At 43.2% G+C, this 141,579-nt stretch overlaps 10 protein-coding genes across 12 annotated transcripts in view; 4 read left to right on the top strand and 6 right to left on the bottom strand.

The window, feature by feature from the left end:
- The window catches only part of pax1b (paired box 1b), a 6,347-nt gene extending 5,348 nt beyond the window's left edge, over window positions 1-999 (bottom strand). For 2 of the 3 annotated variants that reach the window (XM_041064928.1, XM_041064927.1), the window contains exon 1: window positions 877-999. In XM_041064928.1, the coding sequence (XP_040920862.1) occupies window positions 877-880 (4 nt within the window). In that variant the 5' untranslated portion in view covers window positions 881-999. The remainder of the gene's footprint in view (window positions 1-876) is intronic. The other variant, XM_041064929.1, reaches the window with a different exon arrangement.
- A 5,516-nt stretch (window positions 1,000-6,515) lies between these two features.
- On the top strand, window positions 6,516-8,015 carry nkx2.2b (NK2 homeobox 2b). The gene is made up of 2 exons (XM_041064760.1): window positions 6,516-6,765; window positions 7,468-8,015. The coding sequence occupies exons 1-2, from the start codon at window positions 6,516-6,518 to the stop codon at window positions 8,013-8,015; spliced, it is 798 nt and encodes a 265-aa protein (XP_040920694.1).
- Window positions 8,016-17,300: 9,285 nt separating this feature from the next.
- On the top strand, window positions 17,301-19,089 carry nkx2.4b (NK2 homeobox 4b). The gene is made up of 2 exons (XM_041064592.1): window positions 17,301-17,796; window positions 18,386-19,089. The coding sequence occupies exons 1-2, from the start codon at window positions 17,301-17,303 to the stop codon at window positions 19,087-19,089; spliced, it is 1,200 nt and encodes a 399-aa protein (XP_040920526.1).
- A 921-nt stretch (window positions 19,090-20,010) lies between these two features.
- On the bottom strand, window positions 20,011-46,849 carry xrn2 (5'-3' exoribonuclease 2). Its single transcript, XM_041064854.1, has 31 exons — window positions 46,639-46,849; window positions 45,696-45,823; window positions 45,387-45,498; window positions 45,043-45,154; window positions 44,418-44,476; window positions 44,225-44,314; window positions 43,943-44,015; window positions 43,573-43,623; window positions 43,287-43,444; window positions 42,790-42,864; window positions 42,345-42,478; window positions 41,626-41,683; window positions 41,343-41,450; window positions 41,103-41,147; window positions 40,690-40,833; window positions 40,496-40,540; window positions 38,344-38,438; window positions 36,830-36,965; window positions 34,412-34,519; window positions 33,956-34,045; window positions 33,606-33,678; window positions 33,331-33,414; window positions 33,006-33,103; window positions 32,815-32,894; window positions 32,619-32,675; window positions 31,864-31,932; window positions 31,282-31,410; window positions 29,831-29,949; window positions 24,578-24,638; window positions 21,902-22,100; window positions 20,011-20,466 (listed from the first exon to the last, which is right to left on the bottom strand). Exons 1-31 carry the CDS (start codon window positions 46,711-46,713, stop codon window positions 20,404-20,406), a joined length of 2,928 nt encoding a protein of 975 aa, XP_040920788.1. The 5' UTR covers window positions 46,714-46,849; the 3' UTR covers window positions 20,011-20,403.
- Window positions 46,850-55,268: 8,419 nt separating this feature from the next.
- LOC121199706 (bifunctional protein GlmU-like) lies at window positions 55,269-58,053 on the bottom strand. Its single transcript, XM_041064603.1, has 3 exons — window positions 57,934-58,053; window positions 56,274-56,465; window positions 55,269-55,843 (listed from the first exon to the last, which is right to left on the bottom strand). Exons 1-3 carry the CDS (start codon window positions 57,979-57,981, stop codon window positions 55,583-55,585), a joined length of 501 nt encoding a protein of 166 aa, XP_040920537.1. The 5' UTR covers window positions 57,982-58,053; the 3' UTR covers window positions 55,269-55,582.
- A 25,789-nt stretch (window positions 58,054-83,842) lies between these two features.
- Window positions 83,843-85,313, bottom strand: insm1a (insulinoma-associated 1a). Its single transcript, XM_041064674.1, has one exon. It carries the CDS (start codon window positions 85,296-85,298, stop codon window positions 83,946-83,948), a length of 1,353 nt encoding a protein of 450 aa, XP_040920608.1. The 5' UTR covers window positions 85,299-85,313; the 3' UTR covers window positions 83,843-83,945.
- A 2,990-nt stretch (window positions 85,314-88,303) lies between these two features.
- On the bottom strand, window positions 88,304-113,129 carry cfap61 (cilia and flagella associated protein 61). Its single transcript, XM_041064654.1, has 24 exons — window positions 112,987-113,129; window positions 112,377-112,527; window positions 112,014-112,090; window positions 111,555-111,622; window positions 111,338-111,458; window positions 110,788-110,920; window positions 109,704-109,895; window positions 109,347-109,444; window positions 108,053-108,092; window positions 107,557-107,693; window positions 106,995-107,121; window positions 105,979-106,056; window positions 104,945-105,151; window positions 103,838-103,966; window positions 102,009-102,136; window positions 98,509-98,601; window positions 97,822-97,990; window positions 96,879-97,056; window positions 94,107-94,399; window positions 93,030-93,357; window positions 91,804-91,886; window positions 90,899-91,110; window positions 88,989-89,079; window positions 88,304-88,547 (listed from the first exon to the last, which is right to left on the bottom strand). The coding sequence occupies exons 1-24, from the start codon at window positions 113,127-113,129 to the stop codon at window positions 88,377-88,379; spliced, it is 3,447 nt and encodes a 1,148-aa protein (XP_040920588.1). The 3' UTR covers window positions 88,304-88,376.
- Window positions 113,130-113,488: 359 nt separating this feature from the next.
- On the top strand, window positions 113,489-118,834 carry crnkl1 (crooked neck pre-mRNA splicing factor 1). The gene is made up of 14 exons (XM_041064804.1): window positions 113,489-113,657; window positions 114,067-114,219; window positions 114,394-114,485; window positions 114,658-114,816; window positions 114,922-115,088; window positions 115,395-115,573; window positions 115,763-115,933; window positions 116,118-116,309; window positions 116,456-116,515; window positions 116,633-116,713; window positions 116,888-117,127; window positions 117,503-117,604; window positions 117,850-118,098; window positions 118,293-118,834. The coding sequence occupies exons 1-14, from the start codon at window positions 113,610-113,612 to the stop codon at window positions 118,704-118,706; spliced, it is 2,307 nt and encodes a 768-aa protein (XP_040920738.1). The 5' UTR covers window positions 113,489-113,609; the 3' UTR covers window positions 118,707-118,834.
- Window positions 118,766-121,486, bottom strand: naa20 (N-alpha-acetyltransferase 20, NatB catalytic subunit). Its single transcript, XM_041064805.1, has 6 exons — window positions 121,389-121,486; window positions 120,724-120,748; window positions 120,408-120,498; window positions 119,869-120,004; window positions 119,560-119,705; window positions 118,766-119,150 (listed from the first exon to the last, which is right to left on the bottom strand). Exons 1-6 carry the CDS (start codon window positions 121,439-121,441, stop codon window positions 119,065-119,067), a joined length of 537 nt encoding a protein of 178 aa, XP_040920739.1. The 5' UTR covers window positions 121,442-121,486; the 3' UTR covers window positions 118,766-119,064.
- Window positions 121,487-122,316: 830 nt separating this feature from the next.
- cd109 (CD109 molecule) lies at window positions 122,317-138,193 on the top strand. Its single transcript, XM_041064945.1, has 33 exons — window positions 122,317-122,387; window positions 122,848-123,014; window positions 123,112-123,140; window positions 123,599-123,835; window positions 123,980-124,105; window positions 124,767-124,806; window positions 124,952-125,033; window positions 125,140-125,233; window positions 125,606-125,744; window positions 126,108-126,217; window positions 126,370-126,648; window positions 127,195-127,296; window positions 127,487-127,549; window positions 127,895-128,068; window positions 128,327-128,479; window positions 128,927-129,016; window positions 129,141-129,210; window positions 129,303-129,420; window positions 129,570-129,687; window positions 129,956-130,069; window positions 131,389-131,607; window positions 132,060-132,201; window positions 133,575-133,751; window positions 134,012-134,093; window positions 134,186-134,414; window positions 134,484-134,655; window positions 134,780-134,970; window positions 135,860-136,015; window positions 136,316-136,381; window positions 136,974-137,110; window positions 137,296-137,452; window positions 137,538-137,640; window positions 137,994-138,193. The coding sequence occupies exons 1-33, from the start codon at window positions 122,317-122,319 to the stop codon at window positions 138,191-138,193; spliced, it is 4,407 nt and encodes a 1,468-aa protein (XP_040920879.1).
- Window positions 138,194-141,579: the final 3,386 nt, after the last annotated feature.

Raw genomic sequence — 141,579 nt, 5'->3', positions numbered from 1 at the left:
CCGTCTGGTGAATGAAATGAATTCAGTTTCTGCTGAGTGGGAGGTTTAAAAAAACTAGAATCAAAGCTCAGAAGTGAACGTGATGCAGGTTTTTGTCAGATTATATTTTTTGTTACAGTCGTTTTTTGTCCTTCACCTTTTTGTTGTGTTGAGTTAAACAGTAAAAAACATTTCAGCGGTTTGTTTAAACTTTTCAATCACTAGAGTCAGACTGTTTATTATAAGTGAAAACACTGAGCTACAAACATCAATCTGACAAACATCAAACAAAAGCTGAAAACAGATGGATCTAATAATAATAATAATAATAATAATAATAATAATAATAATAATAATAATAATAATAATAATAATAACGTTTATGATATATATTTTTAAAGTTTTCACTCTGCAGCGTGTTTTCAGTTTCTTCTCATTAGAGTCAAAGATGAAGAAACAGAGTCCGAAAGTTTTTCTGTGATGAAATGATGAAGCAGCTGATCAGGAGCAGCTGATGTGTTTGTTTGTTCTCTTTTTGGATGAAAATCAGCCGCGAACATGATCAAGTTTCTCCAGATGCACCGAACATGAAAATGATCACCCTGCTCCTCAGATTTTTGCTGACATGTCCAGTTTAACAGGACCTGTTTAATCTGACTCTGTAACAGCAGAAGAAACTTTTCTCCATCAAGCTGACATTTCTCATTTCTCACATTAAGAGATTAATTAATCTGAAGAAACATTTAAAGATGCTGAATCTTCTTTTCCAAACCAGGAAGCAAAAACAAAACGGTTCCAAAATAAATAAATCTAACTCTGACATGAAGTCTCTCTCTCTTTCTCTCTCTCTGGCTCCTTCAGCTGTTTTATACAAAAGTTCAGTTTTTGTGTTCTCACCCATCAGCTGCCATCCACTGCGTCTCACCGATCCACCATCCAACGCTATGTCTGCAGCCTGAAACTCTGAGCCATCTCCTCCTCCATCATCTCCTCGTCCTCCATCACCTCCTCCTCCTCCTCCCCCTCCTCCTCCATCCCTGCTGGGTGGAAATCATGTCATCATTTCCTGTTTGCGGAGCAGGGGGATGATTTTTGGCACCCAGAAGAACGAGGGTTCCTGAAGGGCCCTTTGGTGCGTTTAAAGCTGCGTTTTCATTCCTCTGAGATCCACATGTTTACACTGAACACATCATAACAGTCTGACTAATCCCTGCCCCTCATGATTCACTGACGCTGCCTGTTTCCACACAGCCGGACCAGTCAACTGTTACTGCTGCTGCAGCTGCCGCGGGGGTTCGTGGAAAGATTCTGGAGCAGCTTCAACTCATCTGAAAAAAAAAAAAAGAACAAAAGAACAAGTTAAATAAAAATCCTCGGTGTGTCACAGCTGTAACACCTGAACACCACCTGCATGAAAACAGCTTAGGACAGATGGACGGTTAGAAGACTGAAAGAGACACAAAACATCTTGTGTTGTTGTTTTGTGTCTCTTCAAATTCATTTTCCGTTTCTTTTAACGTGTTATCATGTTAGCGGTCACTTCATGCAGAGTCACAGGCCCCTGAGCCTGCGCTGGTGCATGGACGATACCCAGGGCAAGAAACACAGGTAGTCAAAGGTCAGACAGCTCAGAAACAAACCAGCCGTTGATCCAGATTATTTAAACCTCTCAGAGATCATCTGTGAACAGAGACAGGTCAGCATCTGGAATGATATTCATACATGATGGCTGCTGAAGCCTGGACGTGTTGTTTATCACAGAGTGAACAGAAAACAGGAGAAACATCACAGCTCAGAAACTCTCGTCTCATTAAACAGGAATCAATTTCCAGATCTGCAGTTTTCATTTGGATCAAAGAACAGATGAGATGATGTGAGGGGGTTTTTTTTCTCAGTCTCCTGCTGAGACATTCGTCTCCTGCTGAAGGAAAATGTCCTGAGGACAAAGCTGGACATTTCTGACATCAGTAGTTTTGGTGTCTGAGGGTCACACAGTCAGATTTATCAGAACAGGTTTCTTTAAAACAAACACCTTAAATACTCACTGACTTCTGATTTAAAGACTCATTTTTAATGCAATGGCGCCTCCTTTTGGACAATTCTCTGCATTACACTGGAAACCGTTTCATGTGAGGAGACTTTAATTTACAGGCCTGTAGTTTCTCTCTGACTTACTCAGACGTTTCCTGTAATTTGGCTCTAACTTGGTCATTGTAGGTTCAGCTGACGCACTTCCTGTCAGCTGAGTCCAGCTCACCTGTGAGGTGAGTGTCCTTTCAGGTCGTCTGATCGTGGAAAAATGGAAAGTTTGTCCTGTAAAACAAGTGATTATAGGTTTTATTAGGAGAAACTACAAAGTGAATGTGAAAGAGTCATTTTCAGGCAACTGCACACACAACTTCCTGCAAACCTTTTCAAAATAAATGAAGAATCAAAGCATCATAACTTCTCTGACTATGATCAATAATCAAAACTGATGAAGCTCAGGATTTTTTCAGTCAGGTTTGTAGAAAATACAAACCAATGAAACACGTCTGGCTTCTGGATGTTTCGTCCTGATATTTTCTTTAATTTTTTTTTCAAAATGTCTTCATACCTTTTTCCCCTCACAGGTTTCCAGATTTAGAAAGAAACTATAAAAATCTAAATCTCCTGACTCTCTACATGCTGCTCCTCTGAGCTCCGTTTGCTCCACTTTAACTGGACTCATAGCGTCAACGCTGAGCCGCAGTTCCTCAGTCAGACAGCAGGGGGCAGTCTGAGCTCACGGTTGAACAGAGGGTCAGGTGGGTCGACAGGTGGACAAATGAAAGTCTTTTTAATCAGGAGTCAGAATAAAGTTTTATGGTCTGAGGTGAAGAAATAAAGAACATCTGACTTTATTTTACTGAGCAGCCTCGCTCGCTCTCTTTCTCTCTCTCTCTCTCTCTCTCTCTCTCTCTCCCTCTCCCTCTCTCTCTCTCTCTCTCCTTCCTGTAATTATGAATTTCTTCCAGTGTTTATTTACATCTATAAAGAGAAAAACACAAATTGAAACAAAAACAAAAAAACCTACTGTCACATGTTTCTGATGACAAAATAAAAGTCATTGTGAATGAACGTGGGTCCCATCAACAACACCTTTGTTTTATTTTCCTTATTTATTTGATTCTACTCTCAATTACATTTAATTTATTTTCCTTTTTACATTTTTAATTTAAACAATAGTTTCATGTTATTTCCCTTTTATTTATTTTGTTAACTTACTCTCAATATAAATTTTGTTTCCATTTTAAACTAATTTTATTTTATTTTATTGTTTTTTTAATTTAGTTTTTGGTATTTTCATTTTTATGTTTTATTTTCTTTCTGTTTATTTTTATTTTATCTGATTTTATTGAATTAAAATCTTTGTTTTAATTTTATATTTAAATTTTGTTGTTTATCTTTAATCCAATTTATTACATTTTGTTTTTATCTTTAATTGATTTAGTTATGAAGTTAATTAAGTTACATTTTAGTTTTTAATGTTATTGAGTTTAAATTGAGTCAGAATGGTTTGTACATGTCGACCAGTGGATATGGGTTAAACTGCTGTCTGTGTGTGTGTGTGTGTGTGTGTGTGTGTGTGTGTGTGTGTGGCCATGAATATAGAACACAGTCTATTGAAGGCTGCAGTCTGAATACCATGACAACTCCCAGCAGCCTCACATGCATGTATTCCCAGTAGTTTGTGTGTGTGTGTGTGTGTGTGTCAGTCTGGCCATTATAAAGTGTTCAGGGGGAATAAATGGGATAAATGTGGAGGCTGCTCCTTCTTTATGGGTGTCGGCAAGTCGTGTGTTTGTTTGCAGAGTCTGACCACCCAGTATGATCCAACACACACACACACACACACACACACACACACACACACACACACACACACACACACACACACACACACACACACACACACACACACACACACACACACACACACACACAGAAAGCTCAACTCATTGTAACACACATCACACAGACAAACAGCAAACTGGAAACCAAAACTCAACCAACCATTCAAACCCTGCCGAACCAAAAACAAGAAAAAATCTAAAGGAGTCTGGTTGGAAAGAGCTGTTTTCAAGTTTTTAAACTGACAAGTTTAAAACGTTCTGATGAGTGTTTCCTGAGCATTTTTATAAATGAGTGTCGGACCTCAAAACAAGACACTTGAAAGTTTCTCATTATGATTTCAGCTGAAAACTGTAGATTGTTTTTGGTTTGAATTAGATTTTAAAACCATTGGACAAACACACAAATCACTGGTAAAACGTGCACAAATAATGTGCCTGTTTGTTTTAGGGCTGCAACTAACAAATGTGTTACTGATTAATATGCTGCTTACGAAGTTGATTAATCAATTTATCTTTTAGCATAAGAAACATCAGAAACACCCATCACACTTTCCTAAAGCACTAAAATATGAATGTTCCATTCACTGAACTGTAAAAGCAAGAAAAGCACCAAATTCCCACATTTGAGAATGTGGAACATTTATGCTGACTTTGTTTGAAAAAGTGATTAAATGAAAAATCAATTATAAAATGAGTTGCTGATGAATTTTCTTTCAACTGATTAATTGACTAATTTTTGCAGCTGTAACTTATTTCATCAATAAAAAGTTTGATCAGCTGAACAGAAACTTCAGAGAAATTCAGTTTAAAATCCAAAACAGAGAAAACTGGAAAAACAACAGCGAAACATCTAAACCGTTTTCTCATCTGCCTCCTCTGGTCTCAGTTTGGTTTCATTACATTTTGAACAACACTAATTCTCTTCTATGGACTCGTCACATCAGGGTCTGAGAGCAGTTTTTACATTTCTGCTCGTTCACTGATTAAACACAAAAAATAATAGTAGTGTATATTATTGTGAGTGTGTATTTTAAACCGTTTCAGTCTTCTACTACACTTACTGTATCTCTGTGCTATTTATATATTTATATTTGGGCTTATTAAAATTATCACTGTACCGCGCAGACAAACATTGCACATAGAACAAATGTAATGTATGCAGGGCACATATGCACATATACAGGCTCCCATCCTTGGTTGGGCAGCCAGTGATACACGACCACCTAAAGAATTACAGGGTTACACAGATCACTTGGATAAAACAAATAAAGAATTTAAATAACAAGTAAATAACTGCTACAACTAAATAATGAGAGATGCGTAGAGTCAGTCCATCAGCTGGTGTGTAAACACTGTGACTCTTCATCTGCTGCTTCAGTTAATCCTCACTACAAACACTGAAACACACCCACACCTCCTCCGTCTCACTGGAGTTTGATCTCTGTTGATCATCTTAAATGCAGTGATTTCTAAAGGTAGTTTGGTACTGCTGAACTGTCCCACAGTGACTGGATGTGTGACTGCAGATAAATCTGCTGACAAACATTCAGTGTTTTACTGCAGTAAGTTTTATGTTAATGCTTTTTAAAGTTTCTCTTTTTAGATTTTTTCGTTTTAGTTTAAGCTTTTTAGTTTTTTTTTTTTTTTTTTAGTTAATTATATAAACTTTATTCTTCTGTATTTGTTAGTGCATACACAGGGCTGTGGACGCAGAGGTCATGTCTTTTGTTTTATTTCTGTTTATTTCATCCATTTAAAGGGGAACTTTCTTTTTCTAAGCTGATTCCAGCTCCATCCCAACCTCTGAACAAGGCCATTTAAATTCATACAAACTTTACTAAATTAGAGAAAATGTTATTTTTTCATTTATTCTTTTTACTTATGAATTTGTATTTATTTTATTACAAATTGTATAAATGAATATGACTATTTTTTCCGTTGTGTTAACTAATGTTATGGAGATTTTAACGTATTTTTCTTATCGGGCCTGTGTCCGGTACAATGCTGCTCTTTTAAATGCTAATGCTGAACAAACAGGCCTCATCTCACACAGTAACAAAACAATAATCATATAAATTCGAATGTGTTTGTTTAGTCGTGATAAATAAACGTATTTCTGAGACGTTTTTAGAAACACTGGAGGCTCCGGTTCTGGTTCCTTGGAGACACGTGGACAGGAAGCGGATCAGTGGCTGATAAATGTAAATGAGCCGTTTCTTTCCTTCTAATCCTCCATCATTAAACATTCATCTCCTCCCTGAACATCGCTCTTAAAGCGCTGCTCCCGTTTTTTTCTTCACATCTTCATCCACTTGATTCCCGGGACCCGCCTCCGTCCTTTTTAACACACACACACACACACACACACACACACACACACACACACACACACACACACACACACACACACACACACACACACACAGGTCGTTAAAAAGACGGGGGACACACTCTTAATGTCTTCCCCTCATGTATTTTTCATGCCGTTAAGTCCTCTCCGGTCGGCCCGTGCAGCTCCGGGCGCCCGCTCCATTTAACGGCATTCATGGACGCAAACCCTGCACTGTCCGCTCCTCTCTAACGGGCTGCAGCCGGTGAATCGCCGCGGACACAATCCTGGAACGTTTTCCCCGTTTCCCGTCTCTTTGCTTTCCACGCGTCATGTCTTTTGGCACCAACACAAAAACCGGATTCTCCGTGCGGGACATCTTGGATCTCCCCGATCCGACTGGCAGGTGCGGCGGCTCCGGGACCGAGGAGACGGAGGAGGACGACACCGAGGAGGCCTCCCCGGAGGTTTCAGGCTCGGAAAACCCGCAGGAACTGGGATTTAGCGGCAGGAGTTTGTGTGAGCGCGGCGGTGGGAGTCTCGGCAGGTTCAGCCGCGGATCCGGTAACCGGCACTTCTCATGTGAGGAGATTTGTTTAATAAAATCATAAAATCATGAACGTCAGTGAATTTAACTTCATGACTCACTTCATTTTTCTCCCATTTCTGACTCTATAATCTTGAATCTGACGCTCTGCTGCCCGTGCGTAATTTCCCGATCACCACAATTTTGTTTATTATTATTGTTTATCTGCTAAACTATCCACGTGTATTTGGTAAATCCCTCTTCAGTTTTATCAGTAAGGTTTTAAAACTGACCTCCGATCGTCAGTTAATCCTCACTGCTGCCCCACACACCCGCGCGTAACTGGATACCATCTCTTTGTCTCCTACTGATCGCAACAATTTACATGATATTCTTATTTCTTAATAATTAAACAATCGCCTAATTGTTAATGCTGACTGCTAAACTCATTCAAACATTTGCTGCTGATGTTTAGTTTTTGTCCTGTACACTGAGGAGAGCAGGTGGAGAGCTGTCCACCCGTCCAGGCGCACGTTTATCTTAAAAACAGCATTTTTGTGAAGGGAGTTCTGCATGGCGTGGAGCCTGTTTTCCAGTGAGAGGGAATTTGTATTATTATTTGTCCAAGATTAAAAATGTAAACGTTAATTGAAGTTTGTGGAGAAGAAAAATGATATTTTGTCTTTTTAAGTTTCTTTGAGCTTCACAGTAATCAGAGTCCAGAGAGTAATCAGATTACTTGTCATCTCACCCTGCAGTACACGGACTCTCCTTAAAGTCCCGTACCATGCCCAAATCCCCCGAACTCTCTACGGACGAGTCCCCGGATGCAGAGCGGGACTCAGCGGGCGGAGAGGCACAGGAGACCCGCGGCAGGAAGCGGCGGGTGCTCTTCTCTAAGGCGCAGACCTTCGAGCTGGAGCGCCGCTTCCGGCAGCAGCGCTACCTGTCCGCCCCGGAGAGGGAACACCTGGCCGGCCTGATCCGCCTCACCCCGAACCAAGTAAAGATCTGGTTCCAGAACCACCGCTACAAGATGAAGCGAGCCCGGGCCGAGCGCAGCCTGGAGGCGCTGCATGTGCTGCCGGCGCGCCGGGTCGCCATCCCGATCCTGGTGCGGGACGGGAAGCCCTGCGACCGGATCACAGCGCAGGACCTGGAGTTGCCCCTCAGGTCCGGCTTGAGCCTGCCTCTGTGTGCCTACTCCCCTCTGCTGCACCCCGCCTACGGCCCGGAGCACACCGGCCTGCCACAGCAGCACCCAGGGGTGCAGCAGCTGGCGCACATGTACCACTGGAGCTGGTGAAGCCGGAACAGGACTTTACTGAGACTTTAACAAATGTACCGACAAGTCCACGTTCTAAGTTCGTGTTCGGCCTTAAAATGTTTTTTTTTTTAAAATCAGAATCCGCCCTTAAAACAACAGTGGCACTATTCAGAAATTACAGCTTCTTTAAATGGAGTTTGGTGCATTTTAGGATTTGTTTTCATCAGAAAAATAGTGTAGTGAGGGTGGGAGTGTTGAGACAACCATGAACAAAACGTGGTCACGAGAGAAAAAAAGAAAATCGTGCAGGTAAAGCACTTTTTTTTTTCAGTTTTCAGCCTCTGATCTGTTTCAAATGACCCGTTTTAGGACATTGACTTATGTAGAAGCGAGAACTTTGTGAGTTTTATTTGTTGTTGTTTTCATGGTGCTTGCTGCAGAAGTGTCACTTTTTAATCGCGAGAAAATGTTTCTCTGTGTTTTATAAATCTATTTATAATGTTGCCGTGAGTTGTTTTGTAATAAACTGGATATTTATGACGGTGAATAAAAGTCGTTTCATTTCAGCCGCTGCTGAAGGTTTTTTTTTCCGTGGCTCTTTACACCTGATGGATCAGATGCAGGATGAATAAAATGCGTCGCTTTTCTTTCTGTCATGATCAAATTCAACCTGCTGCAGAATTTCTGAAACAGCAGAGGAATCCTGTGTCCGAGGTATAAACCAAACTGATGCACTGGTTTTAAAGTTAAAATCCGTAATAATCTGACTGAAGTTTGGCTCTTTAACTCAGATTAAAAATCCTGTTGTGTTCCTGTATCTGTTTCCTGTGGAAGCATCGTGTCTTTGGTTTGTTAAGGAGCAAACAGTTACTTCATTCAGGAGGATTAACTGTTAGAAGACAGGACTGATACCACTGTCATATCTAACAGACTGAACATGGTTCAGAAGCAGATTTCCTAAGATGTCGAACTCTTCCTTTAAACTTGCTTACTTGAAGAACATTTCATCTGATGACATGTTTACACATGTCGAGGTTTTGTTGCCTGGTGTGTGAGTGACAGCGACCGTTTGTGTGTGTGTATGTGTGTGTGTAATGGGCTCATCCTGACTTTCTGACCGTTCATGCTGCAGCTGAGTCTGAGTTTTAATGGATTCAGTTCACATGTAACATCCTTTCAGACAGAGCTGGACAGGATTTTTAGCAAACAACAACAACAACAACAACAACAACAACAATCAAAAATATTAAAACAATCAAATGTCACCTCTTAAAAGTGGAAACTGTTCTTTATAAAATGATGAAGGTTTAGAGCAAATTTAACATTTAAGGTTTAGTCTCAGTTTAATTGTGAGGCTGAATGTTTTGTTTTTCATCGTCTGACAGGATTAAAGCATCTTTACTGCAGCAGACGACTTCATTCACTGAAAGGAAAGCAGCTATTTACTGTGTTGTGACAAAGGAAAGAAAGACCCCCCCTCCGTGTGTGCGTGTGTATTCGTGTTTGGGGAGCTGGGGCCGGGGGGGGGGGGGGGGGGCGGGGGTCTGTGTCAGTGTCAGAGGTCAGCTCATCTTAGAGGGATGATGTCGGAGGAGGGGGGGGGGGGGGGCGGGGGGTCAGAGCATTGAGACAGTTATAATGTGTCACCTGCTGCTACAAAAGAAGAGAAGAAGAAGAAGAAAAAAGAGGAAGGGGGAGGAGGAGGAGGAGGAGGAGGAGGAGGAGGACACAGGGATGAAGAGAAGAAGAAAAACACAACCAAGCTGCAGAGTTTAAAGGACCAGTCTGAGAAATTTCACGAGAAACAAATTTCACAAAAAGACCAAAAACAAACAATGAAAACATCAGTCAGACGTCTTCGTGCTTCAGTGTGTTAAAGTATTTTTTAGGATTTAATCAGCGGTGGTTCTTCCTTATATGGGATTTGCAGTAAATTGGCTAAAACCTGTAAAACCTCAGGTTTAAAGAGCTTCTTCATCCAGCAAAGCTTTTCTGAGTTTCCCTCTCTCTCGATTTATTTTAGATTATTTTACTGTGGAATGATTCATCAGTAAAATCTGACTGCACGTCTGACTTCCTGCAGCCAGCAGGTGGCAGCAAAACCTAAATCAACACATGGTCTTACCACTAAAAACAGTGTGGCAGCAGGAGTGTGTGTGTGTGTGTGTTCATGATGATGAAGGGACCTGATAACGTGTTAGAAGAAAACAGCTGGTTTTGGTCTTTTCATGAGATTTGTTGACAATGGAGTCTCACTGACCTGCGGTTGACTGAAGCACACACTGACCTGAGGCAGGTGGTTGTCTTCGTGTGGGCTGCAGAGGACTGGGGATCCTGGAGACGTCTTCCAAAAACACAGCAGCTCAGTGCACAGGTGCAGGTGTTAATGCGCCCAAAGTGCAAACGCACAGATCCACAGTGGGAGAGGCATCGGTGTCAAACCACAACGGTTAACGGCTGAATTCAGTTCCAGCGTCCTGCTGCTGTGCTCGCTGGCTCAGGGTCACGGCTGAACACGGCCGTCGTGATCACGGACACCTGTGCGTTTCCTGCCGGGACGAGTCGAAATGTCACAGAGAGAAATGATGAAACTGATGATACTGTTTAGTGACTGAGTCTGTGGTAGATACAGAAGAGAACCGGTGAACTGAACCGGTGAACTGTTACTCAAATGTCAAAAATCATATTCAGTAAATTCAAGAAATTATTTTAAAATATTTATATTTAAAAAACTATCTGTTCAGGAGAAGTTGAGGATTAGTAACACAAAGACCAACCTCATGATGGCGCTCTGGAGCTCCAGTGTGTCTGAGCATCACACTCTGCGCACGCACGCACACACGCGCGCGCGCGCACGCACGCACGCACACAGAGCTGAAGCCGTGAGTGTTTTCCATGTTTCTTAATGCGTCTTTAACTGCCAAGTGGTGCAGAGACGGCGCCTTGACCTCCGTCGACCTGCACACAAACGCACTGAATGATTTCTGAAGACCACTTCTGGACGCGTGACCTCTGACCTTTCCCTGCGCACAGTAACCATAACGGAGGCTTTCTTCCCTCCAGGTTCAGGCTGAGACACGATGTAAATAAAAACCCTCTGAGAGTGATCTGCACTGTTACAGAAAAAAAATCAGTAGAGAAAATATCACAGGAAGCAACATAAAAATAAAATCTAATATTTACACCCACAGATCAGTGACTTTAAGGCAACCAGCTGAACCTTTTGCATCTGGAAATTTCTTCATCTTGAGGGGTTAAGTTTAAAGATAAGACTTTATTGATCCCAAGTGAGCATGCAAGTACAAAATGTGCAAAAATAGAGAATTTACAATCTAAAAGGTTAAGTTGAAAATACAAAAACAGTAAAAACTGGCTATACACAAATAAACACAATGATGGAGGTGTGATGAGTAAGAAACTAAAATGTCTCGGTTCTGATGAGAAAACCAACAACAAGCAGCTCAGGACTTAAGAACTCGTTGCTCTGACAACAGCTTGAATTTTAAATCCGCTCTGAAGATGTGAAAAATCAAGACTCATCAAATCATCAACATCATGACCCTGATAGCTTGGTTAAGAAAGAAAGACAGAAAAAGAAAAAGAATACAACTTGTTTTAGTTCCTGTGAGTCGTAGCAACCGGAGGGTGCGTCACATCACTCCCCCACCCCCCCTCCCTCCTCCCTCCTCCTCTCAGGTTGGTGGATTGTTGTACGTTTCAGGGGCCAGGTGGTCTGGACGTCCCCTCCTCCCTCACCCCCGTTCCCCCTGGTTGGAGTGGGCTGCCTTTTTCAAGAGGCGTTCAGGGGCCCCAGCTGCTTGGCCTAATGCTCCTCCAGAGAGCCAAGGATTAAACTGAGGGGAGACGGGCAGAGAGGCAGGCAGAGTGGCCGAGTCTGCAGAGGGGAAATGAAAGGAAACGATGAAGCAGGAGATGTAAAAGGGAGGGGAGAGAAAAAAAGATGCATTCAAATAGAGGTTGTGGTAAGTGTCTCCCCCACCTCCTTCACCCACCTCCAACCTCGGTCAGAGACATGAGTCGACGCCACAGGTGGTTTGGTTCAGTCATTTTGGTTTGGTTCAGACTGTCATCATGTGAGGACCCAGTTTCAAGAAAAAGAGAGAAACTGAAAAAAAGATGTTTTGCAGGTTGAAAATAAAGTGCTGCAGTGAAAATGAATTTTCTCTGTTTCCTCGTGAAATTTTCCTGTTCAGTAAAAGGGAAACTGAAGAAAGAACTTCAGGCCAGACTTCATGCAAAAATGCTCTGAAACAAGGGGACGGTGCATCAGTGACTGCAGGAACATCATCTTCCTACAGAGTTAGCTACCTCGCTACACCCATCCATGAAAAACAGTGAGAGAAGAAGCATGAAGCAGATGGACTCAGCCGTTCAGGTCGCTGTGAGCTGACGCTTACATTTACACATTTCTTCAATGTTAAATTAACTGCCAATAGCAAATGCTATGGACTGAAAACGACGCCTGTGGAGACGAACGTGTCACTGAGGCGAAAGGGACGGATCCTTGTGCTGTGCCAACAGCTCATGTGAAGCGTAGAGGCAGAGCTATCACCACTATCACCATTATCAACCAGAGGACTTTTACCTGCTCAGACTCACCTGAACGGAACCTACCACCTGCTCCAGGAGGTGCAGGGTGACATACACAGGTATGCTGACATCAGAATGTACCTGCTGCACCTTGATTCAGAACCTTTTTGACTGGTGACCCCACGTCTCCTCGCAGCCTCTCATCACAGGTTTCAGGAGGAAACCAGTTTCAGCCACAGAGCTCCGCCGCTTCTAAAGACTATTAAAACACATCAGTGGGTCACATGTTCCTTCATCAGCATGAACACACACTGTATTTTATTCTGACTCCTACACACACCATCCTGCTGCCACAAATACTCCGTACAGCTCTAAATGTGGATTAATCCTCCACTGAAAATAGTCCCCATCACATGTTTGTTAAAAACCACAGTGAGCAGCTGTTTCAGGAACTCACTGAACCTTTTTATTTAAAAAATGAAACTACATATCTGTGAGGAGTTTTTCTGTCTTCAGTGGAACCCAAAGGACGAACACTGCTGGTTTTCGTGTTTTTATTTGTCGACATTTGGAAAATATTGAAAATGCTTTGTCACAAATGATGACAACAAACTCACAACTTGGGAATCATCGCCACCATCTTTACTCTTCACACCTCACCAAGCTAATGCTCATGGACACGTTTGCTAAATAAGTGTAACCTGAATATTTTTGAAGCTCCTGCAGTGGAGTCTGTTTCCCTTCGTCACTGTCTGAGCGAGGACAGTTTCAGGCTGCTCAGAAATGTTTGTCTCTGTATGTCAGCGCTGTGAACAGCACAGGTCAGTGAGGAGCAGCTAATAAACTGCGGAGTGTATGTGCAGGATTGTTTTTATGCGAAAGGCATTTCATTTGTGTTGGAACTGGCTCAGGGAAAAAAAGAGTTTCAAGCTTTAAACCTAATCTAGCTGTGTTTTTTTTTTGTTTGTTTTTTTGACCTGATGCTTAAACTGCTTCCAAAAGTGAATCTGTGAGACCTGAGCTGAGATGATACAGAAAAGGCTTCATGTTCAGCAGGTTTGGGAACGTCGTGAACAATAGGAGCCGGTCAGACGGGGCCTCTGCAAACACCAAAATCACTCCTGGAAATCTCTTTGTGGTCGTTTCAGCTGGTTAAGGCTCAAGGCTTCAGCTGATGCTTGATGCAAATACAGAATTAGAAGAAAACCCCACTCTGAGCACAACACACGGAGAAAAGACAGAAGGTTTTCAGTACAGTGAAACAATTGTCAGAGCTTGATTAAGGAAGTTTCTTTGTGTGATGTTGATTTTGGAAAAAGACATTTTGCATTCTGGGGCACAGTAGTAAAATCATAAAAATGTCAGATTTTTAACTAAAAATCTGAAAAATGTAACAAGTAAAAATAAAAGCTTACATCTGCCTCATGGCTGTTTTTTTTTCTTTCTGATTTATCTGCAAATTAACTCACTTCAACACTTGGAAAGGTTCGATGAAGTCTCTCTTTTTAAAAGACTCTTATTCAGAAAACGGCCTGAGGTCACGGACGCTGCTGCTGCTTCCTCAACAAGACATGAAAAAACGATTTTCTTCCCTGATTTGAGGGATTTTTCTTTATTGATTAAAAACCTGCAAGAAGGGAGTTCACTCACCTTCACAGGCGGACGACATTCATCTTTGCAGAGTCGAGTTTCGCAGCTTCAGGCTGATGTAAATCAGGAGATGGAGCCTTTGAAAGGGAAGAAAGACGTGAACGTTTCCCTGCAAACAGAAGAAAGATTTCTCCTCTTTGTTCGTATTCTGCTTCAGATTTACAGATGTTTTCTCTCATATTTCATAGTATTTTATATTTTTTCAATTTGACCAGATTGCAGGAGAGAAGTCCTGGTCCATGGTGCTTTGGTCCACGTGGATCTGTGGCTTTGAGGGAAAAGAAAAAGAAACATTAGTGTAATCAGGCTCAGTGAGGAGTTCAGATGCAAAAAGGATAAACCACATCTGAGTAACCGACAAGTCTGTCTGAGGAAAACATGAACACATCTACAGGTTTCTGAAAACAAACAGGGCCAAAGCCTGGATTTTAGAAATACTGAAAAAAATGCCCTCAGAAAAAATTTCCCCACAAAACGTCCGCAAATTTTTGTCAGTTTCTTCAGTTGTGTTTCCTGTAAATTGTATTTTCAACCATAAAAGCCTGAAACGGTGTTTAAAAGGAATTAAACTCTGGGGAAGAATCTACTGGAATCAGCTTATTCATAAAACAGCAAGAGTAAGATTTACAACTGTAGAAATAAACTGATTATTAAAACCCCCACGTTCACAATGAATAAATGAGTAAAAACAATGAAAAGGACATAAGGAGCAGGTCGTACAGGATGCTACAATAAATAGACTCCACTGATAAAAACAGATGATATCAGCCTAAAAAAAAGTTTGTTTACTGTACTGATAACACTGCATGAGTGACTTTACAGTCCTTAGTGCTTTATAGAGATAACACAGAGTTTGAATACCTTCCAGCTATAAAATCATTTACCTCACACTTGTTTAAAATAAAGTTAATTGTTACTGACACAGTGATTACAGCTGAAACTTCAGGGGTAACATGAACTTACAGAGTTTTCATGAAATATAAAAACAAAATGTCTTTCAGATGGAATTAATTCACCTTGAACTCTTCAGACAGGATGAAAGAGACATTTTAGGATTATAACATTTTAGAAACATGAGGACGTGAACTTCAGAGGAACAGAGGCACCGTGACACGTGCTCACTGTGGATTTAGGTTTCAAAATAAAATATATTCACCTGAAACTGACCATAAACCACCTCAGACACAGTATAAGTCCTTGTGGGAATGTTACTATAACATTATTGAAAAAGCAGCATAAATACATAAAAACACTTCAGCAGAGGCAACACGTGGCTCCTTCAATATTACGCTGATTGTTTGAATTGAATTGAATTTACCTGAAACTCAATGTAAACTAAGTGGAAACATTATGAGATTAAAACATTAAAAACGTCTTTCAGATAATTATTCACCTTAAACTCAGAATAACCCGCTGACAGGTTTGAATGCAGCTGTTACAGGAGCTGAAACATCTGTAAACACCTGCAGGTCACTGCAGACCTCCACGGTCCCGGCGGGTTACCCGTCCTCTCGCCTGCAGCATCATCAAGTCCCCGGTCTGCTCTCCGGTCCCTCCTGTAGCTGGACGGTTCACCGGAGAGCAGCAGAGAGGGCTCGTTTTTAATCCGCCGCCGGAAACTGCAACCAGGACGTGAGGTGACGTGATGCTGCAGGTCAGCAGGTGATTGGCTGCTCGGACTGATCTGATCTGAAGCTGCAGGTTTGAAGGTGAATCATTGCTCATTCATGAGAAACCTGCAGGAAACAACGAGAACTTTTCACTGAGAACAAACTTCTCAAAAATAGAATATTTCAAGTTAACTTAAACTAAACTGAGAATTAGACAAACACGGTAAAGCTTATAACAATAATATCAAAAATTATGATGAATGAATCATCAGTAAACTATTTATATGTAGGTTTAGGTAAACAATTAAAACTAAGAAATTAGCGGCAGCGCATTGTTTTCTAATTCTAATTTTCCTGACCGAACAGCGCGCGATTAAAACCAGAAATTCACGGTGGAGATTCTCCCTCAGAGGAAAAAAAAAAAAAAAGAACAGGAAAAGTTAGGAAAAATGTTCGAGATTTATCTTCAAATAAGTTAGAAAAAAAAAACAAAATCAAAACGAAACAAACTAAAAATAAATCTTCTTTTAGTTTAGTTTTTGCAGTCTGGTTCTTATCTGGTTTTTACTGGACCGTTACTGGTTCCACAGGCGGGAAAAGTTAAGACTCATGATGAAAGTGTCAGAGTTAATTTATTTAAAAACAGCTTTAACTTTAACGACGTGTTGACCTAAAACAAACAGATCACACTCACAACAGACGTAAAATAACTCAACTACATTCGTGAGGAAATTTAACTCAAGTTTCTGCGCAGGAACAAACTGGTCAAACTTCGATTATTCAATTATACCTGGAGTTAAAGGTCAGTGTCCGGTCACTGCCGAGACAGAAAATATAAACCTGAAACTGAAGCAGCAGGTGTAGCTGTCCCAGGTTAGAGGGAAAACTTGTCTCCAGCTGTAGTTTGTCAGTGAAAGATCCCAAACTGTAAATAAATGCGCGTCTGAAGGAAAATAACTTTTATATGAAGTGATAAAAAAAAAAAGTTCATCTCACAGTTAGTGACCTGAGAAGTGATTTTAGCTCGTTAAAGACCTGATGGTAAAGGTTACTGGTGAAGTTATCAGTGTATAAACTGAGGTCTGTGCGTGATGTTATGAAAGTGTAACTCAAAGATCAGAGTGACCCTCAGTGGGGTCGCAGGAATGTGGAGCTTGTGACTCCATCTCAGTCTCATTTGGGCCAAAGCTTGTAAACCAAACAGCAGCAGCAGCAGCAGAAGAAAATAGGTCCAAACCATTTTCTCCACTTACCTCTCTAATGTCAATTGCCATTGTTGGCGGCTGTGTCCGCGTCGCTCCGCCCCTCCATGTGTTGGAGTCTGAGTCCAGCGGGATAAGGGCAACTCCTCTCCTCCTGCAGCCGATCAGCTGGACTTCTTCCCAGGGAGACAGAGGAAGCAAGAAGCCGGAGGGAGGGAGGGGGACGCAGGCAGATAGCCGCCGGACAAATCCGACCACATCCAGCAAAAGGCAGCAGCGGAGCGGACCAGAGGGCACGGGGTGGCCGCACCATGTCCTTGAGCCCAAAGCACTCCACTCCCTTCTCAGTCACAGACATTTTGAGCCCGATGGAGGACAGCTACCGGAGGTTTGGAGGTATGGATCCCGCCGCGGGGTGTCTCGGATCCCCGCTGGGCGCCTACCGGCAGTCGCAGGTCTCCCAGCCCGGTATGCAGCATCAGCAGCAGCCGCAGCAGCATCAGCCGCCTCATCTCCACCACCATCACCACCACCACCACCATCATCACCTGTCCTCCTCATCTTCATCATCCTCCTCCTCCTCTTCCTCAGCCTCGGCCACCGCAGCAGCCGCGGCCGCCGCTCTGGGACCCGGCGGGCCCTATCATGTGCCCCACGGGGTGCCACAGTTCTCCGGAGCCGTCGGCGGGTTCTGTAACGGCGGTATCGGGAACGTCGGAGACCTGCCGTCCTACCAGGAGACAGTGAGGAGCGGAGGGGGGGCCGCGGCGGCGTGGTACAGTAACCCGGAGCCAAGATACCCGACAAGTAAGAGGAACTTCAGATTCAAGTTTTTTTTTTTAAATGAGAGAAAAGTTTGTTGAAAAGAGAAAATGTTTCCTGGACAGTTCGAACTCCCGCGTTTATCCACGACGGAAAAATGACTGTTTAAAGTGCGTATGGACAGTGAGTGAGTGCGTTTGCACGGTTATTATCCTCCGCTGTCAGGACTTAAAAAGGCCTTCACGGAATTCAGTTGTGACCATAAAGCACTTTCATTTTCCAAGTTTCTAATTAATTAAGATGCATCTGTGGCACAGGAACGCGACTTTGCAGTAATTTACTTTAAAATTAAAGCATTTTAATAACATACCCACGAAGGTTCACAGTGACCTCGACTGATTTCATTTTTTAAACTTTTAAATTTTAACACTGTCATATCAATAAATATCTTTTTTTTTTAAAGACAGAAGTTAACTTCGTTTCTTCTGTTTTAATTTAATTTCTAAATTTAAAGTTTTTAGTTTTTTCTATACAAATAAAAACTAAATTAATTTCGGAACTGCAGAGGAGCATGATGAGTTTTCTCGATTGAAATGTTTAAATTCCGCAATGAGATTTTTTTTTTCTTCCCAAGTTTCCAGATTCATGGGCCCCTCCGCCGGGATGAACATGTCGGGGATGGTGGGCAGTCTGGCCGGGATGGACTCCACCGCCAAGTCCATGGTGACGCTGCACGCCGCGCCGCGCAGGAAGCGGCGGGTGCTCTTCTCGCAGGCGCAGGTGTATGAGCTGGAGCGGCGCTTCAAGCAGCAGAAATACCTGTCGGCCCCGGAGAGGGAACACCTGGCCGGACTGATCCACCTCACCCCGAACCAGGTCAAGATCTGGTTTCAGAACCACCGCTACAAACTGAAGCGGCAGGCCAAGGACAAGGCCGCGCAGCTGCAACAGGACGGAAGCGGAGGTGGTGGTGGTGGAGGCGGCGGAGGCCTTTGCGCAACGACCCGCCGCTCCTCCTCTGTGTCCCCGGTCCTTTCCAAAAACGGTAAGAGCTGCCGGACCGATACCGGCGGCTCCAACCAAACCGGGAACCGACAGCGTAGCTCGGGGGAGGCCATGACGGCGACTCCGCAGCAGCAGCAGCAACAGCAGCAGGTGAACCAGCAGCAGCAGCAGCAGGTGAACCAGCTTTCGTCCACGGACGAGCTGGAGGATTTGTCTCCCAGTCCGCCGATGGGACTGCACGGTCAGATCAACATGACGCAAACGGACGCGGCGCTCATTGAGTACACCAACAGCATGATCGGCTCCAATTTACTGTACGGGAGAACTTGGTAGGGACACCGAAAGGAGGACAAGCTGGATCGAGCCTGTGGAGCAACATTTCCGGGTTGGATTCTTTGGAGAACCGGCTGGAAGACACGCACCAGATTCTTTTTCTTTCTTTTTCTGGTTCCTTTACGCACACAGGGACTCAAACGACGCTCAGAGGTTTCAAACACTATGGTGCAAAAATAAACTGTTAGAGCTTTGAACCTGGTCTGAATGTTGCTATGATTATTTTCTCCCTTCAAAACGAAATATTTGTTATTATTTGTCTCTTTTTGTAAATGACAGATGTGATTGCTGCTGCATTTAAAGTCATGACACAAAACCATGAAATCTAATTGAGGAGATTCAGGACGAGGCACGCTCACTGCGCTTCCCTTTCATTTCTACAACTAATTCAATTATTGCAGGTTTATATATGAAGTTAATACAAAACGAAGCAATAGAGACCGGTTTTAAAAATGCCGTTAATCCCGGGAGGAAGTGCAGCGGTTTCCCGTTTTGGAATTGAACGAATTGAGAAATATTTTCAGTGAAAGTCATTAAATATTCTTTGTTACAGCTGATTTTACTTTGTTTCCAGTATTGAATAAATGATATTTTCGTTTTGAACATTTCAACGTGTTTATTGTCGTGGAGCCCGAAGCAAAAAAAAAAAAAAAAGGTGGGGGGAATATATGTGTTTTTTTTAACTGGTATTTGACGCATCGAAAAAAAACTATAATTTCCAGCGGGAAAGAAGCTGCGGTGTAAACCTGGGAGCGGATGTAACCGGTGGGTTGTCGCGTAGTTTTAACCGTCTCACCGGAAACCGTTCAGTGGCCCTGATATTCTACAGTGAAACCTGATGCTGTTAAATCTGCAAAAACTACAGGACATTGATTAAAATCACTGAACTTTAAAGTGTTTTTCTTTTAAATTTAAGTAAAATTTGAGAGGAAATCCGTTTATTTTGAAAAAGCATTTCATCTCCCTAAAGATACAGAAGATAAATCCTAAACAAATATTAACCCTACATCACTGTTACTCTTTTACTGCACTATTTTGTTTTCACTACTTAAACCACATGGATGCTTTGGAGGGACTTGTCTCACAAACACAGCGGGACACTTTGTCCTTGACTCACTTGTATTTTAAGTTTGCAGGCTGTTCCTCTTAAAAATCACAGGTTACAGACGTTTTCTCTTTTTTTGTAAGTAGAATAAAAATGAAAGAAAAACAACAACATAAATTTCATTTTACAAGAAGACAATAAAATGAAAAAAGATGACATGTTTGTCCTAAAAATAGTTACCCCCCTTAAACTCCGACATTTTTTTGAGTTTAGTTCCAGTTATATCTTCTGGAGGGAGGAGGAGGAGGGTAACTTCTGCCAGAGCTGTAGCCCTGAAAGACAAATCAGTGAAGTTAGAAGTGGTGACATTCAGGATTCAATAAAAACACATTTAAAACGAGTCCACAGCTCTACAACGATGAAACAAAACACTTTCAGTTCACTTTATCTACATCAGGAAACATCTCACGTTTCCTTCACGTGTTTCAAATACTGTTGTAAAATTCCTACATTTAAACCTGCAGACAAAGTGTTTTAATGTTGGGAGATAAAACCCCAAAAGTTTAATTCACTGAAGTTGATTCAGTTCAAGAAAGAAAAAAGACCCTGTTTGGTGTTTTACTCATATTCAAACGTTTCATTCTTGGGGGAGTTTGTTAAACTCAGCAACACATTTTTTTTTTTTGAAAATATGTTTAGCAGCAGCTTTATTAAAGGGCTGGTTTAAATAGAACAAACACACACAAAAAAAAAAAATATCAAAGAAACAGTCCTCATTAAAAGAGGACAGGGAGGGTTTGTGGGTAATTCAGAGTAACACGGCTTCTAGAAGTTTTTAAATGTGAGAAAAAAAAACTGGAAAAAAAAGCAAATGAAAAAATTATAGAGAAAAAAAATTAGAAAAAAAAATTATTCTTGGAATTAGTGTGAACTGACCCTTTAATGCATCTGCGCCACTGTTTGAATTACTGCACCGTTATGTCTGAATTAATGCTAAAAAAAAGTCTGACTGATGCAGTTTCCTTATATCAGCATTTTACTCAAACAGGAAGCTTGTAAGAAAAGTTCAGGTTAAAACTTTTCAAAGTTGACAGGACGTGTACCTGTTTTACTGTAAAAGGGTTTCAGTGTTTCAGTGTCTGATGAAGGCCAAAACGCTGTTAGAGAAAATTCTTGAAATGTCTGGTTCTGTCATAATTTAAGATTAAAAAAAAAAACCAAATAATCTTGAACTGGATAAAATAATCAATCGCCTCGATTTTTGATCAATCACTTGTTTATGAAGCAAAAATGCAGACTGTGTGCTGGTTTCAGCTTCTCCCCTGAGGATTGGCTGGATTTCTTTGTTCTGCATTTTTGTAAACAGACTGAGAATCTTTCGGATTTTGACAAAATAAATCATGTGAAGACTTCACGCAGCTCCAGAGACTCCACAGTGAGTCAAAAACAAAAAAAAAACAAACTGAAAACTAAAATAAATCTATAAATCTAGCAAAAAAAGATTACGACACTGTTTTCCATTAATGTGTCAATAAGCTAATGTAAACCAAAAGTTCACTGATGTGAATAAAAGTTTAAAATGAACTTTTTAAAAATGATGACCTGTCAGCAAAGATGTCAGCAGATGTTCAGTTCAGAAATTCTGAGTTCATGACAGAAACTTTAGCACCGCCCACAGCTCGTCCAAGCAGTGATGAGATTTTTTTTTTTTTTTTTAAGCCACTGGCTGTGAGATCGCAGACTAACCAACAGCTGGGAAGTATTTACCTGATGCTGTTGCCCCCGGTTGTCCCTGCGATCGTCCCTGCGATCGTGCCAGTCGTCTCTCCGGTGATCATAGCGCTGCTGATAGCCGCCCGGCCCCCCTCCTCCCCGCCCACGGTTCATGTTCTGCTGGTACGCTGACTGCTGTGACTGCATGGCCCGATCCCAGGAGTGACCCCCACCTCCGTACTGCTGCTGCTGCCTGGAGACGCGAGCACATCAGACGTGTCAGCTCTCTGTTACAGTGCTCTAACAAGGTCTTAAATTAATACATGTATTTTAAAACTTCTAACTGCGTTTTGCTCTGAAGTGGATGTAAAGACCTTGAAAGAAGAAGTGCATGCACTCTAAATGAAAACTGAAACATCAGAGTGAGTCTGTTAATGCAGTTAACACACTTCATCATTAGTTAGCAAGCACGAAATAATATTTTACTCTCTTCCATTTTTCAGGTGGTCACAGTGTGAAGTTAGAAATACTTTTCCACAGGTTAAAACGGACTAATTCACAAGAACGAGTCCATTTCAAACTGCTGCGGCGCGTTGACAGGATCACCTTTTAATTAATTTCTGATGAATCGGAGCTTTTACTCCAAAAGTTTCACGCATCACTGGCTGAACAGTGTGAGACCGAATCATTAAAAACCAGCAGTTCTTTATGTTTTCAACACAGAAATCAGAAGCTCCACCTGCTTTAGTCGAACGTCTGTGCTCTGTCAAAAGTTCTGATGCTGATGCCAAAACATTATCAAAGTTTTGGTACTTTAAATAACACAAATACGTGTTTTCATGTAACAAAACATCCCACACGTCAGGATTTAGTGACAAGAAGCAGAAACAATAAATCAATTCACAGAACAATAATAACTAATAATCAAAACTACTTTGATAATTGATGAATTGTTTCAGCAAAAACAATGAAAAACCTTCCATCGTCCTCTGGTTGTGGCTTTTCTGCTTTTCTCTCTTTTACTGAGCTGCAGCGATTATTTCTATTGTCAATTAATCTGTTGATTAATTTCATTGATTAATCCATTCGTTGTTTGGAAAACGATTGTGAAAAATATCCATCGCGGTTTGTCTGATAAACAAAACCCAAGCTGATCATAGAAAAGAACAGAAACTAGAAAAAAGCAAAAATTTTAAAACTATTTTCTCAAAAAAAAAAAAAAATGTATAAACAGTTAATCGATTATCAAAATAGTGGCCAAATAATTTTCTGTTGATCGATTAATCGTTGCAGCTCTACTGTTTTATATCATTAACTGCTGACGTCACCTTGTACTCTGAAACTGCAACAGCCATTTTTCTCTATTTCCTATTTCAAAGATTGAACAATTAATTGAAAATAATAACTGATAATGAAAACACTCGTTAGCATCCGCACTAAAAACTTTTCCTGATTAAAATACAATCCAAGTCCCACACCTTTACAATCTGAGTTTTACATCCTAATTCACATTAGTAGGAACTCTGCCAGCAGTCTGATAAAATGCTGGACTTCCTGGTCCAAAAAGAGAAGTGGCCTCTCATTCTGCTTTGGAGTGACCTCCCTAAAATCCCCATCGACTTGCGTTTGCTGAGGGATCGAGCACTCAAAGAGATAAAACGGCCTCTCCTCACAGACAACTTAGCATCGAGGCACATGAAAGAGCGCAGAGTATGAAATGAACCATATTCACATATGGCTCGGATCGTCCCTGCAAAGAGACGGCCACACTGCGTCCGTGGGACCCGGCGTTGAGCAGGCACACCGAGGCCCTCCAAACCGCCACCGGACAATGTGTCGGTACAACAGTGATATTAAAAGTCTCTTCTTAGCAACAATGAAGAGAGAAGGAACTAAGAGCAGCAGCGCCATCCCTCATTACTGAACCATGTCACACTCAGGCCAGAGCCGGACTTAACTGAGCGCTGGAATCCATAATCCCCACTCTCCAAGTTCCTCCTGCATTTCATTTGGTCCAGTCCTGAGTAGTTAAAGAAACTGTTTTCAGTTGCCGCTAATAACTACTGACCTGAGGTGACACGGAGCCACAATGGGCCTGAAAAGTTGAACCAAAAAAAACCTGATTAGGACTTTGGAGAGGCCTGGAGCCAGAATCAATAGCCGGTCTGTGCGGAGCCAGCGGCTGCGGTGCAGGGAACGACGCAGCCTCCAACAGCATTAGTGATGCCTCATTAAGTTGCACAAACCTCCTCGAGAGAAATTTGTTTTAGAGCGGCAGGAAAAAATCTTAATTCAGCAGCAGTGGCAGCAAAGCCCCTCGACGGATGAAGGCAGAGCGCTCACGTAAAAAGGCTGGAAATCTGTGGGGGGATTTAGATGAAGACGAGCTACAATAACCAAAGACCAGGGTCTTTACATGTTTAATACACATGTTGAATTTTACCTGTGATTGTAAGAAGGAAACAAAGAGGGACATTTGAGGGAAAGGATGTAGGAAGTTTTCCTGTGAAAGCCAAATTTCTAATTTTAATAAAAGTACAAAAATAGTCCTAGTCCTGACACTGCATCAAAAGCTAAATCCTATTTTAGAAACTAATGGAATTCCCTTTGTTTATTTCAAACAGGAACAGCCGACCCAAAGATGTAAATGTTGGTATATTAACTGTGGACGTGTCCAATGACAACTAGGAAATGCAGAATCAGAAAAAGCAGACAAACCAGCCGACTCACCTTGGGTATTGGGGCTGTTGGAAGGAGGGAGGCGCTCCCAGCAAACTGTTCTGCCTGGAATCTGCAGAGGACAAAAGACGACATGTTCAGAAGTGGTTCTGCTGAGCTAAGTTTAAAGTTTGTAAAGAAGCAGTGAGCTCTGTCCTCTGAGGGCAGACAACACTTTGCCCTGGAGTCTACCTGCCTCCTGAACAGCTTTGATACTGCAGTAAGGAGGTTTGCTCGTTTTCCTTTGTGTTTTACCTCAAACCTTCACATGTGATTCAGTTTAAATACTGAGGACGACGATGAAGAAGAGAAATATTTCACATTCATATCATCTGAGTCGGTCTGCAGTGAAACCTGAGGAAATCCTCCAGTTTGACTGTTTAGCTAAAACTACGAGGATCTGACATTAAACATGGATACTAATTAACCCCAGCTTTAACCTCGAAGATTAAAAAAAGAAAAATACAAACTATTTCATTTTTGTCATGGATACAGAACGAATCAGTTGTCATGATAAAATCAAGTTCTTTCAAACGTGGAATCACACCGGTCTGTGGAGGTGGAGGGGGAGGTGGGATGTAGACGAGGGGAGAGAGCAGGAGCTCCACATTTGCATTTTTTGTTCAGAAAATGAAATAAGCATTCAGCCGGCAGCATTGTGGACGCCTCAAGTACCGCGGTTCCATCGCTGCAAGCCCTTCACAAAGACACACTTTAAAAAAAAAAAAAAAAAAAAAAAAGAGTGAACAGCTTCTTCCAGATTCACTGTTGCCAAGGCGATGACCAGCTGCGAACTGCGGACTTATTTGTTTATAGGGGCAGGCCTGCTGAGTGGCTCGGCTCAGGGTGGGTGAAGGGGACCGTGAAAAGGACCTGGACGCTCATGTTTACAAACCTGGGAAGGAGTCGGAGTAAAAATTTGGATTTGGCCGATATAAATTCACAGAAGCTGATATTGGTTGTTCTGCTGTTTGCAGATTTAAACCGATGAAGCCCCAAAACAAGAGCCGGGCAGGATACTGATATTTGTTTATCACCAGTGTGGGTCATGTGGTCAGAAATTAATATCACAATAATTTTACATCTGGGGCTGCAAAGGCTGTTTACAGCTGAAGGATCGAATGAATCATTTAGTCTGAAAGAAATAAGTTTTGATAATCTCTTCATCATTACTGGTTACAGTTTCTCAAAGATGAGAAATGGCTGCTTTTCAATATCTTTGCACTTTGGACGGAACAAGTACAACTAATACTGGATTTTTGAGGAGTTAATGTTTGGGAGTTTAAAAAAAAATCTAAAAACAATAAACGGGTGTTTTCTAATTTATCAAGACAAAGGTTCAGCAAACAACAATGACATGGACGTGATTTAGATGGATATGATAGTTTGACGGCTCAAACTGCCACAACAAAAGTAACGATAATGCAACGAATTTTACAAGAGAACAGTCGTGTCACAAAATTCAAAATAACATATTGATACAGTAAATTAATAAATAAAGACCTGAAGAAACTGATGCACCTAATAAAACAAGTAAAACAGTCAATATCGAATAAAAGCTTAGAGCTTAACCAGAGCATAAAGACTACATATAAAAACAACCTTTTAAACACAGAGACCTGAGATTTATATACTGAAATTCTGTGCAGGTGTTCTGGTCTTTGTGATTTTTTTTAGCCGTGCCACAGTACTGGTGTGGCGCGGAACAACTACTGGTTGGTCGACGGTGAAGTTTAGTTCAGGCATTCATGTTCCCCTCAGGATGATCCCCTCAGGATGATCCCCTCACTGTTCATCTAGCGCCATCATCAGGTCAGAATTCAAAATTCAGTCCAACACTTTAGTTTCTGATCAAATACAAACTTCTGACATTCCCATCAGCCTCAGCTGTGCTTTGTGTTTCATGCTAAACATCAGAATGTTAGCACAGCCATTATTAGCTTATGTGCATGGCTGTAGCCATAAACTAACACAGTAGATACGTCAGTGAATTAAAACTAAAAACATACTCTGGGTGCTGATGTTCAAAATCTTTAAATTCTTTTTTAAATTTGCATGCTTCCAAAGGACCATTGGCATTATGGTCCAGGCCATCATGGGAAACAAAGGTGCCAGGTTTTTCTGCAGGGGAAACTGACTGGCCTGCATCCACCTATTAATTGAACGCCCAGTATCGGGGGAATCATTTATGAGTCCGAAACCTTGGGACATTAGTGGAAGACTAACTGAAATAATGTGTTTATGACCTGATAACGTGAAGGGAAGTCAAGTGGGAAATATTCCACGAGTTCTCTGCTGATTGCTGCAAAAAGAACTAAAAACACACAATTACCAGCCAGCAGGCAGACTGCTGTCGGCACATTATCATTTTGTTTTTGTCATTCAGTTTTCATGTTTGATTATCTCCTCCACCAACAAACTTTAAGTGGACCACCCAGTTGGGCTCCAATTATAACTCCACAACACTCTGCTCTTCTTTTCCTCATCGCCAGCAATGACTCAAAAGAGAGAATTACAAGTGGACACCTGTCAATCTCCTTAATTAACAATGATCTGAAAGTGTATAGACCTCCAGTCTGCGCCGGACAAAAGCCAACAAAGGATTACGCTTTAAATCCTTAAAACACGCTGTGTCCACTGTATTAATGCAGGGATTACAGCCGCGCTAAACAACTAAACGTCTCTCTCCACCTCTTTTCAATTAGTTCAGCGACTATTTGACTCAGCTCCCGTCCAGTCAGCTCAGGTCTGATAACAGAAGCAGGACAGTAACTGTTCTGTCTGTTGGACAAAGAAGACCAACAGACGGACCAACAGCTCCTCGCGTTTCACAAACCAATAATCAATTTTAGAACAGATTAAAACCTGTGAATGAGAGACAGTGACAGAGGGAGAACGTGAGAAAGAATCCAATCCTGTGGAAACGCTGTGTTTGGTGAATTTGGCAAATTTAACAATTTAATATTCAGTGAGTTTAACTTTGTTCTGCCAACACTTTATAACCAACAAAACCATTCTCACATATAAAACACAAACTTCTATCACTCATTAGTTTGATGTGATGGTTGAACTACAATGTCCTTGGTGTCAATAATTAATTAGAAAGCATAATTTTAAAAAAATGAATAAACAAAATTACACAATCACGTGATCATGATATGAGCCCGCGCCCATTTACCAAGCTGGTAAACAATAATATTGAGTAACTGTCCAGTGCCTACGGTCCTACCACAGTAAAAGTCTCTGTTTATGTCCCTGATGCACCATTTTATCGTGGTTTCTGTGGCTGCAGAGCTGAAATCAGTGTGGGAGGCTAAATCTTCCACTGAGGCATCAACTAATTCATCTGCTGTGAGATGAAAGTACAACAACCTCTCCGATTGCTAAGAACACAAATCATTTTAAAAAGCCCGAAATGAATCTAAATACTTTAAAGAGTTTGGTGAGAATAAGAGTAAAATATGGTTCTGACATGTATTTGGTGACTCTTTGTTACTGAAGTTGGTCGACCAGTCAGCGTGAGCAGCTTTTATGTGCAGTTGTTACTCTGAAGTGGCCGGGGAGTTTGGAGGCTTATCAGCCGCCGTGGCTGCTGCATCAAACCTTCGCTTTGCTGCCCTGGTTAAAATTTGGTGTCACCGCGTGTAAAGACAATAATGGCCACCAGCAGAGACTCCCCGGCTGGTTATTAAACACCAGCTGCTCCGGCTGCGGATCACAAAGACCCGCAGCATGTTTCAGAGGCAGCGTGTTGACACATCACCGCAGGAGGTAGCTGCACCGTCAAAGGGGGAAGTTAACTTTGGTTTCAACCCTCTTCAGAGCGCATCACACACCCAATCAAACGGGATCCTCCCGGATGCTTTTATCAGAGGGGGCCACTGTGTCCAGCGGAGCCACTCGACAGTCTCATTACTGGCCCTGGTCTCCCACATCGCTAATCAGCAACCCAACCCAACCCCCCCCACCCCACAAAATCACAAAAGCCCAGCGCAGCAAAGCCTGCAGTGATTACTGGCCGAGCAGAGGATTGGCCCTGAGAAAGTGTTATCTGGACAAAAGCGAGCCTCTGGCCTCCTGCAGCAGAGTAAGGCCTACTTGTCTCAGTAATCACATTCCTGGAGTCACCAATGTTAGAGTTAGTCCATGTTAAGTCCAGTTTTTACCATCAATGTTAAACAGAAGCACAAGTTTCCCTGAGTCATTTGTTAAAAAGTTCAGAGATAAATCTAAAAGTAAAGGTTCACAACTTTAATACGCAGCAGAAATCAAAGATAAATGGTACCTTCAACACTGACACATTTCTGTTCCAGGTACTTCAGTTAATAAAATAAAAATCAACAGGCCGAGAATCGCAGCCGAGCCATGGCGTGAAGATCTGCAGCGATTCCCATTTATTAAAATAACAATTTCCCCATAAATGGTGAAAAAATATAGAGCGAGTGGGATTAAAAAAAAAGGAACTCGTGGACGGCTAATTGGCAAGTTTAACATTAAGAACGAGCGGCAGAGGCCAGGGGAGGTGCTGCCGCAATCTGGAGGAGCCAAAAACCCCCATTTGCATCAAGTGCCACCAAAATAGCCACAACTCCCCCGCAGGCTATCAGTGGGCAGAAGAGATTATTCATCTACTTGCAAATTGGCACATCAAAGTCAAACTGGAGAAGAGCTGGCAGAGGAGCACAAGGCTGAGGTCGGGGCCGAGCACAGGCCGTGATTAGGAGCTAGGAGAGAGATTCTGCCTCCATATGTTCAACCATCCCTCGTATGGCGAACGAAAAAGAATTTTTTTATCATATAACAGTTATTTGTGCCCTCAGAAGGACATTCTCTAGGAGCCCCTCCTTCTGACATATTGTATGTTGCATAATAATCGCTGAACTGAGCAATCAATCATTAGCTACAGCCCTTCTTTACAGTTCTGTGGTTTACACGGTGCTGTTCATAATAAGCAGGTAGATTTTGATTCTGGCTCAAAGACACTTTAGCAGGACACACGACTGCCAATGAGAGAACAGAGCTGGGACTCACACTTTTACACTAAAAGCACTACACACACTTCCAATCTGGGATTCGGTATCTCGCCCATGGACTTTGTTATCAGTGAAAGTTTGACAGGGAGAGTGCAGCTCACACAGAGTCAGAGACCTTACATGCTGCAAAACTTTCAAGTAACATCACTTTTATTTGTCATCATGTGCACAACATCATTTTCTGTGTGTGTGTGTGTGTGTGTGTGTGTGTGTGTGTGTGTGTGTTTCTTACGTTGGAAAGGCTGGTGGCCGCTGCTGTGTGGAGGACGGTAGTTTCCTTGCTGGTAGTTGCTTGGTGGGGGGGTGTTGCTGTACTGCCCACCGCTGTGCTGGTTTCTGCTCAGACTGTGACTGCAGGAAGAGAAAAAATCTGTAAACTCTAATTCACAACAGCACGGTCCTTCAACAAAAGATTTTGTAAAATATACATATAACACATGCATGTGTTAGACACATATATATAACATATACATGTAGATTTATACATGTAAATATACATGTAAATATCTACAGACATAAAATACAGAACAGAAAGCTCCAGAAAAGGAGAGAGTCCAGGCCAAGGCCGGCTTCTGGCTCCAGAGCTGGTGCTGTGTGGAGAGTCGGTAGATGCCCCAACATAAAAAACATTAGATTATAAAATATAAACTTTTTTTTTTTTACTGCCCTGATTCTCTGTGCAGCTCTGGCTGTTACCGAGTCCATTACTGGTCCTCACAGTAGATGACATTTGATTTAAAAATCAAAGCAACAAAAGAAAATCCTCTTAACAATTTTCTCCAGGGTTTTCTGTTCAACATCCTCTGAGCACCTGCCTGTTTGGCCCCATCAAGGCACATAACTGCCTGATTTACTGAACTGACAACTTAGTTTAGCAGGAAAAAAGAAAAAAAAAAAATTGGAATACATTGTGTTTCTTCAAATCTGTGCATAATTAATTCCCAAACACGCTGCAGTCGGACCGAGCCAGATGTTCAATTATTCACATTTCCTTAATGATAATATCAATGTGTGGAGGAGAGAGCTTAGATCATAATCAAGGATGGCTGGTTAATGGGGCCCGTTAGGGGGGATACAAACATTTAAACACATTTTCCATTTTAAAATACTGTACTCTTCTCCCAAATCTGAATACAGAGCCACCGCAGAATCAGCAGTCATTGTTTAACACTGCTCACTATAAACTGATATCATCACACAGCAGGACGCTTCAGAGGGGCAGGTGTGTGTTTGTTCACCGGTTCAAAATGGAACAATTACCTGTGTAAGGAGTTTACAAATTACTGACCTTTATTTTGTAACATTACATGAAGGTGATGATGTGCTCAGCTTCAAACACGGCTGACAGGAAAAAAATTTAAGTCTGCTGTTTGTGGATTTTTGTTTTTCTTTCTAGATATATAAATATTATAGACAGTGCAGAGGCCTGTAAACATATAAACATACTGAAACATCTGTCTCTTTGTCTCCATCTCCATTATATAGAATTTCAATGTCAGCAAATCTGCAATTTTTAGAAATGTGTTTTTGTTCTTATGCTGAGAGAAAAACTCCTTTTAAATTTCCCATTCGTCTGTCAGAGAGATTACAAAATACAAATCTCTTTTATGACAGAGGACCCTGTGGGTGCACAGGTGTGACTCCACTGTTTTAATGGCTGTTACAGTGAACAGATAAACTTACCCCAGAGCCCTGAAGGCGGAATGGTCCAGGTGAGCCTGCTGCCTGTTTGGGTTGAAGCCCAGCTGTGGTCTCCATGTTTCCCTGTTCCCCTTCTCCCAGTCACCTGGTTTCAGGACCTTATTGGGAATCCTGAAAAAAAAAAAAAAAATACTGAATCCTCATGACCACAGAACTGTACTACATAAGATGAAGCAGGAATCCTACTGTACTTTCCCTTCTATTTTTCTATTATAAGAACAAAACGTGCAGGATTGTTTGGCCTTGGCGAAGGTAGGCGCCCTACAGAGTACTATTGTAGTTTTAAAATGAAACTATATATTTGTGAGGTGTTTTTAAAGATTTACTTCTTCAGTACGAACCAAAGAACATGGAACTGAGAGCAACAGACAAGGAAGGGAGGTCCGAAAGTGCTGAGCGACAGACCAACACATTTTTGGTTTTAGTGGTTTTAGTGTGGGATGACCATCAGAAAAACACAGAATATCACCACACTTAACACCTGAAACCAAACAGCCTTTGATGTTCAGAAAGGTATTTCTGAGATAAATAAAGTTTGGGGAAAAAAAAAAGAAAAACCCTCACTTGGCTCCAGGCAGGAGGACCGCCTTGAACACAAAGCCATCTGCATACTCAGGGTCCTTGAACTTCACACTGGAAAACAGAGGAAAATCATTTTCAATGAGTCAAGAGTTTCATTAGCTCACATTTTCAAAAGGATTTTTTTAAAAAGGAAAAATTCTCCCCTTCAACACAGAGATCCTAAGTTTGTGATGTTTAACGTTGAGGATTATTCTCTGACTGAGTGCCTCGTCTGCCTCACTCTGTCCTTTCCTACGTGTTCCTGAATGTCTTTTCACCCTCTGAGAAAGCCTGGGTGTACAGGTACACAAATCGACACTGCAATGTGTCTCAAATTAATCTGCTCTGGAGCTGCACTTCAAACGCCTGGATGAGAGCATATCTGTGAATCAGTGGGACAAAATATGCAGGAAAGATCCTGATCTGACCCAACCTGTTTTTAGGTTTTGAGCTGCATATGAAGGTTTGTTCGGTTTATTTTCAACTTATCTTAGTGTTCAAACTAAGACTTTTATTGAGTCAGGTTTTCTGTAGACAGTGAGGGTGGAGAAAATAACAGGCACTCCTGTTCAACACAGCACCTCCACTCCAACAGAGCTGAACCATCACTGACGCTGTTTCAGCAAAGCAACTGCACGTTATATACATGAAATTATAAATGATCAATTGCTCTACCAAAAAATACTCAATAGATAAATAAACAGTTCCAATAATTAGCAGCAGCCTCAATATGTGTGAAATAGGTACATGGTCCTTACCCCACCGCACTGTTCTGTGAAATGTCACGCAGCATTGGGATGGGCGACTGCACTGTCCTGAAGAATCAATCGAGCACAAAGGAATAAACGATGTTAAGTCGGAGTCGTCACGCTGGACCGGCTCTCCTCCAGCGAGTGTTCGTTAAAAATATGGGACAAATTGTAAATAAGTGAGAATAAAGCAGGCGTTCCTTACTTATCTGGTAGAATTGGGTCGTCATCAAGATTTAATGTACCTTGGATTCCATGGCACAGCTCTGCAGGGATCTCAGTGGCCTGTGAGAGACAAAGCTGCAGTCTGTATCCAGTATCCAGAAACAACAGCATTTACTGTAGAATATCAGTTAAATTTGGATCTAAGGCGTCTGGGGGTTTGAGTTTTGTTACCTCGTGAGATTCTGTACGATAGAGTTCAAGTATGAAGTCGAAGAGCGGGTGAGATTTGCTGAGAAACAACATGTCACTTCCCAGGCTGTTTCTTTTCACTGCAACAGAGAACAGACAGAAGCTGCAGTGATGGAGGATACTGATATTTGACATCATATTTAAATTAAATATCTAAAAACAGAGAGAAAACTGTCTCATGCTCAGAAAATGAGTTTACAGTGGATTGATTTGTTTTCTTAACTACAGTCACAGAAGCTGTGATGTGACACACCGACCGCCTCGGCACAGAAACACCGTTCACACCGCTGGATTAAGCTGTGCTCACCTTCCTCGGGGGTGAGGTCGGGATAGACTTCAGCCAGAGCCGCCCTCAACCGACGTTCATCCACAAAAGGCAGCAAGGCCACGCCTTCAAAGAGAAGCACACACATAGAATAACTACACCCAACATGACTACTGAGTGTCATGTATGCTGCTCAAGTGTTTTTGGAGTTTTGGATTTGAAAACTTCAGAAACATCTATAAATGATTTTCTCTTCGAGCCTTGACAGTCGTGATGCACCTGTGAAATCTGGGCTATTCAGCAGGACTGTGACTCACCTTGCCAGGCGTATTTCTTTCCGTTCAGGTCAATGGCAAAGTCATCGGGGTAAAAGTCAATGATGGAAGAGACCTGTGTCAAAGGAAGAGCATAAAAGAAGATGAAGAGACTGACACAAACACAGCAATTTGGAAAAAGATGAGGAGGCAGCTTATTTTATTTCAGGCAGAGTGAAAACTGATCTGCCCTTAGAAAGTCTTTATTTAAATAGTTCAAGTTTATTTAATCCTTGCAAATTGAATGAAACACTTGACTCCAAAATTATCTTTTAGCTGCAATATTTTCCCAGTTTTTAAAAACCTCTCAGATTCAGATCTCTCCAGATCTTATTTAGAACTCTGAAACTTACTGGGCTGGTCATGAGGTTCCGCCATGTTTGGGGCAGGAAGTTGCCACTGGCAGCAGGAAACACTCCCATCAGCTGCTCAAGGGGCTTAAACTGCAAACAAGCACCACACACAAGTTATCTACACACTCAGCAGCACAGCAGTGTGACCAAATTCAATAATGTGCAGCAGGAGATGTGTTTGTTATCAAAACCTTAAACCTGAACGGTTCGTATCAATGTGAGAATCTTCTGATGTGATCAGTCTATAATAACATATAATTCACTGGTGCTGGTGTGATGGGTGAAACATATTCAAAACGCCTTAATTACAAAATAAACCCAAAACGTTTTCTGTTACAGTGCTGACAACAAACCATCACTGCAAAAAGATGAGACAAAAGAACAGAGAGAAACCAATGGTGGTGAAAGAAGAAGAGAAGAGGCAGAGAAGAGGAGGAAGTTTCAGTCTGTTCTTACTGGTTTTGTTCCCTTCTCAAACTCAGTGAACATCGCTTTGATGTCTTTGAAGTCGGAGGCGAACGGGGCGTAGTGGAATGGGAAGTACCACTTCCAGGAAGCACAGCCCTGCAAACCAGCACAGAAACAATCACTGACTTTAATATGACTTCACATGTGAGAAGAACAATCTGCCCCACACAGGTCGTGTGCTGCTCGAGATTTTACAAAACCAAACGACTGAATCTAGAAAATAATCAGCACATTAACTGATGATGAACAATTAAAAAAGTATTTAATTAACACAGAGGCAGCGTGAATGACTTCACATAAGATGAAACAGGAATCCTGGCACAACTGGACCAATTCAAAGTCTGAAGAGGCAGAAACTCCAGCGTGTAGCATTCATACAGCTGTAGTAGTAACAATAACATAAGAGAGGAATACTATTTTTACATAAGATGAAAAAAGAAATAAAATAAGATAAAACAAATTACAAATTGAAAAAAAAAAAAATAAACAAGTGAGTAAAAACTGTTTACACTGCAGTAGTAAGTTTCCCTGAATTCAGGTCCTCTGACAAATCCACCAATCTTCACATCTCAGCCCATCTTGTTTCAAAGCCCAGCACTCCATTATTAAAGATGGTCATTCAAATGATAATATGGGACTTTACCATAATGGAAACGTAGAACAGGATCCGATCTCCACGTTCAAATAATCGCACAGATCATTTATGGTAATATGACGGAATGATTTGTCTCGAGGAGAAACTCGTTTGTGACTGTGGCCGATGGGGTCAAAGACCACAAACCGTGACAACGAGAAAATTAAATATACTGTCCTGTTTCATCAACACTGAGACAAGGGGGGAAAATCGTTACCTTAGCATGTTATCAAATAAACAAGTATAATCAAAGATGGAGCGATGGTTCTATGACGCAGTTCTACAGAATCACATCCAGATGATGTCTGTTTTTTAATGTCAGAAAATTGTGAAAAATGCATATTACATATTATATTACCACATTTACCAGAGAGAAAGGCGACGGCCAACCACGCGTCTAAAACCCAATGATATTCAATTTTTAAATCAATTACAATAATTTAATCTAATAACTGCTGAGTGACTGAGGTTTTTGTTGAGAGTTTCAAATGAATGTTAAAGTCAGTCAGTCTACCAACTACACGTGTCGATTTCTGAAAGAAAATTTTAAAATAAAATACTGTATTTAAACTGAGCTGCCCAAGAATAATGCCACCTTCATCAGGGCTACACAGCTGAGTACACAAAGGCTCTGAAAACCTGAGACACAGAACAAAGTGTGAATCTCTATCACAGAGTCTTTTGTGTTTTGGATAAACCCAGCTCTCCCGCCTCTGATCATTTGGCGAGGTGTGCGTGATCATAACTCTGCGCCGGCGGACAGAACCGTGAATATGTGGCAGCAGAGAGCAGACACGTCCCCGTCCGCTGAGGGCCCGCTAATGAATTCATCCAGAATGGCCCCCTGAGACGGGCTTTGGATTGGCGAGCATGCGGAGTCAACACAGAGCGTGCATACACGGAGAGCACAATCAGCCCGAGCAAATCCCCCCGGCTCAGCCTGAGACGCCCCGGCTCTTCTACTGAGGGCCCACAGCTGATTATTTCATTTCAAGATAAAGATCAATATTATACAACAGTAAAATGATTTAGTATATAATCACACTGCAAACAATAAGTGGAGATATCAGAGTCTGCTATAAGGAGGAACATTTGGTTGAGACACTCCACACTTCTTGACTTTTAAGAAAAAAACCTGTCGCTCTGTTAAAAACACTGGTCACACTGAAGGCGTCTTTTCTGTATGAAGTTATTTTCAAAGATGTTTCTTTGGTGTTGTGCTGACTTTGGCAGCCTCTTCGGAGTTAAGTAGTCAATTAGATCGGCGTTTTCATTCTACGTCTACCTGCGGTGCTCTGCGGTCATCCCAGAGATCACCTGGTAATCAGAGAGAGTGGGCGGGGCCGAGGCTCACAATTTACTTTTTATCCAAGCGTACGCGTAGACAAGCGTTATTGTTCGCATACCTGCCTGTGTACTTTAAGTGTACCTGGAAGATTAGCTGCTTGTTTGCCTTGAAAGCTTTCCACCATTGTTGTGGTTTGTTGAGGTTCTGCCGCTGACCTTCACTTTCTGACCTCCATGTCCTGTGTGTGGCTCTCGGCTCTTACCGAGGACGAATCTTTAAAAACCGGTTATGAATGTCAATTTGAAAAATAAGGCTTATTAATTTACCAGCTGAACAGTGTAGTTTTTGGAAAGTGCACTTACTGGGGGACTATTTTCAGCAACGGATTAATCCACATCTGTAGCTCTAGTGAGTGAGTGGGGCAGCAGGACAGCGTCAACTACAGTGTGTGCGTTCATGGTAATGAAGGAACACGTCACCTTACCTGGTAATAGTAGCGCAGCACCCAGCAGAGACCCTCCACATACGACCTAACCACCTTCCTCCTGAAATCTTCATCCGTTACATCCACGTCAAACTTGGTCTTGTAGTATCTCTGCTTCCAGCCCTGCTCCCACAACCTGCAGCACACAGCGACATGGTCATACCTTACCCATCTGATCACACCAATTCAGAGGGTGGAGCTAGTTTTCTTCACAAAGACATACAATCCAGGATTAAAAAATTAAACGTCAACAGTCAAGTACGATAAAGTTGGTTTGATCGACCGCTCACAAAATGTTAAAAGACAAGCTGACTAGAGGGAAACCTGCTCGACTGAACAGACAGAAGACGACAACGACCCTGTGGACAAGATGCACCTCGGCGGTCATGAGACACACAGAACATTCCTCTGTAATGTGTCATAATACTGATCAACTCTCTCGGGCATCAACGGTCTGGACAGCATGAATCACAGCATGTGGCTTTGATATTACAGCTGTTTGTTTTTGCTCAGTCATTTTGTTGGCGACCATGAAATGAAATTTCTTCTACTGCAGAACTGTAAGTGATTAATGGATGAGACCACCAGATGTTTGTAGTGTAAATAAACCTGAATGAAACATTAGAATCAGCGGTTTTCAGGATGCTCCTCTGTTCGTCCATACGCTGAAAGAAACTGCATTAACTTCCTCGCTGCTGCTGGAACAGTTTAATGGCTTTGACTTCTTGGTAGATTTGGGGCGGCGATGCCGTTCTGCACACATAATCAAGGCCGTCCAGCATCTGTGTCGCGGATCCTCGGAGCGGCCCGCAGGGAGCGCCGACTCCTGAGAGGAAAGCCTCCATGAATACCAATTTAGCCCGATGGATTTAGCAGCTTTGACGAGTGCGTCACAGAGGAATTTACTCGAATATTCCTGCTTTCCATATTAATCACATGCAGAGGGAGGTGGGAGCTGTTCAGCAGAGGGGTGAGTGTGTGTGTGTGTGTGTGTGTGTGTGTAGGGGAGGTGGCAGAGAGTTAAACAGCTTGTGCTGCAGCACGGTGGCATTAATGAGTACATCTCTCTGCTTCTGTTCGTTAACGCCATCTTCACTGACTGAAGCTGGTCTGCAAAGATTCATTTTATTAACCACATACACACTGTGTGGTGGACACTTCCACTGAATGCCTGCTGCTTCAGCAGCACGAGCGCTGGAAGTGTCAAAACAGTTTCATTCTACCAAAGATGGCGAGTGATTTACCAGCCAAAGGAGAATTACAAACGGTTTTAAGAAATCTCCACAGACAAAAGCAGATTTGGAAAATCAAAACAATAAACGATCAATCTCGTAAACAGCTGATTCATTTTTGTTTTGAGCAAAACAGCAAAGCCAGTGAAGAACCTTTAATTTATCTTTGTGTATCTTATTCTGCTGCTGAAGTCTTTACATTAATGTGACCAGGTTCAAATCAGACAGTGTCTGACTGAACTGTTGGCAGCTGAGTGGCATTATGGGTAACGTCAGATTTACCTGACGTTGTCTTCAGGCTCTGGCTCGCTGTCGCTGTCCTCGGCTTTCCTCTTCACCCCCCTGCTCTCTGCGCTGTCGCTGGGCCCAGCAGACGACTGCGCAGGGTAACGAAAACCCAGAGCAAAGACAGATGAAGAACACTGAATTATTTATACATCAGTAGAACAGAAGAAAACCAGCCGCCATTTTCAGAAACAATAAGTCACAATTGCACATGAAAGTAAAACTACATGAACAGTTGAGCTTCATACAGATGAAGATCCAACAAATCCTAAAGTATAAAGACAAATGGCAGTAATAAGACTGTAAACTGAGCAGAGGGACAGATTAAGCTGGGGTTTGTAAAAAGAAGCTGAGAACTCAGGTTGTGGGATTCAGATTTCCTGAGCTGCCATTTGTCGTCTCTTCTTTCTGTGACTTTGTTGTGATTTTTTAAATCAAACAGCATTTTCTTTACTTCGGTTTTAAAATTATATTTTTTTCTTTTAAAGTTCTGCAATTTATTTTACTAGTACTACTTCACAGAGATTTAATCAAACATATTATAAATGAAATAGTCTAAAATATGTTAGAAAACAGTGAAAAATGCCACAATCACAGATTCCTGGAGCCCAAGATGACACCATGAGACGTCTTGTTTTGTCTAATCGACAGTCAAAATACCAAAGATATTCAGTTTACTATCAGATGAGACAAAGAGAAGCAGCAACTCTGACCTTAGGAATGTTTGAACATTTTGCTTAAAAAAATATCTCAAATGATTCATCAATTACCAAAATAGTTGCAATTATTTTTCAGTTTTCATGATTAATTTTCAAGGTAAAATTTGAGCTCCAGGTATTTCCTGTTTCGACAGAAGTGCGAGCTGCTGTAAAGACAAACGACAGTGATTAAGATCATGATCAGTGCAAACGCCTTTCATCTAAAACCACATTGACCTGATTACTGCTCTATAGAAAAATATAAAAGGTAAAATGTTAAAAATTTATTTCCTGAAGCAAAGTATAAAGAAATGTATGTGACTTTGACATTACATCTTAAAATCATGTGAAACCCGAACTATCTTCATCACTGGTAAAGTTATGGAATGTACATCTGTAAGTTTCTCTGTCTGAAAGAATCTGATGGAGGGAAGAAAAGAAAAAAAATCACTGCCTTATCTACGTCGCCTCAGAGCTCTTTTCATTCATGTGCTAATCTATGGACCGCTATTGTCGGCTGCACACAAGCTGGAAATTTAACAGCTTAACAGACACATTAAATAGAAACATGACCATGAACGGAACTAAAGGCAGCGTGCACATTCAGACAGACCGTCCAAACTCAAAGACTGTCCAGCATGAAATATCCATAAGAAAAGGTGACAGAGTTTCACAATGACTGAAAACATGAAACTGAATCAACCGAGGGTCATTTTTCAAGGATGGTGATAAACTTGTCTTGGTCTTCTGAAGGAAAGATTAAGTGTTATCTGCTGGGCCATAACAAACATAATGATGAAAATCATTTTCTAACAACGTGGACAGGAAAAAAAAAATTACACTGTACTGAAGCTTAACTGATATCTGACAGTTGTTGGCAAAAAAACTTTCTCCTTGTCTGATTTGTAGTTCTGTTGTACAAAAATGGCAAACGCAGGTACTTAAGATGTTAACATTGCACAAACATATAGTTTCACCAACGCTGCCTAAATTGTTATAGTTTTCTTATGAGTCAACAAGTTAAAAGCATCTAAAATGTTTGCGCTCACAAGGTCCAGATGGCCTGAACTGCTTTAAAGGACCAGTGTAGGATTTAGTGGCATCTAGCAGTGAGGCTGCAGACTGCAACCACCTGAACACCCATTCCCTCGCCCCTCCCTTTCCACGCGTGTAGCAGAACATACGGTGGCCGTCAGGTAACATTAAAACATGAAACGCCCTCTCCAGAGCCAGTGTTTAGTTTAGTACAGTATTTTATATATTTTGGTATATTTGGTTTTAAACAGTACAAACAAACCTCAAATTTTATTTTTGACAGATCCACCACAAGTAACTTCCACACTGATAATAAGGACAATGAAATGTTCATATTTTAGAAGTTTCCACTGAATTCTGGAGATATTTAAACTTGGTAGTTACATATGTGTCTGTATGTATAAGACGACACTTACATTGCCTCCATTTCTCATCGTGGCCTTTAGAGACTGAGCAGCATCCTGGAGGGAAAACAAGAAAAGAAATTATGACTCTCTTTAGCTTTTTGACTAAACCCAACAATTTTTCCAGACCTAAAAACAGACAGATTTATCTTTGATACCTCTACAGGAAAAGAGGCTCTATGTCACACCTTAACAACCCCTCATACCTTGTTGTGTTGCTCCCTGGACTGCATCCTCATGTTGTAGGCCTGGTGCCGAGCGTTCTGCACGGCCTCAGGTCGGTCTCTTCTCCCCAGGGCCTGAGGGGCGAACTGGCCCGTGGTCAGGAAGGCGGGGCCCTGCTGCTCCATCTGCAGTGACACAGAGGAAAAACAAAACAGTCAACACAGACAGCTCACTAATGTGGGCTGATTGGGCAGAAACTGAGAATTTGGCAATTTCACCACACGTTATTTTAGTGAACTCTTTCATCTTTATCACTACAAGATTTCAGATGTGACTTAGGACTGTTACCACTTCAGTGTCTGTTCTAGTTTCACTGACTTTGTGGAGTTTTGACAGTTAGTGCAAAAGAAACGACGACCATCAGTAACCATCACAATTCATATGTTTTTCTCACTTTCATCCTCTTTCGTTTCTCTTTCATTCTCCTCTTGAAGTTTTCCTGCAAGAAAGAAAATGTAATCACATGATTGTGAAACCTCAGTAATCACAGACTCAGTAATCAGTGAAAACACCAACAAAGCAGCGTAAAACATTTGCTATATTCTGTGGTGAATGAGCTGAGCTGCAGCCAGCTGTATGTGATCAGACAAAAACAAATGTAACGATCTCAGTGAGAAAAAGTGTGAAACCTTACATCGTCCTCTTTGCGTTTCCTGAAGATGTTGTCCTCGGCCACACCCACAGCCTGCATGATCAACTCAACTCGCTCCAGGTTGACGTAGCCATTCTGTGTCAGGTAGCCCTGCAGAAAAACACCGGCCGGGTCACATCAGTGTATCAGACAGAGCTGCAACACAGACCACTAAATTCAGCTGGATACAGTGGGTTCCTACATCTCCCACAATGCATTTTCTCCATTTCCAGACAGGTGGTGTGAGCCTGTTGCTTGCACTGCTCAGATAAGTGATGATACTCACTCCAGTTTTGTGCACAACGTCTTTGTAGATGCCAACCAACCGATCTATTGCTCCCTCTCTGCAAGACACAACACCAGAGAATAAATCACAACAAGTCATTCGGTTTAAATTTAAATGATAATCAGGACGAGACATTGATCCGACACCAAACGCCAACAGACAGCGATTTATCTTGGACAGCAGCAAAAATCTTGGCTGCCTCGCCAACCACTCTGGCAGGTAACCAACCAGCATTCTACTTCATCGTCGTACAAATAAAGACGAGTAGTGACACAGAACAACCGACGCCTGACCCTCTCCGCCAGATTTCAGGCTGAGCAGCGTTGAAGGTTAAAGTGAAGTGGTGGCAGGATTACGATCACTGTGAAAGTGAGTAATCAGGCTGTCTTCTACAGACAGCAGAGAAAACACCTGCTCTGTCTAAAGCAACTCAATACAACCGTCCTGCAATTAACCCTGTTTTTGTGAAGCTTAAAGAAAGCTGAAGGCTTGCTCCAGCTTTCGCAGCAAAGCTGGAATAAATGAGTCGGCAAGCAGTGAAAAAAAAAAAAACCTGAGACTGCATAAATACACTTATTATACCTTAGTACTTCTTAAGTTCATGCATTTAGAAAACTGAAAGCTGATTCTGAGTTTTGAAGAACCAACAGATACGACTGCTACCTCTTTTTCTAACTTTCAAACCAGCTTTCAGCACATAAAGGTGTCGCGAAGCTCACCTGATTTCTAAGGACGGCAGATGAGGTAGGAAGTCATTTCCAACAAAGAAGCACATGAAGACCCAGTCGTCTATACTCCTCTCAAAGTCGAAGGGAAATGGCAGGCTGGCCATGGTCAGCTCTCTGGAGAGGTACTGAAAACACAAAGGGGCAGCGGATTTAAGAGCGATTTATCTCACAGGTGTCTTTATTTCTACAGCCAGAGTTTGCTCGTGTGCACATTCTGGTCAAACGTGGTCCTTGTGTGAATAATTAGATTGAACGTAACGTCAGTAACTGACATTTACCCATTCTTAAAATGCCAAAAAGAAAACATGATGGGATTAACCAACCAACCAGCTAGACCTAAAATTAGTAAAAACTCAAACAGTCCAAGAACAGATGGAAACTTCTTCTTCCAATTTCATGGTTTAGGACAAAATCTAAGTGGGGAAAAGGAACCAACCTCCCGCAGCACACACAGTCTGATGAATATGAACTCCTGCTCAGCCACTGGCATCGTGTCAGCGAATTCATCGTGCTGAAAGAGAAAAAGGAAACAGTCTGAGGGTTAAAGCCTCCTTTAAATCATAAAGTTGACACACAGATTTTAAAAAAAATTAAACAGTAAAGTTGATGTCAGATTCTCTCAAGAGTTAGGATCATGTTTATTTGTTTATTGTAAATCAAAATCTTTATCCAAAAGGACTGGACACACATTTTTCAACCCAATCAAAACTCAACTGTTGTTGAGATAAAACTACTTTTATAAATGAAATGAAAACCAAATTAAAAATTAGCCTAAAACAAAACATCTAAGTGACATTTGGTTTCTTCCACTCTTCTTGTTAAAGTGCAAAATCAAATATTAAATTCTTTACTCTTTATTTTCATTGTACAAGTGCAAAGCTGTAATAACGGGTAAGACCATTAAGATCAGTCCAATGAGTCTGAGCCTCTCACCTCTCCCTGTTTCTCTCTGGCCGTCCCCTGACAATCTTTGATGTCGTGACCCATCTGTCCGCAGAGTGCGCAGGGCCGGGGTTTGTTGGGTTTAAACTCCTCCCTGATGATGGTGAAGTTTGGTTCGTGGGTGGCCAGGCCGAGCATGATCAGGTCAGCTGATCAGTCCACGAAAACAAAGATGTTACTTAGACAAGGTTGAAATTATGACAATGTTTTTTATGACAGTTGTTTAACTGTCAGGTTGGATGAAGTGAATGTTCCGACGGTGAATTTAAAGACTTACCATCAGCTCCACACAGGCAGTGGTGTGTGTTGGGGTCATGGTTGGGTTGAGCTGAAAAAGTGAATCACAAACATGAGTCCATGACTTTTCTGATAGTATTCGTGTGAGTGTTGGCACAGGAGGTTCAGACTTGTCTTGTGTTCATCACAGTCTACATATAATACTGACCCAAAGATCAAAGCGCCAACATGAAATTCAACAACACTTTCATTGGTCTGTGTTTGTCGTCTCTGACTGAACTCTGCATTTGTTTGTAACTTTTTTTTTATAACTTAAAACAGTTTTTTTTGTTTACGGTGTATAATTCTGAGCTATATGTGCTTTAATGTAGGAGCCTTTCATACAGCAGACATGAATACGGCAGCTGTACCTCTCTGTCTCCTGATGAAATCCATAATCTTGTGTTCACCTTCACCTGGAACACTGGCATCAGAAAGGAAGACCTGCATCAAAAACAACAGACAGTCAGTGACTGAGAACCTTCTGCATCAACATTCAAACAGGGTGCAACAACTAAAATTGAAATAAAAAAAAAACAAGTAAAAAAAAACTCTTTATGACCTATTTTGTCTATAAAATGTAAATAACAATAAAAAAATGTCTCAAAACATTTCTTTCTGTATTTGAAAGCCTGAACTGCAGTTACACTCACTGTGATATTCTTCCATCCTGGATCATTGCTGAGTCTGTCTGAGACGTAATATCGGAGACACTGCGCCAGGTTGTCCATGAACTCTGTTCCCTGGAAACAGAAGAAGTCTAATTATTCATTCAACGACGAATCCTGCACTTTTGTTCTTACAAGTAAATAAAAAAAAATAATAAAAAAGTAGTAGGACACTCACTGGAGTGATGCAGTTGCTGTCAAACCTTTCCTTAATCTCCTCAGGTGGAAGATAACCTCCTGAAGAAGGGAAAAAAGTAAAGTTACACAGAGAATGAAGATTAAACAGGAGATTCTCGGCTGGGCTTGCACTGAGGTTCTGTCTTATTTCAGGACTTCACTTTAGCTGGCAAATTTTTAAAGTTGCTGACCTAAGTTCGGAGTGTTGGGAGGACAGAGAATTGTTTTCTCTCTCAGACCATAAGAGCAAACTAAACTTCAGACATTTGAAATGCAGCTGAGCACCAGATAACATCAGTGCACAGAAAGATTTGAAAGAACAGACTGATCTTTTTTTTTAAGTGAGCAGTGTGATTGGAAGCCTGGATCTTTCAACTGCAAATAAAAACTCTCAAAAAACCAACAAACAAAACGACCACACATTAGCTGTTCTGATCACTTCCCAAACTAGACAAGTACTTTCTGTCCTGGAGCTCAAAGAAAACAATGTTCTGCCAGGGGAGCACATCATGCTGTCCCCTGTGAAGTTTGTATATAATATATAATGTGAAGGACACGTGTTTGATGCCAGACACATTCTGTGTATTTGCCATCTAGAAGTGCTGCAGATTTAAAACAACACACACCTCTCTGGATGATCTCCTCCCTGATGCGATGTTTCTCCTCGACCAACTCCGCTCCTTCTTTGGAGGCACGAAACCGCCGAGAGCGCTGCTGGTTCATTTTGGCCCGTGGAGCCTGGTGGGAGTTACACAGGCTCTAATTTATACTGTACAGCAACTGACCGCAGGCTGGCCAGCAAAGCAATTTTGCTCTATGTTATATATGATAACTGAGCAGACAGATAAAACTCCAGCATACTGTATATCAGATCATCTAACAGATGTTCCAGTTGTTGACATGGACAGAAGGCATCATTCAGAACAAACTCTGCTCAGGCTGCAGGTTTCTGTTACTGAAATTTACTCACCACTCCATCGATGGCCATGTAGAGAACTCTCCTAGGACGCACAATATTAAACAGGCGGTCGATGTACTCGAAAATGGCAACCATCATCTCATCTTCATTTTTGGGAGCAGGTCTGTGAAAGCAAAGTTCACAGTGTCAGGCCAAAATCCATTCAAAAACTCAGGCAGTTTACAGTTACCTGGTTTACTATGGTAAATTTGTCATGCAGAAATCATTACCTACAAATCTGTTCATTCATTCTGCAATTATTTACTCTATCAAATCTCAGAACATACTGAACGCTGTCTGGCTCTACTTAAATGTCCTTACTTATCTTCCGGGTGTGTACAAGGGTGAATGATCCCATTCATGTCCAAGTACAAATTGTCAAATTCCACCTCGTTGGGGTTTGGCCTGGTCGTGTCAACAGGAATACGGACTCCGTTACATTCTTTCCCCTGTGGAGGTAAAAACAAAACACACAAACAAATCACTTCATTTTCAGACATCCCAAACTTTTCCCTTTACCAGAGGCAGTAAACCACCAAGACCTCAATGTCTGTTACCACAAGGACAATATAGACACCATCAGAGCCACAAAGATTAGACAATTAATTGATCATTCGATCAGTCGATCATTCAACTATAGTATACTTTAGTAAATCGGCAACCATTTTGATTGTCATAGCTCGCTTTTTCAAGCCAAAAGTTTGGACTGCTGCCATTTGAAGGTGTCGCCTTGACCTGTCGGAATCTAGAATTTCGCACACAAAGGATAAACTGAAAATAGCAGATTGAACCATGATTAAGATTAGCAGCACTATATATCATTAGCAGCAAATGCCTGACCAACACACTCACCACACACAATGCAAACGCTGAAGCTCTTTTCCCGCTAAATTTCGGTGTTGTGATTTCACAATAGTCTGTTAAAATGTATGATTTTCACTGAAGTACATCGTTAAAACATCATCATGTCCGTTGAAAACGGTCTTACAGTGGAAGTTTTGAACGCGGCCTAAAGTTAAAGGCCCGTTTGTTTACACCGAGAAGTCCACAAACTTCCGATGTTTTCGCTAACTAATCCGCGAAGAACCAAAACCTCCAGAAAACATTAAGTCGCCGACAAATCGGCGTTATGTACAGGAAAGCCGCCTCAGCGAGTGCATTCAGAAACAGTTTGTGTTTAGAAGACAAGCCGCTGAAAAATCGTTGAACGTTACAACGTTAACGGTAAACTGGCTCCTGGTTAGCTAGCATGCTAGCCCCTTACCTTCTCCTCCACACAGTGAACAATGATTGACGGATATTTTCGGCTAAGCCAACGGAAAAACGCCGGGACTCCCATCTCCGGTGCAGAATCTCTTATCTGTCAGCCTATAAAAAAATTAGAACTGGTACGAAATGGTTAAAATAGCTCAATTAAAACACGACACTCGTGGATAAGTGCACCACTTCGGCTACATGCTGTTGTCCATGACCATTGTGTACTGTTTCCGGTTCACGCTGGCCTTTTCCGGTGTATTTTTTTAAGAGCCATGATGGCCCACAGCGACCCCAATGGCCAAAAACGGTACTGCAGACAACAAACGGCTAAAGCGCACTGCCACAAACTGTCTTTGAACCCTGAATCCAGGCGGAAAAGAATCGTAAACGAATTTCATTTTGGATAGAAATTTCATATGAAGAGGAATGAGTCTAAAGATAAGTGACTGAAAATCTTACAATATCAAAAGCATATGTAGTAATGGTTTCTTGTGTATTTAACCTTGCGTAAAAGAAACAGTGTAAAAATGATATGTGATGTATGAATAGATTATTATTAATAAGAGCAATAAGAACATCACTGATAAGCTGACAAAGATTAGATTAATTAGTTATCACAAGCTGCTAATAATAATAATTCTATTTCTCATTATTGTTGTTTTTGTTTTAAAGACTGAAATTTAAATGCTTTAATTAACAACAAACCACCAGATGTGTGAAACGTGTGAACCGTGCAGACTCAGCTTTAACTTGTGTTCATATTCCCTGTAATTGTATCGTGTTCAAATCTCCATCATTCACAGTCTGATCTTACATAATGTTCCTTTAATGGGGACTCTCCGAACAGATGCCCTCTCACTTCCCAACCCTGCAGCACCACATTTAAGGTGAATTAGATTTTTTTCCTCCCCTCCTCGCTGGTTCATGCAGCGGGGGGAAAAGGGCCATTAGCCTCCCCTCTTCAGGCAGGGCGGATCTGACATCAACACTGCAGTATTATTACTGCAAAGAGCTGCTGATGGAAAACACTTGGCCTGCTCCAACGGGCCATTTCCATAAACATTTACACTAGAGTTGCAGGTAATAGGATGAAGCCATCATTTCAGTGTTTGTGGAGAGAAACAGAGGAGATGAAGGGAGATCTGATGCAAATCACAGATGTGAAAGCTCTGACACAAACCTCTCTGACAGAGGTGTTACTGCTCAGGAATGTGGCATGAAAATACGTTTTACAGCTGCAGACGATGCAGTCACTGAACTCATGTACGTATACATGCTGATTCTGGGCTTTGGCTTAATGGAGAGACTCGTTTTTATAAAGACCTTGCTTTGAAAAAGTCGAAATTAATTTGAGCAAAAACCACTTTGAGAAAAATTTCACCCGGAAGTCTCAGTTTGAACATTTCAGGAGTCAGACTTTGTATTTAACGCAAACAGTTGAAGCCATTTGCAGTTTTACTTCATCAAACATAATGCAATCAAATGACAACATGAAGGTTGAGTCATTTTCTCAGTCTGTGTTTTACCACAGGGACAGAGGACTGAAAGAGGGAGAGCGCCCTCACCTGGTGGATCATTGCCATTATAACCAGTATAAAACAGCAGCTTTCAGCATCGCGCGTGTGTGTGTGGTTGGTCTACATGTTTTTGCACTTGTCATTGATCTGTCTCATTTCAGCTGCAGCCACAGACACAAAGAGACTCCAGCAGTAGCTGAATCTCAGCTTTTTAAATCAGTTAAAACAACAAAGAGAAAGAATCAGAAACACATCTCAGATATTAGGAATTTGTTCTAAAATAATTATAATCTTTTGTTATTAGTATATTTATTATGTATCTGGAATGAAAACAACAGTACATGACAGTGTAAACAGCACACCAATGATTCGCAGCACACAAGGCCTCTGCTCATGCAGACTGAAAATAATGTTGCCCAAACACACACACACACACACACACACACACACACACACACACACACACACACACACACACTTATTAAATGGTAAAATTCACTCACGGGGAGCTTCAGCGTACACATAAGATATGGATCATCTGATTAATAGAAGTTCAATGAAAGAGTGAGTCAAAGAAAAAGGATCTTTTTCCTCCGTGTTAGTCCAATTCTAACTGTACTGTAGTTTCATGCTAACAAAGACACTGGCTAAACGCGATAGTGCTTCTTCCTCCTCATGCCTTTCATTAGCTGATCCCTTTACCCTGCACATGAAAAGCTCAGCAGGAATTCACATGGTATAATACAGCAATTTGTGCCTCCAAGGTTGTGATGTGTCCTCAGTGGCTCGCAGAATGTCTTCACATCTGAGCCTCTTTGAGTCGGCTTTTGCCCATTGTGCTGCAGGAATAAAGACCTGCCGCTTTTCGTTTTTTTTATCCCTCCAATGAATCGCACGCAGACTTGCATTTTACCACTCATTTGTTTTGACCAAATGCTGTGACACTTCTTTGTGGAAATGCTTTCAGGAATATGGGACAGTGTGATTGGTGCCATTTTGGTTTTGCTTGTTTGAGTCATCATTGGTGGAAAAACTCAAATCCTTAATTAACTACTTAGCAGAATATTGAGCATCATGTCAAAAACTAAAGCTGCTGTAGTCAACATTTTGATATTAAAAATTGATTTTGTTGAATGTGAATGTTATCACCAGCTCTGCAGCTCCACTGAGATTTATAGGAACTTTTAAGATGTTGTTTTGGTTTTATGACCTGAAACTTTACTGTTCTGCTTTTATCTCACTGCTCCCACCAGCACAGTGTCTGCCATAAGCAGCTGTTTTCAGTGAAAAAGCTCTGACAGACGTATGATCCACTATCTGCTCAGCAGCAAACAGCAGACAGACACATTGGAGTTTGAAATGGCTCAGAATACATCATAAATGTGCTCACTGTTGGACTGTGTGTGTACAGTAACTGAGCAACTGTTTGCTGACATGTTAACCACATCCAGGGTTTTCCCTGCCACTATAAGACTTAGGCTCAGTGCCTCATAGTTTTTGTGCAGCATCTGATGTTGAGATATTTCAAAGACTAATGGAAAACATGAACCTACAGGAACAGTCAGAGGTTCACCAAAGACACCAAAGACATTCAGATTTATGCTCTGGATAGTACCGGTGTCTGTACCAAATTTCAAGGCAAAGCTTTCATTACTGACACATTTCATCAAAAGCCACAGACAGCGGGGCCCAAACACCTGAGAACACTCTCCCATTTAAAATGTATGTCAACTTTATGGTGGCACTAGCAAAGGCCGGGGGATCACTGAAGTTATTAGCATTCATTTCACAAAATGCCATGGTAATTCATCCTGTTTCAGTGTGGATGGTCTGAACAACCAGCAGAGGTGCTGTACACTCCACTTATTCTCTTAAAGGTCAGTGGAGGTGGGGGGCTGGAGCCAATCCCAGCTGACCCAGAACCTTCTTGCTGTGCGGTGACCACCGTGCTTAAATCTCACATTCATTAAATCACCTGAACGTCATCAATCAAACACCAACTTCCCTTATTAAAATTTTCAGGCTCATTGAGTTATTTATGCATGTGTTTATTTATTCAGCTGTCTGTTTGTTTACTCGTGGTTTTAAATGAGTAAAAATGTCCTTGATTTCCAGTCACAAACCCAAACAATAATAGGATCAGTGGTGAATCTGCTCATGGTGACTAATTGAAAAGGCCGCTCTGCAGCGCTGATGCTCTGAAACACTCTTGGCAGAGGTAAAGCGGTTTAATTGAGCTAAATTTGTCTCAATTAAGGCGTTCACTTAAAAGTGAGAGACGGGCCTGGCAGTGGGCCTGGTGAGATGCAGCAGTGAGGGGTCCTTACCTGCACATTAGAGGAGAAGGCATTTTAATAACAACACAGAGCATCCTCCCCCTCCTGCCTGTTAGCGTCTCACTGGAGTGGGACTCAATTATTGTTAATGGAAGTTCACCGCACATTTTCAAACGTGAGCCCTCATCTGCTGCAGATGGGCTGATCTGGACGCTGAGTTTCAGCTACACAAACGTTTCTCACGTGTTGAAATAATCTTACTGGTTGAACCAAACAAAAATGTTCCACAGCTGTCACCTGGGCTGACTCTGTATCAAAGCTTTCCACAGAACCACAGGTATAAATAATAAGATGAATGATTTAGCTGCTTCAGCTTTGGAGGTCTGGTATCGCACCTGCTAATTCACCGTCACACTCTCATGGCTTATTGGGACACTGGAATAGAACAGAACATTTAATGTTATTAGTAACATCAGAACTTTTCCTACTATAATAAACAAAATCTCTGCTGTGAAAAAGGCCTTTTGTGTCAGGCTGTATCACATCCTTGCTTCCATTAGGACAAACTTTATACATTTGCCCCATTATGTGAGCTAAGACTTTGTTCATACTTCAGACTTCACCAGGATTTCTTCTCATAAACGAAGAATTGAATTTATTTCACGGCCTTGAGCGCACTTCATTTAACGTTCTTTCATTTTCCCAGAAGTCATTTCATCACTTTGCCCTTGGAGGCAGCGGCAGCACAGTCGATTTGACATCCTTTTGTCCTTTTTTTTCTGTTCCTAGTGATCAAAATAACCGCCTGCAGGATTAGATGATGAACAGTGATTCAGAGCTGGCGGCAGTTCAGTGATAACATCAGCAGAGCTGCTCAGGCCCTGGAAACACAACAGAGTTAAACAGGAGCAAGGAAGGGGCACTCGAAGTAAGTGCTCAGTTTTTTATTTATATTTTTATTGCCACATGTTCTCAGACGTCAGAGAAGTCAACAAAAACAAACAGTAAGTGAACTAAGATGGAAGAAGGATGTCACATCTGCGACAATACAAATTATGATTTGTTTTGTCCAGCTAAGATTAAACCTACACATACACTGCTTTTACTGCTGTAGTGTTTTTCTACAGTGTCGCCCCCTGGTGGTGAAAAGCAGCAGTAACAGGGCCCCGAGGCCCTGAGGCCCCTCTGAAGGGTCCTAAAAGTGTGCGACAGGGATCAGGAGCCATGTTTAACTGCAGAGATGGTTGATATTAAAATCTCATGGAGAGATTATCCTGCACTTGGAGTCACACTGAGCAAAGACTGTAATTCTGAGAGATATCAACACAGGATAAACACAGCTGTCTCATAACCTGTCCTGATGACTTTAAGACATTTTCTAGAGAATTTAACAGAATTTCTTGGACCTGGACATGTTTGAATTGCTCCCGTCTTTCAGTCTGGATTTCTTTCATTCTTAACTCTACTCTTCTTCATCACCAGCATCTTTAGCTACTTAAGAACATTTTGTAATAGATGCTATTTTTACCTAAAGGACTTCAACTTGTAATTGAGTATTTTTCCCACTGTTGTGCTGACACTTACTTTAGTACAGGATCTGAAACTTTCTCATTTGGAGGCATTGTAGTTGTTGGAAACAGCAGTTTGTGGGTCTTTGACTGTCCTCAGTGTCCTCAAATGTTAAAACCAGCACAGTGCTGCTATAAAAACTCACCAAAGTTGTGCCAACTTCCCTCTGCAGTGGCAGCGGTGGCTCTGATGTTTTGATCTGTGTATTATTCCTCCAGCCCTCCGCCTCATGCTGAGACATTCAAACAGAGCTCCGTGTCATTAGCCTGGGAGATCTTTGGCTGCCACATGAAAGCAGGCTGCTTGCATCCCCGCGCCGGAGGACGTGCATGGGCCTGTGACCGCCACCGCCGCCGCCGCCTCTTCTCTTGATTCCCCGAACAGGAGGCCGTTTAGCAGCCGACTCACAAATGACCTGGGCTGGTCTCGTTAGACGTGAGGCGGAGAGGGGGCGGCTTAGCAGCAGCAGAGTCCCCGCGCCGCTCACACGGCTCATTACTCAAACAGATAACACAGCCCGAGGGACAAAAGGCGACGGGGGAAGTCACTAATGAGAAAAAGAGCAGATACTACACGGAAGAACGACGAGCCTCCTCACCGGCATCTCTGCTCCTCGTCCGTCACTCAGAGACACCGACGAGAGTCACCTGACCGGGGGGAGGGGACACACCTGCTGCACCTGCTACACCTGTGGCTGTAGGAGCCGTCACATGTGGAGGACACCGGGAGTTGATTTGTGAACAGCAGAAAATATGTCATGTCATCATCTGCCGCTTATCTGGGTCCAGGCCCAGGTCGCGGGGGAGACTGCCGCCCAGTCCACAAAGCACCGAAGCCCTACGGCACCTCCCACGGGTCGTGGGCCCGTGGGAGGCGGTGCCGCCCAGAGTGGGGTTCAAACCCACGAGCCCGAGAGACCCATGCTCTACCAACTGAGCTAATCGAAGTTTTTAAAAAAAAGTCAGTGTGATGTTGGCAGGTTTTAATTCCTCCATGTGTGGACAGTTTAAGGGGGAATAAATGCAGTGGCACTGAGTGTACTGGTACTTCAATCATTGTCACAGCTTCTTGTTTCTTCAATAAATTCTTAATCAGAAATAAATGTAGTTCTGTTTTTTTTTTTCATGTAAAGCATCAGATCTCGTGTGAGGTAGAACTAAAAATCAGATTAATGAAGGATGGAAATAAATCTTTATCTTATGATATCAAATCAGATCACAAAGAAAAAGATCATATTCATGTTTTCATGTTTGTCCATGTTCAGAAATCAGAGCAGGGACACACTGAGCTGCTGTGTGGACACAGAGGACAGTCTATGTCTCTACAGATCACTGTGCAGAGATTAAAGTCAACTCTTTGTCAAGCAAGAGCATCACAGTGAAATGTAACTGGTGCCTCACAGCAGGAGGTCAACTGTAAACGCTGCTGTGAGACATTATTAAACAACAAACATTATTTCTACACTTGTTATTCACAGACATTTCAAATCAGGATAACTCACATTTTTCTGTGAAAATCTAACAAGTGTATGTAAAAGCAGGAAAAAAACAACTGTGAAAACTGTTTAATCAACTCTGTTTAGCAAATGTGCCAAAAAGAAAACATTTAAAAAAGCTGAGAATTGAGAAGGTCTTTATATCAAAAGCTGCATTGCAAATCCAGAACATCCGCTTTGGGCTGCTGCGTTGCCTTCTAATTTGTCAAGAACGAGAATTGAGCAGCTTTACTTGGATGTCTAAAACTGCCTCCCAGGGGGCAGTGGGGCAGACCACCAACGCTTTTCGGCCTCCATGCTGCGTCAACACAGCAAAACAAAAGCACAAAGCTGCAGCGGGGACGCTTTGTAGCTCTGCTTTAATGTGGCGGCCGGCTGCCCTGCTGATGTGCTGCCTCGGCCTTCTGGAAGTGACACAAACACGGCAAAGACCCGCAAAGCATCGCTGTACAGAGAGAAACGAAGGTTTTCCACCATGTGAGGTCGGTTATGGTCATCCATGTTCCTCTGAAATGGTTCAGTGGAACAAACTGGAAAAATGAACCCCTGCAACTGTTTATCTTGATGTGCTCGATTCCAAATACTCTCAGAACCGTAGCTGACAGAAAGCACATTAATGTCACATTTTCTTTCGCTTCGTCTGGATGCTAACTTGATCATTGCTGCATGGGAATACAGCTGCAAGCAGGCACTGTGTTTAAAAGCTGTGTGTTTGTTCTGGAGATCCCTGAGACATGGTTTGACACAAAAAACTGCCAAATTTGTTTTTGTTTTCACATCAGATCTTCAGAAAACGTAGCTCATTAAAGCAGCATGTTTCAGCCGTTCACTCTGAAATCTCACATCTTCCATATCCACACCAGCAAAGAAGTTTTCCAAACTCTCACAGCTGCACTTCCAACACTCTGCACTTTCAAAAAGTGATGTTCAGCTTTTGCTGTATACACAACTTAGAGTTAACTTTGTGGCTGCATATTCTGAAATATCAGCGGTACGCCAAAGGTTTTTGGGGTCACTCTCTCAGAGTTAGAGTTTTTATCGAGTTCCCATTTGTGAAGTCAATCAAACAATCAATCAAACAAGGAAACTCATCGGGAAACAAACACACCTGCCAGGAGCAGCAGACCAATCAAAATGCTTTTAAACCAATATTTAAAAAACCTTGAGTTTAGTCATGTGACTTCTGACACTTTTCCCAGAAGTGGGTGACAAACAGAAAGCAGGCTGGAAACAGTCGGTCAGGAGGTCCCAATAAACTCCATTAAAGGGCTGTTACCATTCCCCACTCCCCTGTGCCCTCCTTCCAACCCCCCTCCCCCCGCCACACAGCACCAGAAGCCCTCCTTTCTTCATCATGGTCACGATTAATCCTTAGGAGGGCGTCTTGCTTTGTGTTGTCACAACCGGGGGGGGTCAGAGGCTCTGAAAGGCTGCAGCTCAGTTTAACATCAATTAGCAGAAAGCTGTGGCCCCCACACAGCCTCTGCCATTGGCTCCTCAGTGTGTGTGTGTGAGTGTGTGTTTGGAAGCTGCATGCTGAAGATGTTGAGCTTAAAGTTGGACAGACAATTTAGACATATACGGAAAACCTAAAGAACAGGAAAACTGCACCTCAGGTGGCTGGAAGACGCCGTGGCCATCATGGTCTGTCCGTTCTGCAAAGTTCAGTCACTTTACATCATAAACCAGGCTGTTTATAGGGACGCTGTCTGTCCTCTGTCTGTCCCCGCGCAGGAAAATCGGATCACAAAGACAGACGACTAAAATCAAAAAGCAAAAACATGTTACAGAAGCTTTAATCCAGCAGGTGTTAAGAAAGGAAGTGGGAGAATTAAATCACACGTCAAAGCCACAGTCCTGTGATAACATTTGTATATTGTCTGTTTTTCGGTGTCAGCAAAGTTACATTTGCCACGTGGCTTCATCAGTAATGAGCTTGCTAGTTACTGAAGCGACACATACGACTTGAGATACTCTGCCTTTTACACACAATCTATTTTTGTTCCTTCACCTGTCGTTTGACTGAGATCAAACATCAGAGGGCATCAACACACCATCACAACAAACCCCCATGAGGCAGGTGTAGTCATGAAGTCAGGCTGATTTGTCCGTCTGTGGGCGCCTTTGAACCAAAAGCTCAGGGAAACCCGTGTGTTCGTCCATCTCTCTGGTGAAATGCAGGTCGACCGCCTCGCCGATGACCACCTCGGCTGTGGTGAACACCTCCAGATCCCCCAGCACGTGACCACCGACCGTCCTGCCCTCGATGTCCGACAGGCAGATGTGGAGGTGGGGATCCGTGTTCAGTGTGCCGACCAGGGAGACGATCTCAAAGCGGCCGCTGAGGTGGATCACCTGAGGGAAGAGTCACAAAGCTGATTTCATGACATGGATGATGAAGTGAATAAAATGAAGGATCTCATTTATGTCCTAAACCATAAGAAACATTTAAAAGTTCACTGATTTATGACGACATATATAAACTTTAAATGAAAAAAACTTATTAGAATTCTTAAGATTTACTGCTGGTGAAACAATAGTTTTTACAACTACACTAATATAAAACATTATTTTCATGGATTATCATGAAGCTTTCTACATTTTTCGACGTGCCTGTGTCATATTTTCTGGCAGGTTTGTTCTGAACTGAACAAAAACAAAAATGAATTAATACGTGGAAATGGACTAAAATGAACCTGGACTCTGAGTCAGGAATAATCATCTCTCTTCCATCTGCAGCGACTCCAACCACCACACCTCAGGCCTTCACGCAGCTGCTAAGTACCTCATTTGTGTTTGTCGCTGTGGCGTTTGCCAGCCGGAGCGTTGCCTTGGTAACGCTTCCCACGCAGGTGATGATAAACGGCGCTCTCAGTCGCCTCTCCTCCACAAACGCCTGCAGAGATCCCAGCAGCTCCTGACCTGGACCGAACCTGACCGCATGGACCTGCAGGGCTGACCCTCCTCCAGCTGAACTCTGGGAAAAACATAGATGCTTTAATTTATTTGTTTTTTTTTCCTTACCATTAAATTGATTTTCTACCATTTACCATTCACATGTACAATTTTCCTCTGTTAAAGTAAAATAATTTGTACAGAAATTCAATTTTTAAAAAGTAAATATGAAAGTGAAGTTATTTAGATACATTAATTACATTAATCATGTTGTCATGCCAGTTGTGTGTTATGTTTCTAAGTTAAATATCCCAACTAGGATTTTAAAGTATCTTGGGGGGGTCCTTTTGTTCATTATTTCTACTTTGTCAGTCATTTAAGAAAAACTTCCTGGGAAATTTTGGGTGAGGAAGCTTTTTTTTCAGTCATGTTCTGCAGCTTTAAACACAACACAGCTCTGTGAAGACGGCCTCACGTTTTCTCCCCATGCGTCTCTTATGCTTTGCCATGTGTCAGAAATCTGATGGGATCTACCTGAAACTCTTCAGCTCACAGATTTTTAATCCGACTTTTTGAAAAAAGGCTCAGAACTGTTTCTCAGACAGGAGGTCACAGTTTATTTGAGTATTTGAGGCAGCAGGATGGTGTATCAGGCTCTGGATCCACACAGTTAGTGGGAAACATTCATGGTTTGTTTGTTTGTCTTTTATGGAATTTGTTGACAAAAAGTCTGGTGAATAAAATAAAAATAACTAACCTAACTGCTAGACAAAGGGTTGGGGTTATTCTTGTTACAACAGTAACACAAATGTCTGTTATTCCAGGTCTGTTCAGTGTGTGTGTGTGTGTGTGTGTGTGTGTGTGTGTGTGTGTGTGTGTGTGTGTGTGTGTGTGTGTGTGTGTGTGTGTGTGTGTGTGTGTGTGTGTGTGTGTGTGTGGTCCATTCAGATCTTTAACAGGATCACCGTGCTTAACCAAACACCAGTCTGACCTCTGACCCCACAGGTGGGGGGAGGAGGGAGTCACGTGACCCATGAACATTAATGAAGCTCACACTGATCCACAGTTTGAAAACAGCCAGAGGAGCAGTGAACGTCACATTACATTAACTCTGCATGTTAATGAGCCAACGCTTGAACTAATAGTCTTCACAGAATTAACCTCGGTGACACAGTAATTATTTTAGTGGCCTACACAAAGCGAAACTGAACAGGGTCTAATTTACGTCTTTCTGACTGTTACTATCCGGAGGTGCAGGGGATTGTGGGTCTTTAGCTGAAATGGCTCGTGAGGCTCGTCACAGTCATTTATCAGAGACTGGCTTCAGAGTCAGCTGAGGATCTGCTGCAGCTCTGTGAGCACAAAAAGCTCTTTCTTTAACTGGATCTGATTTCCTCTGCTGCGGTTTGCTTTGATCCAAACACTGGATTGTTCTTCAGCTCTAAAAGTACAAGGCTCATTATTTATGCTCCTGTTTTATGTGTTTCCTGTTTCTCTGCTGTTTCTTCAGGTGAGTGAAAAAAAACAAAAGTACTGAAGAGTAAACTCACCATTCTGTACGAAGCTCCTGAGGAACTAAACTCTGACCACAAACACATAAGTTACACATTTACAGTCACACACGATCACCCAGTGTGTGTGGATCTGAGCATGCTCAGTAGAAGGTGAACTGTAGAAGACTTCCTAAGTTTTAGGATCATTCATTCCTGGTCTTTTACAGCCACCTGCTGGTGGTTTTAGAGTCTGCAGCTGGATGTTCAGTGTGTATCCTGTTGACTCAACAGAAACATTTACCGAGTCGTATTATTATCACTACACATTAGGTCTAATATGTTACAGCAGCTTGTGAACATTTAGAGATTTATTTCTTATCTTCTGATTCTGATTCTGATTCTGATTCCTCACAATTTCCACCTTCTTTACACAGGTCGCTGTGTTTTACTGTCTTTGATCGATGTTCATGTTTACAGGAGAATTTTAACTGTAAATAAAAAAGATCAGAGTCTGCAGTTTTTTTCTCTCAGGCTGTTTCAGACCCCAACAACCTCCACTAACAAGTTAGGACAACCTTTATATTGCCTGAGAGGCAAAATCCACACACAAAACACACAAACCCACAAACACACACAGATGAACAGTCACATTAAAATTGGCAAACAACGATAAAAGAACTTTAAAAGAATCAAAAAATCTGGGCTTTCAGTGGTGAAGTTGAAAAAATACAGCCTGTGTTTACACAAAGATGAATGATTATAATGTTGGTCGTAAACGAGTTTCACATTTAGACTCTTTTGAACTTCAGTAGCATGATATTAATTAATATTTGTCCAACAGATGGAGAGATTTATTTAAAGATGGACAGACACTCAGCTCCAGATCAAACCTGAACCTGTTTGACCTTCAGGACCAAAACTCTTCCTCTGCATGAAGACGTTCTGTGGTTTTAACCCCAGATGGTGCTGTGGGCTGAAAAATGAATCCAGGTGCAGTGGTCTCACTGTTTCATTCATAACTGCACACACAGGTGATTAAAGTCAGACCTAAAGATGTGAAACTGATCAGTTGCTTTGCAGCACAGTTCACATAAAGCAGCTCAATAACATTCATGACCACTGAGCACAACCTATTCAGATGCACGCTCATATGCTCGTGTGTGTGTGTGTGTGTGTGTGTGTGTGTGTGTGTGTGTGTGTGTGTGTGTCTGTGTGTGTGTGTGTGTGTTTGGTAAATGTTAAAAAAAGCCATAATGGTGATAAATCTGTTAAAGTGTAAATGGAGAGGTGTGATTCTCTGTGTAAAGGAAAGGAGCCGTTTTCCTCCATGAATACACAAAAACATAACACAACGTAAAGAACAGTAAGATTTTAGTCATTTCTGCTAAGTGACTTCAGATGAGAGAAACAACAGAAAAAGCTTTACTTAATAAAATAATCCAACTTACAGCAGCAGCAGTGAGGAGGTCAGAGGTCACAGCAGGCTGCTAACTGCACGTCTGGAGATTGGTCATATTGAGAAAATAAAACTAAATAAGAGAAGAAAAACAAGGAAACAAATGTTTAAATTTAAGAAGAAAAATTTCCACCTCCACAGTCTGAAGACAAAGGTGAAGATTTCATAACTTGCACAATCATTCAAACACCAAAGTTGTTGTGTTTTTAAACCACTAACAGGTGAACCGTGTATTTTCCAAAGGGGGGTTTAGAAGGCAGAATGCAAATCATCTATCCACACAGATAAATCCCAGACCTGCTGATGTATTTTGTCAGTATTTTTCCGTGTAATAATGAGCAGATTAAATCAGGGTTGTGGCAGTGTCGGGGCTCCTGGGAGCCAACGAGGCCACGCTCCGGCGATTATTTCAAGTAGAGGCGCTCACATGTATTCCCCCTGTGAAGCCCTGATTACTATCAGGTTACAGCGTCATGACAACAGCCTGCAGCTTAAAGCAACAGGACTTTACTGAGAAGGAGCTCAGATCAGTTCAGGTCAGTTCAGGTTTTTGATCAGAAGTTCCAAAACAATGACTCTTCACGCTCTGCACGATGACCCGGTTTTAGACTCATTCACAGAGTGGAAAACTCAGGTGCTCAGGTGCTTCCCACAGAAAAGCACCTGGGACTGTGTGCTGCACAGTCTGTGCTTTTACACAGGTTCACTCATCCCTGAAGCGTTTCAAAAACCAAAAGTCCGTGAGCATGGAGGTTTTGTGTCCAGCCTCCCATCATCATCACGACAGAGTTGAGACATAAATCTTCCTCCTGTATCAGTGTAGAAAAGAACAATGACGCTTTAGAAAACTCATTGTTTTAGTGAAGCTTCCCTTTAACAGGATTCGGGCATTTAATCAGTATTTTAGCCAAATACGTGTGTGTGTGTGTGTCCTTGTGTGTGTGAACTAATTAGGACCAGCAATTACCCCAAACTGTGGCTGTGTGCAACAATAGCAGGCTGTCAGTGCCAACGCTGCCATGCATAACAGATGCATGTGGACATGCCAGACAAAGGCACGGCTGGCCGAGTGTGTGTTTGTGTGTGTGTGTGTGTGTGTGTGTGTGTGTGTGTGTGTGTGTGTGTGTGTGTGCGTTGAGAAGGGGGGGGGGGTCAGCTTGTGTCCGATGCAGTAGAAGTGGAGGAGTGCTGCTGGCAGCTCAGGCATCGTTCCATGGCACCAGCAGCTCCCAGCAGCCCCTGCTGCCTCATCCATACCCCCCGCAACCCCCTCCCCCAGAGCTGTCAGACTCCCAGCAGCCCCTGCTGCAGCTCCCTCAGTCCAGCCTGTTAATGGGGGGGACGACTCTGTTCATTATAACATCATCTGCATAACGAGACTGGGATCTGTAACAGCATTACACTAACACACCTCCGTGTTCTGTACCTGTTATCATGTGACCTTTAGCTCCATCATTAGATCATGTGATGACAACTGAGCAGACTCCACCTGCAGATGAAGTTCAGACGTTTGACTTTGGGTTTAGATTATTTTGTCAAATTAAGTATTGTAGTAACTGTAACACTAATAATACTTCCAATTATACAAAAGGTGCCTACACTGCTAACACTACCGCCACCTGCCTGTACACTCCTGCTAACAGGCCTTCTACTTTCTAACATCATGCTTATACTGTAGCAACGGGTTGAGAGGGGTTGCTGTGGGTTTTTCTTGTCCGGATTTATTCTGTCTCAGTGTCTCTGTCTCTTCGTATGATCCCAGACTGACTCCGTGATGCTGAGGTCAGGGCTCTGTGGGGACCAGACCATCTGTTGCAGGACTCCTTGTTCCTCTTGTCCCTGAAGATAGTTCTTTATGGCTCTGGCTGTGTGTTTGGACTCATCGTCCTCCTGCAAGAGGAATGTGGGACAATCAGACAGTTGATCAGCTGATACTTCACAATGGTAAAGAATGGTAAAGAAGAAAAGTCAAATAAGCAAACATATGTATTTCCCAAACAGTAAAATAACACTTGTGATATTTCTCTTTACGATGAACGCTGAGTCGTGGCCGATGTTGCACTTAAGAATATTATCGTTCATTTTTGTTTGTAGAGACAATCTAAACTAATGAATCTGATCATGGTGAAAGGTCATCGTTTCCCCTCCAAAATAAATGAATACACCAAACACACACACACCCACCCACACCCACACACACACACGCTCCTTAATTAGGTTGGAGTTTATTCAACAAGCCCATTAGTGTTTTCGGCCAGAACTTGTCCCCCTGCTGCTTCGCGCTCACTCAGCTCGCTCTGGCACAGTTCGTCCTCAGTCGTTAACTTTACCATGAGGTGGAATTAGAGTCTGAATGATCTAATTAAAACAAACAGTTTGTTTATTTCATCGTCAAACGCTGCTTTTCTGTCGACTCACCACAGAGTCAGAGGTCAGTGTGTAACATTCAGTGTTAAACATGAGACGACGCAACAAGCAGCACACAACACGTACATGTATGAAGAAGCAGGATGGAAACGTGTTAAATCATTAAAGAGAAGTTTTCTGTCCTGCTGAAGGTTTGTAGAGACGTGTCCATGTGCAGCAGTGTGTGTGTGTGAGTGTGGTGTGTGTGTGTGTGTGTGTGGATGTTTTGTCCAGGAAGCCTCTCAGCAGCATGTTGGAATGACATGTATGAACATGTCAGAGCCACAGGCAGCTGCATGTGTCAGGTGCCTCATGGGAAACGTGTGTGTGTGTGTGTGGTATCTGTGGACACACATGAGTCTGCAGACATTTGTGTGTTTGTGTTTTTTAGCTTTCTGAGGACACACCTGAGACATTTCTGTGGAGGACGGAGTCAGGTCAGACATTTAGGAAAATGAGGATTTTATGGAAATGCAGAAAATAAGTAATTTTCAAGGGACATTTTCGAAAGTGAAATCTCTGAACGATGATCAGAATTTTTAGAAAGAAAGAGTTAGAAAGCTTGAAGTGGGACTTCTCCCATGTTTAGGAGCAGTGTGCTGTCCCTTTTTGTCTTTGCGTGAGTGCCGTAATTTCTCCTACATCACCAGTCACAGACAGATCCTCGGGAATCTATGGCTCCCATACTCCCCTGAAACATCCCTTATTTTGAAATTTGAGTTGGCTTCAGATTCTTTTGAAGAGGGCCAGAGGCTGCTGGACGGATCCCTGTTCTGATTAAAGACCAGGATTAAGGAGCGGTGACCTTTTGTTATCATGGATTCATCCTGCACGGCGTCTGAATCAATAGACAGCTCTGTAGGCTTTCACACATCCATCTACTCTCACGGATCAATCCCCCCGCAATCCTCTCCAGCCCTCAGCAGGAGTGCCGGGGGCTTTTAGGGTGAAATTATGTGGTAGTACTTCTGCTGCTGCTGGTGGTTTAGAGGAAGTAATACGTCGACTTCAGGGCTTTCTCATCACACCAAAATTGCGGTTCACATTGATGCCATTATTAGTGCTCCCCTCGGCAAAGACTTCAGCCATTAAAGCCTGCAGTCGGCGCAGCACAAGATGAAGCTGCAATCTAGCGAGATTGGCTATGATAATAGAGCTGCTGTGAGCCTATTAGAGCCCAGTGTGGTTCAACCGCCTCCACTGCAGGTGAGCTGAGGGGTGGAGAGTGTGCGCTGCAAAAAGTAACCAGCCCAAAAGTTCATGTAGGTTTGTACTGAGATGAAATGAGGGAGGACAGAGATGGAGGATGACGTAACAAAGGTGAACCAGTTCACCAGCTTCAGCCCCGAGGCCATCAGGGTGCCCCACACTAACATGTGAAATCACGACATTTAGAAACAGAAAAGAAACTGCGGCTCTGCTGAACTCAGCGACGTGCTGATCATAGTGGGACCAGTTATCTTTCATTCATCTGCTGAACACTGACATGAAGAACCAGAGTCTGAAACCTGACCGACATACCTGCAGTATCCAGACCCTGCAGTGTGCAGTTATGGGTTTCAGGGTTTTGGGGTTTAAGCGAAGCCTGTGTCTGAGGCGACTGCCCCCCCACCCCCCCTCCCTTGCTGCCCACTCATCTCCTGCACCCCCTCTCCCCGCTCCTCCCTTCTTTGCTTTCCCTGATGCCTGGCTTAAGCTAATCCCATTATCAGTGAGGCGGCCTGACGCTGATGTGGCCTGCTAACTGACCAGCTGCTCCGAGTCTGGCCACCACACGCACGCTGTAAAAAATGTCAGTCTGAACACGTCAGCTAAAATCACTCACAGGGCCCACTAACTAATACTAATTTATCAGGCACGGCAAATGCGAGATTGCATCAAAGCTCCCTTTGTGTAGTTGGCGCACAGACACTACAGTGGAAACACACACAACTTATGTGCAACTGTAAATATGTGCAGAAAAAATGTAATGCTGCTCATCAGTGTTTGTACTGAAAGCATCTATGAAATGACCATTTACAACAAACTTTGTTTTCTAACACTACTTCTACTTTTTATACAATCACATTCAAAACAAAACGTTTCTACAAAAGGTTATAAATAAATAAATGTAGCTGGGGACGGGGTTGCCCCAGGAAGAGGGTTCCATCCCCATGAGGCTCTATGGAAAAACATGACAATAATACATTATTAAAAAGGAGAAATCACGGAGGCCCCTGAATGTAAAGTGTTCATGTAGAAAATCCAGTTACACTAACAGAAAGTCACCTCTGGTCGGAGCATTATCTGTCAAAGCTAAAAATCTGTGCATCTCATTTTGTTTTCTTGTAATGGACGCCTGACTCTGAGAGCCATTCAGAGCGTTATTCTTTGCAGTGTGCTCTGGCTCGGAGGCCCAGCAGCCTGCCAGCCTATCAGCCTCCACACTGGCTCTGCTGCCTGCTAGCTAGTGCGCTAGCCTGGACAGCATGTGGCGTGGTTCCCTGTGGAAAGTCGGCGTTGGAGTTCCACAACGCAGCACAATAATGCCGAGTCACTCAGAGCGACGCTAATCCAGCTTCCCAAACAATGTAAGAGGCCCCACGGGGTCTGAGGGCAGGTAGAAGAAGATTAGTGCAACCTGGAGACGTTTCTTTGTGTTCAGCGTGACAAACGAGCAGAAAAAGTCTGTTTAACGAACAATTTCATCTTCATTTCCTTCTGGAGATAAGTGACAGGTTCTGACTGGATGACCGCTTTTACCATTTTAAACATTTTTTTTTTCTTTTTCACTCATGCACATTTCTTTCAGAGCAGACAGTCAGGCTCCGGCAGGAAACAATAAAATCAACAGACAAATCAGAGAGAAGGTAAATGTTTGAGATGTAGACACATTCAGAATGATTTACTCTGGAAAATCCCTGAACTGTGCCTCACACTGTCCAGCTGCAGACTTTCAGATGAGAGTACCTGTTAAAAATGTGTGATATCTTACTTATTAAGTTCTTTTTTTTTTTTGCTGCCCTGGGTTTTGCCTGTCAGGCTGACCGGAGTTTATGATGTGACCTCTTCTGCAGTGGTTTGGGGAAAATGAGTTAAACCTGCAATAACTGATTTTTGGCCACTTGGGGGCTGCACCATTGCACAATATTTCCACATCCCGCAGTTACAGAGCGGCGTTTGTGTCCACCTGATGAATCGAAGCATTGTCCCTCTTTTAGCTCTGTTTTTGGCCTCTACCTCCTCCTGAAGGAAATATCTGACTCTTCAGCTGCTAAATGTTCAGTAGCTGCTCTCTGACTGTGTTCATGCTGTGTACATTGAGTTTTAAGTTTTGATTTGACAGGTGACAACATGAAACTATAATATTCTCCCGAAAAAAAAAAGAATTACATCAGCGAATCACTTCTGGGAAAAGTTGAATTAAAACACGATCAAAACTTGTTAAAACCCATTTAAAGGCTGTTCATGTTCAGAAACGTCCGTTTTTGCTGTAAAATGTTTCTCAGTCAACATCAGAGGGAAAAAAAATCATTTCTTCGTTGGGTTTCTTGTGCAGCGGTGATGTCAGCCGTCCTCTGGGTTCAGCTCTAAACCAACACTGATTAATAATTTATGGATCATCCCATTATGCCACTTTACACAGTTCAAAGGCTGCGAATTTGCATCCCAATTTGTTCACTCTGGTATAAAGACCTTTTTGCATCAGTATTTCTTTTATAAATGGAATTTGGGACGGTCTGTCCTCACATCAGCAGATAAAGAAGATTAAAGTGTGGGCATCCTGCGCTCCCTCCGCCTCCCCCTTCCTCCCTCCTCCACCCTCCCCCGCCCTCCTCTCTCCTTCCATCTCCAGCTCGGCCTCAGGGCTTTGATGTGTCTCGTGATGCTTCTGGGGAAGGCAGACATGAAATACAGTCGAGTTACATCCAGAGAGAGTACACGTAGTATCGAGGCCTCTGAAGACGTTTTTATTCTGTAAAAAAAACAAACAGATGGTTTTAATTCAGTTTGTTTCAGCTGCAATTTAACACAACTTCTTGTCACTGCTCCTTTATACTGCGAATAATGTAGGAATTTAATTTTAGTTCAGCATTTTAACCTGGATGAGTGTGTACATAACATACATTTCACCAGAAGGGAATTAAAGACAATACAACATTTATTGTAATATCAGCTTATTTACCTGATTTGCTTCCTGTTGCAGCTGACAATCAAAAAACTAAAAAATTAGAAAGGTTGTTGACAGTTGATGACTGTTTTATTTTATACACTGTGCAGTTTAAAAATAAAAATGTTTGAAATTGTTCAAACATTATTTGGGATAAAATGATGCAGATGACATTTTGAATTCACTTGAAATTTCTGTATTATATTTGAATATTTTTCTCAGTGTGAACATTATATACCTTCAATTTAAAGCTGATACGAGCTGATTCAGAATATGTTGCTGTCAGAGGTTTTTTACTGGATCAAAGCTACTTAAAGGGAAATAAAAGGGGGAAAAAAAATGTTAAAGGACAAAAAAAAATGTTTGCCTCAGCATTCACTTGACTTTAGCAAACTTCAGAACACAACAAATGTTTGTGGTTTTTAAACCAGGCGCATATAGTAGCTACAACAACACTTTTCCATTTAAAATAAAAAATGCTGCTTAAACTAACAAAAGGCATCTTCCTGGAGAAAGTGAGAAGAATAAAAATGAAAAGGATAAAACTTTTTTCCAAAACTAACAAAATCGACAACAACAACAAAGCAACAGGAGGTAAGTTTAGAAACGTACCATTAACATCCTGCTGAAAGGAGGCTGAGCTGCTTTAAATGTCACTGCATACATCTGCTTTCTGTGCTTACAAATGACTATTGATTGTGAGCCTGACACATTCGGCCCCAACTCCTTTATTTACAGGTTTTGGTTTTCAAGCTGTTTTTAGTGTGATAACGCTTCGAGCGGCGGGGACAAACAAAAGCTGAGCGGAGCCGCCGTCGCTCGCTGCTGCTGGCTCGCCACTTGTTTTTGTGGATCCCTCCACATCGCCCAGTATCTGGGCAGATATGTACAGTCTCCCTGCCTGTCTCATTTCAATTGGCCTCCATCTGTTTTGTCTATCCATGAAAAGGTCTATTATGATCCTCTGCTCTTTGTACAAATGGACTACTAAGCGGATAGGGACCCCCACCACCTCCCACTCTCTCCCCGTCGGCACCCCCTTCCTGAAACATTAGCCCTGGATTCCAAGGAGCTCGTCCTGCCACTGCTTTAATTATCCTGTGCCGGCAGAGGGATCTTAATTTTAACGAGTTTTAAAATGCTCCATCTCTAGATTTGCTGCAGAAAAGAAACAGAGTGGGTGGAGGGAGGGTAAGCAGGCTCTTTATTAACTCTACAGTGACTAGCTAATGTGATTGAAGTGGAACCACCTGGCAGGGGGAACTGTATAGTCAGCTGCCACTGAAGGCCAGCGAACTGGGAGGACCAGGTGCTGCGCTCCAGCCTCTTAATTGGTGCCATGTAATAGCTTGCTTCAGTGCACAGTACGGCTTGGGGCTAGGATTAAAAAAAGCTGTTGCTGCTAGCAAACACACAGAAGTCCATTTTCTTTCACTACACCCCCCCGCCCCCCCGCAACCCCCGCCCCCCCAAACCCCCACTGCAACACACACTCCTTCAGTTGCAGGAGGCCAGGAGTGCTATTTTTATTTGGTTACGTGGCTCGAGGAGGCTATCTGAGGTGAACAGCCACCGTGTCCGGGGGTTTGGATGCGTCTCTATCTGCTCCTGGATGACAATAAGGCTTGAAAGCTGCTGGATGGAGCTGAATATCAGCCGTCAGCAAGTCGGACTCTTGAAGCCTGGGAAGCAGCCGCAGCCTGAGCCTCTGAGGTTCGAATCCTCAGCCAGAAAAGCAAACAAGTGCAAAACAAGAAAACATCCAGTGAGCACAAACCCATGGCCAAATTCTTCAAAACGAAATAACAGAAGCTGAGAGGCACAGAGCTGAGCGCTGTGGCTCAACAGAGAGAAAGAAGATCCTGGGGTTGGGGTCAGTGTCATGGGCATTGTGGCTGCACACACGCAGAGGGGTTATAGGTGGATGTACATATGAGTGTGGCCCTGGGAATGCACAGGTGAGTGGGGAAAGGAACACGATAGAGAGGCACCTAAGCCCCACCCCCAGGCAGCAGAGTGGTAGCACCCCACGATCGGGGCAGCGATCGGGGCAGCGAGGAAGAGCTGGCAGGTGTCTGATCATCATGTGCTGCTGCCTGCATCAGTTTTGGATCATGTGAGATCTTCAAGACTTTCATGCATGAAAAGAAGTGAGGTCACATCTGCTGTCAACTACTTGCATGCATTTTCCATCTCTTCCTTTAGCACAGATTCGTTTCTGTTGGTCTCTGAAACAAAGTGTGAGTTCTCAGACAGACTGTGGATGTAACATAATCTCCCTCGGTGTGACAGTGGCCACAGATGGAGCTGATGCACTGAGGAGGATCAGTGGGAGGAGGCTGAGTGCTGCTGTGTTCAGGGACCTTCAGCTTCCCTGCTGCAATGGCTGCCAGGTAACAGTCCCCAGGGCCTGGCCGCCTGATCTCCTCCTGGGCCTGGGGGCCGGGAGGAGCTGGCAGGCAGCAGGAGCCCGGCTGGGACTGAAGCAGCAGCAGCAGGGTTGTTGTACCTACAGACAACAGAACAACACATTAAACATTAAGTTGTGAAAATGAATGATTGGATTTATAATTTGATAAATGTTTAAAACAATCAATTGATTGTCAAAAAAATACAAATGCTAATACAGGAACCAGAGCAGGAGCCATGCTTCAGGCTCCGTGTGGCTGTACTTAGCTGAGGCTGATGGGAATGTTCTACAAGTAGATATAAACATTTGGCAAATTAAAATTTTGAACTGATGATGTGGATAAAAAGTTGTAGGATCACCGACGTCTCTGGTCACCTCCGAACTCAAACTCAGAGTTTGAAGGGGATGTTGCTCCAGTTGTGTTTCTCCTCACTGATCTGTCTGTTTTCCTGGAGCAGAGGTGAACTCAGACACACTAACATTGCCTGTGTTGTTCCTCTCTCTGTAGTTTCTGTGGTTGCCATGGCCACACAACGAGCGATTTGAAAAAGTGAACTCCAAATGCATGAAATGCAATGGTCATGAGAGGCGCAGCCGCCCACTCTCTCCTTGCTGCTGCTGCTGCCTCCATTTTTTTTGAGTGTAAACATGAAGGCGAGCGCTCGCTGTCTGAAAGCAGCTTCATCCCTGAAGGGAACACGAGCATCTGCACCGAGTTTCATAGAAAACAATCCAACAGCTGCTGAGACGTTTCACTCAAAACCCCCAAAGTCAGCAAAATCATTACCCTCTGAGAACCACGACGGTCTGTACCAAGATTCATAGCAGTCCATTTGATGGACCAACCAAAGTTTAGCTTAAAGCCTCTGCAGCTGCAGGTGCACAGGTGTAATTTACACCTGGCTGAGATTTGATTAGTGTCACAGTCTGATAACTGGTTAATTTATCAGTGTTCCACGTGTATTTACAGCTTCTATAAGACAAACAGATCACCTTAACACCAGGTGTGAGTGGGGATCCAGTGCTCATAGATTTACTCAAATAAGATTCAACATTACCTAAGTCAATCAATAACATGAGTGAAAACATCTGGTGAGCCCTGATGGAGCAGACCTGATGGAGCAGACCTGATGGAGCAGGCCTGATGGAGCAGACCTGATGGAGCAGACGTGATGGAGCAGACGTGATGGAGCAGCCCTGATGGAGCAGACCCGATGGAGCAGACCCGATGGAGCAGGGCTGATGGAGCAGACCCGATGGAGCAGACCCGATGGAGCAGACCCGATGGAGCAGACCCGATGGAGCAGACCCGATGGAGCAGACTTGATGGAGCAGGCCTGATGGAGCAGACCCGATGGAGCAGACCCGATGGAGCAGACCTGATGGAGCACACAGAGATGCATTTCACTCTGAGATTCAGTTTGAAACATACTTTTCTGAGCAGCTCACTTTGTAAGAAACATTTGCAGAACTTAAAACTCCAGCCTGCTCAAGTTTGAAGTGCTCTCCAAAGCGCTTCTGCCATCTTGTGCAAAGCATAATAAGGAATTATTTTCCTCGTCTGCTGTATCCTTGTACGACACACATGAAAGCATTTAATCAGAGAGTGCAGGAAAACCCAGGAGAGGAGAGAAAAAGAAATAAATAACGAAGCACAATGATAAGAATGAAATTGAACTTCAAATCCTCTCATATAACCTCTGAGTTGTCTGTCAGTCAGATCCGTCCATGTTTACAAATGGATGAATGGAATACTTGAAGCTTTAATACTCTCTGAGCCTGCTTCATGCTGCCGGTGCTCAGCTGCCTTTGAGGGGAATGTATCTATAAAATGTCTCAGGGAGCCGTCTCTCCATTTGACAGCCCTTCGGGAGAACAAAGGCTCAGCACTAATGCAGCACAGATCAACCGCCTGCTTTTCTATTGAGTAAGGTGCCAAGATGCACAGGCTTTTAATGCCGGAGCGACCAACGCCGGCCACGAGGGACCGTCTTCAAAGCCTAATGCAAAATGAGTCATCCACCACCCGTCTCATAATAAGTCCCCCTTTAATTCAGCCCCCTTTGGTTAATTATTTGCCATTGTGTGTTACCCATCTGAGCCTGTGTCAACAATCAAAAAATTAGTTTTAAAAGGGCGGTTTAGTGATCGGGGACGACCTAAAAGCACAGCAGCCCAGAAAAATGTGGGACGGTGTGGGGGTTGTGCAGCCATCTGTGACCCCTGCGCCTTTGCCAAACGCCGACAACTAGCAGGTCCCATATGGCCAACCGGGTTCTGCCGGGTGTCACCCTCTTGTTGCTATTTTGTTGTTGTTATTTATTTACAGAAGCAGTCAGATGAGATGAGTGAGGAGAGAGCTTTGCTGCCGGTGCCAGGAGCAGCCAGGGACTCACTGGAGGCGAGTTTTTTTGGAGATGAATTGGCACCGACGTGGCGTCCAGCGGAGAGTCGGTTGAGCCAGCGGACAGAGGGAGAACGGGGCCGGGCCATCTGTGGGACAGACACGGTAGACGTCCCCCAGCTTGTCTGTTTGTGTCTCAAATGATGCCAGGACGTGATGGCACTGAGGCTGATTTCCACCTCGACTGAATCTGCATTTATTCACACGTTTGTTCACATTTACCCATGGAGAGGACGTTCATCTTTACGAGTCTCAGCATAACTTTGGATTCAAAAGTCAGAAAATATCTCACGCTGTTCGAAGCTCACAAAAACACAGAGTCATTGTCCAAACCCCAGGAGGCTCTTCTTCATAAGGATCCTTTCACATTTAAAATGCTTTAAATAGGTTTGCTTCTGTGTCAATAAAAGTGTTAATAATAATAAGCTTAAACAAACTGATGGATCCTCAGTGAGTATGTCGCAGTATCTTAACCTGGTGTCACTCAAACTCCAGGACATGGTGTTTCCATGGATAATGAGAAACCTGATCATAACAGTGTCCAGTGTCCATACACTTTCTGATCAGCGTCACTGGAGTCAGGCTTTCCCTTTATTTCAGCCTGTTGATCGTCATTACACCATTTCCCAACATGAGAATGATGAAGATCAGAACTGCCTTCATCTTTAAAATGTGACAAACACGAACTGACCACCCTCTGACACCCTTTGTGTCACAGGTGCCGTTCAGCTCACGACCACTGACCTGAACGAGCTTCATTCACAAAGTGAAAGTCAACAAACTCGAGATGGTTGCGCCTACCCACAAAACAACACGAAGCCTTCGTCCTGCACATTAAACAGTCCCTCAGCAGCAGCAGCAGCAGCATGGAACTGAGTGTAACTTCAGGAGAGCAGAATGCTGATGTAGAGTGAGAGAATGTCCCAGAGGTTCAATTACCGAGCCGCCACAGGTCCTCTCAGCCTTCATTAGCTGCCTGCTGGAGCAGACACTCCATCCACAGACCCGGCGTGGTTGTTGTATTGTGCAGAACCTCGGGGAGATGCCTTTCTCTCCTCTCTGCTCTCTAATGATCACACAAAAAGCTTTCTCAGAACTCGGAGGTGCTGCTGTGTGCTGTTATGTGGTTTGTTAATACGGCGGGGAGGGTCTCGTCAGCCACCTCTGCGTCTTCCAGCCGCCTCGGCACACGCTGTTCCTGCCGTTCCAACCAGAACGATTAACTAGACGCTCAGGTGTTGGCATGCCCAGACAGGGTGGAGGCTGATCAGCGCTCAGCAGGAAGGAGAGGGTCACACACACCTCGGCTTTAAGCTGCAGTTTTTGTTTTTGAAAAGAAGGAACAGCGTCACGCTCACAGCTGAACACGTCAGAAGTCCAGTCATTTGAGTCATTGGCTCAAAGAGACAACAGCATAGAGACAACACAATGCAGAAGTGAACAAAACATGAACAATGACGGACTGCACAAATTCATAATGGTGTCATAACTGACCGTTAGCCTGTCAGGCAACTGCAACACAAACTACACTCTGCTTTCACTGGACATGAAACACACGACTCATGGACGCAGATCATAATGGTGCATTATAATGGTAATGAATTATTTTTAAAAACAACCAAATCTAAATCTTATTCAAACTTAAGGTGACGAGCAGCAAAACGACCCAGAGCCAAAGGCTGCTGGGACTCGTCAGGCTCAGGTGGGTAGCAGAGCAGATCTGAGGAGAATGTGTTGTGGAAAAATGCACGAAGCTCTCAGTAATAATATAACAATATAACAAAAGGGGCCAATCTGCATGATTAGTACTCAGCTAAAAGCTGAATACCAGGGTGAAAGAGACGTGACGTCAGGTCTTACCTGACGAGTTTATTCTACAAATCCCACCTAAAAAGTTCAGCTTTCAAAGACAGTTTCATCTTTTAACTCATCTCAGTTTTCCTCCAGAATATGAATAATAAAGCACCATCACTGAATGTCAGCCATGAGAAACGTCGCTGCGACAATCACATTAGCAGCAATCAAGCCTCATCTCTGTTACAGCACCGTCTTAATTTCCTAAACCCTAGATGCAGATGAAAATTTAATCTGCTCACTTATTTGGGTAATGGAGATGGAAATTAGATTATGCCGTATCTCAGTGCTGAGCCATATGGGACAAGACTGATGCTTGTAACTTTCAGCACCTCAGTTTTTGCACTGCAGAGTTTTCTAGGTCCCAGAGTCCCAGAAAAATAAATTCTAAAGACAACTGACACGTCTGTCCATTACAGCCTCAGCGTCCCAGCTGATGTCCAGACTGAATGGTCTGAACTGATGCTGAAGTTGCGTTAAGACAAGCAATGAGACATGAAACGATGTCCTGAATTAGCAAAATGGAAGACGAGGACATTTTCCCTGTAATAACATGGACACTTAACCACAGAAACCAACAGGCAGCTGTGTTTAATCAGCTCAAGATAAATAACAGAAGCAGTCAAAAGTATTTTTTGTTTGTCTTATTATTTATCGTGTAAATATATAATGACATTACACAGTACAAATTTTCCACTGTAAGTGATCACTGACATCCAGGTGTATTGATTGAGGCAGGAATGCAGGTGCTTGGCCTGTCTGTGGCTTCGTGCCTTGATAGCTGCACCGTTCCGCGCCCTCTGTGAATGGCTTTAAATCTACAAGCCAATTATCTCTCTGAGGGAGGGTCGGCGTGACCGCAGGCCTCTCGAGCGTGTTACAGGGAGGTCAGTGCCGTTGATGGGGGCTAATTAAGCAACTACTGCTGAAGAGGCAGTGGAGTGTGAGTCACCTGGTGCTTTACCCATCAGAGGAATGTCTCCTTTCTTGAATTCAAGGACATAGCTGCATCTTAAAGAGGACACAGTTTCCACAAGCGTGCTCAAACCTCTTCGCAAACACCTAAAAATACCCCTGGTGGAGTCTTCTCTTGTTTGGCATCACTTCTTTTTACCTGTGTTTACAGGGAATTCAGGATAATTCAAGGTTAAATAAAACAGAAGCTCTACTGCCCCCATCAAATGATTTTCTCAAACACTGGTCCAAGATAATGACCTGTCAAAGGCCAGGAGACTTTGTGTCCTCACACGATCTTTGAGGTGAGACACTTCTCGTCATGGTCTGCCATTGCAATAATCCCCTTGCCCGCAGCTCCATTAGGCAATGAAACAAGTTGTCCAACTGTGGGGTTGGAGGGGGTTAATCCGGCTGCAGCTCCTCGGTAAAAGGCCTCAGCTGCCACAGTCCAAACCTTTTGAAACCTCTGTCAGTTTATGGGGACTTCAGACGACGCTTTTTCCCTGACCCTTATTGATTCAGGTCTGCACCACACCCACTTCAACTCCCCACACACACACACACACACACACACACACACACACACACACACACACACACACACACACACACACACACACACGCTGTCTCCAAAGAGCCCAGGCCCTCGAGCTACAACACTGGGGTGCCATAATGTTTCAATTACTGATGCCTGTCATTGTTCAGGTGTGACCGCAGAGATCCATTTGAACAGTCTGGCTCCACAATTAGACATTTTAGAAAAGAAAATTAATTCATGACGTCTTTAAGACATGATTCAACTTCAATTCAACAACATTTCCAAGTCAGAGATTTTCTGGAGATTTGGTAGAAATGTGGGTCACGTTTGGATAAAACCTGGCGACAGAGACTTATTATGAACTCTGCAGCTGTTTTTAGCTCATCGTTTTGTCATAAAGAAATATAGAAATATATTCAACTCTCACAACTGAGAAGCTGGAACCAGAGGACGACTGACTGACTGAAAATGACAACGTTTGTAGAAGACACGTGGAAGTTTCTCATGTGACTGTCGCTATAATGGAAGCCACGAATTCTTCCTTCACCCCCCCGCCCCCCCTCCTCCTGAGACATAGCTCCACTCATCTCTACAGAGGGGTCAGAGGTCACGGACAGCCATCTGAGCAGGCAGTGTTTTGCACAAAGATTCTTCAGCATGGTGACAAAGACAGAATGGGATGTTTTTTTTTTTTGTTTTTTTTTTACCAAAGTGGGAGCTTCAAATATAAAATATGAACAAACGCTCGCAAGGTTAACTGTTCCTTCAACCACTCCTTGAGTCCCGAACAGATGTACGTGACTTGAATGCCTTTGTCTTGGATCAATACTCGCCTGAGGGAGCGCGGAGGGTCCCCTCGCTCCTCTTCAGTTCATATAACTGACCGGCTGCTCGTCAATCAGCGGCTCATTTCTGTGAAACTGAATCTGAAAAGCTCTGTTCCTATGGAGATCAAGGACCCGGGTTTGTTCTAAAATGAGTTACTGCAGTTACATGCAGGCATTTGGGAAAATTGTTTTGCTAACTGAAGTTTTTTTTTTTTTTTAAACAAAGCTCTTAGGATGACTCATAACATAAAAGCAATCCCATAATGTGTTTCAGTTTAATGTCAGTGATTGTTTGGTTTGGAGTGGGTGTCAATTTTCTGAAAATGTTGGCTGGTAACGTCCTCATTAAGGCTTTTTATAGAACTGTAATAAAATGTTGTGATATTACTGAACAATGTAAAAAAAAAATCCTGAGACATCCAAAGCTGTGGAATATGAAACTGTCAAGGAGCAAATCCAACAGGACAAACAGGACCGGCAGGACAGGCAGGACAGGCAGGACAGGACAGGACAGGCAGGACAGACAGGGCAGACGTTTATGTCCACAGGACAAAATATTGATTTGGAACAGGCATAAATCTTTTTGCCTTTAGATATGACGAGACAACACTGACCACAGTTTGTGTGAAAACTGTTTGTGTTTGTCTTTTAAAACTTTTGCCACATTTCTGATAAACAACAACTGAACACACTGAGTACACAAAGCAGGTGGAGCGGACCAGGCTATAGTATCTGAGTTTTCCTGTTCAATGAGGAATCAATATGTTTGACATTTCACTTTCAGTTTCACCTCCAAACTAAGTGCTTTAGAGAAACCACTGGGTGTTGACAGCCTGTCTGACTGCTTGTGTTTTTGCCCCTGAAAGTTTTTTATACTAATTCCAGAAGTTACCGTTACTATGGTGATATCCCAACTGATAGAAATGTTGGCAGGAACGAGGAGAATAACACCCAGCGGTGATAAAGCTGAAGGTTATATTTAAGGGGAACACTGGGGGCATTTGTGTTTGTCTGTTTTTGTTTAAGTGTAAATCATTTTGGAATAAACCACCTCATCAGTGTCTGTGACTGTAGGACCCCTCCCTCCACCCCTGGCCCCTCCCTCTGCTCTGTGGCTCAGGTGTTCCTGTGTGCGGCCTTGCGGAGGTTTCTTTCAGTGATTCGTCATGCCTCGGCCAGGCTGCTGCGCCGGCGCGTGCCAGCTCACCGAGGAGGGCCGGGTCTGCTCGCCAGACGGCCGCTCGGCCCCGACAGCCTGCCGCTGTCAGCCAGGGGCCCGGGAGTCAACCATCGGCCCTGGCAACCGGGTCCCCAGCCCCACCCCATCCAGTGACAAGAATAGGCAGCAGCCCCCCCCCCCCCCCCCCCCACCTCCACCTCCTCCCTCCTTCCTCTCTGCAGGCTTTTCATTAGCTGCAGTCATCAGGAGGTTAGGACTGAAAGAGAAAAGACACACACACACACAGCTGTGTCAGAGTGAGTGTTTAACTGTACTGACCAGTGATTAAAGTCAGGTCGTGTTGTGAAGGTCACGGCTGCATCGACACGGAAACAAGCAGATCAACGAATCCTCACGTCAGACATTTTTATTACAAACTTTTGTCTCTGTTGCTTTTAATCTTATTCTTTTGTAGCTTTATTGTTCTTTTATTTACTTAATCAACATCTCTTGTTTACTCATGCAGTCACACAGGATTCCCCTGCACAACATACACTAACTACACTGTATCTTAACTCTGATTATTATTATCACTATCACTAAAATGAACCTGGTGTGCGTGTGTGTGTGTGTGTGTGTGTGTGTGTGTGTGTGTGTGTGTGACTGGCAGCAGCAGAGGGATCCAGGCTCATTTACATAATTATGCCCCTGCTTCCTGCAGCAGTGAGGAGAGGACCTACTGTGACCTCTCATGACCTTTCTTCAGCCGCAGCGTCGAGCTGCTCTGACACTAAAAACACCTTCGCAGCTAAAACCAGAGCTCCCAGTAGTTTCCCCACAAACAGCACTGGTGGATTACACACAGAACATGCAGTTGCTCGTCTGTAGCTGCTTCATGAGGCCATGTCAGAAAACAGAAGAGCTTCTACCTGATCCAGTGAAAAGCTGCTCACACAGAGGGATGAGGCCTGATATTGTTTATATCAGGGGATGATGGTGCACATTGTCAGAGTGCTGACAGACTCAGCTGATAATTGTCTGTAGGTTCAGAGATTACAGCTGCTTTAAGATTTAAAATCAATCTTTAACAGTCTTGTCAGCTATCTGGGAATCGTGCCGTCCTTCAGATTTTTAAAATGTTATCTGTGTGTGCTCTCATTGCTCAGACTGTAGGCCTTTATCCTTCTCCCTCAGTGTGACTGCATCCTGCTCGCCTGTCGTTCATCCAGCTCTGTTGGCTCGCTGGAGAACGCACGCATCTCTGCATCGATGCTAAACAGGCAGGCGTGTTTGTTTCACGGCTGACTGTGGAGCAGGGTTTCAGCTGAACCAGAATCAGGTTTCCAATGGTGAGAGGCTTCAGTGTGCTCATTAGAAATTCATTCTGAACAGCTTGTTATTATCTTTGGCCTCTGGATGTGTGAATAGATTTACAAGCATTAGGGCCGGGGCATTGTGTTGGGCATGTGTGGAGGAGGTCCTGGCCCCTTTGTGTTTGCCAGGGCCCTCAAATCAGCTGCCCCCCTTCACCTCCAAACACACACACGCACACACACACACACACACACACACACCATCCTCCTGCCCCACCCATTACCTCAACCCTCTGAACAAAAGCTTACAGAACACACTGATGTTTTGCAGATTTTGAGGAATTGCAGAACAGACGTGTGCTTTCAGCCACAGCACACGCAAATCTGTTCCCCAGTTTCCACCACATGGTTGTGTATTTGTGAGACAGAGTAAACACATCGCCAGTGTTTCAAACCTGCCAACACAAACTCAGTAACAACCCAATAACACACGGCTCTACAGTCACCCATTACTGACCTTCTGAGGAGATCGTTTCAGTGCAGGTAGTGGTCGTCATCGTGCTGAGAGATGGACCATCACCTCCGTCTCAGGTCTCGTGCTCTCTGGAGCAGGTTTTCTTCGAGGGCTTCTCTGTATCGGGCTGAATTCATCCTTCCTTCAGTTCTCAGCTGTGTGTCTTTCTGAACTTCAGTTTTCCACAGGTGGGCTCCAGTCAAGTTCTAGACACACCTCAAGGATAAGTAAAGGGTGGGAGGAAGGATGCTGAGACCAGTGGACACGTGCCTAAAACCAAATGGACGACAGTGGTCAGGTAATCTCAGCCAGACAAACAGCTGCACCTGTGTGTGTGTGTGTGTCAAGTTGTTAGTTAGCTGGATGCATTTTTGTAATCCTTACATATTTATTCATTTATTTACACTACAAACCAAATAGGATAAATTTTGCAACTATTACAAATAACACAGATAATAAAAAAGCCCCAAAGGTAAAAATTCCTCTGTGTGTGTGTGTGTGTGTGTGTGTGTGTGTTGCTGGGTAGAGTTAATTAGCTTTCCCACTCTGAGAGCCTTTCAAGTCAACAAGGCGATTAAGGCTTTACCTGAGCTCAGCTAATCAGAGGGGAGATGGGTATCACAGCCAGCTGTATCCTGCTCTGTAAAGCTGATCACAGTCATCTGCAGACCCTGACCTTGGTAATGACGTCACCTGTCCAAATAGGCTGGATGCGCTGACGGGATGTCCTCTGTCTTCAGTTTACACAGAGAAGGTGCTGCTGGGAGAAAACAGTGACGCTGCCGCTCATCGCCATCACCACACGGTCAGTCTCACGTTTGTGTCACTGGAATGGGAGAAAAAAGAGGAAACATCTAAAATAAGCACAAAACAGAAAACATTCATGGTTCCCTGAGGATAAATCCTTTTCAGCTAGTTCTACCAGCAGCTCAGAGTTTTCTCTTATCCTGTGAAATATCTGCTTGATGAAAGACAGCTCGGTGTTTCGGAGTGAAATAAATCTAAATATGGTTCAGACTTTCAGGATGAACTGTAATAACTCTGGTGAAACAAACTTGTGGTATTAGCTGAATGGAAAGCAACCATGTCCACCCCACTCTGCTGGGACTGAGAGGACACGACTCGCTGGGACACAGCAACGGTAAATTTAACAAACATGAGGATTTCCCATTCTAACTTTGGCTCCCCACATGTCCACTGAACAAAAGACAGCACAGGCAGCAAACGCCACTCAAGCAGCAACAGCCAGTGTCGTCTACACTTAAAACACACTGTTCCTGTGTTTGTGTCGGCCTCTCGCGGCTTGTTTCGCTCCACTTGTTGACTCTCGATGCCACGCTCGCCTGCCTCTGACACCAACACCTGCCGGCCTGGAAAATGCCCCCGAGGTTTGTTTGACTTACCTCAGCCTACGCAGGGAGGCAGCGAGGTGTTTACTCTGCCTGCTCCTGCTTTCATTTCTTTTTGTTTTTTCTCTCCTCTTTGCCTGAGTGTGTTGGAGATAAGGGGAGATACGTGCAGGGAGGCAGCAGCTGAGAGATGGTGGCCGTGATGGAGGACAGAGCTGAGGAGGAGGTGGAAAGAGGTGATGCAAGAGAGGAGTCTGAGATCTGAGGGAGCTGGTGCGACGTAGCTCCACCTCCTCACCTCGTGTGTAAGTCAGGAAACAGCAACTTTTCTGATTTAGGAAATAATATATTTTAAATGTGTTTATGTAAAATAAAGCATTGACCAGATGCTTTTGAAACAACCACACAGAGTCTTAGATGAATGGATTAATAAATGATTGGATGGTTAGAAGGATGGAACGGCTGAAAGCCTTATATTTTAATGATTATATTGTTCATCCTTCATGTGTATGTGCACACTCTTCAGGTAAACACAAGCACGTTCATTTATCTACACACACACAGACACACACACACGGGGTGTAACATTACTCCCTGTGCTGGCCTAACAGCATTAGAGAGCAGTAGATATCTGATTAAACCAGACAAATTCAATCACATCGTGTCGCTTTCATGTCTGATAACAAGTCGTCTGACGTGAAGAAAAACCACCAACAGCAGATCTGAAGAGGAAACACATGAACACTGGCTGACAGCAGAGCATCGGAGACATGGGGAGACATGAGGAGACATGAGGAGACATGAGGAGACGTGGTCAAAGGAAGAATCTGTGACAGTTTATCTTAAATCAGTGTCTTATTTTTCTTCTCTCCATCACAGCTTTGATTTAACCTATAAAACCATTTTCAGGGCTTCTTTTCCACGTACACACAAATGTCTGAACCAGATTTAATGATAAAAACAACACAACACAACCTGCATACGAACACAACAACAAGGCAAAGCTCAGGGTAAAGAAATACTCCGCAGATCACTCTCTGCTCAGGCAGACGTGGTTTAGTCGTCTTTTAGTGAATGAATCAAACTGAAACTATAAAAATGAGAGAGAGACAAAAACAGGATTTTGAGAAGCGACTGAATCCCCAGTGGAAATTGGCAGGATTCATCCTCTGGGGACCATGTCTGCTCAAATCCCCCAGGCAGTTGTGGCAGTTGAAATTTCAGTCTGGATCAAAGTGGTGGGTTGAAGCTGCCGTACATGAAGTCACACCACTAACATTTCATCACACACAGCAGCAAAGCACAGAGGAAACTTTTAATCTGAAATGAAAGCTCCATATTTACTGGAAACTGTAAAACTGAGTTTCAGGTTCTGCAGATCTGACAGCTGCTGCTTTCACCTCGCTCTCTGTTCTCTTTATTTCTTTCTTAGAGAGGGAGAGAGAGAGAGAGAGAGAGAGAGAGAGAGAGAGAGAGAGAGAGAGAGAGAGAGAGAGTGTGTGTGTGTGTGTGTGTGTGTGTGTGTGTGTGTGTTATCTGTAGCTCTTATCTGCAGTCTGCTCCCCAGCTGGCTTACACCTGTCAGAGCCACACAGGGAGGCAGACGCAGACTGATGGCCTGCCTTTGTGTGTGCGTAAGAGTGTGTGTGTTTGTGTTTAGTGAAAGTGTGTGTGGTAAAAGCTAAAGACGGAGAGAAAGTGTGTGCCTGTGTGTGTGTGTGTGTGTGTGTGTGTGTGTGTGTGTGTGAGTGACGGAGGGGGAAAGGTGAGGTGTTTAAATCCAGAGGTGGATTTAAACCATTTTATTTTATAAAAATTCAAACTAAAGCGAGCGAGTTTGTTTTCAGGAACATTTTCTCTGTTTCTGATTTTTCTGTGTGTTTTGGTAAATCACTGAATTTCATTACTGCTTAAAGCACATGCAGGTTTTTAATGTTTCCTCTGTCCACGTGTATTATTCACAGAGGTTGGAGATATGTTAGTTAAATTATTTATGAACTGAGACTGAGTTCGTTCTTGAGGAAGACAGTGTGATATGGCAGAAAGCTCCAGAACAGCTACTGAATGGAACTTGAGGTGATTCAGATTTGGACGTTTTTCAGAAAAATCAGGACTAACTGAAAATACAGATTTCTATGATTCGAACAGTTGTAGTTAAAGTCTCTAACACATCATGTACACATTTACACATGTAGAATTTAGATTTGCCAAAAAAAAGAACAAACAACAACCAGAACCAGAGGAAATGTTCAGATCATGACTGGGTCAGAACCAGAGCTACTGATACGCTGATTAGGGTGAAGAATGCTCAGAATATAAACATGGAAATTTTTAACATCTACAGTTTCATGATATTTGGGAAAAGCCATCTGCTGATGAGGATCATGTGATGAGACACCACGGCTCCTGAATGTGGCAGTGAGGGTATTTTTTAACCACTTTATGAACCACTGAACAGAAACTGCACCTGAATTATTCAGTTGTAAAAACTACTCACAAAAAAAGGACAAATCTTCACCGTCAGTGCTGTAAGTTTCCAGAGAGAGATCATCAAATGTCGGAGCTGGACACAAAGAAATGGTGAGATTTGAGAGATGAAGAGGAAACATTAGTAAATGGAATCAATACAAGAAAAAAGCCTTTTAATAATTCAAAAGCTTTTTAAAAGGCATCCATCCTTATTGTGAATCCATTAAAAAATTTATTCAAGACAGGATGAGAAAATGGAATTGTTAATCTGCACATTTAATAATCGTGTAAATGCAAATTTAATTACCTCGCAAATAGTTTTAAAGATAAATCAACAACTGTTTTGTTGAGTTACACAGTTCACTGTTGACACTGGAAACAGCAGTTAACAGTGTTATTTCCTCAGTGTCACACACACACACACACACACACACACACACAATGTAAACTACACGGTAACAACACGCTGCACAAACACCTTCAGAAACACAGTGACGCCGACAGAGAGGGAGGGGGCAGGAGGAGGAGCGGAGCTGCAGGAATGTCTTTCACATGCAGAAATGTTTTGTGTTTGTTGACCTGCAGGTGACCTTTGACCTCTATTGTACACACTACACAGCACTAACTCTTACATTGTGTCGTTGTCAAACTCTTCTTTGATTCAATCAGGGATCAGTAACACAGCACATCCCTCAGAACTGTAACAGAACAAAGAGACGTAAAATTGAAAAATTTAAATTGGAACTCTGGCCTGAGTGTTTCCAGCTACGGCCCCGGCTGCTGCTTCAACAGAATTTGGGGCATTTTTCTTTTCACAGAAACATCATGTAGGCTGTTTGTGTTGTGTTCAAGGAGACAAAAAAAAGATTGAAAACAAACCTGTTTCTCAGTTTGGTTTTTATTTTTTTTTTTTGGACATTTAGCAAAATACTGCAGAAACATCCAAAGCAGTGTAAGAGCTAAAGGTAACAAAGAAACCAAAACCAAAATAAAATATAAATAAAATCATGATTGCATTCAGGTATTATTCCAGAGCGGCTGATAAAACGCATTGATTGCTATAATGTCACTTGAACACACCGTCCTCACACTGTTTTAATATAAGTTAAAGAAAGTAAAACAATTTGGCTACGTCATGAAAAAACACAGCAACAGATCACAGGTCTGACAACACAGAGCAATAATTTACACAAATAATTTAATAAATACATAAATAAATAGAAAAAATGAGTTAGATATACTGTATAGTGGTAATACAGAAGGCTTTGTAGAAAATAACCATCATACCCAGCCAGTGATAAATAAGTGATCAAAAAAAAAACAAAAAAAAAACAAAAAACAATCAGATCAGTTGAGTTTAAGGCAGTTTTACAGCAGGAGTTTCTAATCCGAAGGCATTACCGGCTACACTAGTTCTTACTCTTTTTTGTTTTTAGGCAACAGCTACTGATCCACAGATCCACAAGCTATGTTAAAGCTAATCAGAGTGATGAGATAAGGTCTGTTCAGGCCTGTGAATTCTGGTTTTCATCGGCTACAGGTCGTCCCCTCTCTTAGGTCTAGAAGCTAATAGCACTTGTGCAGAGATGCTAGAAAAATAAATTAACAGTCTAACGCTTTTTAAGTGTTTGAAACATGATGTCAAAGATCCTTTAAGGGGGGAGGGCGGGGTTAAAGGCCGGGGGTTCAAACACACACCCAGAACCAGCTGATGTGTCCTTGAGCAAGGCACTGAATTCCTGCCTGCTGCAGGTGAGCGGCTGACCTCTGACCTTTACAAATGGACGCACGTGAGTTATCATTATGACATTTTTGACACTTTCTGTTTGCTGCTGGAGTTACACTGCAAAAACAGCCTTTCATTTCTCACTTTACCTCAATCTGGAGGCAGGTCATTTGAGAAAACATAGTTCCAATTGATTCTTCTATAATTTGAGGGTTTTTTGTGATTAACATCGCAAAATAAGACAAAAACAAACAATCCAGCAGTTTTGGGTAAAAGTCTTAAAATACTTAAATTAGAAAAAACTGTTGAATTTTTGTCTCTTATCAAATAATTGCCAAAAAAAAAATAATAATAAAAATCACTCCCGTCAACAACACTGAAGTCAACCAGATTTATACGTTCTCACCAAAGTGCCATACATGAGGATGAGGATCTTTTTGCAGTGTAACTCTGAAAATCGTCTCAGAAACAAGGCTGGACTTTGTCATCTTGTTATCTGACAGTGCGGACGGTGCCCTAAGTCCCGGATCAGCAGGATCAGCAGGCGGGGCGGAGCGGCATCTGCAGCAGGATCACCTGCCGGTTCTCGGACGGGTGGCATTTGTTGATGTGTCTGGTGAGTCCCGGGGAGCTGTAGAAGATGGCGGGGCAGTATTTGCACGAGTAGACCTGTGAGGAGTGCAGCAGGCGGATGTGCCGCTCCTGGCTGCCTCTGTTGGTAAAGTTCTCCCCGCAGACCGGACACAGGTGGCAGGTGGAGGAGCTCAGGTTGAGCGGCGCCGCGATCTGCTCGCAGGGCGGCGCGTCCTCCTCCTCCGCCGGTTTTGGGGAGCCGTGTTGTGACGCCAGGTGTTTTCGCAGGTAGGCTTGGCGTTTAAACTTTTTCCCACAGTGATTACAATCATACAGCCCTTCCTCTGAGCCGGACTCGGACGGCCCGGGGCTGGGTGTGTCCCTGTCACTAGAATCCTTCGCTTCATCCGTTTTACCGGACGCGCCCACCTTGTCGCTCTCCAGATTCTGAGCACCGGAGGCTCCGCTCTGTTGTTTCGGTTTGTGCCACCGCCGGTGCGAGGCGAGGTTGGCCGGACAGCTGAACACCTTGTCACACTCAGGGCACCTGTACTCAACACGGACTATCCTGGAGCACTTGTGCTGCGCCAGAGCGAACGGGTCTGCGTACGCCTCTCGGCACAGCTGGCAGACAAACTCACCCAGTGGGTTGTTGTCTCCTCCGGCGAGCTGGGGTCTGGGAGGCTTCTGGTCCGCGGGCGCCTCTTTAATCTTGAGCCCGAGGACCGGAGATGTGGTGACATCATCCTCAAAGTGCAGTTTCCGGATAGCTTTGGTTTTCTTGGACGGCGGTTTGCCTTTGCGCTCGGTGTCACTGGACGCTCGTTTGGTCCCGGCGGTGGGATGCGACCCGGTGGACGTGGCGCTGGTCTCGGTGCGGCTGCTGTTGCTGGAGCCGATTTTCAGGTCCACCGGGGCGAAGAGGTGGTCCAAGGCGGTGAGCGCTGCTGGTGTGGGGAAAGACTCTGCGGAAACTGGTGATCCGAGATTGAAGCGTCTCTCGAAGTACGAACGGTCGTGGTCCTGGCTGACAGGGCGGGTGGGGCTGTAGAGCGCCTGGTACACCGCCTCTGGGTTCCCGAATTGCACCGGTTTAGCGTCCTGCTCCGGAGCTGTGGCCGCCGCCCCGCAGGTAGGCGTCGGCGTCTGTGAGCGCGCCGGGACGGTGGACAGAGGCGCAGAGGAGGACGGCGGCAGCGGCGGCAGCACCGGCGGCGCGTCAGCCACTGTTTGCTCCGCTTCCTCCTCCTCAGACCGAACCCGGTACGATACCGGGTTGGTTTTCTTGTTCCTTTTCACCAAAAATCCTCTCGGCATGTTCGCGCTGGACGGAGAGCTGAAGGCACTTTGGACGCTGCTGCGGGGAGAAGAAATCCACTTTCAGTCGCTTGCGGACAGAAACATCTGATGCGTCCTTTTTGTTTGTTTCCTCCTTCTATTGATCCTCTGTTCTCCTCCCGAGGTGCTTTCACCACGACATAGCTGCACTCTTTTTAAGGCGACATGATGACATTGTTCCCGTGCCCCCTTGTTGCCTCATCCCCGACCAATCAGAAGGAGCCGAGGTCCCCTGTGGATTTGAGGAGTGGGTGTGGGAGGATGGAGAGGCTGGTGGAGGAGGAGGAGGGGGGTGATGGAGGGAGGATTTGCAGATTGCAAAGCAGATGTACCTGAGGGTTTTATTGTATTTCACCCCCCTCCCTACACACACACACACACACACACACACTCACACTCATTCCACACACACTCTCCTCCGCCTCCTCCTCCTCGTCTCGACCGGCACACGCCAGGAGCCTCCTGCTTTTACGGTCTGATGAGTTTGTATAGAAATCTACACGTGCCTCGGCTTTACGTGTCTCCTTTGGGTGGTGGGGCTCTGATTTGTCCAAAAGGGAGACATCCGTCCAACATAACGGCGTCAAGAAGAGGTGACTGGAAAAATAACAGTGAGGAAAAGTGGAAAATGTAAAGTTGCAAAGTTTAAATCAAAACGCAGAAATGTTGTTTCGACGCGTTTAAATTCCCGTCGGAGGAAAACGTGAGACCAGTTTCAGTTATGAAATAAAAACGAAAACGAATACGGATTAAAATGTGATTTTCCTGGGGAAAAGAATCGGATCACCAGCTCTTTACTGAACCGTTTTAAGGCCCTGGTTCAGGGTCAGAGTTAGAGAGGGTCAGCGAATTTCCAGGAAAACTAAACATCCAAAAAACTGACCTGCGGTGAGCTTAAAACAAATAACCGAACAGCAAACAAACAAATCATCACTTCAAACCACTGTGGCCCTGCAGCATGTGCGCTGGCGTGACAGTTAACTCCGGACATATGAATCCGTCATTTTACGCATACAGAATTAATAACGAGAGGAGGGTCTCCTGCTTTGCATCACAATGGCAGCGCTTGTGCAAGCTGTAGACCCGCAGTGATTGAAAAGGAAATTGCACAGTCGAAAAAAAAAGGGAGCAGCAGCAGCAGCAGCAGCAGTAGTAGTAGTAGCGGGGGCCCCCAGAAGCAATCTGGGCCCCAGATACTGTCGGCGCGTGCTGTGCGTAATCAGTGCGCTCTTTCTGTCTCCAAATGGGGCAAACCGAGATTATCCGCGGGTTAAAAACATCAAACCCAATTCCTGCACGTCACATCTGACCCGGTCAGTCGGACAGGAGTCTGTTCTCCACCGTGAAGGATGACGGGATGTCATCGAGGAGACCTCTGAGATATTTGAGTTCAGTGGTTTGTGCGCACGCAGAAATGAGCGCGTGGAAGTTAGAGGTGTTTGGAGCAGCAGGTTTCAGCTGATGAGTCACTGTTGAGCTCAGGATCAGTTTTTACTGACTGGGTCACACTGCGGTGTCCAGACTCAGAGCTGATACAGAAAAACTTCCTTCACCTAAAATATCTTGATGTTTTAAATTTAGATTTTCTCTGAACTAAAAAAAGTTTACTCACCAAAAATCTCCATCTAACCAGCTTCCTCTGGCCCATTACTGAAGCTGAAGTCATCTTCTCCAATCTCAACCTTTTCCACTATAAACCAATCTTCCTGATAAAAGCAACAACCTTCCTCCTCCTGTTTCGTTTTTCAGGACACAGTGTTGATGTGAAATTCCTGAAACAGGCTGATCTGCAGATCTGCTCTGGAATCAGGTTGAAATAAATTCACTGTACAAACAAACTCTTCCAAAAACACAAAAACGCCCTTTAGCACCAGCTGGAGAATCACATGATGCAGCTACAAGAGGTAAATGCAGAAAAGACACTCATTAATATGCTGTAATCTGACTTCACTCAAAACTAAGCACCATAAATGTCCTTTTGAGAAAGTCACACCATAAAAACACTATGAAGGGACAACTGAACTGTTTGAAAACAGAAGCTGGAGAATATGAAACATGATGCAGCTCCAACAGGTAAAACGCACAGAGGAAACACACACACGTCAACACCACAACGTCCTTGTGCGAATAAAGTCCTTGTGTAAAATATACTGTGAATGCAAACATTCCACAGGAGATTAAAGCACAAACGTAAAATACCATTAAAAAAATCCATAAACTATTTAGAACCGAGGACACGACAAAACAGTGATATTTGAATATAAGAACACAAAAGTTACTGTAAATTAAACTATATATACTTCTACACTGCTGAGCACCACAGACACACAGTGCACCCTGAGTGTCACAGACAGATTAACTGTCCTTCTACATGTTAGATTATTACTGAACTGTCACAGTGACTTTTCCCTCTGCACCAGCAGCGCCTGCGTTTTTTCAGCCTGCAGCTGTTTGCAGGACATATGTTGGTTGTGTGTGCGGTTATTTTCCTGACAGACTTCAGTTCAGGCTCATTAGCATACAGCTGTAGAGTGACACCCTCCCCCTCCTCCTCCCCCCTCCTCCCCCTCCAAAAAGCCACACATCCACTTTCATCTCCAGCCACTATACGGGCCGTGGGATTGGTCACGCTGCTGCAGAGTCACAGAGGGGAGAGGTCACGCTCAGTTACAGTTGGAACATTGTGCAGGAGATGGTGTTGGTCAAACTCTAACCTGTTGTTTAAATGAGTAAAATGTTCTGTATGTCTCTACAGTCTACGATAACGCCTCTTAGATTCATTATATTAAAGGACAAATCTAAAGAATTTATCACATGCAGTTTCAGACTTTATTCATGGGAGGTAATATCTTTTTCACTATCCACCTGTCAAAGCCTGAAGCCTACATTACCCATGATACAACCGAGCTGCTAACTTCAGGACACAAAGTCCACAATCTTATTCTCTTCAGTGAGAATAAGATTTTAATAAAGTGTGTTTCTGTTTCAGTTTCTCCTGCAGGTTCATTGTGCATAAAGAGGTTTTTAAAACTTTGCTGACTTGCTGATGTTGTAGCGTCACAGTTGTCCCGGGCAGGCGAACATGGGCAGCAGGTTTCTGTTGTAGCTCAGATATTTCACAGCGCTGCTTCTCAGAGCAGCTCGACTCTCAGCATCTTTAAACCGGTCCTGAGGGAGGACGTTTGGCTCGTCATCGTCCGTCATCACCTGCTGCCTCGACTCATCGTCCTGAACAAACACAGAACCTGACTGATGTTCCACATACAACAAAGGTTTCAAAATAAAATGCTGTAACTGCACTGTTTTGGTATTTGTTCTTTGCCATCTCGAAATTCACCTGAATTGGTTTCCTCAGATAAATCTGTTATTTATACACATGTACATTTATAGGTTCACAGTTTATCTTATTTTTTGTTTAAGTTGGTTTTCCAATATATTTTCATTCCATAGGCATACATAGTATGTTCAATCTTTAAATCTAAGAAAGAAAGAAAGAAAGAGAGATAGAAAGCAAGAAAGAAAGGACAAAAAAGAAAGAAAGAATTAAGAAAGTTGGAAAGAGAAAAAAGAAATCAAAGAAAATGAAAAATGAAAAACAGATGGACAAGAAAAAAGGAAGAAGAGGTGCAAACTACATGTTGATTTTGAGTAAGAAGTTGAAGCACTGACCTTGAGATTGGTAGAGATCTGCAGGAGTTCCTGCTCGAAGTCAGAGAATCTGTCGTGACAAACAGCCAAACACCAGCTCTGTGTGAAGAAACTGAAGAAGAAAGACACACAGTCTGTTTTCAACACAAGAACAAACAGCGATGATCTGAACACGTGCAGCAGCTTTTTGTGCTTAGGATTCCAATCACTGATTACAGTCAGATGTTATGTTATGTTATGTTATGTTATGTTATGTTATGTTATGTTATGTTATGTTATGTTATGTTATGTTATGTTATGTTATGTTATGTTATGTTATGTTATGTTATGTTATGTTATGTTATGCTATGCTATGCTATGCTCCGGAGCTGGTACCAACAGTTCATTTGTGAAAAATTATGCAAAAATAAGAAAAACTATGGGGGAGGGGGAGGGGGGTGTTTTTCCTTCTGCTCTGACACTAATCATCTCATGACCCCTCAGATTTGCAGCGTTCTGACCTCCAGGCTGGGAACCACCGGACTAAACTAATCAACTGTATATAAAATATAAAACAAGCTCCAGCTCGAGCAGCTACAGCAGTTTTATCGATCTGTGAACGTAACACACAGTTTGATATATGATATTAGCACCAGATTATTTCTTCACTGTGGAATTCTGAACCAAAGATCTGAGTCTTTCTTCCACCACTGGTTATCAGCATGGAAGGACAGCACAAGAGGAAATCCCCATAATCTGGGTGAACTGACCATTTAAACACACACGCACACACACACACACACACACACACACACACACACACACACACACACACACACACACACACATGCCCAGAAGCCACACTAACTGTGCTGGCTGAATAACCCCCAGCCGCCACACGGTCAATCAATTATTTTAACGGCTCATGATGCTCTGTCAGCCTCCACAATGACTTTACGAGTCAGCTGAGTGAGCGGGGCAGCGAGGAATCAGCTTCTGCAGCGGGGAGGCTGCCGCTTTGTCTCGTCCTCCACCAACCACAAAGACAGATTGGGGAGCTGCATAAACAGATTAGGAGGTGGGGGACAATAGACGTCCATGTCTGGGGGTCATTTGTGTCGAAACCTCAGAAGCAGGTCACCCGCTGTTTGACAAACACACACACACACTCTAACACACTCCAAAGTCACACCACTAAACACACAGACAGCACAAGGACAAAAGACACTGCAGGCCTGAATCCCTCTCTCCTGTTCACTCTTCTTATGTGTCATTTTGATGTGCAGGGTCGTCAGTCAGGTGACCACGGGCTTCACCACCTTCAGCTCTCTGAAAACATTTCCTCTCTCGGCTTTAACGCGGCTTCAGAAACTGTGAAAGTGGCTCCTTTTATTTCCACAGAACCTGGTTATGAAAACGGCTATTTTTAAAAACCCGACCACCTGCCATCTGTCACACTCTGGTACCAAAATCAAACGCACACCACCGAAAACAGCAACATGTATTCTCCATCCGATGACTGGCCAAGACTGCATGAATCTAATTATACTACTACAGGGGCTGGACAGAATAATAGAAACACCATATGAAACACAATAACAGTGCAGAAAATGCCAATCTGCTGAGGCAGATTTGTTGACAACACACTAAAAACAGATATCATATGTTTCACAAACTGCTTATTTCAGCAGATCTATTGTCCTGTAAGTGTTTGATGTTTGTTTACCTGAGTTACTGAAGCTAAAGAAAAAGCTTCAGTAAAAGACAATAATAAAGAAAAATGTCTTCTTACATTTTTATTTATAATGCAGGAGTTTTTCTTCTCTGATGATAAACGGTGATTTATGACCTGGCTTTACTTCAGTTAGAGATTTATTCTGTTTCCTTTAACAGCCTGTACACAAGAAATAATGACAATTACAACAAACAGTGAGCATCTGCCTTTGGCCCACCTGTACAGGTCGTGGATCTGGGCCTGGTGGTAGCGGGTCAACAGCTGGCCCAGCAGCTGCTGGTGCTTCCCATACAGACTCAGGTAATTGGAGACGGGGAGGGGCTTCAGAGAGAAGCAGGTGAGCGCCTCCACCAGCTCGTAGCAATCGAGATGCAAACAGAAGTAGTTCCCTGTCTCCACTCGTCCTGTGACAATCCCTCTGTCCTGTAACTTTTCATGGACGAACACACAAGTCAGAGAGAGAACCTGGGAATTTGGGAGAGCTGCTGAGGGACACACGGAGCCTGATAATTAGACTCAGTTGGACTTGGTTTCACTTAATTCGTTCAGCCTTGTGCTCACGGTGCTGATTTCTGTTTGGAAGGAAGGGGTTACTTTATCCTAAGCAATCCGTTGTGAGTGATGAATCCATCCCACCAGATTCCTTATCAGTCGAAACATGAGCAGATAGCAGAAACAGCTACTAGCAGTTAACTTAATGTTTGTCGTGTTGATTCTAGAAATACGTCAGTTTTAAAAGCTGTTATTTCAGTAAGTCGACTTATAGTAACCTGTACAGCAACGTTGATCTCATCCACACTTGTTGCCAGAAAGCAGCTGTCAGTGAGAACAAAACCAGGTCTGTTTGAAGTGCTGATAAAATCAGAGCTGTGGGTGCTGACTGAGAGGTCTGGAAACTAGGCTCAGATATTAGGATACTGTATGGAGGATATTAGGATAGATTTGATAATCTGTCCCTTCCTGTGTGCTGCTCTGGAACAACTTTCACCAGAATGAAACTTACTGTTTCATGCTCACTGTGTGTCTGAAGCTGAAGTCTGAAGGTGTCAGATCGGTACATTTACATTATGAAACAAGCAGAGAAAAACAAACACTGACGTATGTCAGACATTAAAAACTTACATGTTTAACAGGTGGACCTGTCAGGTTGGAGGCAGACGGTTTAGTAAAGTGCAGGTAGTTAAATCCCCCAGGAAGCTTCCCACCTGAGGAAAGAGGGAAAACACATGACATAGGTTAATGTGATATGTTTTTTATAATTCACAGACTTCTTGTTTGAAGCTTGAAGACGTTTCGTCACCGAGAAGAGATGGGTTTTAATGTTTGGTCTCTCTAACCAGCCTCTAGAAGAGAAGAAGATTCCCAGATGAGTGGCAAAGTCTCTTCAAGCTTCAAACAAGAAGTCCAGCTGCCTTCAAACCAACCCAAAGAATAACTATGACCTGGATGAACGAGGACTTGCACAGACATCAGACCAGTTACAAAAATGTCAAATGATGGAGTGAAGAAGTTGTTTTTATCTGAAGAAAATATTCAAATCAGATTAGTTTCAGTGCTGAAACATGCAAAAGCACCAACACTGGGACAACAGCAGATAAATTATACTGTCAGCATCCACCCACAGAGGAAAACAGAGCCGAGGTGATGAACTGATGCGGTGATATGGCATCTCTGCTCTCCCTGAACATTAAAATCCCTCTGAAAAGTTCATGTGTGTTTCATCTCTGTGAGAAGGGCGAAGCAGAGTGGTTGTTGTGTTTATATAACCTGTGGAGTGGCCTTGGTTACTCTGGGAATACACAGCAGCACAATACAGCATTGTTACGCTCTGCTGTGGTTTGAGTGTCCGCCACAATAACATCGGCAGTGGGTGGGTGGGTGAAAGATTGGAAAATGTTTCACAAAAGCATAATGAGAAAATACTGGCAGCGCAAATTCTCTCAGATAAAAGCAGACAAAAACATGGGTGGACAGTAGGAAGGACAGAGACGAGGTAAACGGACAAACCCTGAAAACACATGGAAATATGAGATCTGATGCTGAATGTGAAGGAATGTTGTGTTTATGATAAACATAATTATTTAGAAATGATTGTTAACATGTTGAAAACTGAGTAAAATACAGCAGGAAAGCTGACGGAGAAGTGAAGCTGATTTTTTTTTTCAGTCCATTCAGACCATGTTATGTGACTCACAGCTGAAACTGGTTCAGTCTGGTTGAATCATCAGTGCAAAAGATGAACAACAGTGTCAGAGGACGTTGTGTGATACAACACTAAAGGAGGATCTCTCTCTCTCTAAAACTCACAACCTAAACCAAGAACCAAAACCCAACCAGCTGAGTCAGACCTTGAATCTTGGCCTGTCTGTACAGCGGTACGAGACGATCCGTTTCAGATGGAGGCTCGTCGGCAGCCCCCAGCGTCGGGTCGAAGAGGGGCAGCATCGTGGCCGCCAGATACCGGCCCACTTCCTTTGAGTTGAAGCAGGCATGTGACCACTCGTCTGTGTGGTAGGACCTGGAGAATTTGGTGAGAGGTCCGGCACCACAAACAGCTGAGTCGCTGGTGAGGAAAGCAGCATTTATGACAAGTCTGCTGTCGAACACCAGGAAGGAGTTGTTGATGCTCTTGAAGGCATCGTAGTTGACTCCTTTATTGGAGAGGTTGATGAACACCTGGAAGATGAAAAAAAAAGGTTTATGGTTGATGCTGTTTTTAATGTAGATATACTGAATATTCTTCTATTCAGTATCTGCAGATCTACAATTCAGCAGTTGTAGTGTTAATTTTAATTCTGTGGTTACGGTCAGTCTGCTGTGCCATGACAATTTCCATCACTGGATCGGTAAAGTCTGTCCATCCATCCATCGCAGGGTGTCTTTTTGTTAACAGAATAGTTTGGGAAATACATTTACTCTCTTATTTTTGCAGAAAGTAGGATGAGAAGACCTTTACCACCCAGTTTGTCATTTTGTGTCTTTTTTGGTGGTTTGCATCTATTTGTGTCTTCATACAGTGCATACAGAAGTTACACAGAGAATATAGGGAGCACAGGTTCTCATGTAGAGTGTGCTTCATTTATAAAGTGAAGCATTATAAAACGATAAACCAAACAAACAGACACAACCAGGATGCAGAATCCTCTACTGTCTGAAACAATGAAAATGGGAAACAAACCAAAATCATTTCATTTTGTGCTTAACAAACACAGTCTGCTTCCAGGAGGAAAATTAACATCCAACAGCCCCAAGCTGGTGAATTCAGCTTGTTGATCTTTTCCAGCTCTACCAGATGCCTTGGCCGGTAACCCCTCATTGTGTGGAGAACATTTTCGTCTGGAAACACTAATAACTGGTTAAGCAGCAGAATCATCCAGTGGATTCTGAAAGTCACCAGAATCTTTGGCTGGTGTGAAAAGACTTACACCACACTGCAGATACAGAGGCTCTGCGTCGGTGGTGAATGACACTGATGTGAGAGGGTCGGGGTGTTCGCCGTTGTTCATCTGGGCCAGCAGGCAGTTATGGTGGACGTGGACCTCTGCTTTCTCCACGGCCGTCGCCACGGCTTTCTCCACAGCGGGGTCACTGAAGCAGGAGACACCAGGTTCAGAGGGTGGGAGGACTAGATGGATACGAGATCCATGGATGCCAAGGCTGAGCAAGGTCTCCACTGTGGTGTAGACATCAATGTTGTTCCCGTATACTATGGCGTTATCTGGAGAACAGTGAAAAAGAAACAGTTAGCATAGTGTTTTCATGGTGTTTCGAAGTTTTTCAACATTTTCCCAAAAAGAGGGAGCTCCCAAAGAATCCGAGCAGCAACAAAAATTCAGCTGAGAGAACTAATCCACACAAAAAACAAAAACGTGTAGGATTCCTGCTCTGGGGACCATGAATGTCTGGGACAGAATTTCATGGCAATATGTCAAATAGGTACTGACATACTTCAGTCTGAACCAGAGCGGTGGACCGACACACAGTTCCATATAATAAAAACACAATAAAACACTGGATATCTAATTAAAAATGATTCTCAAACTTTTGAATGGCACAGCTGAAACAGGAGCAGCTGCTATTTCTGTTCATGAATGACAGAAGTGAAAACTCATGACTAGGATTTAGACTCTCTTACACACACACAAATGTTTTGAAGCAAACTACACACTGCAATAATCACACTTTCGCTGAAAAAGACTCAGTTTGGCTTCATTTCTCTCAGTTTCCGTGCTCTGTGGTTACTTGTGATTTTACAGACAACAGATGTTTATCTTACAAAATTATAATATTCAAAATACAGAGCTCCACGATCAGAGAAAGTGAGTAGTGACCATGAAGCATTGATTTAAAAAAAAAAAAAAAAAAAGACATTATTTTGCAAAGGAGCTCTTTATTTTCACTACAGAGCCATGATACAAATTATTTGCTTTTTTCAATCCAAAATTTTCCAGGCAACAATATTTGGAAGCCGTGGGAGAGGAAAGGAAAAGCTACACGTTCTGAAAGAGGCCCTCCACGTCCTGAACCACAACCATACGGTTAATGCATGGAGAGAAATAAGAAAGCGTGTCACAGAACATACAAACTTTAAAGCAAACCGACAGTACAGACACTGAGCTTTAAAGCAAACCGACAGTACAGACACTGAGCTTTAAAGCAAACCGACAGTACAGACACTGAGCTTTAAAGCAAACCGACAGTACAGACACTGAGCTTTAAAGTAAACCGACAGTACAGACACTGAGCTTTAAAGTAAACCGACAGTACAGACACTGAGCTTTAAAGCAAACCGACAGTACAGACACTGAGCTTTAAAGCAAACCGACAGTACAGACACTGAGCTTTAAACAGCTGCTGTTCTCTGTCTCTGTCCATGGTCCTGAACATTACTGCTGCTGCTGCTGAGCCATCGAGGCCACCAGAACACAGAGCTTCTCCACTGTGATCAATAAATCTATATTCCACTGCTCACTTCTCCTGTTTACTCCTATCACCACTTCTACAGCTGCCCAAGGAAACGTGTTTCTGTCATGTCTACAAAACACGGGAGAGTCAAGCCACAGTGCTTTAGCGTTAAAATTTTTAAAATGTCCCTGGAAAGGACAGTTTTTTTTCATCAAAGCACTTGTTTTACTTTTATTTCCATTTGCTGTCACTGTTATTTTTTACTCTTACATTAAACAATATTCTGTACACACAGAGAACATAGAGACCACAAGGTATTTTTCTTCCTGGTCAACAAATTCAAAGAAAAGATCCAAAAAGTGTTGTGTGGGTAACAAAGACAGATTTATCTCATAAGAAAGAAACAACACGAAGGTAACGGCTGAAAAAATATTTGTTCTATATTTTTCTTTTCATAACATGAAAAGACCCAAACCTCTGGTTGATGTGTAAATAACGTGTGTGTCTACACATCAACATATCTTATTCCTCTGAGCCACAGAGCTCCACTGTTTCCACAAACTATTAAAACACATCAGTGATCCACTGTTACAGTGGGTACATACATACACACACACACACACACAGACACACACTGTCACTGTAGTTTATTTTGACTCAGTCCCACATACACAAATACTCAGTACAGCACCAAATGTGGATTAATCTGCTGCTGAAAATAGTCCCGAACCAAAGCAGCGTTTAATCCTGTTTGTTTGATAGTTTTTGGAATTTGTTGTCAGTAAGAAAAATATCCTTGAAAGCTTCGTGCTGAAACACAACAGAAATAACTGTGCTCTGCTTTAGCACTAAAATTTACATATACTTCTGTTTCCTTTTGTTGTGATTATTAAAATATGGAAATAAACATGGTATCTGCTGGAGTCTGCCACTGCAATTTGCATTTATTAATGGTGTTCCTTTATGACTGGGATCAACTAATTAGTATGTATAAAAGCCTCACTCTAGATCACTGCACAATTCCTTGGGAGCAGATTAATTTTGCTTAATGACACTGTGTATTTTTTCCTGCTCTGAAAAGCCTGGCTCTCAGAAAGTGATATGATAATGGAAAATGGATGGAAGAGGCCAACCTGATTCACAGAGATGAAAGATTTCTCTGCAGCTAATTAGCTGCTAATTATACCGGGGCACTTCAGCGCTGACTGGCTGAGTAATGACATACTACTACAGATAAATTTTAGGTTCTCAGTGTGTGTGTGTGTGTGTGTATGGGGGAGGTGTTCACTTACCCTCCAGCTCCACAAAGTTGGCACGCAGCCAGCGGCGAGCAGCCGTGCAGTCATAGAGGTCGTTGAGGGTGAAGAGGTTGGAGGGAACGGGCCCGGTGTATCTGCGGTGAGCGGACCCAGTCTGCAGCTGGCCATTTGTGACCGGCTGGCTCAGATCCACACCACTGGGACAGGGCACCTAAAGCATCACATGACATAAGTAGACCAATTATATCCAAACTGATTGATGACGTACACATCGGGGTTAGGATTACAAAACAAACATAATGAATCACAGATGATGAGCACAGCTAAAGGACAGGTTACGGTGATTTGTTTGTAGAAAGCTGAAAAAGGCATCAACAGCTAAGGTCCAAAATCTTATGGACCAAGATATGAACATTTACACCATGATGAAGAACTGCATGTGACAGTACAGCAGCTGGAGTGAGCTAAAATTTTCTTTGGCCTGGAATTTATGTTTGAAGATGCTGAATGGGTTGTTCTGCAGAAACTGAGGACGGACCACAGGATCTGATTGGGTGGACACAGGTACAGTGACACAGGTAAATAACAAACAATGACACATCCAGTTTCCAAACAGCAGCTGACTGAGGGACTGAAACCTTGACCTTTCACAGGCTCTCGTGGGCTGAGCGCAGCTGCCATCTTCTCTGTTGTTGGTTGATATGTACTGTACATAATGTAGTGTGAAGAGGGAGGCGCTGACTGTGCCACACATCCGGTGCTTTTAGAGTCACTTTGTAGTGAGTATTGAGAGGAGTAAATTTTCTCTCCCAGTTTTTGGAGAGCTCTGATGATGTACCTTCTTTAATTTCCATATTTCAAATACCGGGTGGTACTTCACAATCAGATGTTTTTAATCAGCCTGGATTGTAGCACACAGATGACAAATGTGTAAAAAGCACAGGCTCTGTGTAAGCCACACGCCAGCTCGTCTCACCTGGTACTGCAGGCCTGTAGTCAGGATGAGGTGGTCGTAAGGCACCTTCTCGCCACTAGACACCAGGACATGTTTGGACTTCCTGTTGATGCCCACCATCCTCTCAGTCATCACACTGATGCAGGAATGCAGAGGGAGTTGGGCCAAGTCTCTGCTGCTGTATGCATGACTGGGAAACAGAAAACACAGTAACTGAGTGTGAAACTTAGATTTTTGCTTGATCAGTTTTTCTTCAAGCTATTTTTTAAAAGTGGGGCAAAAACAACTCAAATGCCTGTTACATCATCGATGACTATGGATTTTTTATGGCTTGAAAATGAAGCATTACCATATTATTGTGTGTAAACATTTTTAGCCCCACTGTAATAGACTGAAAACACAGCAACACAGATTTTATTGCCACACTAACGGCATGGCTCTAGGGACGGCAACGTCCATCCACCACCACATGATTTTCATGACAACCCACATGGATGGTGAAAACAGGTGCCGACTTTATTGATCCCACTTGTGGTTTTAAAGGAAATCACCATGAAAGAGCACCGAGCAGTAGCTGTGAATGTGAACTTTAATTCCACACAGGGTAAATGCTTTTACACATCGTATGCTGCGGTACATCTGATATCAGCGTTAGATGCCAGAACATGATGTTCTATGCTCATATCTGACATTGTTAGTCTCACTCACCTTGTGGACAGGAATCCGAGGTCCTCGTGGTTATAGTCGCCGGGGAAACCATGTGTTGAGATGAGGGTCAGGTTGTTGAACTTCAGGTGAGGGCTACAAGAGAACAAACAACACAGAAAAGCATGAGTGCATTTCACAGAATACAGAGAATACTTAGAGGACACAGGGTTAGAGGAATGTTCTCTGGGGAAGGACAACTTTATTTTCTGCAACAGCTACATTCTTCATCCTGAGATGTGTAACAATGCTTAGAAAGCCTGCCTAATGTCAGTCATCATCAAGCCATGTCAGTCATCTCAAGAGGAAAATGAAGACTGTCCTGGCTTCATGTGCCAGGACAGTCTGACTCTCTTCGGTGAGAAAAGCTCCATCTATAACAGGAAAGTTTAAAGGCTCTGCACGCCTGTGGTACACCCACACAGGTGTACTCACTTATTCTGGCTCATAGAGCTCTTCCCAGGTCTATGTGGGGGTGTACACACTGTTTGGTATCTCCCTCACCTGTTAGAGTGGGAAAAATTCCACCTTTATCCTTCCATTCCTTTTTTTCCTTTAAAGTCTGTCATGCAAGAATTTGGAGTAAGTTACCTGAGTTCATTAAAAACATAAGTAACCTTCATAACTTAAAAAAAAAGAAGTCAACTATGGTTTATGACCAAAGTGTTAGCTTACACTGTTCCTATATAATTGTTTAGATTGATGAACACGGGGTAGTGTACTCCTCCTCCAGTGTAGGAGATAGTTGCTTCAGTAAAACTCAAATGATGAATCCACCAGTGATTTATCATTGAAACAGACATGTGGAATTTCCCTTTTTGATTAATAAGCAATAAAGCACAATGCATCTTAAACATACAGTAAATACAGAACCTCAGATGTTAAATGTTTGTTTTAAACGTTCTCAGGAGGAACGTCGCCAGCCTACTGATGCATTTGTGGACTCAGAGCATGAAAAATCCTGAAATGCCTTCCTACCTCCTGTGTTTACTGTCCACAATAGAAAACCACCTGTTGTGATGCAAATGTCCTCTTTTGTGTTGGCCTACAGGACATTACACAGCTGATAACAGCAGCTCCAGCTCCTACGTTTGGTGAATAGCAGAGTGTGTACCTTGCAGTGTCCAGCCTTATCACACTGACGCCTCTGATCACCTCCTGCTCTGTTCTTATCTTTGCTTCCTGCTAAATAAACGCCCACCAGCACAGATCTACAGCACCAGACACCAAAATGCTGATGAACTGACCGGACACGCAGAAGGACACACACAAGTAATATCACTGCACAATATGGGTTTATGTGCCAAGAATTAGATGAAAGAAAGTTGTCAGCCAGCAGAGATTCAGTTGATTTAACGTAACTGGTTGTATTAGACCAGTGTGGACAGTTCTGTAAACTAGATTTAGGGTATGTGATTCAACGGATTAAACAAAAACAGACATTTCCATCTGTTTTTTTTTTTTTAAATCTATAAATGGTTTCACAATTTAGAATTTAGAATTATTTCCTATTTCATGATTACAGATCATTGCTTTCATTAGCAATGAAGGTGTTGATTTTATTTTTATTGAAAATTTTATGGAATTTATTCCCTAAAATGTACAACACTCGCTCGTAGAGAGAAGCAAAATGAACACGTGAAAATGAATTTCAGATTTAAGTGTTTACAGATTAGATTAAAAAATCTTTGTCATGCCTCAGCTTTGTGTCATCAGCGGTGTTTGATCCAAGATTCTGACATGAACATGCAAATAATAATAATAATAATAATAATAATCACACCAAACATCAAACAATGACTGCAGTCAAACTTTCCATGGTAATCTGTGGCAGAAGGTGGATTTATGGTGCAGCACTGAGGCATTAAGGCCAATTATTGGTGTCTGGATGTGACTGAATCAGCGGCTCTGGATTTGCTCTGTTATCAGCCGGTGACAGACGGCCGTGGTGACCCTGCAGCCTGACCGCGGCGAGCAGAGGGCCGAGCCGCTGCAGAGCTCTTTATCTGTCTGACCCCATCCCAGTCAGTAATGGAGTTGGGAGGTGGTGCTGGTGCTGCTGGGCTGGATTCATTGAGCACATGGAAAGCTGTGGTGGGGGGGGGTTGGACGTTTGGGCAGGGCTGATAAGGGGGGCCCCAGCAGGCCGAAACTGACCCATCATTCACCCTCTCAATGTGTCGCCGCCTCACCATTAGTTCAGTGGACACTAACTGTCTCATTAGTCAACTCATTAGTGACAGCAAACACAGATCGCTGCAGCAGATCCCTGACGGGGGGAAACAGTGGAGTGGCTAATTAAAGGGGGCCAGCGCTGGCCCTCCTGAATGCCAGGCATCAGGCAGCTGCACGCACCCACCCTGGCTCCGGTGCCATGCCAGCTTCAGCAGCCCTGTGAGCTGTGAGATCTCACTCGCACAAAACAACAGCCCTGGTTGCCTGGCAGCTATCGCCGGCCTCTGAATCAGCCGCCCTGTGTTTCTTATTATTTTCGGGAACGGTTAATCTCACAAAGCCAGGACGAAGGCAAACACGTTAGATGTCCGACCAAGAGTCAAGTGACATTTCCAGAGATTGAATTCCTGGAATAAAAGACGATAAAGAAATGAAAGAGAGGCTTTAGTGTGGGACAGCTCTCCTTGGGTTTCTGGGGACACTGTGGAGTATTTCTCTACAGACACATGAGAATCGCTGATAAACACGATCATGTGAATACTTTTCATTATAACAGCTGCCAGCTGTCTATATAACCTCCTGAATCATCTCAGTGCTCTTCATGGGAGACTGTTTAGTGTTTTCAGCCACATGGAGTGTGAAGCTACTCATCTGTTTTCACTGGCTCTTGGAGATAAAAGTGACTGTCCTTCTGTTACCTGCCTGTGTTATACATATAGACAGTTACTGACAGATTCAGACAGACACTGTTTCCTCTGCCTGCAGAAATTCTGGTTCAGGATTAGTTTTGATTTTGGTGCCTGGCCCTATTTCAGTTCTGTTCTGGGATGCAGCACAAATTATTCCTAGATACACCTTTATATTAGGGCTCACTTAGTTGGATGAACTCCTTGTTTTTTCCCATCAGATTTCTTGAAGAATGACAGACAGAGTATTATCGGCTTCATCCTTCCATCAAATCTCAACAAACTACCTGAAAACCTTGGGACCAGGTCATTTATTTCATTTTCACATATAGAAGTACTGGTTGGTTTCTGAGCAAATAACGAAGATGCTGTGTGTAGCCTGATGTGTGCACTGTCCTTCATGGGAACCTGGTGATGACAGGTTACACACACAATGCACAGATGGTGGGAGGTGTGTGTGAGGGGGTTAATTGGGGGCCCGGCAGCAAATTTTTGCCCCACGACTCCCTAACATGTTAATCTGTCCGTGTTAAATCCAGCAGAGGAAAGACTGTAGCATTATCAGTCAGGCCAGTACACACAATCTACTGCACATCTGGGAGAAAAATGACACCCGAGCATCTCGTTCTGAGGCAAACTCACCAGAAACAAAGCACCTCAAGGAAAGATAAACCCGTGTCTGACGCCCCCACCACCACAGTCCTGGCATTAATGGTGACCTTTGGCTCCATGGTTAACTTTCTGCTGATGAGGCTGAGAGCAAACGGTGCCTGAGACAGAAAGAGAGAAGACGGTCTGTCACATTCACTGGCTTTACTTCAAACTGGGAATTTCTCTTTCTGTTTGTGTATTAAACAAGTGTTTGCTCTACATTCATGTGCTCACAAAAAAACATCACTTCATCTTCTTATTAAATGGAAATTCAGGGGTCAGACATGTGACCTGACAGTTAAGGAACACTTTTCCACCACAGTTTCAAAGTCCCACTGGAATGACTAGAACACAGCACTCTAATTTCCCAATTCCTTCACCGCCAAGCGTCTCTGGTCCTCGCCCAGTGATCTGAGGCAGCTAATGGCTCCTTCATCATCTATAATTAGGCAGATTGGCCCCACAATGCACCTTGCTGGATCAGAACAGCATCAAGCAAAAAAAAGGGGGAAACCCGAGGGTGGAATTAACCTTTGTGTAATATTCAAATAATTTCCACGAGGGTCTGCATGCCCAACATCTGTCACATACAGAGAGATGATCTGGCTCAGGGTTTGACAAAGGAGCCTATATATTTTAACAAATGTGTGTGTGCAAATATCACAAACACAAGTTCTTTCATTTCATTTTATGAAACAACAGCAGGAGAGAATAGAAAAGCTGGACAAGATCACTGCTACTGACAGCAGTCAGACAGCAGCAGAGATATGTTTGTGTGTGGCTGGTCATTATTTCCTAAAGAAGTGAGCCATTAAAATACATTTATCAAAACAATATTTACAAAACAAATTAAATAAATGTTGATTTTTAATCCTTGTGTCATGCAGATACTGTATTTTTACATTTATGACACAAATGAGTTTTACTTTATATGTAACAACCCTGCATTTGTTATGGAAGCATATTAAATGCCTACATGCATCCATCTGAATAGTGCAGGAATTAACCAGATGAGGTCATCACAAGAACAAAGCTCCTGTCTCATCTGCATGTGCAGTGGAGCAGGTGCAGCAGCTCTTATCACACTGGAGATGCCTCACCTTTCCTGCACACAATGACCACAGCTCTGTTTAATATGATCCTGTATTGACAGAGAGGGAACAGGTGCTTTAAATTAGATTAATCTTCCCAAGGCCGCCATCAGCAGGCAGAGGCAAAGCTCGGAGGCGAAGCTCTTATCTGCACGGTAGCCTGGAAATCATGACCGCTGTGTCACCGAGCCGAAGGGGGAGGACTGGGTTTGATGGAGTGAAATGAACATGTGAGTGTACACGGCGACACGTCGGGTATAAAGAGCGCTGCGGTACATGTGGTAAATATTTGAAGTACAGGACATTAAAATAAATCACAGCCACATTACGATCAGCCCGGCTTGGAAGATTTAAGACCACGGCACAACTTAAACAAAAGAGGAAACCATCCAGAGCTGGGCACTCTTTCGCCAGATACTTCAGTTTCTATTAAAAAAGAAGAAAAAGTTCTTCTTAAAGTGACACTATGTGCTGAAGTGACTGGGAAAGCACAGTATCTTAAAATCAGAAGATGGTTGTTCCAATCATTCCATCATACTGTGTTTTATTCTGTGCTGGAGTTTCCCCTCCATACCATTAGGTGAACCATATTTGGGGCCACTATAAGCTTTTCCCTTTTGAAACAGCTCCGTCTAGTGGTCACATTAACACCCTGCTGCGTTCCCTCTGTCAGTTCATCTACATTCCCTGGCAGACTGCTCCCTGTCAGCCAGCTGCTGCTGTGCCCACCTGGTCCTCGGTGATGTGCCTGGACGGGGCGTTGATGCCAAGCTCCTCCAGCGGGTAGATGATCTGGCGTCGCGGGCGGACGGGAACCGCACAGTTGAGGACAAAATCCAGATGGTGGACGCAGGAATTCTGAGTGCAGAAGAAGAGGGCACAGTGTCAGTGAGCTCAGAGAGAGAAAATCCCCTCGGAGGTTAAACAGCATCAGTGAGGGGGCTCGGGAGGCAAAGTGATAATGAGCCCCGGTGAAAAGGTTAGATGATGCAAGGTTTACGCCTCTGATATGAGCTGATTACGACTGGAAAACATCACTCAAAGCTTCATCCACTGCCCGAGCAGAGCTAATTCTCTGGTTATCTTCTGCCATTATTCTATTTGCAAATCATCATCTCCCAGTCTGGTGCTTGTTTGTGGAAAGTAATTAGCAGAGGAAGTGGAGGCCTCTACACGTCGAGGAAATGTCTTATTATGGTGTGGAGAGGTGGAGCTGGCAGCACTGTCGGCACCTGCTGCCCTGACCCCGGGGACAGCAGTCTGCTGAGGGCCACACTCTGCAAAAAATGACCTGCTTAAAGCCACAACATCTTTACACAAAAAAAAAATCCAAATTCTATCTCAACTTTTTTTTTACAACTTGAAACTGATTTATATTTAACTTTATTTTATGCTTTAACCAGCAGAGTAAAGATGCCTTTAAAGCTTTTTATCTTTTTGGAGTACAGGAGTTCAGGATTAGATCTCACGTCTTTAAACGTTTACCAAAATATAAAAACAGATTTTTATCAGGTGTATTTTTTTTCAACTTCTTTGGTTTCATCAGAATTAAGAGAAAACAGCTGTGTGGTCTGAGGCATTTAAAAAAAATCATTCTAATCTTCCTGAATAAAATTCCTTTAACCTGGAGTTACCTGCCTGTTTTATATTCATGTAATCTGAGTAAAAAACATTCTTGAAAGTGAAATTGTCGCCTCGGTTGAATGATTCGCCATCAAGGATATTTTTTGCAGTGTATGACTAATGACAATACACATCTGAGCAGACATGCACACAGGCTGGAAGGGGCCCGGTGATGAAGGGCCAGCAAGGGCCCGAAGGTCCCTGTGCACCCACCTCCTGGCTGAGATTGGGGGGGTAGATTCTGTGGTACAGGCAGGATCTGTGAGCCAGCCGGAGGACCTCCTTAAACAAGTGTCTGGTGAAGTGCTGGAAGGAGGGTTTGAGGACGAAGTGGCGTATCTGAGCGTGCTCCTCGTAGCTGTGATGGCTGAAATAGATGAAGTTCTCGATGTTGTAGTGGGCACGGATGTACTCGACGTCCTGACAGAGACAGATTCATGTCAGTTCTCTGTGGATTAACTCCAGGACAGAGGGACATTTCCAGGACAAACTGTTGTATTTTATATTTTCCTATTTTAGTTCTATTTTGTTTAATAAAGTTTTTCTTCCTTTTAAATAAAACCAAACAAAAGCTGATAATTCTGGCATAAAATTACAGTCAGGTTTTTCAACATTTTCTTTCTTGAATGAAAAATACTGTCAATGCTGAATTACACAAAAATACATACAGACTAATGTACAATATATATCTGATTTCATTCTAATTAAATTTCTAATTGACTAAATTCCACAGTTCTTTTCTTAGTTCAAATATGATGTAGCCTCAATAAAGCCCTGGAGCAATTAGCAACTCATGATTATTTACATTATAGATTCATCTCTTCATCATATTTAATTAATAATTTTGTGTATAAAATTTTCGAACCCAAACTGAAATATTTACTTGTTTTATTTAACCAACAGTCCAAAGCTCAAACAAATTTCATTTACAATGATATATATATAAAAAAAAGACAAACAGGAACATCACATTTTTTTCTTGATAAGTGACAGAAACAGTAGATACTGAATATATTTAGGTTTTTGTCAGACAATCCTGGAAAAGTTTATTATCGAACTTTTAAGCCACGTAAAGAGGAATATTGTGCACATGAAGGTTAAAATTTTTAAATTCAACACACGGATAAAATGACATTTAATGATAATATCTTTAATTGTGCAGAACTTTTGTGGTGTTATTCTCTAACCAACGATTCTCCAACGATTTCTGGTTCAACTGAGGACATCAACTAGAAAACTGCACCTACCTGCTCATCTCTGATGATCACAATCCCCACAACCTGACTGTCCACCTGAGCCACGAAGGCCTGCAGCGGCACCCCGGCCTGAAGACAAATACATGGACATTTACATGTGTGTACTGAACTGAATGAGAGCTGAATGCACCTTCTGAGATCAAGCACAAGCTGAGTCCGGTGCCATGAATACACATGAAGTGGCTGCATTCTCATTTGAGAAGTAATTATCAGTTTTGGAGCTGCAGCAGTGACAGCTGGGGTGTCAGTCAGAGAGGAAAATCTGTTCAGCTGAATTCTCACCAATCTGTTCCCTGGCATAAGTGCGATATTCCTCGTTATTCCAGGACAATCATCACCATATCGGCTCGAGTCAAACTCCATGGTCCAAAACAATCATCATTTCATTTTAAAGTTAAAGGGGGCACGGTTAGAATTACAACACTGATATTTTCTCCAAAACAAAATTTAGAAACAGACCATGTTATAAGCTGGTTTGTGTTTGGGAGAAAATCGGTTTATGTTTAATATAGTTTCTTTATTTTTATATATTTTAGCAGTGGTAGCTAAATTAGCTTGAGTTATATTTGAAAAGATGGCAGAAGGAGACTGTGGAGGGAAAAACCTGAACCCTAAACCTCCTCGATTTAAAATAACTTGGATAATTAACAGACATCTGAAGCTTTATAATGTAATAACTTTATAAGGTCATAATGTTCCGTTTGTGCTGAAACTGTGTTAAAGAGGTGCTGATTCAACTGTGTGAGCATTTTGGAGGCTGCAGTTTGTGGTGGTGTTGAACTGCTGTGATATATAAAAGACCTGTGTCTGTTGTTCAGCCTGCACTCACTGATTTGAATGCAGAGGACAAAATAATAGAGACACCTGTCAAAATAACACAAAGCAGTTCAGCAGCACCGCAGTGTTGTACTGCATCTTTCATAACCACTGTCTGAAGACGGCCCAAACAGTGTGTGGAGTGGCTGGAGGTGAAGACCAGATGTGCTGGTATGAGTGTGCTCACTGACCGGGTCACTGCGGGTCTCATAGAAGCAGTCCAGGTCCTGCAGCAAGGACTCGTTCAGTGTCAGACCCTTTACCAGATCAGAGACAGCAGACCGGTCTGCAGACACAGCTGGCCTCACCCTCACAGGCCTGCAACCACACAACCACACAACGAAGATAAAGTGAGAGGCACACTGGTCTCACAACAGCAGCCCAACAGTGCGTCACAGAGGTTCACAGACAGGGAGGACTCAGATGCAGTGAAGTGACTTTAGCAACAGTGAAAATGAGTAAGGCTTACAGACAGGTAAGATGGCAACACCGACGCCCATGGCACAAAGGACATCACACTGAAACATACTACAATCTGGCAGAAAGCAGGTGGAACAGGCAGGTTTAAAAACTGGCTGGATAATTGGGAAACTAAGAACAGGTGTGTGAGGGGAAGGTCACATGTCTGGAACAGGAGGGAAAGTCTGGGGGCACCTGGTGGACGGCTGAGGAATGACAGTTGAGAAAAGTTCCATATAATTGGAAACCAGCCTGTATGAAATGCTGAAACGTTTTTTTAAAAGGACGACCCACCTTAGTCCAGCCCGGTGGAAAACGTAGAGTTCGTGACTCAGTGAACTGGTGGCACGAGGTGGCACCCTGAGGAAGCTCTGCAGCAGCAGAGACTCAGGAGAAAGAGTCGGTACTGTGGTGACGCAGAAATCCAGGTCCTGATGAACACATGGACGACACGTACCAACATATACACTCCACTGTGCAGATATCCAACGTGTCATATACAGGTAAATTTCTACAAAAAAATTCTCAGGAATCTTTAACTTTATAAATTTTGCTGAAACCAAAGTTCCTCCTGATGTGTAAAGGAATCCAGGTTTTAAAATTACACACTGGGACCTATGTTTTTTTTTCTAGCACAAGTCTTACCCTCATTCTCATTTCACAGACACAAGGGTATTTATTTTATCTCTTGCTTTATCTCGTGAATTATTTACCGTTTCTACAGCTCAGAAACTTATTGTCTGGTAGAAAACATCTTCCAGTGCGTCAAACATGAAAAGATGATACTCACAGGGAAAAGTTGGAATACATATGGAATAAAGTCCACTGATCTGGAAGAGAAGAAATAAAAGAGGAAAGGGAAGTTAAGTGAAAATATGTGTCTGTGCCAATTTCCGAATCAAAGCCAAGCTGGTGATCAGTGTGGTGGAACAACTGGCCGACCAATCTGCCCGCTGCTTCCAGCTCAACTTCTCGCCTTCAGCTCGCTGTCGCTTTAAGCACAGCTCTCATTAATAACATGTTCACTCTCGGCAGGAAGCGAATCGACTCCATATTCAGTAACAGCTGGGAGGTAAGGTGGTGGTGAGAGGAGCTCAGCAGGAGCCAACTAACAGTCACTCTCCCTGCTTTAACACAGCATATGACTGATGTAACACTGGACGGCTGCCACCACTGCTGCAGGAGCACCACCTCAAACATTTACAAAAAGAAGGGGAAAAACTGAAAGCTTCTGAAATATACTTCCATTAAAAACGGATTTGTGGCATCTGACCTTTGATATTAGTGAAGTAGAAAGCATTAATTCAGACAGAATTTATCTGCTTTCATTTTGTACTGTACATCTCAGTTTTTTTTCTGTCCAACATGTTGTTGTATTTTGTTTTAGTCTGTGTTTTCCATGGCTTTCTTATCATGTTATATGTCAAAAAATGTTTTATAAACATACAATTATCTTGGAACTTTGGGTTAAATTGGAAGACTTGATTTCCTAAATGTCCTCTGTGCACTTTGATTTAAAATAAATAAAGGAAAAACCATTAATAAATGCTAATTGCAACGGCAGACTCCAGCAGATACCACGTTTATTTCCATATTTTAATAATAACAAAAGGACAAAAGGTGTTTCTCAGTCCATTAGCTTTCAAAGATATTTTACCTGTTAATAACAAATCTAAATCCCATGAAAAGACAAAAACCAGCAATGTGTAATTCCATGTCTCAACACTCTGACTTCCTTCCTCTGTCTGTGTTTCTCAGTCCATTAGTTCCGACTAAAGATGTCAAACAGAAGGAAAAAGTACATTTGTGAGTATTTGTAGCAGCAGGACAGTGTGTGTGTGAGTGTGTGTGTGTGTGTGTGTGTGAGTGTATGAGTGTGTGTGTGTGTGTGTGTGTGTGACCGAATCAAAATAAGCTACGCTGAGTGTTCATGGTGATGAAGGAACATGTCACCCAGTGTAACTCACTCAACGGAATAAGAAATATCCAGTACTTGTCAGTAAGATACACTGTCGGTTGGTTGGTTCTGGTCTTTTCATGGGATTTATTGAGAATAAGAAAAACATAGATTATTTCCATCTTACCTATTTTCATAATTCTTGTCAATAACGAAGAACTGAATACTGAAAGCGTTGGCTTTCTCTGAAAACCCTCCTGCTCCAGGTGACTGCATCTCCTCCGGCTGAGATGAGAATGACAGTAACAACAAAACGTGAAGACTGGAGATTATATGGTTTACAGCTGCTGCACTATCGTAACATGTCCCCTCTATACCTCAGAGTTTTCATGTACAAGCTGTTCTTAAATCACTTTAACACCAATAGTACATGATGTGATGCAGCAGTGATTAGACAGAAAGACACTGTGGGGAAACTCCAAGTTTCCACGTCCTGATTTATCGGACACAGGTGACATGAGATCAGTGCTGACAGTTCAGTTACCTGTTGTGAAGCGGAGGTTTGGGTTTGTCTCGGTTCTCCTTCGTCTTCTCTTGGGTCCGTAGGAGCAACATCAAGTTTTGTTTGCTGCAGTTTGTACAAACCATTGAATTCACTGAGCTCAAAGCTGCTGCACAGCTGTTTCAAATCAACATCAGCAGTAACACTGATGAAGCCAACAGCGACTCCATCAACCTGTGGAGAAAACACAGTCATTCTCTCATTATACTGTATGTCTATAATCCAGCAGCCTTCTGTCAGTGACTTAAGGTTTTCCCATTTTCTATTTTAAACACTTGCTGCGTCAGAGCTGTTTCCTAAGTAATCAGCTTTCTGCTTTGTTAACAATGAACAGCAAAAGAACAACTGAGCATGAGCAGCAACAGCTACTGAGAGAAATCAAGCAGATGCATCTCAAGTCAACACAGACAAGAAGCCCTCAGGAGGTGCTCGGAAAAAAATGTAAACTCAAACATCTACAATTCCATGACAACTTAGCAAACTCCACCTGCTGAGAAACATCATGTGACATGACTAAAAGTTTCAGAACAGTTACCGAACTAATGCTGCAGTGAGATTCTGTCATAAAGCACAAGCAGACGTTTCTGTAACAAACATGTTCCAGGAGGAGAAAATAACAAACAGAAACTGTTGAAATTACATATAACAGAAATAATCTGTGGCGTTCAGCTGAGTGAACAGACCAACCCTCCTGGGCAATGTTGGACTGTTTGTTCTCTGAGTGCTGAGCATATTCAGACAAAAAGCCCAAAATGCTTCAGATGTCTGGACACAATATGTTCAGTGAGAGCATGTCTTGGCCAAGTATCAGCTCGTATCTACCATATGCTGCCATGAACACATGTCAGCCTGACTGGCGGGGAGGCGAGAGAAGATCTGTTGTCTCCCGGGTCTCAAGGGAACGGACCCCAGCAGGGTTTCTGACAATCAGTCAGAGAGCTGCTATTACATTATTTTTAAAATGGAAGAGTGGATCAGAAATGAATGGGAACAAGGCACATAACTCATATAAGACCACACAAACCAGGCATGATAAACTCAATTAAGGCTTAAAGCTGGAACAAACCTCACAAACAGCCATGCGGTTTACTTCATTCTGAGCTTCAATGAGTTCTGCCAGGATGTACGGCTGATCGACGACTGACAGCAGTTTTGACTGCTGTTCAAATATGCACATAATGTCATCGTGGTCTTCAACCCTGTAATACACAAAAAGAGCTGTAGCCAACACCTTAAAGCTCCACCAACCAATATCACTGTAGACTATCTGCCCGGAAACGAACAGCAGACAGACACAGTTAGTGACCAGCTGGTGAAGAAAGAGGAGCAGCTTGTGAGTTAAAGAGACAGATATGTCTCAAACAGGATTATAGTGTTTCTCTATGACTTCTGAATGTGGCAATGGGCCACTGTTTTCTTACCATGAGTAAAATATAAGGAGATAATATAAATTCATCTGCCCCCAAGTGCCCAAAAGACTCAGTGACTGCAGATTTAACTGTCAGTTTGTGACATGCATGTCCACACTCTTCACTGAGACATCTGTGCACTATACACACGTTTGTGAGTTTTCTAGCCTGATGCTATGTCAGCAGCGAGGAATCATCTGGAATCACCTGGCAGGGCGGACGTGAAGCCTTGGACAGTGCTTCTGTCTGCGGCAGATTAATGCTAAGCACTGTGGCCCGGGGTCAGTCAGGCGCTGCAACGGCTCAAACATGTCATCCAGTGCTGGCTCTAGACACACACACACACACACACACACACACACACAGGTCACAAGGCTGAGTTTCGTAAAGTGAAAGAAAAACTTAATTTGAAGCAGTTCTTCACCTAAATCGCTGATGTTTGGGCTGACCAGGCAGATGTATTCAAGCTCTGTGATGGCATTAAAGACAGTCCTGTAAAAAGAAGTATAAAGAGGGAATTACAATTTAGCATGTATAGAACATTAGTCATTGTATAGAACTTTATCGATCTGCATTCTGTGGTCGCTTATAACTAAAGCATCATAACTACTATTTTTAATATTTGTGACATTCTGGAGTTGAACCCTGACAGTGTCATGTTTATCAGTTTACATTTCGGATCAGCTCACATCACATGCGTTGACATATAAGGCTATTTTTTATGCTTCGGATGATTTCTTGTGGAAAGACACAGGAACTCAAACAAGTGAAATTTGGAAAGTGAAGATTCCAGATTCCTGCAAAACCATGAAAAACTGCACAAGCTCTACTGAACTTTAAGAAGAGATAGCATGTGAAAGCATATGACCTTATCTTTTCATACCTCATTATCTCCTTTACACTTGCTGTAGCAAAATTGGTCTGTGCCACGAAAAGGTGGAGGAAGAGCGTGTTCAAAGGCTGAAGAGGGGAAAAAATTAGCCAATTTCCTCCAGTGCAAGTGTCAGTTCACTTTCATATCATCTGATCTAAGAAGTAGCTTGACTTCAAACTTTGAATGGTGAAAAGGTGTTAGTATGGGCATATGGCCAAATTAGCTCTGCTGGGGCCAAAGATCCATGTGGTCCCACATAATTTAAAAGCATTAGCTTCCATAAACAGATTAATAAACAGTATTAATCTTTAAAAAACAATTCTACATCAGCAGCTCTTTGCAGTATTGTCTGAATGCATGACTGATACACACCGTGCAGTTTTCAGCACTGAAGTGTTTCTGCAGGAAAGGCTCCCAGTGAGCCTGATCCACCAAATCTCCAACAGGGTGATCAAAGAAGGAAGCATGGGCCACGATGTCGTCCTTCTCATTGGCCAGGGTCACAGCCAGGTTGGCTTTTTCTCTGGAAATCAACAAAGAAGAAAAGAAACAATAAGCAGAAAATCATGCTTATCCTCTAATTGTCCCACTACCAATCAAAGTGACTCTCAAATTCTGATGTACTTAAATGAATCACGCCCTGTGCGCCTTACAGTTCGGAAATGCTAAAAGTTTGCTGCTTAGCACATGTACAACAGCAGCTGTGTTTACAAATTATCCCAAAAGTGACAAGATTTCACAATGTAAATACAAAATATCCACAGAACCATCTCAAACTACACTTAAAGCAAAAATTAAACTTTACTGTCAATGCAAAGAGTACTGTCAACAATGAATAAGAGCAAATGAGTGCAACTCTGAACAGTATGACGGTAAATTCAATAAACCAAAAAAATGTATGGTTGTTAAATATGGTTCAGTGTTGAGGTAGATAAAATTGTTACACGACTTCAATAAATGCTCAGATAAAAGTTTTTCTTACAGAAGGTGAATGACGTTCACCCTCCCAAACAGCGCCAGAGCTGAGGGGCTGATGAGGCCGTCAATCCCCTGCGCATCCGCTGATTCACTTCTTCTCACGGTCACAGTTTCCTCTTGACCGCTGTCTGAAGTTATGGTCCTCATCTTCACCTGGACTGGTTTTTAACGCAGAGACACAACTGTCGTGTTAGCCTCTCTGAAAAAAAAAGCAATAACGACGAGGAGTTAATGTAGTTAAATAAACATTTCAGTGTTAAGCAGACTGGCTGTTACTTACCTGCCGCAGATTTCTTTCTGACAAACAACAAAAGTACATTTATAGTCTAACTTTCTACTGCTCGCGGTTAAAGTTACAAACTATTCTGCCCGTAACGTTAGCTCCGTAAAAGCCGTAACGTTTCGTCTCGGTCGTTGCCAACTGATACAACTCCTGTTACCATAGAAACAGAACACCGCACCGGAGGTTACGATAACTCGCAAGGCCTTCTGGGTACAGTGATGGCGGCGCGCGCTGCATAACATCACAACGTTTCGTCGTCTGTCATAGTTTCTTTGTCGCTGTCGAAACATTTTAAACAGCTTTGGTGACCTTATCATTGTTTTTCTGTTAAACCTGCCAGCAAAATGGCGTCCACGGCGGCGGGCAAACAGCGGATACCGAAGGTGGCGAAGGTAAAACAAAACACAAGATTAGAGAACCGTGAGCTAACTTTGGCTAAGCTAATGCTAACACAGATCGGTAAAGTTTAACGAAGCAAACTTGAGATAGCGCTTATGTTTGCTTTACAGTTCAGATCTTACACATTTGTAAAGTCGAATAAGAACCTTTGTTACACTGTTACAGAAGCGGTATCGTTAAGATGACGGAAACCTCGTTAGCTGCAATAACAGCAACTGCAATAAGCTTTACGGTCTAAGCTAATTGATAGATTTTGTATTTTGATAGAAATACAAAATGAACCACTACATCGAGGCACGGCTAAATAAATTGACTTAAATTTGGTAGGTAGGTGGTGTTTTAGTTATTAAGATATAAAGAACAGAGCAGCGTAGTATTAAACGACTTTTTCTTGTGTTCCAGGTGAAAAATAAAGCTCCTGCAGAGGTTCAGATCACCGCTGAGCAGCTGCTCAGAGAAGCCAAAGAGAGGGAGCTTGAACTTCTGCCACCACCACCAAAGCAGAAGATCACCGATGAAGAGGAGCTGAATGATTACAAACTGAGGAAGAGGAAGGTAAGTTCTTACTACCAGTAAAATGTTTGGTGCACCAATAAAAACTTTTTAGTATATTTGACTTGTACATTTATTCAAATTAACTTGTTTGTTACTTTAATTAATCAGCAGCAAACCCAACAAGAAGAACAAAGATAAACTGACTCTTTGTACAACTCATGTCTTTTCTCTCAGGGCTTTGAAGACAATATAAGAAAAAATCGCACTGTCATCAGTAACTGGATTAAATACGCACAATGGGAGGAAAGCCTGAAGGAGATCCAGAGGTACTGTGCTTGTAGTTACAATCTTAGAAAAATATCAGAAACCATTATATTCTCCAGAAGCAGGCCAGTGACCTGCTTTATCAGTTTTAAAATTTGGGGTAAATTAAGCATAATTTACAGAGAGTTCCTTTAAGAGCAGACTTCCCCTCATCTCTGGATCCTCTGGTTTTAGGGCTCGTTCCATTTACGAGCGAGCACTGGACGTAGATCACCGCAACATCACTCTGTGGCTGAAGTACGCAGAGATGGAGATGAAGAGCCGCCAGGTGAACCACGCCCGCAACATCTGGGACAGAGCAATTACCATCCTCCCACGAGTCAACCAGTTCTGGTATGAATTTAACTGACAGACTGAGGTTTTTGTTTCTGGTGGTGATGACAGTACACTACTCCACTACTTCTGCTTCTAATGTCTGACTATCTGTCCTTCCAAAAGGTACAAGTACACCTACATGGAGGAGATGCTGGGCAACGTCGCTGGCTGCAGACAGGCTTTTGAGCGCTGGATGGAGTGGGAGCCCGATGAACAGGCCTGGCACTCCTACATCAACTTTGAGCTGCGCTACAAGGAGGTGGACAAAGCTCGCACCATTTATGAGCAATATATCCTTTTGTTGATGTTTCCATGTGCTGTGGTCGGAGTGTTAAACCACTGAAAAGTGCAACAATACACAGGATCTGAGGGAGATTTGCTGTGGCACAAGACCACATTCACAGCACGAATTTAGCTTTAAATGTATTGTTTGCACAGGAAACTAACTAAACTGAATAGAAGCAGCTGTCAGCCAGCAGGGGAAGACAGCAGTAACAAGGGACTGTAGTGTCTCACAGGAAGTGGTACTAGTATTTATTATTTTATAACATTGGGATGATTACTTGTTATCTAAAAACTCCTTAACCCTGCTGCACTCGTTATCGTTCACCCTGAAGTGAAGAACTGGATCAAGTACGCTCGTTTTGAAGAGAAGCACGGCTACATCGCTCACAGCAGGAAGGTGTATGAGAGGGCAGTGGAGTTCTTTGGAGAGGAACATGTGGAAGAAAACCTTTTTGTGGCCTTCGCAAGGTTTGAGGAGACGCAGAAAGAGGTTTGTGCAACAATAGAAAAAATATCCACCCTGTAACATACTTTTTTCCTTTTATAAATTTCAGTTAGGTACCAGAGAGCTGTTAAAAGTATTGGTTTCCTCGTCCTAAGATTGAAGTGAGTAGTGTTTTCTAGGAGTGTGATTCCTTGACTGACTTGATTGATTCATTGATTGTCCCTTCGCTTACAGTTCGAACGTGTTCGGGTGATATATAAGTACGCTTTGGACAGAATCCCTAAACACCAGGCGCAGGAGCTCTTCAAAAACTACACAATGTTTGAGAAGAAGTTTGGAGACCGGAGGGGAATCGAGGACGTTATCGTCAGCAAACGAAGGTTCCAGTATGAGGAGGAAGTCAAGGTATTAACCATGAAAACCAGACCCTGATGCAGGTCTGGTACTGTGAGGAAAAATAATATGGTCACGTTCAGGTTTTTGAGTGGCACAGATTCCTGTAGGTTTACTTTGCATTGCTGGTGGATTATATCTCTGACACCACAGTGTCAGAACAGGTAGTGTGACCAGTTTTTGTGTTTGTATCCAGGCGAATCCACACAACTACGATGCTTGGTTTGATTATCTGCGCCTGGTGGAGAGTGACGCTGACCCTGACACAGTGAGGGAGGTTTATGAGAGAGCCATCGCCAACATCCCCCCCATCCAGGAGAAGAGACACTGGAGAAGATACATCTACCTGTGGATCAATTACGCTCTGTATGAAGAGCTGGAGGTCAAGGTGGGTCAAGGAAGAAATTCTGATTCAGAGTGGTGTTATTACAAATATTCATATATAAAAGGGGGAATTTGAATAGTATTAATAAACAGACAAGTTATAGTCTGCTGTACCAATAACAAGCTAATAATTTATTCTTTCATTTTTAGGATCCTGAGAGAACAAGGCAGGTGTACCAGGCCTGTCTGGAGCTCATCCCTCATAAAAAGGTAATTTAGACTTTAACCATAATAGTAAAACAGAATGCAGATGTAGTTGAAATCACAGCAGAAGCCTTGGTGCTGTTTCAACCAGCACTGTTGTAATCACATATGTTTTTGTTTCAGTTCACATTCGCTAAGATTTGGCTGCTCTGTGCTCAGTTTGAGATCCGACAGAAGAACCTGCAGGGAGCCAGGAAGATCATGGTAAGACCCAACAGAACTGATGTGTTCTGAACTGATCAAATGTTATCTGAGTTAAATTTACATAAGTGATCTAAATCTAAAAAGCGTAAATGGAAAACATAACGAACACCTCTTGCAGATGAACCTGGTGCATTTGTGTCTGTGATTTCCACTCATCATCGTTTTTCTTTTCAGGGCACAGCGATCGGTAAATGCCCAAAGAACAAACTGCTGAAAGGCTACATCGAGCTCGAGCTGCAGCTGCGTGAGTTTGACCGCTGCAGGAAACTGTATGAGAAGTACCTGGAGTTCAGTCCAGAAAACTGCACCACCTGGATCAAGTTCGCAGAGCTGGAGACGATCCTGGGAGACATCGATAGAGCCCGCGCCATCTTCGAACTCGCCATCGGACAGCCACGACTCGACATGCCAGAGGTATTGATTAGAGCTTTGTCCATTTAGTCAAACTGATCGATCAGCTGGTTTTGGAGACTGTTGAAAGACATTTTGATGCTCACAGAGTAAAGCAGTTGTAGAAATGCAGGTTCAAGATCAAATCACAACATTAAGACAGATCAATCAGATTGTCTGACAGTGTAACAGTGAGAATGTGGAATTCTTACCTTCTGTATCTACAGCTGACTGAAACGCATTCAGGCGGTGAGGGTCTGTAACTTTGCTCAGGTTGTCTAGATTAGTCTCAGAAAGCACATAAGCTGGTCTGCACATACAAGTAAATATTAAAAACATAAAAAACACACCTTTCATTTGTTTTCATTTTTTTAAAGCGTCTGTGTCTTTTCGTTTCAGGTTCTGTGGAAGTCCTACATCGACTTTGAGATCGAGCAGGAGGAGTTTGGAAACACAAGGAACCTTTACAAACGGCTGCTGCAGCGCACCCAGCACGTCAAGGTGAGAACTACGGGCCAGATTTCTGAGCTCAAAACACACCTGCAAAAGTTGCAAACCCAGTTTAGTTATTCAGAGCTGTGAAAACTGGCTCCTGCGTTTTATACATGCTTTAAAGTTTTAAAATCAACCAGGAGTAAATCACCATAAGGAAGGCAGGTTCATCCCTTTTCAGGGAGCTCTGTGATTATCTTCCTGACACCGTCTGACCTCTGTTGTCTGATTGTCCTCCTCCTCTTCTCACGCAGGTTTGGATCAGCTACGCCAAGTTCGAGCTGTCGATCGACAGCCCCGACCGGCTGCAGAAGTGCCGGCAGATCTACGAGGAGGCCAACAAGAGCTTGAGGAGCTGCGAGGAGAAGGAGGAGCGGCTGATGCTGCTCGAGTCCTGGAGGGACTTTGAAAAGGAGTTTGGCTCCGACAGCACCAGGGAGAGAGTCAGGAAGCTGCTGCCAGAGAAGGTGAAGAAGAGGAGGAAGCTGACGGCCGAGGACGGGGTAAGAACCGGACGTCTGGTTCCTAATGGAGCAGTGTGATGTTACATTGAAAATAATATACAGCAAAATGCCATTTGCTAAATCTACTATTTTATCCATAACTCATGACTTCATTGATACACCCGACTGAAGATGATGATTAAATAAAACCAGTCACAGGTATTAATCATCACATCTTTCCCTGATTCCCTCAGTCGGATGCAGGTTGGGAGGAGTACTACGACTACATCTTCCCCGAGGACGCCGCCAACCAACCCAACCTCAAGCTGCTGGCCATGGCCAAGATGTGGAAGAGGCAGCAGGTACAGGAAGAGGGGGAGAAGGCTCCAGAAAAAGGTCCAACGGCTGAAGAGACGACATTGTCGTCTTCTAACGAACCTGCTTCTCCTCCTGAAAACCCGCTGGAGAACGACTCCGACAGAAACACTGTGACTGAAACAGAACAGGAGAACACGTACGATGACCGAGACGACGATGATGACAGCAGCAGCAGCAGCAGCGAGAGCGACAGCGAGGATGATGATGGTGGAGAGAAAAAGGAGAAAGAGAGCAGGAGCAGTGAGGAGGACAAAGATTCGATTCCCCACTCAGGGACTCAAGGGGAGTGAACGTCCTGGATTCATTTTTCTACTGTTTGTTTTTTTTATAGCAAAACAACAACACCAGCTTATGAGCAGTCTTTACTGTAGGACCATGTTTTCCTCCAACTGTGCCATTATACATACATGAATTCAAACTGGCTTCTTGTGTCATTTCATAAGCAAATTTAGAATTTACAGGAAATGAGGCTGAATTGGGAGTTTGTACAAACCGTGGCTCTCTGACTGTGGAGCTTTGAGTGAGCAGCATCTGTGACAGTTCAACTATGTGCACTGTAACTGAGCAGGTCCTGTAATTATCAGACATTATTTCACATTTGATTATGAGGATAAAGGGAGCAGAGCGTCAGAGAGCCACAGTCTACTGTTATTCGATGTCTTCTGGTCTGACAGGATGTGGCAATGGAATGATCGACTTCTTCTCTGTGTCTCTGGACAGAGCTTTCCTCATGTCTGCAAAAGATTAAAAAAAAAAAAATTAAAGCAATCATTTTTTCAAACCTAGTCTCAGCTTCCTCAGATCTGGTTGAACAGCGCCCTCTTCAGGTTGTGTATAATAAAACCAAACAACAGATTTCACTCCAAATTCAACCTGTTGGGTCAACCTGTTGAGGCAGCACAGAGGTTGTTTATAACCTCCTGAACTTGTGTGCTAATGAAATGTCATTAAAGGGTGAGTCCAACTAAAACACAGGAAAAAAAAAACCTCATCAGCCTCTGGTGGGATGAAACCTTGCAGACATTTAGAGATACCTGACTCCTAGATTTCTGCCTCCATCCCCAGTTCAGTGCAGCTGTATGGAATATGGTTTGTGATGCTTAAAGTTTTATAACTTAAAAGAAAAACAGCAACGAGTCTTACCGTAAGCGTCTTCGTCAGGTTCTCCGTTACTGGCAGAGTAATATTCTATCACTGTCCTATAGACGCTGTAGCCCAGACGTTTGTACATGTTCACTGCCACTTGGTTGGAGACTCGCACAAAGAGATCCACAAAGAATCCGCCTTTCCTACAAGGCCAGAGGGAAAACAACATTAAAGGTCAAAGTAAAACCTCCATGATGACGAGACAGCTTCAGTCACCAAATGTTCATGGAGCCTGGCAGCTTCCTCACCTCAACATCTGTCACTTCATCAATCAACACGGTTCACAGGGAAATAAAAGGAACAAACCTCTCTGAGATCTCCTCCAGCATCTCCATGAGTTTGGCTGCGAGACCGAGTCTTCTGAACTCTGGAGCAACAGACAGAGCGGTGACATGACCATGCCACTCCTCACGAGCCACAGATCCCTCCGCCTTCCCCATGACTGCAAGAAAGCAAATTAATCTGCCATGAGCTCAACGTCAAGTAAGACTTTCAGAGGGTTTACTTTACGACACCACAGCAGGAAAAGTGTGGAGATAAAGTGAAGTATGAGGCTCTTATGTAAGATTAACGCACAGCATACTTCTAATTTGAAATTCTGGGTTCTTCCCTTTCAGCTTCATTCATTCGTTCGAACCTGGAACCCTCTTGCTGTGAGGCGACAGTGCTAACCAGTGCACCCTACCTTTCAGTTTAATGACCACATTTTATATTTATACAGATATTTATTAATGTGAGATGAATGAAAATAAATGGCTGCCTGAGGGAAACGCTCTCAAGTAATGTTATGCTAAGGAAAGTGGTACATATGTGAAAATAAAACCTGAGCGAGCAGAAGAACTTACTGTAGCCCATCAGTTCACCACCAGGAGCCTCGGCAACAATGAAGTACTCCGGCCAGTGAGCCAGATACTGGAGGTAAAAGGGGATCCCATACTGACGGTCAAAGGTTAAAGAAACAGCTTCAACAAAAACTGAACATTTGTTTAAGGATTTCTGCATTAAACTGGATTTAGTTTCAGCAAGGTGGACAAACTTAACTGGCAAACTGAGGGGACAGATTAAATGTCGGTTGAATTTATAACATGACAACAACCAACATTTGTATACATGTGTAACTGCAGCGTGGCCAGTAAACACTCAGAGGAAAATGAAGGATACAGTTTCTGTCAGAGGATCCAGGTTTCTGTTGGACAAACAGGAGACAAGCATTAGTCTGTTAGTGTTGCTATTAGTGTTGCTTCATGGCGTAGAAAACAACTCACCAAACTCAACCGAATAATTTTAGGTTTCTGTTTAATCTTGTTAATTTTATCCATGTAGATTAATCTAAAACGATGGCTTAGTAAGGTTTACATTTGCTAACTATTATCGGTCAATTCGGCATACCTGTGCCCGACCACAACCCATTCATTCCGTATAATATTACACATTAACAACTGATTTGGCCGCTATAGCTCCCAGTCAGCTTGCTGCAGCTAGCCAGCTAGCGAGGCAACAGTTTCTAACTTTTACGGAAACAACACGTTTTTGACGGATTATATTTACGCCGATTTCCAGCAGAGGACGCTACGATTCACAACATTTTAAAATCATGTGCTAAAAAGTCAATCATTAGAAAATGAATGTTTTTTGTATGGATATTTAAAACGCTCGCCCATTCACCGGAGAACGGGCTGGGAGTCGATCACACTGCTGCTCATGCTAACGTACGCTGCACATAAAAAACACAGGATGTAAGAATGACTCTGCCTCACAGACACCAGACATCTGGACAGTAACGTTAAATACAGCTTAAGTCGTAAAACTGACAAGATTTCACTCACATATTGTTGAATTTAAACAGATCATCGCAGGTAAACGGCCGTAATGTTGTCATCTTTGCTGTAGCTTCGCGTCCTTTCACCTGCTGGGACCAAAGAGACATCGGCTTATTTTAAAAGGCACAAAGAAAAAGCGTAGCGCCCCCTGTTGACTGGGATGTACTCACTACACTGTGGAGGAATGTTTTCTGTGGACAATGTGAATTTTTATTTTTATGGCCCGTTTTTTTCCTTCAGTTTCTCCAAAGCGCATTTATTTCTTCTCGTTAACTAAATACTTTGCATTTCTATTACACTTTGACTTCAATGATCATCAAGTCAACATCACCATCTGCTGTTGGAATAATGAATAGCACCTCTTCACCACCAGCGGAGACTGAAGCTCAGGGTTCAGCTGAGGGTGGACAGCAGAGTTCCTGCTTTGGAAAATTCCAGAATTAATTTAAAGTTCACAGAATTTATGGTTAGTGATATGAAACATGCAAATAAAACAGTCATATGTTTGTGTAAGGCACCGTTTCCCAACCTTTTGTTCCAATGTTCCAAAGAAAAATGAGACTTTGGGCCCTCAGGTGTCAGGGCCCCATGGGGAGGGGGGGCCTCTACTTTTCATGGCGCTTTCTCATCTTTTTCCAGCTCCATGCAGGAGCTGTGAGGCAGCAGGAGGAAGGTCCAGGTGAACCAACGCCAGCTGGACGCAGACATCATAAATCTTTGTCCTCTGTGGGATCAGTGTAAATATCCTCAGTGTGGAAACACCCAGTCTCAGCTCCTAAATGAAGCCTCCCTGGGGGAATTCAGGTAAAGTGACACTCGTTCAGTAAATCAGGTGGAGAGGTGTGGTCTCTGTCTGCAGGTATGAAGGCTGTCGCTGATATCACCCACTTCCAGCACTGAGCGAGACTTCGTGGAGCAAGGTTCACTCTTGCAAATGGAGCGTCTCCAGGTGTGGGGATTCTTCAGCCTCATTGTTGTCACCGCCGCCCAGAGCACAGCACACAGGTGAAGGGGCAGGTACAGGTAGAGCAGGGGCCTGGCCAATAGAAGGGTCTGTCTAAGGTTCCTTATCAAAACTGAGATATCGTCTAATTTGCAATCTTTACATGTCACGTAATGTCTATATGGTGCATGTTGTATTAAAATAATGTTAAATACAAGATTTCACTCATATATTGTTGAATTTAAACAAAGTATCACAGGTAAACAGTCGTAGTATTGATAAAGGATTGTGGTGTTGAATATGTGCTAAACGATAGTAGTAAATAAGACTGTCCGTATTAAACTGTAACTCATTATTATCTCGTAACACAAAGTAGATCCAGTGTAAACTGTGAATTCTGTAGGTTCTTTAAAGTTTCGGAGAGTTTTGTGAACACAGAAAATCCACCTCCCTCAGATTTGCTTCCCGCAGTGTTTGTGTGTTCAGCCCGACGTGTTTGCTCATATTAACGTGGTTTTTCAGCTCGGCCCCTCGGCCCTCCTACCTGCTGCTGGCTCCCAGATTCCTTCGTCCTGGAGTCCCACCGTCAGTGTCGGTCACCATCCTTACCACCTCATCCGTCCTCGTGTCTGCTCACATTGTTCATGGCAACCAGACCGTGGCCTCTAAATCAGTCACAGCTGAAGGAGGTAAATTGTTTGTTTTCCATCAACAAAATATTGTCTTCTGATTTTAATACAACGTAAAATGATGATTTAACACTGCTGCCAATTTCTCTGTTTAAAGGCTCGACTAAGCTGCTGACTTTGCCACCGGTAAGTTGAGCTTGTCAGTATTTAAGACGAGTCTTTAGATGTTTGTGAAAAGGGTCGACACAATAAGCTGAAGCTTCAGTCTCCATCTCATCCCAGAAATTAAAAAAAGGAAGCACTAAGCAGCGGTTTACTTCACTCGTTTCCAGCTCTGGTGAAGGACAAATGAGCCCAGAGCAAACGCAGATTGTCTGTTTTCAGAGGAGACACTTTTCTTTGAAGTGTAAAATGATGCTTTTGACCAGAAACAAATAGAATCAAGTAAAATTCAGTCAGCTGCTGAGCAGAGCCGAAGCTGAGGCCTGCTCTCTGAGCCACAGCTCAACAACAGTATCTCAGATCTGCATTTTTAAGAGAATAAAACGTACTTTAGTCCGTTGTCCTCCACTGGCTTTGTAGAATTTGAACATTATGGAGGTGTCGAGTGAAAAGACCATGGTGTCCATGTTGTGTCCCTGCAGATCCACGAGAGCGAGTCCAGCTACTGGCATCCCTACAGCCTGGAGGTCAGAGGTCACGTGGGTGGCATCCAAGTTTTCTCCAACTCAACAGACCTGTACTTTGACCCCAAAGGCCTCTCCACCTTCATCCAAACAGACAAAGTGAACTATCTGCCCGGGCAGGTGGTGAAGATCAGAGCGGTGTCCATTCACCCCGATGGGAAACCTTACATCAGCCCGGTGAACATCATCATCAGAGTGAGTCTGAAATTTTACAACACAACATACAGATAGATTTTTATTTTTATATTCCAGCACATCAGTAATCAAACCTCTTCAGTATCAATCAGTCTAAATATTCCCAGTATTCAGCAAAGTCCGTCCATGTTCTCCCCGATCCAGGATCCGAGGGGAAACCTGATCAGACAGTGGCTGTCTGAGGACAGTGTCCTCGGGGTCGTGAACAAAGAGTTTCAGCTGTCTGAAAACCCTCCTCTGGGTGAATGGACCATTGTCTCTACCGTCAGTGTAAGTTTGTGACATCTGAGACAGTGCAGTAAGTTTATGTTACCCGCTGTTACCACGACTGTATGAACCCATCTGTTCTGTCAGCGTGACTCTGATTGTTCCCTAAACCTAAATACATGGTTATTATTGTAAGCACGACAGTGACTGTTCCCAAACCTCAGTTATTTTAACCCTAACCACAATGTTTCCTTAACCTTAACCAGTGGGTAGCGTTTGTGCTTAAAGCTGACCAAACCTTAGCCACGGTGTTGTCTGATGATGCAGTGGATTTAGTTTTCCATCAGTGATTTGTAATAGTTTTGGACAGTTGATGTTATCCTGCTGAAAAAAAGCTTTTTATGTGATGTTCTGGAAGTTGGTGGCAAATCAGTGTGAGTTATGAAGGGGAAGAGTGTTGTAGTGTTTTTCTATGTGAAAGAGTCCAAACAAATATAAAAGCAAGGAAAGGCCTTTAACAGTGTCCATACAGTCCTTTAACGGAACAGTGATATGTCCCCACGGGGCTGTAACGCTCACCATAAACCAGAAAACAAAACTGTTGGATGGATGAAAAATGGAGAGAAACTTTGCTCTCCTTAGCTCCTTTACAGCAGTGAGTCTGTCCTGAGGGTGGCGCCAGAGCAGAGGTCATGTTTCGACTTAGCTTCTGTTTGTTTTACAGGGAGTTTCAAGTCAGAAGCATTTCCACGTGGCTCATTATGGTTTGTGGACGTTTTCTTTATGTTGTACAATGACAGCTAAGCAATTGTATGTTTTAACACATCTACATGTTGCTTTGGCAGAAAATGTTGTTGCATTCTAATTTTGTCAGCATGTAAAATCCACTCACTGTGTGTCTGGTTGCAGTGCTGCCGAAGTTTGAGGTCGTGATAGATGCTCCGGATGCCATTTTTCATAAGGACACTCTGTGGGGCTCCGTCACAGCAAAGTGAGACCAGCACTGTCTCACTCAGTGATGTTGTTTGTATATTAATAATCTTGTTTGTGAATGAGTGAATGAGGATTATTTAAACTGGCTGTGATTTCACCCTCAGGTACTTGTATGGGAAACCTGTGCGGGGAAACATGAACATAACATTCCTTCATCATTTTCATGGTATTGTAGAGACTTATGAAGAAAACAGAGAGGTATGTGATTCAGTTTAAAGGTGGGATTTGAACTGATAAATATATTGATAATTATCTGATAACAACACAAGTTTAAGACTCACTGAGTAAAACACAGAGACGGTTTCCTAATGTTATAAAAAACTGCATTTATATTAGTATATTATTTATTCTGATAATTTGTCAAGTTAAAGCGTAAAATGTTATTATTTGCGGATTTATTTTTTTCTTTTAATGTTTATATTTAAAAATTTGATGACGTCACCACGAAAATGTATTATAATTTTTTGTTTTCTTGACAAAACCAATTAATCACTGAACTAAATAATGTAATTAACAGATAAATTGATAATGAAAATGATCCTCGATGACATCACTGTTACTTTGACTTAGATCGACGGCACCGCAGACTTCACGTTTGACGTTCCTGACTACCATCACATGGGCAAAAGAGCTTTAGAGATGATCTTTAATGAAGGATACATGAATGAATTCCTAACCATTGTGGTTAATGTGACTGAACATCTCACAGGTACAGTTTTTACCTCACAACATCACCTAGGTTTTGTTTTTTTTGACCAGAGAGTGGTAAAGCTTAAACATGGGGATGTCTGTCCGTCTGTAAGACATCTGGACAACTACTGTCCAAACTGTAATGAAATCAGAGAATCAGTCCTAATAATTGTGTCTATACAAAAAAATCTAATGGACAGATTTCTCTTAAACTTCCTTCAGATTGTTTGCTCTGTTGTACTGTACGGTGTGAAGAACACTGTTTTGTTCTGTTTTGCATCACAGTTAAAGTCTTTCCACTACAATAGTTTTGAATTTTAATCAGATGAAGATGACTGATGCTGTGTATTACTGACCATTTCAAATGCTTCTCATCTTTCAGGTCTCACATACAACAGTAAGGCAAAGGTATCACTGACGAAACACAAATATGAACTTTCCTTTGACGGCTATCCCAAAATACTGAGGCCCTCATTAAAGTTCATTGCCAGGGTAAGGTAATACAGTTTCACCTGCAGAATGACTTTATATAGAGTCCCTTATAGCACACTTTCCCATGCACAATAGATTTTACAAACGGCTCTATATTTCTAAATAAAGCGTTTTAACAGCGGTTAATAGTTTATCATTTCTTAATTTTGTAGCTGAAAATTTCTACATACAACAATCAGCCGCTGTCACTGGAAGATCAGCGGAAGACCGTTCAAGTGTCCGTGACACAACGAAAGCAAAGTCCATGGAGTTGGAAAATCGACAGTGTACAAGAAATGATGCCTCGTGCGTCAAACACAACAGGTCCATCAGGAACGCGTCCACGTCCAGAGGAGATGCCGCCTAAAGAAATGGAGTTTCCCATCCCTGCAGACGGAATCATACCCCTCTACATCCAGGTCATGAATGAAACTGAAACTCTCACCATTGATGTAAGTAAGAAAACCCTGCACAGTACAAATTACAAATAAAGTCGACTTTAAAAAGCCGACATGCAGGATAAAAATGATGGGGTTTTTTGTGTGTGATTTTTATCACCTCTGCTGTCCCAGAATGCAGTGCTCTGTAAACACTGTAAACAGCAAACAGCTGGTAAACAGCAAGAGAAACTGAATGCAGTGAATTCTGTGGCAGACTAGAAAAAGATGAAGTAATAAATACTTGAAAACTTGTTGGACCTGTAAAATATCATCAGACTTTAAGTTGGCAGGAGCGTAACAGTGTCACAGGCTGACGGTATATTTACATTAGTTAACATTTTATTGTAAACCCCTCTAAGGTCAACTAAACGAGCACTGTACTGCTGTAAACAACTACCAGATCAGACTCAATAGCACCAGGTGAAACAGCCTGAAACTGAAATCTGTGAAGAAAAAAAAAAAACAAAAAAAAACTTTTTAGACCAAAGAAGCTGCCAAAGATCAGATCAGGACAGAAAGCTAAAACCTTCTTTACATATTTGTCTTTTATGTCCTCAGGCTTCTTTTGAGGACAGCCAAAGTACTCTGCAGCTCTACAGAAGCTACACATCACCCAGTCACTCCTACCTGCAGATTCAGAAACCCACCAAATCTCCAGAGGTAAAGAATAACCTGGCCAGAAGCACTGCTGACATACTGTTGGTCTACAACAGTAACAGTAACAGTAACAGGACATACATTTACTTCACTGTACTGTAAGACCTAAGAACACTTTCAAATATAAATACACATGAAAAAGTCGTTAAAAGTCTGTGGTGGAATAAAACATCAGCATCTTCTCTTCCTTCAGGTTGGTTCACCTGTCATGCTTCGCATTGAGAGGAATTTTCCAATGACTGAGATTCACTACATAGTAAGAAACTTATGATAAAGTTCATGCTCCAATTATTTAATACATGCATGTAACTGATAAACCTTTTCTTCAGTCGTCTGAGGCTTTCACATATAGCGACTTACATTAAAGACATGTAATAAATGTGAATTCTCACATTGTCTGGATCAGGTTTGTATCTATGTTTTCATTTTATAAATCAGATGCCAGATGTCTGTCAGCTTGTTTGGGAGTTTGTCACCTTCCTGCCAAAAACGAAGCATGACCTCCATGACCTTGTTATCGAACATTTTAGGCCTTAAATATTCTAACATATCAAACAATTCACCTTGAACTACACCTTACATTTGTTTTCTGTGTGTGAAGGTGAAGTCCAGAGGTCAGGTGGTTTCCGCTGGGAAAAGCTCTGGTGATCTCACACTGGTTCCGGAAATCTCCTGGGCTCCTTTGGCCTGCATCATCGTCTACTGTGTGCACGCTAACGGAGAGATCGTCAACGATGTGCTCCAGCTGCCCATCACCCAAACTTTACAAAACCAGGTGATTTCTTGTTTCTTTTGTTTTTTTATTACAAGGTAATATTTTATTTGACCTATCTGCCGTGACTTTGTATGATTATGGGTTTTTTACAGCGTCATAGACTCATTTGTCTTGATGTTTGACTTTCAGTTTGATCGTATCTTAGACCTAAAACAAGAAAATTCAATACCTGTACCATGTACAGTGGCGTTTGAATCAGTTCGGTGTGAGAGTGTGGTGATGGTGTATGACTGACCAGACTGTGACTGTGACTGGCAGGTGTCTCTGAACTGGAGCAACACTATGAGGAGGCCGGGTGACGAGGTCACACTGAGGGTCACGGTGGCGGAGCCTGGCTCTCTGGTCGGGATCCTGGTGGTCGACAAGGCGACGCAGGCTTCAGGGTCACACAACGACATCACTGAGGAGAGGGTGAGAACAACAGCTTCAATCTGACCCTCGGTCAAAAAGACAAATGTAGGAGCCTGTAGTCACATGTTTCGTGTTCTGTAAAGACATTTGTTGGTCATATAACACGCTTTGTTGTTTACAACAGTCCAACCTGTGATCTGTGAACACCAGAAGCTTCCAGAACTCCCCGGGGTCCTCTCCAGTTTAATATTTTCCAACAGTAACAGCTCTCCAGCCATATGCTCACCTTCACACACACATTTCCCCTGTATAACATCCCCTGCAGGTACATCTGTGAAAGCCAATCTGCTGCCCCCCGCCCCGGTATCGGTTCAGTGCGTGTTTCATCCTGGCTCCGTCAAACTGGTTTTAAACAAAAGGAGCTTTTTGTGTCCTGCTTAGTGTTGTTGCTCTTTGTAGGCTGCAACAATAGCAGCTCTGAGCATGTTGTTGGTGTTGTTTTCACAGGTGCTGGAGGAGATGATGGAGTACAGCATTCCCATGGCTGACGCCTACTCGGACATTCTGACAATGGGAGATCCATACTCTGTCTTCAAGGTCCGTTTTACTCACCTTCAGAACATTGTCTTGACTTGGCGAGTTACACAGTGTGTTCCATCTAATACATCGTAGAAATGATGATGATGTTTCTGGACTGAACTGTTTCCTTGTCTTTGTGCAGACATGTGGTCTCGTGGCGATGACTGATGCCTCTTTACTCATGATGGACGATCTACTGAGGCCTGTATTTCGTAAGTTTTAAAAATCAACGTTACTGAAAAATCCACCTTTCACTCTCACTTATGTGCAAAGCTAATATAACTGACACTCATCTTCTAAACAGCAGGGGAGGGAATATATACCCTGTCCCAGACAGACGACCCACATCTACATCAACAACAGGAGCCACGAGAGCGCTGGAACTTTCCAGAGACCTGGATTTGGGTGGATACCAACACAAGGTGAAGTTTCAGAAAAATAAAAAGAGTAAAGTGTGGTACAATCTTCGGCCTGTTGCTGAACAACAAATGAACAGTGTCATTTTGAATTCTCCGCAGACCTAACTGATGTGTTTCTAAATTAAAAATCTTGTTTCTTGTCTTTATCTCAGTAATTCAGACACAACAGCGTTAACTCTAACTGTACCAGACAGCATCACAACCTGGACAGCCACCGCCTTCGTCATGTCTGAGAACCTGGGTCTGGGCGTCGTCGAGAGGCCTGCAGAGGTATTTCTATCACTTCAGTGACTTCAAGACCTTCCTCCGCCTATTTATCCTCAATTCTTTTTAATTTATTGCTTTGAAATCTGAATTATTTTCTTATGTCTATTCAGTCTCTCTCTCTCTTTCTCTTTTTTAACCCTTTGAATTCTTGTATTATAAAATAGCAAATAAACTGGTGTTATTACTTCTTTTACTTGTTAATATTAGTGTATATTGTCGTGTTCGTGTTGCTTACACCTGCTGAGATAGTTTCCATGTGACGTTCCCGCAGCTCACAGTGTTCCAGGATTTCTTCCTGTCCTTGAATCTGCCGGCCTTCATCATCCGAGGAGAGGAGCTGCTGCTGGAGATCGTCCTGTTCAACTACCTCCCACAGGCCCTGGAGGTCAGTGTGTTGCTCCGCACACAGTTGGGCTCGATGACTCCTGGATCAGGAGATTCAGAAAATTAGGACCCCGCGTGTCCCTTTGTTCTGACCTTTCTGTTGCTTTCTGCTAACAATCACACAAAGCATGCGCTGCGTTCTGCAGATGTTTGGCTCTACAGCTGTAAGTGATGATGAAAAATGATGATGATGATGATTAAGTGTGTAGACATAGTGTAGAAGATTAATGAGAAGGCTGCCCAGTATAATCTGCCTTCACACATGAACAACATCATATCTACACCAAAGTCCAGGCTTTGTGAAACTTTTTAAATCTAATGTCATTTTAAAGGTAGAAAGTTTTTCCCTCAGTAATTTATTAAGTCTGTCTCCTCATTTAATGGACTGACTCACAGCCATGTTCCATCTCCTCCACTGCTTTAGTTTCTTCTCACACATAGTTTCGTCCGGCGAAGCACAATTCCTCGTTGCCACGTCTCAGAGGACCAATAGAGACGGAGACGCCGGGTAATGTAGGAAAAGAGGCTGACTATAAAAGGGAAATGGGAAAAGTTGAAGAGAAATGTGAGGAGTCTTTGGGGAGTAAACCCTCTGACGATGTTATCATTTCTGTTGGGGGTAGTCACACCGTGGGCCGCAGAGGAATATTCCCCTGTGGAGTTAGACCGTCTGGTGAGTGAAGAACAACGGCTCAATATGTGGATCAGTTTGATGGATATCCCCATTTATGTACTGCCTGTAAACCTCCCGGCCTCAGCCATTGTTCAGTACAGTACTCCAGTATAAATGAGCTTGCCAAAGATAATCCACACCCCTGGTGTTAATCCAGCGGTTTATAAATGTAGGTCGCGGTGAACATGAAGTGATGCTGGATTTCTCAGACTACAGGACGTTATATCTGCTTCATATCAGTGTGCTGGTTCCAGCAGCGTGATATTTACGTGTCACGGTGCACCAGCAGCAGAATACAGCACGTGTCTGATTACAGTCGACTCCTGTGAAATAAATGTGGTTCACGGGGTTAGTGGGGATGTTTTAGGCGTCAGGTTGCTATAATCTAATGAGGCATCAGTGTTTTTAACACCTTACCTCTGAGGACATGAGACAGACATGACCCAGGCACTCTTTCATCTTAAAGTCCTTCTGCACATAAAAGCTTCATAAAACATCACATCAAACCCTCAAAGAGCTTTTGTCCTTATAATTATGTTTTTTAATTTGATCTTTGGTTACAACAACAGGCTCCTGTTGTTTCCTCCCATGCTCTTTGTGTTTGGTTTAACGTGATCTGGGTGGATTCTCCCCGTCTTTGTTGGCAGGTCATGGTGATTGTAGCCCAGAGTGACACCTTTGAGTTTGTCTTCCCGGACAATGAGGAGCTCTCCATGCCCAGTGTTCGTCAGGTGTCTGTGGGGAGCCAGAGCGGGACGTCCGTCCTCATTCCCATCAAGCCGCTGGTCCTCGGAGAAATCCCCATCTCTGTGAAAGCTGTGTCCTCCACGGCGTCCGACTTCGTCCGCACGACGGTGCTCGTCAAGGTGCTCTGAGAAAATGACACAGGGAAAGTCAATAACTGGGAGTTTAAATAATGTGTTTAAATGAATATAGAACAATGAGATCTAATTAGGTACAAATGGAGATGAAACACAACACAAATTTTGGGAACCACTGGGTCAGTGTTTCACACTGATACGAGCAGAAGCTTCTAAATCTGATGCTCTGAGCTGAAAGTGAAGCAGCCTGTGAACAAAACATCCTGACCAGTGAGAGCTGAAGCTTGAAGCTGTCAGACTGTGTTTATCAGAGCGTCTGTCAAACTGCTGCAGCTCCAAGACAAACACAAAGGAAGCTCTTCTAAGGAAATCGAACTTCATCCACTGTAACCCAAGAAATCCTGACCTGGTTTACGGCCCTGCCTTTCCCAGAAATATTACTCACCAGATTTGTTTGCATGTTGTGATTTCATCTTTCACTGCTGTTGATTCTTCAGGCTGAAGGACTCGAGCAGTCGTTCTCCACCTCACTGCTGTTTGAGGTTTCTGCATCACAGCCGAGCCTTTCCAGAAACGTCACGTTCACCTTCCCAGCATATGTTGTGGCGGGCAGCGCGAGAGCTTCGGTGACGGCCGTTGGTATGTAAACACGCTGAGTCAGAACCTGCCGGGAAACCGATTCAGGCTCAGATCACCTGAGGCCTCAGGCTGATTCCTGTAAATCAACAGAACAAAAGTAAACTATTGATTCCTAACTAACAATAGGTTTAATGTATATACAACAACACATGATCCAAGGTTCGTTAAACCACTGGATCTACTGGCCCTTTGACCTGTGCCTCCCATATTTAAAAAAACTTAAATTAAACATCACAACGTCACACATATGTGCTCCAGCGTGTTTGACACATCAGACACATGTGTGATAAACAACATGGATTACAATAACCAGAGGTGGTTTCTTCATGTTTGAGGGTGATGAAAACCATGAAACACACTCGTTCAAACAGCTGCGCAGGAAGTTACACATGTGCAGACGTTCAACATGAACACATGTGCAGCACAACATGCAGCAGCCGGCTGAGGTCAGACTTTCCTGTACACTCAGGTGATGAATGTGGGAGATTCAGGAGATTGAGTGATGTTAAAGGTGAAGCGTCAGCAGTGAAGAGGAAACTGCTGATGGAGCAGTGACATCACCTGTGAGATAACACACTGAACACCTGTCTGATGAAGTAAATGAACACCACCTTAAAATCTCGTCTTTTCTGATCTTCACTGTTGGGTGTGGCTGCACCACACCTGTCAGTGGTGTCATGGTTATGCTGGGCGTGGTCAGAGGTGAACCACAGAGGTGCTCCAGCACCACTAACAAGGTCCTGCCTCAGAGAGCCCAGCACCAGGAAATACTCTGCCCCTTAAAAAACAAGATAAATGAATAAACTGTTGGCGTTTTAATGACGGTTCATGATGTTTTTATAATCTAATCTCTGGACCTGAGAGAAGTATTTATGGTTTCCCGTAACATCACAAAAGCTTGATTAAACCTTTGTTTCCAAAAGAAACACGACTCAGAAACAGCTCGATGAGATATTTGGATCTTATCAGCATGAATGAATAACCCACAGATCTGAGGATGAATCTGAGATCATCACACTGACAAAGTGCAGAAGTCAGAGAGGTCGAGTCTGAGGACTTCTCAGAAGACAGAAGTCTGTGACATTCAGCACTGATGTTTCCTATCATGACTAAGATGACTCTCAGTGTTATTCATCCACCACTACTGTGACTCATTTACTATGTCCCCCGAGGTTTAGCTCCACCAGAGGAATGATTTCTGCTTCCAGATCGACAAAATATTTGTTTCACTCTGCTGCTGCAGTGGAGCTCCTCCACCCACAGCCTGCTGATGCGATGCCACTGTTTAGTTTGGCTCGGTCAACTGTTAACATTACTCTTCTCCCCGGTGTTTCTCATCATGTCCGATTTGTCTGGTTTCCATGGCGATGAAGGTGACATCCTCGGCCCGTCCATCAGCGGCCTGGACTCTCTGATCCAGATGCCTCACGGCTGTGGTGAACAGAACATGATCAACTTTGCTCCAAACATCTACGTCCTCCAGTATCTGAGGGCTACGGGACAGGCTGACCAGGAGACCACAGACAGGGCCAAAGACTACATGATGAAAGGTAGAGCACGGTCACGGATGATGTCACGGTAACACAGGTACACGATACACACAAAGAAGACCTGCTGCCTTCCATCAGCAGCTTCGGTGCCATAAGAGAAAAAGAAGAGAGCACAAAGGGAGCAACAGTGAACGTCTGTCTTTATGAGCAGCCTTTAATCTTTAAAAACTGTCTTTCTACTTCAAAATTCTCCTTCAGCTTGATTTAGTTGAAATATGAACCGAGGTGATGGCGTGAATCTCTGCTGCCCTTTTCCTCAGGGTATGAGCGAGAGCTGTCCTATCAGAGAGTGGACAGCTCCTTCAGTGCGTTCGGAGACCAGGACTCATCTGGAAGCACCTGGTGTGTTACAAAGCAGTTTGCAAAATGTGGACAGACAACAGCTGTGTTTCAGCTTCTCAGAAACACTGATGAAAGACACTCCGTCTCCGCAGGCTGACTGCTTTCGTGCTGAGGTGTTTCCTGCAGGCGCGGCCGTTCATCAGCATCGACGCCCACGTGCTGCACGGAGCGGCGTCCTGGTTGGGATCCCAGCAAGGGGCTGACGGGAGGTTCGAGGAGCCCGGCCGGGTGATCCACACCGAGCTCCAAGGAGGCCTGGACGGCCCCGTCTCCCTCACAGCCTACGTCCTCATCGCCCTGCTGGAGGACAGTGAGATCAGGGTGAGTCAGTAAATGTTTGTATGTCTCCTTCTGTACAGGTTAGAGACTAATGGACACACTGTCTGTCAGGCTCAGTATGAGAGCCAGGTGTCCGCGGCCCTGGTCTTCCTGGAGACCCGTCTGGCTCTGGGAGTCCCCAGTAACTACAGCCTCAGCCTGCTCAGCTATGCTCTGGCTCTGGCCGGCAGCTCCAACGCCAACACGGCTCTCAGCAAACTGATTGGACGAGCTGAGATGAGAGGTACGATAACAGGTGTATGGAAGTGACATCAGATAACCACTGATAAAAAACAGTTCTAATGTGACCAGGAAACAGTGTAGCTCACATGACGGCTGCATCTCCTCTGACTGTGCTCTGTGATTAGATGGCGTGCCGATGTGGTCCTCCCCAGACGCCGGCCTGTCATCGTCGTGGCAGCCTCGCTCGGCAGACATTGAGATGGCGTCCTACGTGCTGCTCTCTCTGCATAAACTGGGCCACGTCACGGAGGGCCTCAGCCTCATGAAGTGGCTCAGTCAGCAGCGTAACCACAGAGGAGGGTTTGGAAGCACTCAGGTCAGATCTTAAAAAAAAAAAAAGTATGATGATGTCAAAACAAATAATGTGGAAATGATGTGACCACATCAAACACTGGCTCATTTAAAACAACTTTGGTTTGGTGATATTTTTCTTCATTATCATCACCATGAACACACGCTGCAGTTTAATTTGACTCAGACACACACACACACACACACACACACACACATACTCAGCAGAGCACCGAATGGCACAGACAAAATGGTGAACTACTGCCTTTTATGTTGCGTTACTGCCACCAACTGTTACCTCCCTCTGCAGAAACCTTCGCTTCACATCACCTCTGTCTTTAATGCGTCCGTGTGTTATTAGAAGGTTCAACACAAACAAAACAAAAAACAAACTTTAGTTACCTTTAAAAGGATTTAAAGTTTCAGACAACTGGATTTATACAAAGGGAGAAATCCCCATCTGTGTCACTTCAGGTTTAAACTGTGGTTAGTGTCACATCAGGAGACTGTGGCCGTCTGAGCATGTGCTGACTAAAGGATAATTAACCCCTTAGCACACACGGACACTTACACATGCACGAACATGCACGAACGAATGTCAGATGCTACGAGGAACAAAAAATCTAAATAGTGTGTCAGTGGCTCCAAATACAATACAAAGGTTTTTCCCAGGCAGGCAAACATTCCTGTATTTACCCACAGAAAACAGATGCACACACACATGTGAAATAGCAGGAACGCAGCTACACTCACACACACAAAGGTACACAGCTGTAAACAGGAAATCAGCAGCGATTATCAAAGCGAGTCCGTCAGCGACTGAACTGTAACAGAATATTTTGCAGCAGATGTGTGAGGTCGAATCAGACACGCACAGATATGAATGTGTAACGAATCTCATTCCTGTCTCTCAGGACACAGTCGTGGCTCTGCAGGCTCTGTCCACATACGCAGCCTTTGGCACGTCTCACGACTTCGACCTCACCATCAGGGTGAACACCGATCCCTCAACCAGCGTCGCCTCCTTCCACATCCACCAGAGCAACTACCTGCTGCAGCAGAGTCAGCAGGTAAGGTGAGCCGTTATGGCTCAGCATCAAATGTGGTCGATAACCAATGAGAGCTCACATCACACAGAGGTGAGACAGATGCTTTAATGAGATAAAACCTTTATTTGAACTGTCAGTTGACAGTTGTCATCATTTAAGGTTCAGACCAGATTCTCACCTTAAAACCTCTGAGCTGAAATCTGAACTCAGCAGTTAACTGATGGACCTTCACATGTTAAAAACAGAATCTGACGTTCTGAATGAAGTGGCTGATGTGGAGGCAGGACACGGTACGATTGGTCTCGTGTTGTTATGTTTCAGATCGAGCCGGAGGAGGAGCTGGACCTCCAGGTGACCGCAGTGGGCCGTGGACTCGCTCTGTTTCAGGTACAGGACTGTTGGTCAGTGACACAGAAGGAGTCTCTAACCACTGGGAAAGTTTAGCGTGGTTCCAAACCTCTGAATCATCCCCCACATCTCACATTGGTTCACTAATGGAAAACAGCTTCTGTGTCGACTGAGACGAGTTTGGCAGCTCTGATCCTGGACCTGCTACTGATCCTGCTTTTCAGAATTTGGGTCCTTGAAGTCTTGAGAAAACAAAAGTGAACTAATCTTCCAGTACAGAAAAAACATTTAAAGGGTTTCCGATGCAAATCAACGTGCCTCCAGTGTTTTTCTAAAATCTGGTTTCATTGCTTGCTCACTGGGTCAGATGCATTAAAACCATTTACGACTGACAACAGTTTTGGAGCTGGCTTTCAAACGTAACTCACTAAACATGAAGTCAGATCTTTTTTTTAAAGTAAAGGTGTTAAATCCATGACAGCGGCACCTTCTCTTGGTCACATCATTCCTTTAAATCTTATGGTGATTTCACACAAAATTAAAAGATAAAGCCAAAACTAAACGACTGAGCTGCTCGGTTCCTGATCCTACTCAGCCTGATTTTCCCTCTCGTCCTCTTCTCGTCCGTCAGCTGAACGTGTTTTACAACGTCAGGAACGTGGAGCTGATGAGGAGGAGACGACGCGCCGACCAACACGAAGCGTTTCACCTGTACGTCGAGCTGTTTGACACAGAAATGGACTCAGCACATCTGTACATCTGCACCAGGTGAGCAGCTCGGCTCTCTGACAGCTGCCCCTGCTCTGTCCCTGAGTCCGGGTCTGTCACAGATTACTTCTGGTTCCGATACATGACTTGCATGTAAATAATGTTGAATTGAACTAACAGAATGAGTGATACTTTCAGTGATACCGCTTTGTAATGTGTTCACGTTGTTGCGTCGCCCTCTGCAGCCTGTCAGAGGATCTGGGCCTGAGTTCGACGGGCATGGCCATCCTGGAGGTTGGTCTGCTGAGTGGCTTCAGTCTGCCGGTGGTCGGCATCCAGGCTGAAGGGGTCATAAAGAAAGTGGAGACACAGCCGGGGAAAATCATCCTGTACCTGGACTCTGTGGGTGTCACACTGTGCTGCGTCTGCCTGCTGGTTCTCTGTCTGAGGCGAAAGACGAGAATATAAAATGTGAATGTGTTTCCAGGTGACGACAGATGAGCTGTGTCTTCTGATTCCTCTGGTCATGGAGTACAAAGTCGCCAAAGTCCAGGAGGCAGCTGTTCTCATCTATGATTATTATGAACCAAGTAAGGCCACGGTCCAGTAATCACTGTGTGCAGTTACTTCTCCTAACGCTGTTCCCACGGAGGGTTCATCTACAGGAACACACTGCCTGCACCAAATCACTACTTTATCAAACAGCCTGAAAAAGCTTCAGAACAAATGACAATTATTTAAACATAAACACATAAACAGTAATTATATTAATTATATAAAGGCTTTAAAAATTGATCGTCGCCTGATACTGAAAATTAAAACCAGAGGATGTTCACATTTCACAGTTTACATTCCAGAAATATAGAAACTGAACAAACACAACTTGCATATAGGTAGAGTCATGTTCAGCCTTTGACCTCTGACCTCTGACTCTTCCTTCCAGGACGCAGGACGGTGAGGACGTATAAATCAGAGTGGAGGAGTGACATGTCCACCTGCTCCTTCTGTGGTGAGGACTGCAGCGAGTGCAGAGTGGACAGCTATTACGAGCTCAGTGCTGCATCGCACAGCGGCCAAAACGTCCTGCTGACCACTGTACCACCTGCTCTGCTCCTCCTCTTCATCATCAGCGTCAGCGTGTAAATAAAAAGGAATAAACCCTGGTTCAGCTTTAGATGTATACATTTGTCAGGGTGTCTGCGTTTACCTGCACAGTGAGACATGACTGATACTTCCTCCCTTCACTTTTGCTTTTTGTTACTTTACTGTGATGTTTGAGCTTCGCTGTGTAAAATGTGTCCAACAGTTAAACCTGAGAAATGTACAATATTTACATATTTGTAGATTCTTGATTTTCCTGTGAGGAAGAAGGAGCAGAGTATTTTAAAACTCTGGGAAGCTCGAAGACATTTTTAAATTCACAGGTTAAAATCACCAGGAAACTTATTTTAAATGGTGTCGTTCGTCTGTAAACTGGAAGATTTAGATTCAGGGTGAAACATGTACATTCCTACACTGGGAGTTTTGACTGAACAAACCAAAACTAAAAGAGTTTATGTCAGGGGAGACCTAAAACTCAGGACACTTCGGTGTCCACTTCAGTTAGTTTGATGCTTCAGAAGAATAAGGACAGATCAGAGAGGGACACGGTTCAGCTGCTGGGATGTTTTTAGTGAACCAGAAACAAGCCAGCGGGATGAAGGAGATCGGCTGAGCTCCTGAGAATCCAAACCAACTGTACAGCTCTGCAGAGCTTTCCAGGCTCAGTTCCTTCATCCCTCTGGTTGTGCAGCAGCTTTACTGCGTCGTTTCCAGCAGATGCTGCTGGTTTTAGCAAAAAAGCTAAAACATGACTCCAAATGAACGATGCTGTTCCATCACTGCTGGACGTGGAAATACGCAGGTGTTAGCTTACATGTTCGTCAAAGCAACTTAATGAGTTTACAGGATGTGAAGACTGTGCGTCTGTCAGTTTCACTTTTTAATATTAAAAACACTGCATCATTTGTAGTTAGGCAAAAATACCTGTAGCAACAGGAATGGCAGTGCCACCAGCAGCTGTGACGCTTGTTCTGAAATAAACAACATGTGCAGAATCTGAATCATGAAAATATTCTTTGCAGCTTTGTTTTTTTTTGTTCATCCAACTCAAGCAGGTTGATTGACACTGGGCTGTGTTATGCTAATAGCAGGTCATGTATCCTGGAACCGCCAGATGTTTCTTATTACAGACGCCTCTGGTGTATGATGCATGTAAGGCTCAAGGCAAAGTTTTTTTTTGTGTGTGTTTAATTGATTGACAGGCGTCTCATTCTATTACAATCATGTCAATCATGTCAGCACCACCTCAGCTCCACTGAGCTGAAATCTGTTCAGGTTTCTGACAGATTCTAACAAAAAGGAAACAGGTCAGAAATCCTGGTGACAATAACTGATGTACAATTTTTTATCCACCATATAAATTCCTTTTGAATTCATCCTGTGACCCATTAAGTCTGTCTGTGATCCCTGGAGGGGTCCTGACCCCAGGTGGAGAACCAGCTGTGACAGAGGACTGGAGCAGCCTCACAGTTTTTCCTGCCTTCATCAAATTAATGACAGAAGGTAAAACAGCTCTAAACAATCCATTTGAAAAATTCACCCTGTGGACATTAACCTCAGTTGGCAGAGTCACTTTAATCAGACTGTGACCATGACGAGAAAAGCCTCCAAGCACAAGCAGAAGCATGAGAGTCACTTGAAGGCCTCCCATAAATCTCCATACTAAAGCAGGTATGCTGCCGAACGCTGCAGGAGCACGATAAATCTTCGCGACAATCAAAGTGATGGAGGCATAAACATTAACAACACGGCGTCATAACATCAAAGATCCAGCGAAGATGGACAGCTTGAACTTTCCAGTTCAGAGAAGCATCGAGCGGAGCTGAGAAAGTCTGACCACATGTGGAGGTGAGAAGCAGGTGGGATCAATATCGCCAGCGTTTATCTGCCCTCTGGCTTTTAATGGCCTCAGACGTTCTGGTTCTGCCTCATTACAACTGACCTCCTCTGGAGGTGCACAGTGCCCTGTGGGTCACCGTCTGCACGGATCGTAGGAGCGTTTGACGCCAGGATGAGTAAACTGATAATAATAAGCTGCTACAGTCTGAGGCTGATGAATGTCATTCGTTTAGCAGGTCATGAACCAAAGCACTGGACAACACTCTGACCTGATGATGGCGCTAGATGAAAAGTTAAGCAATCACCACAGTTATTACAATTCACCCTGAGGGAAAGTGTGTGCAGTGAGAATGTGACTCTCAGACTCTCACTATGAGAAAGAAGCAAGTTTGGATTCTAATTTATTGTGGACGGAGCAGATCTCACAGCCAACACAGATCGAAACCACCATGCTGGACCGGTGTTCTCATCGCTCAGCCTCGAGAGTGTGTACCAGATCCTGTCAGAGTATAAACACGAACACAGAGGCTAAATATTCTCTCCAGAGAGCTCCTAACTCCAGGCACCGGCCTCTTAATGCATCATCTGTCAGCGAGCAGAGCTGCACCACATGTACGGCTCACTCAGTCAACACATGCAGTGCAGACCGCTCCGCTCATTCTCATCAAACAATGCAAGAATGGCACAGTTACACAGCACTGGCGCTACCATATTTCAAGAGAGCGCTTTGGATGAAGGACATGAGCCATCAGAACATGCATCTGGGTTCAATCAGCGTCCGGAGCTGGACCAGGAAAGTTGTCTCTCTGTTGAATTCCTTTCAGACCCCCTAAAAATTCCTGCAGGGGATTATGGATAGTGGATCAATTACAATTCAACTGAACCTGCTGTGTGACATGGAGCTTTATCCTGCTGGGGGTCGCCATTAGAAGATGGTAAACTGTGTCCATAAAGAGATGAACATGGTCAACGACAACACTCAGACACACTGTGACATTCAGACCATGATCGACGGCTTTAAGGCCCAAAGTGAACCAAGAAAACACCACCCACACCATCACACGACCACCACCACCAGCCTGGACTGCTGGATTCTGATCCTACCACCTGCAGCTCAGCAGGAATCCAGATCCATCAGACCTGGCTACGTTTTTCCAGTCTTCATCCGTCCAGCTTTGGTGAACCTGTGTCCACTGCAGCCTCAGACCCGTGGTCTTGGCTGACAGGACTGGAACCTGACGTGGTCTCTCCTGTTGTAGTCCGTCCTCAACCAGTTTGGACATGTTGCTCATTCTGAGATGGTTTTCCCAGCTTCACCACTAGGTGGCAGCCTTGCTTTAGGAAAAAAAAAACTGGTCTTAATTTCTCCAAACGACAACTTTCCATGACACAAAGGTAACGACGGGAAACTTTTTATAGAGGCTTTCACATGGGCTGCATAAGTTGAGGCTGTGTGAGCGTCGAGCCTCTCTGGCTGCCACTGTTAATGGGAGGCAGATGGACCTGGCCTGCACGCTGCAGACTAATGAGGGAAATATGGAATCAGTGGAGGTTTCACACAAGCAGGCAGACTGGATGCTGATTGTATA

Source organism: Toxotes jaculatrix, chromosome 19 (assembly GCF_017976425.1).
Source record: "Toxotes jaculatrix isolate fToxJac2 chromosome 19, fToxJac2.pri, whole genome shotgun sequence".
Classification (NCBI taxonomy): Eukaryota; Metazoa; Chordata; class Actinopteri; family Toxotidae; genus Toxotes; species Toxotes jaculatrix.
The sequence above is the reverse complement of the archived record's forward strand: the minus strand, read 5'-3'. Positions and strand labels throughout refer to the sequence as shown.

What these genes read in the sequence shown, in the direction of transcription:
- nkx2.4b (XM_041064592.1), top strand. Translation starts at nt 17,301, where the DNA reads ATGTCCTTGAGCCCAAAGCACTCCACTCCCTTCTCAGTCACAGACATT. An exon ending in GGAGCCAAGATACCCGACAA is followed by an intron (nt 17,797 to 18,385) that starts GTAAGAGGAACT and finishes TTTCTTCCCAAG; the next exon opens with TTTCCAGATTCATGGGCCCC.
- insm1a (XM_041064674.1), bottom strand. Translation starts at nt 85,298, where the DNA reads ATGCCGAGAGGATTTTTGGTGAAAAGGAACAAGAAAACCAACCCGGTA.
- cd109 (XM_041064945.1), top strand. Translation starts at nt 122,317, where the DNA reads ATGGAGCGTCTCCAGGTGTGGGGATTCTTCAGCCTCATTGTTGTCACC. An exon ending in CCCAAACTTTACAAAACCAG is followed by an intron (nt 128,069 to 128,326) that starts GTGATTTCTTGT and finishes TGTGACTGGCAG; the next exon opens with GTGTCTCTGAACTGGAGCAA. An exon ending in CATCTGTACATCTGCACCAG is followed by an intron (nt 137,111 to 137,295) that starts GTGAGCAGCTCG and finishes CGCCCTCTGCAG; the next exon opens with CCTGTCAGAGGATCTGGGCC.
- naa20 (XM_041064805.1), bottom strand. Translation starts at nt 121,441, where the DNA reads ATGACAACATTACGGCCGTTTACCTGCGATGATCTGTTTAAATTCAAC. An exon ending in TGGATCCTCTGACAGAAACT is followed by an intron (nt 120,499 to 120,723) that starts GTATCCTTCATT and finishes TTTGACCGTCAG; the next exon opens with TATGGGATCCCCTTTTACCT. An exon ending in ACCTGACGAAGACGCTTACG is followed by an intron (nt 119,151 to 119,559) that starts GTAAGACTCGTT and finishes AATCTTTTGCAG; the next exon opens with ACATGAGGAAAGCTCTGTCC.
- crnkl1 (XM_041064804.1), top strand. Translation starts at nt 113,610, where the DNA reads ATGGCGTCCACGGCGGCGGGCAAACAGCGGATACCGAAGGTGGCGAAG. An exon ending in TTGAGGAGACGCAGAAAGAG is followed by an intron (nt 115,574 to 115,762) that starts GTTTGTGCAACA and finishes CTTCGCTTACAG; the next exon opens with TTCGAACGTGTTCGGGTGAT. An exon ending in AGCTCATCCCTCATAAAAAG is followed by an intron (nt 116,516 to 116,632) that starts GTAATTTAGACT and finishes TTTTTGTTTCAG; the next exon opens with TTCACATTCGCTAAGATTTG.
- LOC121199706 (XM_041064603.1), bottom strand. Translation starts at nt 57,981, where the DNA reads ATGTGTTTGTGGTCAGAGTTTAGTTCCTCAGGAGCTTCGTACAGAATG. An exon ending in CAGGAGCTTCGTACAGAATG is followed by an intron (nt 56,466 to 57,933) that starts GTGAGTTTACTC and finishes TGTTTTTCCCAG; the next exon opens with AGTTCAGCTGGAGGAGGGTC. An exon ending in CAGCGACAAACACAAATGAG is followed by an intron (nt 55,844 to 56,273) that starts GTACTTAGCAGC and finishes CTCTTCCCTCAG; the next exon opens with GTGATCCACCTCAGCGGCCG.
- xrn2 (XM_041064854.1), bottom strand. Translation starts at nt 46,713, where the DNA reads ATGGGAGTCCCGGCGTTTTTCCGTTGGCTTAGCCGAAAATATCCGTCA. An exon ending in ACAGCAACTGCATCACTCCA is followed by an intron (nt 44,315 to 44,417) that starts GTGAGTGTCCTA and finishes TTCTGTTTCCAG; the next exon opens with GGAACAGAGTTCATGGACAA. An exon ending in ACCGGGGGCAACAGCATCAG is followed by an intron (nt 20,467 to 21,901) that starts GTAAATACTTCC and finishes TTTGTCTTTCAG; the next exon opens with GGCTACAGCTCTGGCAGAAG.
- cfap61 (XM_041064654.1), bottom strand. Translation starts at nt 113,129, where the DNA reads ATGAGGACCATAACTTCAGACAGCGGTCAAGAGGAAACTGTGACCGTG. An exon ending in GGCACATCACCGAGGACCAG is followed by an intron (nt 102,137 to 103,837) that starts GTGGGCACAGCA and finishes TTTCTGTCTCAG; the next exon opens with GCACCGTTTGCTCTCAGCCT. An exon ending in CAGATCCACGACCTGTACAG is followed by an intron (nt 89,080 to 90,898) that starts GTGGGCCAAAGG and finishes TTTCTTCTTCAG; the next exon opens with TTTCTTCACACAGAGCTGGT.
- nkx2.2b (XM_041064760.1), top strand. Translation starts at nt 6,516, where the DNA reads ATGTCTTTTGGCACCAACACAAAAACCGGATTCTCCGTGCGGGACATC. An exon ending in CGGTAACCGGCACTTCTCAT is followed by an intron (nt 6,766 to 7,467) that starts GTGAGGAGATTT and finishes CTCACCCTGCAG; the next exon opens with TACACGGACTCTCCTTAAAG.